Source organism: Miniopterus natalensis, chromosome 6, assembly GCF_054644295.1.
Source record: "Miniopterus natalensis isolate mMinNat1 chromosome 6, mMinNat1.hap1, whole genome shotgun sequence".
Lineage (NCBI taxonomy): Eukaryota > Metazoa > Chordata > Mammalia > Chiroptera > Miniopteridae > Miniopterus > Miniopterus natalensis.
The window spans coordinates 52,452,623-52,596,801 of NC_142086.1; the positions used below are offsets into that span (position 1 = coordinate 52,452,623).

Here is a 144,179-nt window from a genome sequence, read left to right on the forward strand (position 1 = left end):
TTGTGTCATGCTTCCTGAAGAAGATTCCTCTGATTGTCAATGTCCCCCAAAGTCTGGTCTCTAGATTCAAGAGCTGCCATCTTGATATTTTCTGAAGGATTCAAGAAGATCAGACCTTTGTATGATCCATCATTGACCTGAGGCCACATATCTTTCCTTGACCTTGTATTTTCCACTCTGCTTTTCAATTTATCTTTCAGTTTATTCTTTTATTAAGCTCATACACTCACTACATAGTCTTTCCTTCCCTAATGCTATTAAAATGTTTAGCACACAGGATATTTCCAATACAGAAAGCACACATAAATAAAGAAAATGGTAACACATTTGTATATAATATTTATTGAAACCCCCATTCTGCCTGGTGGCAAAAATTAATACTTAATTTTTGCAATTCTGAGTAACCTTGGTCACTTTTAATTTTAACTCTGCCAATTCACCATTTCTCTTGTCTTCTTTGCAAGAGTACATGTAAGCTCTGTGAAGGTTTATGCTACATCATGCAGAAAACATCAGGCTGAAGCTACATCATTGCAAGATGTTTGCATTTCTACCTACCAATATCAATGTCATGTGTTCCACTGCCTTCTCTCTTCACCAGCCCCTCCACTTGTACACTGTATCCTGCCTCCTCCTGAAAGTGAAAAGACATCTACCCTTAACCTATCCCAGATCAATTACTAATATCTAGAACCCCGAACCTTCTCTCTCAGCCTTCCTAAACTCAGGAAATGACAACTCTTTCCTTCTAGTTGCTCAGGACAAAAACCATAGACTTACCTTTGACTTTTCTCTTTTTTCTCATAGCTTACATTTATTCTATTATAAAATGCTGTGCTTCTATCTTCCTAAAACATCCAGAGCCCAACCACTTATAGTAATCTACACTTTTGCTCCCTGATTCAAGCCACCATCATATCTTGCCTGGATTATTGCAATAGTCTCCTTATTGCTGTCTCTGCTTCCCCCTGGGACCCTATGAGCTATTTTGCACAGAACAGCTAAAGTGATCCTGTTAAAAATTAAGTCAGACCATGTCACCCACCTGCACAAAATAGTGAAAGGTTGCCCATCTCACTGAAAGTAGGAGTCAAAGCGTACATCGAAAGGAAGGTCTCCGCATGACCTAGATGCATGTGGTCTGCCTGACTCTGACTTCCCCTACTCACTGCTAACTCACCACACTGCACGACACTGGCCTTTGGTTCCTCAAACATTTTAAACATACACCTGCCTCAAAGCCTTTGCACTGGGTGTTCCAGAGTACCCCCATTGTTCTCTTTCTCACCCTCTTAAGGTCTTTGCTAAATGAGACCTTGCCTGACTTCCATATTCAAACTGAATCACCTCCCTCTAGCATTCTCCACTCAATATTATTTTTTCCCGTGATGTTTTTCAACTTCCCAAGTATTTTTTAGTTTGTTTATTTTTCCTTCCTCTCCTTACCGTTTCCCATCAAAATGGTTCATGAAGGCTGGGATTTTTATCTTATTTTTTAATTATATTCCAAATTGCTGGAACTCTATCTGGCACACAGTCAGAACTCAATAAATATTCACTAATTGAAATTCCACAGGTCTCTTACCATATATTCCACATCCTGTTCTGCTCTGACATTGCCTTTTTCTGACTATGAGGCTTTTCCTGTCCAAAGAGATGCATGAGCAATTTCTGATACTGTTCATGCCACTCTGAGGCTGCAAACGCTTCTGAGGCATGTCTTTGGTCTTTCCTGCCCAGACATGGTGCAGTGCCTTTCTTTGTTCAGTGCTGCTCCCCTGTGCTGGACAAAGTATTCTAGAACTTCCCAGAATCTATTCTTTTGGTCATCGTAATCTCAGGTCGCTTCTTTTTAGGGAAGTATAAAACTTAGCCAGTCACCTTTCAACCCTTTCAAGCTAACCATTGAATGGGGTGAGTCACTTCCTCAGAACCTTCTTCAGCTTCTCAGTTTGTTTACCTCTCTTTTCCTTCTCCAGAGTTTAATCTTACCATGCTCAACATGAAAATTATTCTAAGCTTATTGCTTCTATGCCAATACCAATTCATGCCAGAACCTTCATTATTAATTTCTAAAAAACCCAGGCTCTTACAAGTCCCACGGCATTTTCTCTCAAGGTTTTTATCTATTCCATGAGCTTTGAAAACTTATTTTGGAAGCAAAAAGTTGAGCTTTCCCTCCATTCTGCAGTAATGATTCATCCTGAGGGTATCAGGCTAAAGAGATTAGCCCTGGAATCCAAAAAATGGGAAGGATGTACACACATCCATTAATATTTTTAAATCTTATTCAGCTTTTCATAAAATAAAATGGAATGAATTCCTTACCAGGAAGCAAGGGTTAAAAGCATTTATAATCCAGAATTCCTATATTTCCAACCTTTAAAACTTCCAAGTTCTTCTTCTGTAGGTTTCTAAGAGACATTCTCAGAAGACCCTGCAGGATACTTTATTCTTATTATTAATCTCCCATCCATGTGATTTATCTTCTGTCCAGGTAAGTTAAGATACTCATGTGCAAGGCAAAAGAACCCCTGAAATCTCAGGTAGTAGTTAGAGTGCCCTGTGCAGAATCATGCCATGATATGGACAACAGACCTTCCTAGAAATGCACACTCGGAAGAGATACTGGCCAGCCCAGGATGGTGAGGAAGGGGGCAGTTGGACCAGTGCAGAATGCATTCATCTGTCATTGTGTTTTGCTCACTTAGAGACTGTTGATGTTCTCCTGGGTGAAAAATGGGATGCTATGAAAAAAATACATACCAGAATAGAAGGCTATTCCATCTCTACTCATGTGTAAGCCAAGAAGATCACCATTGTAAAAGTGACTTAAGCCCGGCCGGGCGTGGCTCAGCGGTTGAGCATCGACCTAGGATCCAGGTGATCGGGGTTCGGTTCCCGGTCAGGGCACATGCCCGGGTTGCAGGCTCGATCGGTGACTCTCTCATCATTGATGTTTCTATCTCTCTCCCCCTCTCCTTTCCTCTCTCTGAAATCAATAAAGATATATTTAAAAAAATAAATAAGTAAAAAAATAAAAGTGACTTAAAAATTAAAATATTGAAATTGATACATAATAATTAATCATTTCCTTATGAATTAATAAACTATGAAAATTAAATAGTGTTTTAAGTCTTAGTTCAAAACCCAGGTGAGCAAGAGAGTATGTTGCCAATGGGAAATGCCAGGGAAATCCCAAGACTGAGGTCAGGCAAAGGGTGTGTGGTCAGAGTGGAAAACACAACATTATGGCTCTGATGTGAAGGTGTAATGGAAGAACCAGTGAAAAAGAAAAAAACTCAGTGACTGGGAGAGTTAAGAGACCTCAACGAGGAAGATTTAACCTGAGATGTTGCTTTTATTGCATGTCTAGCACATCTCTCCCCTGAATCCCAATTCTATCATAATCCACTGTGAGCCCAGGTAATGCAAACTCATTTTCATATCAGCAAAGGGGATTAGGAAGGTAAATCTTTAGAGGAAAAAAATATTCATGATGTATTTTAAAGCTGAATGCAGTATAAGTAATTTTTTTATCTACTCTTTTGTATTATTCATGTTTCAGCTCCCTGTCATGGCCATGAATAAATGAAATTTAACAAGTGTTGTGTGCTTCACAGTGGTCCAGAAATGTCCTAGAAACTGAACATTAGCCTCAACCCATTCCAAGTTCTCATAGAGTGTGAATGTGAAAGCTTCAGAGATCATCAAAATCAAAATCAAAACACTTCCTCAGTCTTTTCAAACTTCCTTTGATAAACAAAAAAATTACACACTTACATTTAATTGCATCTGAAATTCAAAATAAATTAAATGTTGTGGCAAAAAGGCAAATCAGATCAATGGAACAAGCGTGTTGCTGTGTATTTATGCCACACCCCTCAACTTTCATAGACTCTCCTTTGGGAGCTAAGGTGTGGGTCAGAAATAAGCAAAAGCCTTTGCGTGGCTTGTGAGCTAAGAATGATTCGTAATTCTTAAAAGGTTGAAAAAACTCAAAAGAAGAATAATACTTCATAATATATAAAAATGATATAAAACTCAAATTTTGGTGTCCTCAAATGAAGTTGCTTTAGATCCCAACATGCTCATCCATGTTGTCTGTGTCTTGCTATTACACTAAGCAGTGGAGTGTGTGCAACATAGATCAAATGGCCTACAAGGCCTGAAATATGTACTATTTGACCTTTTGTAAAAAATAAATTGTTTATCCCTGGTGTAAATCAATTCCTTCCTTTAAAGATGAGAAAATTAAAACCCAAGGAGAAGTAACGTCTCAATGCCACACAGCTGGTAAGTGGCACTGGCAACATAGAAACCCAGTTATCTCAACCCTACCTGGGATCTTTTCTCATTAAACTACATTGCCCAGGAGTGGCAGGGACTGTGGGGTACAAGCCAGCGAGTGAACAAGCCTTAGGAACCAGAGCTACTGATTGAGGGTCTCAGGAGCATAAACAAATAATGTTACCTAAGGAGAGAAGAAAAATCAAAACAAACATGGAAACTGATTATGAAGGCGTGTTTGGCAAATTCATTTTGTCCCAGCACCTGCCCAACTGAGTGAGATGGGGCCATATCACCCCCTGATCTGAACCGAATGCTGCCTGTTTTTGATCAGAGTACCCATAGGCTGCTTGTATTTATTCTTTTATTCCTGCTGCATTTTAAGAGCCCACAGAAACAAGGATGTGGAACATTTAATATGAGGGAGGGAATTGGGGGGGGGGGGAAGAATTTCAGAGTGGGGGAGTTGAGCTCAGTTTTCTGCTGGAGGCTACATTTTTATTTATTTTTTTTTTTCTGACTGGCACGTGTCTTCTTTGTTTTGAATAATGGAGATAATTATACATTCAAGGGATCACACTCTAAACCCTTTAAACGATTAAGAAATCTTATTGCAGGCAATCATGAGAAAATGTAAGGGAGGATTACTCAGAGAGACAATGGAAATCATACTTCTTCGAGTCCCTCGCTTAGCACGGAGAACTAATCACCATTCTCCTCTCTTTCCCATGGCCTAATTGTTGATATTCCAGGCCTCTCTCAAGGCAAAGCAATGTTCTCTCCTAAACCCTGCTCATGTGAAGTCAGAGATTTGGATGGGTCTCTCTTGGGAAACTGCTACCTCAGTGATTTTGATACTGACCTGTCAGCTCCCATTTACCAGCAACCAGGAGTAGAACAAAAGCTTTCATTATGTACAGGCTGCAAGATTCTTTGTGTACGGAGAAAGGAACCCTGTGTTGAGCACCAACCACATGGCAGACATTATTCTAGAAGGTGGTGATTAAACAGTGAAAAAACCCAAAGCATGTAGTCCCTGACCTTAAGGACCAATGTTAGTCAAGCCAGGTAGATAAACAAGAAAATAAAAAATTCAAATATGTGTCATAAGGGATGGGAAAAAAGTAAGTACAGGTTGTCTGGGGCTGCTTAGGTACTAAGCAATTTGAAGAAAAAAAAGTGGAATTAACCAGGAAAAGAGAACAGAGGAGGTATTTGTCAGGCTAAAGGGACAAGTATGTAGCTTGGGAGATCAGTGTTATGCAAAGTCAGCCCTGCAGAAGGCTTGTGGTCTCTCTTGGGGATAACTCTGAATCTCTCCTCCTCTCCCTCACCAACACAATCTCCTTTCCTGAGACCTGAGATGAAAATCCAGTGACAAAGTGATTTCCATAAACACATGTTGACTGTCAGTGGATCAGAAAATAGAGTATCACCAGAACTTCCCCCCTCCACCCATCACTGTCAACAGGTTTTGTCTTCTTTATGGTCCATTGACAGTGACAATAATCCAAGCTCTGTTTTCTCTCCATTACATTTTAAGCTGATCAAGGTGAGACTTTTCATTAAAGAAAAATCGACAGCCCTGAGAAGGCAGGTGTTAAAAGCTAACAAAAGGATTCAATGTTAAAAATGGCTAAATCGTATTCATTGGGTTTGGAGTGACCAACACATGCCTTTGAGTTTACAGCACCATCCATAATATAGAATGGGAGTCATGGCTGGCAAAAATCATCTAGAGAATGGTAGAGAACTGTCCCATTTTAGTGCCCTCAGGTTGCCAGGGGAGTACCGAAGTCCAGTTGGCTTTTGATAGTGGAAACATAACTCAGTGGTCTCAGCTTCAGAATTCTTAGACTTCCTGGAACCAAAAGTTTAGAGTCTTGGCAAGCTTGAGTCATGGCTTTAAGTCTCTGCCTCCTTAGAAAAAAAGTCTGAAGAGCAAATGATTTATGGTATGTTCTTCTTCTGGAAGTGCTCCCCAACCCTGGCCACTGAATGGACTTTGAAATATGCCCACGGGGTTCCTTTATCCAAGGACAATCTGAGTGCTTATTATTTACTTTACTAGTGTAGAAGCTCTTTAATCACTGTCTCTGCATTTGCTTTAATCTAGAAACTGTCAATTTATTAGCTCATAACATGCCTGAAGCTTCTCACCATCTTACGGGAGAGAGACGAGTATAAAATCAAAAGAGCATTCTAAAAAAGTCAGTTTGGTGTGAGATTAGGATGTGAAAGACAAAATAATATAACAACTACAGTACAGACTTAAAGTTTATTTCTGAAAAAAAAATTCCATATTTTGTTTTAAGTGGAGTAACACCATTTTTAACTCCAGTCAATAATAATTGATGAGTTGAGTAAAAGCATTATTTATGATAAACCTGAAGATATCCATTCCAAAGGATTTTCAACACCAAAGTTTTGGGAAGTTACTCAGGGTGCACATTTGAGAGATACTTCTGAAAACAAAGTGATTTAGAAATCAGACAAAGACCATCAGCTACAAAACAAACAAACAAATAAATAAAATGAAAAAATTCATGAAGAACAATCAGAGCATCAAGAGAAAATTAATGTTCAGGATAACAAGGATACAGGAACCCAGGACACCATGAGATCAAATCAATATTTAGGGCACATGCTAAAGAGAAGGTAGCATAAGAGTTCAGAGAGAAAGGACTAAAAGAATGACTCTATCTTAAAAAACAGCTGCAGTATCCCTGGCTTCCAGATGACCTAAAGACTGGCCACAGCTAGTCTGATCAATATAATCACTCTGAGATCTACCTATGACATTCTTGATCTCTTGCTATTTGTCTCTGGTCTTTCTCCCCAGAGTTGTTTTATTATCAAGTAAATATTAACTTTTTTTTTCTTTCTCAGAGAAGATATTTTAAAGATTACTTGGTCCAACGCATTCATATTACAACCGAAGAAATCAGGGCCCTGAGAAATTAAAGTAAATTGACCAAAGTCATCCAGGTAAAGAGTACCATAGGCAGGACTAAAATCCTGGATCTTCTAATTCCCAAATCATATTTCATTCTAAGACTTCCTTCTTCCTCTCAAATAATCATCAATTTCCTCTTAATCATGGTGGTAATTTCTACAAAGGTAGAGAAATGCTGGGGGTGATTCTCACATTAAATTTTAAAATTAGCTTCTGGAAACTACATATCTATAAAGAATTACTGGAAATTGGGAGGAAGATAATACAATCACATTTCTTTTCAAAAGGACCTCAATACAATTTTCCTGAATACTGGCTTAAAATAATAGGTTCTGTCTGCTCTGTCAATTAATGATCCTTTAATTATTTTATTACCAGAAGTAGAACTTAGGGATTCAAAGGATTTTAGAGATTATCTAAACCTACTTTCTTATCTTATAAATGAGAAAACTGAGGTTCAAAGAACATGTGTTACAAAAATCACAAAATATTAGAATTTGAAGGGACAACAGATATTTAGTCAACTTTATTTTTGATTTAGAGAAAAAAGAGATGTACAAAAAGTACTTAAGTACTATAACACCTGTGTTTCCCACCACCTATAACTGACAACTCTTCGTATTTTGTCATGTCTACTTCAAACATTTTTACGTAATAAAACCATACAAATTCAGGTGAAATAACTTTTCTCCCAACCCTCAATCTCACTTTCCTCCTTATAAACCCAGAGACAGCCAGTATTAGAAATTTGTTTATGAATCCTTGCAATGTACTCTGTATAATTTCATATATGCATACAGATATCAATGGATAATACATAACTTCTGTTAGTGCCAGGGGTTAAGGATCCTTCAATCAAAACTATTCTGATTTTATCTGATTGTATATTATTATTTCTAGAAATATTTAGTAAAAAATTACTGTAAGACAACAACATTGTAAACAATTGATCTAACACACCAATTTAATAGACAGGTCAGAGAGGTTAAGCAACTTGCCTCAGTGGGTATAGTGTCAACATTCAACAAACCCAGAATTCCTCTCTCCTACATCTATCTCCACACTGTCTTTTCACTAGATAATCCCATCTGATTGTCTTTCTTCTCCTATTTTAAATGCTGTGGATGTTTTTCTTTATCATATTTAGAAAGCCACATGTCTCCCCTACACTTCCATTCAGAAAAGAAACAATTCTGGGCTTGGGAAATCTCATACCAGAAACAATATACGCTTTAACTTCACACTTTGTTCTGAACAGCAGGGCAGCCAGGCAGACACCAGACTCACACACCATTATGAATCTGTCAGCAATTAGAATTCTAAACCCTAGTCGGTTTTTACTTGCTTCAATCAACTTGTCACTGCAGTGAGGATTATCTACTTTCTCAACATAAACATCAACAGAAGTGAGTGCAATGGCTTGCGTCCTTGGCGGAGGCACAGCCAGAGAGAATGTTAAATAGCACATTTTGCAGACAGGAGGGATCTGGGGCCTTAATGGGCCATAATTAGAGGGGGCAGAGCTACACTAGCCTTTGTGTGAGGCTTCACAATTCTGCTCCTTAGGATTGGGAGACGTTTTGGGAGATGCTAGAAGACTGCTGTCTGCTTCTCACCTCTCTGTTTCCTGAACTGGAGAAAAAGGAACAGGAAAGAAGAAACTGTGTCTGGCAGTATTTCCATTCAGACTGGAAGGACCTTGAGGATCATGCCATCCAAGCCCCTCATTTAAAGGATTAGGAAACTGAGATCCCAAGGGAAGGGAAGGAGGTAGCCAAGGTCAAACCTGTGACAGAGCCCAGTGTCCTGACTCCCAGCCCTGTGCTCTTCCCACCTGACCACACTGCCCCCTGCAGAGAAAGTGGAAAAGACCTGTGAAATAAGCCACATCCCTCACCCAAATTATCTTCTTAGTTTTCCATGGCACCCAGTGGTGCAAAAGACAAAGCCACACAGTGGAGTGCATGTGAAGACAAGACAAGCCCATGGTGCCAGGGATACCTAGCGAAGAGCTTCATTCCATATTAAATCCCTTCTCAAGATAGACTGTAAGTACACAAGTAGAAATTAATTTGATTCCTTTCAACAAGCTATTTTTAAATAATTGTCTGAGGAAGTTTGAGTTCGTTGGGAAAACACAAAGAAAGTTTGTTATCTTCTACTACTAATAACAGCTAACATTATATATTGACTTATTTAATCCTTATAACATCTTTATGAGGTTAGCATTATTATTTAGTCTTTATTTTACAGATGAGGAAACTGAAGCACAGTGTTGTGTAACTTGCTCAATGCTATGCACATGGTATGGTAAACTACGATTTGAACCTTAGATGTTTTGGACCTAGAACCTCACTCTTAACAAATAAGAGTGGGGGATCAACCATCTTGATTTGCCTGGGACTGTCCCAGTTTTAGCAATGAAAGCCTGGTGACCTGCGTAACCCCTTAGTCCTGGACAAACCAGGATAGTTGATCACCCTACACATTACTATACAGACTGTTTTGTTTGTCAACAATTAAACCCAAGCCTGAAGAGCTGATCCAGTCATTTGAATTTCCATACCTGTCTTTGTCCCCCTGGGAGGCTGAGGTCACATGAAGAACTTAAATATTAATATGTGTCAAGTACTATACTGAGTAATTACAAGGCTTTATGCCTTTTTAATTCACACAGGCACCCTGGCTGAGGTATATAGATAAGAAAACAGAGGCTCAGAGAGAACTGGGTCAGTTTCCTAATGTCTGAGTCAGAAAGTATAAAGTCAGAATTTGAAGCTAGGCAAGCTAAAAGACCTTAAGACTTCTTTGTAGGGAAACAGCTAAAATGACCAAGCCTCAAAATATGAAAATCCTACCTGTTTGGTGTTTTGTTTTGTTTTGTTTTGTTTCAGATATGGGAACTCACATCTAAAGAAACTTAAGTACAACTCTTTGAGAATTCCCTCTTTCAGAGTAGAGCTTTGAGATTCAGCCTCCTTCCCATGGGGTACAGTATAAGCTGGTCTCAAATTGGGGCCAACACCTCAGTGCTCTCCCTATCTCCATGCTATGTCCACACTGTTTCTTCCACTTAGATCAACGATTTTCAACTGGTATGCCACAAAAAGTTTTTCAACATGTAATACCTGACTACTTAAGGGCACTGACCTCTTTTCCCTTGGATTCTTAAATTAAGAAATGACAACAGCCAACACAATAGCCATCCAGTGTGAATGAATCAAACTTATACCTATTTTTTATCAGATTCACAAAAAGTGGATTTTTTTATGTGCAGCGTAATTTTAGTAATTAGTTTACTTGTGCCATGATATAAAAAAAGTTGAAAATTGCTGAATTGGTGTGCATATTAAATTCCTATTCATGCTTTAAGACCAGTTCAAGTATTACTTCCCTAAAAGCCTTCCATGGACATCCTAGTTTAACTTAATCACTCTTTCATCTTCTTTCCCTAAAAATAATTTATCTTTTTATTTTATTTTATTTATTTTTAAATTCTCACCTGAGGACATTTTTTTCCATTGCTTTTCAGAGAGAGTGGAAGGGGAAGAGAGAGAAAGAAGCATCGATGTAAGGGAGACACATTGACTAGTTGCCTCCCGCATGCGCCCCGACCAGCGCCTGGATCCAGCCTTCAAACGTGCAACAGAAGTAACCTGCCCTTGGCCGGAATCAAACCTGGGACCCTTCAGTCACAGGCTGACCCTCTAACCACTGAGAAAAACCATCCAGGGCAATAATTTACCCTTTTAAAATGCATCCCAGTCTTCCTCATTCTAGAGTCACAGGTACAGGAGTGGGAGGGTGGTCGTACCTGGATCTCTTGCTATGCTGTGATCCCAGCTAGACTTTATCTTATTTCCTCTCTTAGTACCCCATAGCACCAGAGGGGACACTGTGCACAGTCAGTAATTCAGGTGTCTTGTTGAATGAATATGTGCATGTATCAATGTATTTCATTATGAACTATGATCTTTGTACATGGAGATTTTGATGAAAACAAGTATCCACAAATATTTTTATATATGCCAAGAGATAATTTCTTTGGCACCTCTAGGCCTGGCTCTACTCTAAAACTAAAGCAAAAGATTAAGGCAATTGGCTAAGTGTTTGTTTTAGGTAGCTACTTTTTTAAAACTTATTTTTTAAGTACCTTTACAAAACTATTTGGTGTTAAGAATAATGATTTTAAAATGATTTAATAGAAATAAATACAGGGCAGGGAATCAGTTTCCACTTTCTTAGTTATAATCAAATTCACCTTGTGACCTTTGATCTTCGCTTTGCTCAAACTGTAGCATGACAGTGGTAGAATTACATGGTTTCTAGGACCTCCTCCAGGTCTATGGGCTTATAATCCAATGATTAGAGCAATTTTTTTTCTCCACAAGGACATTCTGTTCCCTACTATTATAGCCTTGGCATTCAGAAAATTTTGGATGAATAGTATTATTAATAACAAATTGGTAAAGGACCAGTTGAAGCCACCTGAGGAAGAAGAGGGTGTTATGTTGGAAGGAAGGAAGCCAGAGATTCTGGAGGGACATGATGTGTGAAATGAAGGCTGGGGGTTTAATGAGTTTGAGGCGTGAAAAATTCAAGCTTCAGGGCAGCATTCCCTGGCAGTGTGGAGCAGGCATGTTTCCATGCCCTCTGTGGCCCAGTGCTATTTTAGAATGTACTTGCTCCTGGATCCTCAACACAGCTGCGGCTGTCTGTTAACTTTGAGGCATGGCTCTCCATTCAAGCAAATGGCTCTTGGTCTTATATTGACAGACCTAGAGGAAAGGCAGCTAGAGGAGGACAGGCCTAGAAACTGTCAGAAAGTTGATTGGTGGCAAAAGATCTGGACTTCATTGATATTGAGATGTAGTGAACTTAGCCCAACAGACCAGGGAAAATAGAAGATTTCTCTATGAAGGTCAGAAGTAAATGGTATGGACAGTCTTACTGGACAGCCCCACCCAGCAAGAAATGTTTCTTTCAGCATTGGAGAGCCCCTCAAAACTACTTTGCCATTAACGTTCCTTTCTAGCTAGGACATAACCTCTTGAGACCTTAACCCATGGAAAAAATTAGAGTACAGATGAGTGGTTTCACCATGCTCCCACCCTTCTCCCTTCTGGAATCCCTTCCAGGGCCCAAAGTGCAGAGCTGTCAAGTCCTGCCCTGAATGCTTTGGTTAAGTGGATGCCCAGCCCAACTGAAGAAGCTGTGTCAGGGTCGGGTTAAGCTCTCCAGCTGCTGGGAAGGGCAGAAGTGGTCACCATAGAAACAAGCCCCTCATCAATCATGTAGTGACTCACAAGGAAATGACTGAGATGTAAAGGGGACTACACGGAAAGACTACAACTTTTTTTTCTTGAAAAAAGCTGACTGACTGCATTCTTGAAAAACAAGGCAACAACTTCCAAAACGGAGTGAAAATGGCAAGGGTGGCTCCTGTCTCTTGAATTTAGGCCTAGATACCTGTGAAAGCAAAAAGCCCCCCATCTGTGTAGATTTTGTTCTTGCAAACAGTTCTATTTAATACAAAGCAGTGTCAGAGGAGAAGACAATCTTGTAAATTGTCCAAGTTCCACATTGTGAATCAGAGAGAGAGCCAGGGCTAGAATCAAGGTCTCCCACTCCAAACTGTTACTCTGTCCACAATCTTGGGGTCAAGGCGGATTGTACAGTGAACTAATGAAGATTAAATTTTAGAATACCTCCTTTAATGGATCCCTTCAGAGGCTAGGAGAGGAGCCGTAGTAATGTATACCCATGGTTCTTTTTTTAATTTTCAAAAGAAAAATATTTTAACTACAATTTGTTAAGAATTCTGTTTCTTTCCATTCTGTTTCCCTCTCTGTCATTCTTTCCCTCAGGTTGGGAGTTAGAATGGCCTTGGGCATTTGTGAGATCTGGCTAAGGGGAAGTTGAGGTAAGTTAACTGTTAATTTAGTTGGGGTTTAGTAAGATATAATTATGTGGTTCCCAGTCACTCTCCAGAAGAGTTAAGTTATTGATTATCTTGATGTAGGACTGAGTTCCAAGAACACTTCTACAACCAACTGGCATCAAGATTCAAAGGAATGACGAAGTTTAAGTCCTGTGGAGAAACAAATGGGCCCTGAGGCATCTGGACAGGAAACATGAGGGTAGCAGAGAAGAACAAGGTTTAAAATATGCAGAGCTTGGTGGTAGTATGTAAAAATTCTTCCAAATCTCATAGCTCATGTGTGGCAGGAACTTGATAGACATTTTCCATTATCGATAATGAATTGCGAAGCTGATAAAACTTTTGTACACTATCAATAATAATTTTATCTTAAATATATTTCAAGCAACTAAAGAAAAATTGAATTATATATTCTTTTTACAAAATTAATTTTAAAAATATATTGCCATAGGCAGTGGTGATCAGCCAATATACAGTCAACAGTGGGTATAAATAAAGTATTATATAAGTGTGTTAATAAAGGTATTATATTTTTTTCTGGATTTTTAAAATTTTTGTGATACTTGTAATTTTTTTGGTAGTTGATGGAGATGTATTTTTTCATTTAAAATATTCATTTTTTTTGCCCTAGCCAGTTTGCTCAGTGGTTAGAGCATTGGCCTGAGGACCGGTTGGATTCCCGTCAAGGGCACATACTTCAGTTGCAGGATCCATCCCTGGCCTTGGTCAGGCATGAGTGGGAGACAACCAATCAATGTGTCTCTCTCACATCAGTGTTCCTCTTTCTCTCTCTCCCCCTTCCACTCTCTGAAAAAGCAATAGAAAAAAATGTCCTTGAGTAAGGATTAAAAAATATATATAAATATATATATATATGTGTGTGTGTGTGTATACATATATGTATATATATACAAACACATATATATTCTTTTTTTGTGTCTAATTTTGTTTTATTATATTCCTTTTCCTTAAAGAGACACCCCCCCCCCCGCCATGTCATATAAGCCACATAAAATTTGGATCTGTCCCCTGCCTGGAATACCTCTTTAATGAGTTTACATTAATCATATAATTAGCCATAAAGACAAGGTATGTTCTGGGTGCGTGCGTTCTGTGAACCAGGAATCCATCCTGATTATATAATCACTCCAGCACTATCTTTGTTGAAACTTATCAGTTTAGAAGAGTGTTCAAAGTCTTTTATGCACAGGAACAGTTCCTCAATGCCAATCCATTTGGATCATTTCCATCACTGGTAATAGGAGCAAAGCCTTATATAATATTTTGCTATTACTCATCAGTGTTATGTTTGTATACTGCTTATCCCCCAAGCAACAAACCATTTAATCTCATTTGATTTTTACCAAATTCAGGTTATCTTGCCAATATGCACATTTGTGAAATAGGTCTGGAGGACTGGTTATTCCAGCTCACTTACAGAAGGAGAGGACTCAGTCATATTGATGAATTATTACAATTTGAACCACTCAATTTCATCTCGAATACAGTCTCCACTTAGGGAATTGCTGTGAGGATTAAGTAAGATAACATATATGAAATATCCTAGCCTAGACACTAGCACATGAGTGTTTGGTAAATGTTAGTTTAATGTTAGATGATTTTTTACCCATAGGTAAACATTTGCCAACTTGGGTTCATGAAACACCAACATGCCTGGAGGCATTTCTACAGTTCCTTGAAAGAAATGTGGTCATAGTACAGGAGCTGCAAATTTCTCTGCTCCAACAAGAAATATGGATTGTAGACCTCAAGCAAGAAACCCAACTCATAACGTTTCTGCAAAGTGGAGTGTTTAGGACACCTTGTTGAGAATAGATTTATGAGGTGGTATGTTACCAGAAAGCCTGACTCTCAGCTTAACTACTTCTCAGTTACATGACCCTGGTCCAGTCATTCTATGTATTTCTATTTTAATTTCTTTATCTGCAAAACAAGAATATTAATAACGTGTGGACTTATGAGAAAATAAGGCTAATAAAATATATGATAAATTTGAAGATGTATAGACAATAAGTTATTATTTTGCACCAGAAAATGAAGATGGAGGCCTAAAGGAAACCAGCAGGTAATTTGTCTCACATTCCTTTTTCCACGAGCCCCATCACTTCTCTCCTCAAAATTACTCAGTGAAAACCACTTAGTACGTAAATATTTACAGTCTGGATAATGTAGAAGTAAACACATATTTGACAAAAGGCAAAAATAAGAGTTGCTGGAGGAAAGGGAGGGTTATATCACCGACATCTTTATTTTTGTGGAGTTGAGATGAGCTAAAAACCAAAGATGTTAAAAAAAAAAAAGAAGTGAAACATTATTTAAGAAACATATTCAATATTGCTGTTACTAAGGGCTTTATTTTTAGCCGTCTCTTTTTTTATTCTATACCTGTACTGTCTAGTAAGATAGCCACTAGACACATGTGGCTGTATGAAATTACTTTAATTAAAACAAAATTATATAAAAATTTCAGTTTCTAATCTCATCTACCATATTTCATGGTTAAGGGCTACTGCACTGGACAGCATAAGATTACGCAATTTTCCATTATTGCAGAAAGTTATTTACCCCCTAAGGTATCTGTACACAGTGGAGGTTTTACCTGTCACTCATTCTTGGGTGACTCCCTGACCATTATCTATGGCCAAACATCCTGTCTCCGGAGCAACAGGCCTTTACATGCAGCTGCTGATTCAACAAGTATATTTTCACTTAATGTCCCATAGCCCTTAATACTCAGCTTATCCAAATCTGAGCACATTGTATTTCCTGTGAAAGTTATTTTTACGTCCTATATTCCCTACCTCTACTGCTGAAACTATCATCTGAAAGGTCACTAGAATCAGAGGGCATCTCTCTGTTTGCAGCTCATTCCCCCTGAAGTTGACTGTAGTCTCAGCTCATTACATCTTCCTGACACACCTCTTCTGGCCAGAGTAGCTACCAGGTCATCCTTTTCTGATTATTTTAGGTGTGGGCTACGCTTCTGCTAACTGAACTCTGCTCTAAAACTGACAAGCTCCTGACTGATGCTCTGGGCATCACTCAACTAGTCTTTTTTATGATTTTCTTTAACCCCAGTAAAATGCCAACCCTCACTTTCTGTAACTATGATACATTCTGAGTGTTGCTATGTGTTTTGATGTAACCACAACAAAGTCTGGGGAATAAAAAGGCTTTTGGTAAAATCAAAATACTATTTCTTTCTAAAGTCATGGAGAAGGCTTAAGTTGGTCTGCCGCTTTGTAAAACTAGACCACAAAAAGGCAGTGGTTTCACAGAAGCTTAAACATCTGCTACTGAAATGGGTTGAAACCGAAATGACTATGGCATCAGGATCATAAAATATGTTACTGATCGATTGCCTAATATGTGTAAAAGTCTATGTTAGAGGAGAAATTGGGATACCTTCAAAAAGTTTATGGGAGATCAGGGGAGAAAATAGCTTAACATCTTTCATGTAAGTCAAGTTGTGGGTCCAGTAGAATGACCAGTTTAACATCTGTTCCCATCTTGTTCTAGTGGGTCTTTGGTACTGCAGAAATTAGAAAACTATTATAATTCTCAGATTTCTTTATAGCTAGAGTCTGGATGTGATTAAGTTCTAACTTAATCCATGTCTTCTACGTATGAGTGCACAATATTAGCCAAGTTTCTTACCCTTTTTGCACTTTGTTTTCCTTTGTTTTAATAGAGTTTGTGACATTAATGTATTCTTGAGAGGTACCTGAGGATTGATTCATTGATATAGTGAATGCAAACTGCCTGGTACCTATAAACATTCAAAAACTGTTTGCAGTTACTATTAAGAGGAAGAAATGGAATGCCTTTCCCATGCCCTGCTTCAGAATCAATAAGGGGGAAGTTGGCAGAATGTGGCACATTCATTTTGCTCTTGCAAACCTAGCAGGGGCAATGGTTCTGAAGCCAGTAGATCTAGTGGAAGCTCCTGGTCATTAGATTGTAGTTTAAGTGTGGTGCGATCCTGGTACCTGCTGTTGGCACGACAACTTCCTGATTGCCTAGCTTCTTGTGTGTGGCAGGGGCAACTAAACTTTTGGTGGGCCAATTTTGCAGTATTGTTCAGGGAATCACTTCTAGGGTAACAGCCTAAAGTTTGTGCCTCCAGCCTTTCTAACATTGCAAGTACTTAATTCTATATATTAGACACTTTGTGTTTAAAATAGTGAAATGGTTTATATTATGTGAAACTGAACCCAACCTGATAGAGACAGAATGGAAGAAGTGGCGTCATGTCTCTGTCACCAGCAAGCTGTGGTGGCTTTGTGAGGTATGTGTGATAGCAACTGGGTCATATCATTCCAGATATATTTTCCTATAAAATGAAAAGTAGACTTAAAGCAGGACATAGGAATCGCATTCCATCTATTCTGCCCACTAGGAAGAATATCCTTCACCACTGTCTTTCAACAACCATGGAGTAGGTGCCCCAGTTGTCCACCCTCAGGTGATGCAGTGTATCATACAGAACCATTTGAAAATCAAGTTCAAAATTGTTTCCTCAGTCCACTGAGTGCAGGGAACTTTCCATGAAACGACTAATATGGGCAGCTTAGGTGCATTGCTACCTGATGACCGATGGTCAAGTGCTCAGTCTCTACTAGGGCCTAGTAACAATCAAAAAGGGAAAAAAAGTTATCTAAGTGAATGGAATATCTTTGCTAAGGTCTATTCCATGATTCACCTATAGCAGCTAGCCAAAGTTGCCATGCAGGAACTCCAACTGCCACAACTACTTCAAGCACCATTGGATCTCCTGGGTTTATAGCCCAAGTGATAAAGCAGCTTGCAGAGTAGCCTGGGCTTGCTCCAGATCCTACTCCCGTTCTGTGCCTCACTCAAAATTAGTAACCTTTTGGATTACTTGGTCAAATAGCAGACCCAAGTGAGGAATAGCTTGCCTCCAAAATCTAAAGAACCTCATTAGGCATTGTAGCTCTTTCTTAGTAATAGGAGAGAATAAATTTTCTAACTGCCTTAGAATGTGTATCTTGACATGTCTCAGGCCACTGATACCTTAGAAAAGTCTCCAGTGTGACTTTTGGTGACCAAAGCACCAGAATTTGGGAAGGTATATTTCCATGCAGGCATCATACAATTGTTAGAACACTCTACTTCCTGTTCACCTGGTTAAATCAAAATGATATCATTAGTGAAATAGAACATTGGAACAGGGAGGTGATCCAGTGCCCTGTTGAGTAGAATAAGACATAGGTTTGGAAGGTTGATATAGCCACGAGTATGTTACTGGTCCCGACAGACAAAAGCAGTAGAATTAGCTGCTGTAGAAAGCTAGGGATTCTCTGTCCTTGGAATGTTTTTTGCAGAAGCTGAGTCTGCCTTGGCTGTGTGTGCTTTGGTGGAGCAGATTCCTGCAATAGGTAGGAGGCTACCTGGATGTCCTTTAAAGTCCCTTCCAATCTCAGTTTAAATGAATCCATAAGAGTGAGCAAAGAATGTGAAAGGAAGGAAAAGGAGTTTCTGAAATGCATGCAGTAGGCATTGTGGACAGGATATGAGTGAGAAGGTGGTGGTTTATAGAACTTGATCTTAATATATGCTCCATTCATAGTGTAGCATCAGGATCTCTCACATATATCAAAACACACCTATTACGTCCTCAACTAAAATTAACCCAGCAGCTCTAATACACTTATTCAGATGGCATGGCTTTTCCTGGGATTGGAGATATTTGGAAAAAGCAGCAGACTAGAAATAGGAAATTGGAGGTTTTAGACTCTAATCCCAGTTTTGCCAGGTATTCACCATCTGATTTCTGAGCAGTTTCTTGCAAATTCTAGTTGGCTTCACTAAAAAGGAGACTTGCAAGATGTTTACTAAGAATTTTTTATAATTGTGTATAAAATAGTTCATCAGGTACAAAATCTAGACTCAGAAGCAACCTCACGTCTTTGCCTCTCCTTGAATTTCACAATGGTTTCAGCCTTAAAATAAAATGTAGCTCACTTTTTTTTTGGGGGGGGGGTCCTTGGATTTTAAGGCTAAAGCAAGGGTTTAGCAGAGAATATCATAATTCCTTCCTCTTTGTGGCTACAGAATTGTTCTAAGGGGTTGTTGCTACAATCGAGTGGAATAAGATAAGTATTGATTGAGTCTCCAAACACTCCCAAGACAGTAAAGGGTGCTCTTCCTTAGCCTCTGAGGAGCTGATATCTCCAAGGAAATCAGGAGACCTGGCCCCCTAACTGCTTTTGGAGCACGTTGTAGGAGGTGCAGACCAAAGGTGAATTTACACATCAGTGACTAAAGTTTCCTGCCACTAAGCATACGAAGTCACTCAAGAGCAGCGTCCCTAAACCACAGCTACAGGATGTGGGCACAAGCCCTTGTATAATTGTTGGCCAAGAGCCAATAAGCATTCATCCCTGTGCAAATACTGGGCTTTTGTTGTTGTTGTTAACCTTTGAAAACCACAGGCATTAGCCTCTCTCTTTCTTCCCCTTGGCACGAGTCATCTTCTTTTCTCCAATTTGGTCTCTTGTGTGTAAAGAATTTCTGAGGAGCTTTTAAGCCTAAATTTAATACTTTTGCCCTCCCCTCTCCTGCCCCACAAAATACCAGGCAGAGGTAAAGCCTCCTTACAAAATATCTGCTGGCTGTGTTGGCTTCCGCAGCTTTGTTTGGGCTTTTTGATCAGAGAGGAAATCAGAGAGCTCTATGAGTGACCTTAGCCTTCAAGAAAATTCAGGCAATTTCTGGAAATTCCCTCTACATAACAGTGACCTTTTTTTTTTCTCACCTCAGGATTAACCCAGCCACTATGATATAATGATTTAGATGACATGCCTTTCTCTGGCAATGGGGATATATGGAGAGAGCAGTAGACCAGGAATAGGAAATTGGAAGCTTTACAATCTAATCCCAGTGTTGCCAAAAGTTCACCATCTGCTTTTTGAGCCATTTCTTTCCAGTTTCTAGGTGTCTGCTTTGTGAAATGAAAGCTTTGGATGAGATGGTTCCTATGCTCCTTTAGCCCCACAGTTCTGAACTAGATTCTTTAGTAACTCTTCAGCAAAGGGGCCATGAGAGTGGGCCTCAATGTAAAAGGTCCTAAACTCATAAATTATCCTTTTTTTTTCTGCTTTTGAGGGTCACCAAATATCAGGCCTCCAAAGAGGCCTTATTGCCCACTGGGAGGTCAGGCATGGGGATTCTTGAGAACCCACCTTGTTATAAATGGTAGAGAATCAATTAACCCTGACTCTACCTAAATGTCCTACATCCTGATGTGGAAACCCAAGCTGAGCCTACTCCAGCATAAGAATAATTTTAAATAAAAAAGATGGCAGATGGGCATTACAGAGTCTAAGTGAACAGAAGGGAGAACTTTATAACCATAAGAATTGACCAAGATGTATTGGAAGGCTGTGAGTGAGCTCTTAATAGAGATGTTCAAGCAGTTTCTGAAAGGAGATGTCCTGGGATTTTCTAGTGGGAATTCCTGAATGGGATAAAAATCAGATAAAGAAGACAGACAACTATGATGTTTTAATGATGATAGACTTCGTTCTAAATGCCTCTTGTATCTAATCCTATTCCCAATCAAACCTATGATGACCTTTTTGGAAATTTCACTGGTATATTTCAGATGAGAGTCTGAAGGAAAATCCAAGGTGTACATATAGGCTCTATGGTTTGTGGATGTTTGCTGAGCTTAAGGACAAGGAGCCCAAGTGTCAACATAAAGTGTCACCTGAGAAAATGATGGTCATTGGGTTCACAGTGACCAAGAAACCATTCCCAGGGAGAAATGAGTTTTGTTTTTTTGGATGTTGCCCCACTTCTTGCTGCAAAAGTCACACCACTCCACAAGCAGGTACTCAATGCTTTTTCTTTAATAAAATAATTTAACTTCATTTCATTAAGTCTTCACAAGACCTTTATGAAAAAAGCAGAAGAGGTATTATTGTCTCCATTTTGCAGATGAGAAAATTAAACCTTAGGGAAGTTAAAGTAATTTCCCAGGGTCTCACCTGACTGATTTAACTCTCCAAACAAAAAGTCTAGTTATCTAATCAATAGCAAAAGTTATTTGGAGAATCATACAAATCATAAGTTAAAGGATTATATCAATTATCTCTTCAGCAATCCCCTTGAACACATTAAGCGATTAAGGGGTTCACTATTTCAAGGAGCAACCCATTCTATTTTTGGACATTTTTAATTGTAATAAACTTATTCTTGTCTTAAATTACAATCCAAATTCTTGTACTCTCTCATCCTCTGATCATAATAATCCTGCTTTCTAGATCACATTTATCACCTTATGACATATCCCACAGGAGAGTCTTTGTGAAATGTGAAGACAGTTCTCATGTCATCTCTGAGTTCTCCAGACTGAACAGTTTCAGTGTGATTAAATGTCTAATTTTTACAGACTGGACCTCAAGGCTCAGAGACATCAACCTCCTCTAATTTTTTCTGATTTGATTCCATTGATGATGTTACAATGTATCCTTTAGGAGGTCATTTGGGAACAGTCCAGCGTAGGTTACAAAAAGGACAAGTGTGCAGAGAGAAGTCAATTGTCAAGTTGGCCCTTAAATGGTAACTGAAGAGAAAGGGCTGGACATTTCAGAGGCTTCTGCCAACAAATGCCACTATCTTGAGGCAAATGGGGATTTTCAGGCAACAGTGTTATAATAATTTGCCAGTTATGAGCACTTCAGAACCACTGCCAAAACAATCCAACGACTTTTCATTCCACTACTGTTGACAGGACAGCTAAGAATTTCAACATTTCCTTTTACAGTCTGAATAGAAGTTCCCTGCCTTGGGGATTGTAACAATATTTGCCATCATGGGGGGGAAAAGTGGATGCTGGGAAGGGGAAAGAAGGGGAGGGAAATACTAATGGAAGTAAACAAAGATAAAATGAAGTGAGGTTTGTTCAAGGCTTGGGTTTTGAATGCCTCCATCAAATTGATGTTTGTAAATGTATCAGAGGACAAATCTTAGGAAATGAGGAAGTAAGTTTTTGAAAGAGAAGATTTCAAAAATAGGCGCAACTTAAGCAAAAATATTACCTGAAAATTTTCATCTGAATACCTTACCAAGGTTTCTCAACTCTGATTCTTGGGACAGGCAAAAAGCTGATTATAATAATGCCTATGGTGTTCAACATTCAAAATTTCTCTTCAAAATAAATTAAAAATAAGATAAAATTTAAAAATACAAGAAACTCAAAAAGTTGAGAAAAGATAAGATAATCTCCTGAAGTTGTTCAAAATTAGACATCAGTCAAGGAGGGACAAAGAAGAAATAAAAGTAAAATGAGCAATGGAAACAGAGTGAGTTTGGATGTACTTTAGAACCCTGTGGGATCCATAAATATTCCACAGGGACCTGCTCTGAGACCCCAAAAGAAGGAGACCAGTGGCATTCCCACCTCTACGTCAATCATTGTGGGCCTGCTCCTATCTGTTTTACATACTGGACATCCTTTAGAACAAAAGGATCTGCTATTTAAAAAAAAAAAAAAGTTTGAATAAAAAACTGCAAACAGAAATGAGCCATCAAAAATTCTTGAGGAGGGAATGATATGATCAAATTGTGCTTTAGGAATCTGGCAGCCAAGAGCAGAATGGATCAGAAGACATTCAGCCTTGGGGTGAGAATCCCAATTAAAAGGCTATGAACTTTAAAAAAAAACAACACACACACACACACACACAAAAACAGGTTATGGCCATTCTCCAATTGAACAGAATTAAAAAGTTGACCTAACAAAACACCTGTGAGAATGGAAAGAAGTGGTGTATGAACAATTTTGAAAGAAGAATGAATGGTTTGGCATCTGGGCATTGGGGTATAATGCTAAGCCACATACAGATGTGGTACTTCTATGGTCTGAATGTTTGTGTCCCCCAGAATTTCATATGTTGAAATCCGAAAGCCTAGAGTGGGGCCAGTGGGCACTGATTAGTTCCTCAGGGCAGAGTCCTTGTGAATGAGATGGATGCCCTTATAAAAGAAGGTCAAGAGAACACCATGCTGGCACCTTGATCTTAGAATTCCAGCCTCCAGAAGTGTGAGAAATAAATTTCAGTTGTTTATAAGCTACCCAATTTGTGGCATTTTGTTATAGCAGCCCAAACAGACTAAGAGAGATACGACATGGAATGTATTTGGCAAGGAATTTAAAGAAATTAAAACTGATGAATTTCAAGATGATGCCTGGGTCTGTAAAAATGGACCACAGAGAAATCCAAGAATTTGAAGATGCTGAATGTGAGAGGCCATTGGAACACTGATATAGATGGTCAGCATACACAAATGTAAAGTTGAATCTTGAAGAAATATCAGGGATGCAAATGTGTATTTGGAAGTCAGTCTCTTAAGCAGAGTAGCTAAAATAATACAGACAGTGAGAACCCAATGAGAGAGAAGATCAGGATCAGAGGGCTGAAGGTCAAGACCTAAAAAATGCCTACATTTAGAGGACAGAAGAAAGAGAACCCAGAGAGCTTGTCTTGAGTTTATGATCAGATATTCACTTGATAACATTATTTAATGGGCATAGGAGAATTTATTTTCTGGTTTTAGTAAATTTGATTATCCGTACATAAGGTCTGAAAGGTACCTCTATCAGTCTAATCAAGCTTTTAGATTTCCTAAGATACTAAATATTCAAAATCATGTGACACTTTTTAAAAGTATTGTTTCAGTTCAAAAATATGGGGGGCTGAACAAGAATCTTCAATAATGATATATCTATGGATGTTGTACTCATATGTCACAAAGAGTCTCAAAAACCAATACTCCCACGGGCAAGGGAATAGCCAAGTTTGTTGCGGTTTCCAATGAATGACATCAGTCCCATGTAGGTCTCAATCAAAATGGGCTCAGTTAACAACATCAGTTCCTTTCCTCTTCCAGATCCAGTTGAACTCTTGAGGGCATTCTGGACAGCTGGAACAAGCTTAGATGTAAACCCAGACAACTGAAGAGGAAGAGAAGGCACAGAGTTAGTGAATGCAGATTAGGCCCCAGCCAGTTCTTACAAAAGTTGACCACTCTTGGGACCTACAGTTATTCTTACTTCTTAAACAAGAATCATTTCTCAGAATTGTTAACATTGTTTTTGCTAGTCTTTTAGTAAGTTAATCAGTTGATAAATTATGTACATAAAATCATCTGCCTTATCTTGTTTATTTTTATTATTCATAATTTGTGCAACATTAAAAAGTCAGTTTAACACATATTTGCTGATAGTCTGTTATGAATGAGACACCTGTTGGGTGCTACTGAAGAATTAAAGATGAAAAAGATGTAGCCTCTGCCCTGAGAAGTGATACTATAATAATCTGAGAAATAAACTTGTAATGATTATACAAAGTTCACAAAAATAAATAGCAAAAAAGAAGCACAAGATGCTAAAGGAACACAAAAGAGGGAGAAATCACACATACTCAGAGAATCAGGAATGACTGAAAAAGGTGACTCTAAAGACAATCTTTTATGGGTTAATAGGGTTTCAACTAGTGAAATAAGGTTAGGGAGGGCCTACTTGACAGCTGCTGTTTTTTCCAACCCAGTATCCTTTCCACCATTTAAGATTCTTCTTCTCATAGCAGCACAGTTTACAATAGCTAAGATCTGGAAACAGCCCAAGTGCCCATCAGTAGATGAGTGGATAAAAAAGCTGTGGGACATATACACACATGGAATACTACGCAGCTATAAAGAAGAAAAATCTCGTACCCTTTGGGACAGTATGGATGGACCTGGAGAAAATTATGCTAAGTGAAATAAGCCAGGCAGAGAAAGACAAACATCACATGATCTCGTTTATACATGGAATCTAAAGAACTTAATAAACTGATGAACAGAATAGATTCAATGACATGGAAGCATGGATCAGACTGACGAATGTCAGAGGGATGGAGGAGGGTGGGTGGATGGAGGGGGAGAGAGTAACCAAAGAATTTATGTGCATATATGCACAACCTAAGGACACGGACAATGGTGGAGAGAGGTACTGAAGAGGGGGATGGGACGGGGTGGAATGAGTCATTGGGGAGAAAAAGGGACATCTATAATGTTTTAAACAAAAATAAATTTAAAAATTAAAAAAAAAAAGATTCTTCTTCTAAAAAGAGTATCTCAATTTTCCTTTGGAGGACCACTCTCTTCCATTTAGTCCAAATAGTTTAAGTGGAGCTGATTTTTAGCACATGACTCAGGCTTAATTACTCAGGAATCCATTCCTCTGGTTACAGAGACTGGTTCAGTTATGGCCACATGACCAATGTGATTGAGAAATTGATAGAAACCAATTCTCATATAGGAAAATGACTTACCCAAAGTCATCCTACTTCCTGTATCATAGTTTTTAAAAAAAATCTTTGGAATAGGGTCTACTCACATTGAGACCTGAATCTGTTTCCTAGGCAACTGGATCATGAATCTAAATTAAAATTCTTAGAGTATATTCCAATATCAATTCAAATTATTGAGCATACTATATAAATTATTCTTCCCATTTCTCCATCAGGAGGCCAATCTTTGCTTTAAAGAACTACGACAAGGGTGATGATTCAATAAAGGAGAAGCCTGTAGTCTTTTACCACAATTTAAGTTTCTATATAGGTTTTATCCTAGATTCTTAATATTATATGAAGTTGCTCTTGGGAAAACCATTTCTCCATATTAGGCTTAGTTACCTTATTAGAAAAAAAACACAAAAACCCTAAAATTTAGAACTTATCTATTATTACTAGTTGTCCTCACACCTGAGAAAAAAATAAGAAAAAAAAAGCCATGCAAATTAATCTTGTAATTTGCTATCCATGTGACATTGTCATTTTATTTCCCTTTAAGAGCCTCCATTTACTCTTTTGAAAACAGCATTAAATTCTGTTTCTAAGATAATATCAGGAAAAAAATGTTAGTCACTGGCGATAAGACAGCATAGAGTTTGCTAGCATACCTTAATATATATGGGTTTTTAAGACTAAACCCAGACCATTGAATGAATTAATTGAATAATTTTCCATACAAATCAGTGAAACCATTTTTTTTCCATTTTAATTTGTATTTTTCCTCTAAAACCTTCCTCTGAATGTATTATTTTCTTTGCATCTTTTACAACAAAAATTTTATTTTTGTCCATTTCAAATTTAGCCGTTATACATTTTCTTCTGATATTATGTGTAATATTGTTTTCTGAGTTTGATTTTAGCTAACCTAATTTTGTGTTTAACTCTATTAAGATTAACTTTCCTCAGGCAAAACTTTGCTTCTGAATGTCAAAAATAATACGTAATTTTTCAGTTTACTTATCAGCTATATAAGTTTATCCGGGGCCATTTTATTTCACCTGCTTTAATTTTGTGTTCACATGAATTATTTCTATCAGTGCTGCAAACTAACTCTGTCACTCCCAGATGAAAGTGTATCTAAAATCATTTAAGAAATAGTGACGAAGCACCTACACTATATTCCAGGCATGTTCTCTTTGCTGCGAGTAGGAGCTGCTCTCATGGAGCTTATAGTCTTGTGGTATGAGACAAAAAGTAAAAGTATATACCAGCAATTTTATAAATTTTAAGAAGAAAATAAAATGTGGTAAAGGGATAGACCACATAATGTGTTCAGGGTGAGTCTTTTTGAGGAAACAAAACTTGAACTGAAGTCTAAATGATGAAAAAGTAGCAATTATTCAAAGAAGGTATTCTGGGAAGAAAATAATAGCACTGCAAAGGCTGTGAGGTAGGGATGGGGTTAGTCCACTTAAGGAACACAGAAAAAGCCTGTAAGACTAGCTTATAGTAACCAAAAGAAAGAGGTAGGAACACTAGGCATGAAGAATTTTGGGGGGCATATTAAGAGCTTTGGATTGAAGTGATATTAAGGGCATTTTTGGTGGTAGTGTGTGTTTTTTTAAAATAATTCTGGCTGCTGTTTGGAGAAGTCGCTGTTAGGGTCAAGAATGGAAGCAAGAAGATAAGTTTGGAGATCACTTCAGTAATTCAGGGAAGAGGTGATGGTGGCTTGGACCAGATAGCAGCTGAGAACATGAGAACTGATTGAATTGGGGATATTCTTCAAGGTAGAGCCACAGTACTTGCTGATATGATTGAATATAGGAGGTGAAGAGAACAGAGGAACCAAAGATGACATCTAGAATTTTGGTCTGAGCAATAGGGTAGGTAGTGATATCATTACTGAGTTGGGAAAGCCTGTGGGAGTCGCGATTGGAGGTGGTGAGGCGCCATGATCAAGAATTCTATTTTAGATGTATTTTTCAAGTGCCTAACCAGTAAGCCTCTTAGAGATTTACAGTAGCCAGCCGGATACTTGAGCCTGGACCATAAAGAAACATACAGATAAAAAATTCATGTCTAGAGTTAAAAACTCCATAATAATAATTATAGATCCAGAAGTCAAGAACAATATTCATAAGTGAAGTTAATAGCCTAAACAAGACAGGATACAGGGTAGGGGTTAGAAATCAACAAATTCAATAAACTTTTGTTGGAAAATGTGCTCAGCACTGGAGGCAAGACAGAGGAGATCTAATAGGTAAACTGAGGGCCCAAGAGCTAGGAAGCAGATGAGCAAGGCCTTGGACTTAGGTTGCTTAACAAGCCCTAAAGTCCTCTCTCCTATAAAATACTGTTGTCATTATTAGCAATAAAATTCTAATATTTAGGCAAGGACATGTGTTCCTTTTTTTCTAAAGATAGTGAGAAAAAATCAGACAGAGTAATTTTCAAACCACATTCCTTAGATTACTGGATTCCCTCATAGAGTGGGTGACAATATAATTTATCATCAAACCAGGATACTTTTGAAAAGAAAGGGAGTGCTCTTATTAATAATGTTGGGATAGCAGATTCCTGAGTGTTTGAGGAGAGGGTGTGGAAAAAAAGAAGCCAAGCAGGTAACCTGCTTCAATTCCTGCAGTCAAATCAATTAGACCTGCTCTGTTTTTATTAGTTTTATATATTTGGAGACAGAATAAGAATTTATTTTAAAAGGGCTTCTGTCTTTTAAGAAAATCTAGTACTAAGTTTACCTAGGAATCTCTAGCTCTGACTGTTCAGTCCACAAGATCTATAGTACCCACATTTCTAGTCACCATAAAAAAAAAAGCTTAAATCCTATCTCGCCCAAAATGCCTTCTCACACAGTTAAGGCAAAAGTTATTTTTTATTCTATTATGCTCCACTTATACCTCTACTCAAATAATTCATCCAATTTTCAAAGAACTAGAATAACAACTGTGGTTGTCTGTCTACACAACTAAACCAACTACCTTGGGACCATTGTTATTTGGGGCCAGATAACTCTTTGCTGAAGAAGAGGACATTCTCTTCATTTTCAGAAGTTAAGAAGCATTCTTAGCCTCCACCCACAAGATACCAATAGCATGCCACCCCAGGTCTGTCAAACAAAATTGTCTCCACACATTTTTCAATGTCTCCTGGGCGCAAAATCATCCCCTGTTGAGAACCATTGAACTAAAGAAAATATAGCAGGAAGCAACATGAGTATTGAAATAAAGATCTGGTCTTAAATTGCAAATATGACAATCACTAGCTGTGTTAATTTTATAGTTCCTCTCTGACTTTTATAGTATCTTTTCTATAAAATAAGGCTACTAATAGGAGCCAACTCATAATTTGTAGGGATTAAACTAACTTAAATAAAGGGTTTGTATATAAGCTCTATGTGTGTGTATAGACACATATGCATGTATTTCAGGAAGGGTTGGGGAAGTAAAGAGCCATAAAGAAAGCCTGTTGTTGATAATCAGCAAACATTGTCAATAAATCATTGACATCATCTTCATAATCTTTATCAAACTATGATTTCCTAAATACCAAAGTACAATTCACCTCAACATTTCCATCGCCAGCATCCTCTGGATAGTCAAGATGCCTTTTCATACATTAATAAGTGTTTGTCAAATGAGATTACTAAGTGCCTCCCCAGTCCTCATCATAAGCTTTATTGCATGAGAGTCCTTTGTGGCCTCACAATCTAAGTGCTGGAAAGAAAAAGATGACACTATTTCATACTCAATGAACTTGACATTTCATTAGAGTCAGATGCACTTTATTTGTAGTCATTTCCGTGAACCCTTCAAAAAGAGGAGGGACCAGGAAGACAGAACAAGCAGTACACTGAAGGAGAGGCAGACAAAAGGCCAAGTCCCCAAGCTGGCTCTTGAGCATTTCAAGCACCTGAATTCAATCTGTGTGACAAGAACGCGGTGTCATCTGATATGAATACCACCAGCCACATATTTTTCTCTAAAAGCTTTTATACACCCACCCCTGGCTCCTTCTTTTATTCCAGTCTCAAAAACATGGGGTCACATTTTAGCAACTCCGATTACATAGAGACGGTATATTGGTTAGGATAAGGTGTAGCAGTGTGTGTGTGTGCATGTGTGCTTGTGTTGGGGAGGTGGGGAGTGTTGAATGTTTTTGACTTTACAACAATTATTTACCAGCTGAGTGACTGGGCACCTGGCTTGCTTCAGGTGCTGTCTGCCAGCAGCTCACTGCCCAGAGTCTCAGTTTTCCTTATTACAACCATCGCTTGCTTCCTGTTTACACTGGGTAAAGAGATTGGTTTCATGCCTGCACCCCCACATTCCTCAGCTGAGCAGCTTTCCAAGCCTTCAGGCTACACGTTTTAGTCTTCCTTGTAGAAAGCGAAGCATGCTGGGATACAGAGCAAGCCCATCCACTACCCAACGCTGGAAACCACTTCGGGAGTTACGCAGCTGAACAAAACATCTGTAGCACCCTTGCACATTTTACTCGGAGTTGCCTTTATGGAGACGCTGTGGCCACGGGCATGTCCATGTATGTAGAAAGAAAAAGGAGGGTGAGGCAGAAGCTTCTTTCCTACAAAAGAAGGATTTCTACACGTCCTGATTTGGGTCTTCATCCTGTTCCCTTCCTTCAACCTTCCCATCAACACACACACACACTCTAAAATCATTCTGAAATGAACTGCTCTTTGTCCAAGAACATTTCAAACGCCTTTTCTAATTTGCATCTTCTAACTATGTTTCTTTTACTTAAAATGTCTTTCTCCACCTTCTTTGATGCTTAAATCACTCTCATCTGGAGATTCATATCCAATGTAATTTCACCTGTTAACTTTTGGATTTACCTGTCCCCTCATCCTGGGCTTCCATAAAACCTTGTGGATCCCTCTACCAACAGCCTTAACACATTAAATTATAATTTGTTAATTGCCTCTCTTTAACCTTCTCTCTTTCTTCTTAAAGTATCGAGAGGGCAACATCTGCCTGTCCTTATTGTTATCCCAGGTGACTAACAAATTGCTCAGCATGCAGTGCTCAATGCCAGATAGAAACTCAAGGAATACTGGTGAAGAAAACCCAAGGGGCTAAGCACATAACGTTACATTTCATTGCTAAACTAGTGATTCACTTTCAGAGTTTCCTTGAAGAGAAAGGTAAAGATGCGGGAAAAGATTAAAGAGGGTTGGGATGCAGACCCCTTTGATTTGGCTGGATAGCTCCTGTGATCCATTCTCTGTTATTCACCAGCTCTGGGCTCTCGCCGGTCACTCAGAGCAAGACTCTCCACACACCCCAAGCACCCAACAAAGCAAGAGTGAACAGAGGGGAGATGATGCTACAAGTTGCAAATGTTAAGTTAATGAAACAATAGAGGGTAGTTTAGCCTGGTCATAATGTATAATACAGTCTATCCTATCACATCAATGAACATGAATACACATACAGAGTTCCTTCAAATTTAAACACATTCCTCTGTGTATTAGCAAATTGTTTTGGTGCAGAAATAGAGCTACTTTACTGTAATACCTTAGTCAGCTCAATCACTCTATGTACCCTCGTTTTAAAATAGAGATTGCTATCCTGACTGCATTGCGTTTTTGTGAGGGAATTACATGAAAACATGCAAACTGTATGTTTAATTATAAACCTAAAGTATATAATTACATGATGTTACATGAGATCATGTTTATGTCTTGTAAAAATATAATCAATGCCAAAAACTATTATTTTCTATTTTCACAACTGTTTTATATGAATAATGCAAAGTAAGTACCTTCACAGATTGGAAAATGTTGGTGAGGCTCAGAGATAAGCAAGAATATCTGGAAAGAGACCATTTGACCATATTTGCCACATGTAGAAGTGCTATAATGAATGACATGGATTTAAAAAGATGTATTTTGACATAGTATTGCATAAATTTGATTGTGATTTTTAGATCAGTGAGACTAAGAGATACTATAAATTAGAATTTGAATGCCATTATGGCCATTAATGTTCTTTGCTAGGGTAACTTCCTAACTAATCAACACCAAGACTCAGTTCTGGCTCAATGTCATATAATCTAAAACCTCTGTCACCAGCTTAACCTTTTCTCCTGAGCTTCAGACCCAATTTCTAACTGCCTGACAGCCAACTCTACCTCATGTTTCATGGACATTTCAAATTCATGTCCTAAACTGAACCTCCAAACCTACTCTTCATTTTCCCCATTTAAATTAATGTAATCTACACAGCCAGAAACTGTGCCATCTTCAAAACAGCCTCTTCTTCACCTACTGTATCCTGTCAGTTATTTTCCATTGATTTTATATTCTGAGTATCTCCAAATGTCTTCACATTCTCTCCATTCCTATTGCTCCTTAGCTTAAGCCCACATACCTACAGGGCAGGGCGGAGTACATTTACAGTTGTGAAGACATGAAACACAGAGTTTATTTTTGAATTAGTACTTATTATTGTATTATTTTCCATAAGAACAATGTAAACCTACTTTTGCCCCACCCTATATTTTTTGAATTATTAAAATTATGGCAGAAAATATGTAAGTTAAACTCCAGCTGAACTGAATTACTCTGCGCCTAAGAGCATTCCTTGCACTTTCATGTGCCTTCACTCCCCTTCATTTGACCTAGACTTCTGTTTAAGTTGATCAGTACTCATTTAAAAACCTTTGCATTTTTATCTGCCTCCTCTGTTAAGCAATGCATTCCACAAAAGGAAGAATCTTATTTCACTGATTTTTGTGTCCTTAACAATAGTCATAATACCTGTGCTTTGTAGGTGTTAGAAAATATTTGTTGAATAAAAGAGATTCCGGGAGCTGTAGAGGAAATGGTTCTTAGTAAAAATAAACTCGGATTTTTTTTTTAAATAATAAGTTGTAAATAATTTGAAATTTTTGACTGAATGTAACTCAGTTCTACATGATTGATTCCCTTTCATGTGTCATAGTAGTTTTGTTAAATTGCTTCAGGTATTTGATTTAGTTATACACTTTCCCCCATATTCTTCTACTTTGTATTGTTTCATTCATAAGAGAAATGGAAAAACTAGTTTATATTACCCTTTTAACATCTTTTGTTATGCCAAAATATTCACATAAAAGGTATTGCATATCCCCAGAATTATCTTCTTTCTTCTTATTTATTCTTTTACATTAATATAACTGGGTCTCAATCAAAGCCAATCTTGGAAAATATCCTAAACATAAATAATATTGTGACATAAAAACCAACAACAAAAGAAAAACTAAGACTCTAAGAACTGGATCAGAATATTCATCATCGCACATCCCAGATGGAGATTGCTTGTTTTCCTAGAGAGCTGGGACTTGGGGTGGTCTTTAATTAAGAAATGGCTTGGCAAAAGAGAGAGGCAGACTGTTGCCAGAAAGGAAAAAAAAGATTTTGGAAGAATAACCAAGAAAAGCCTTAAAAGCAACACACCTAACAGGTCCACAAAGTAGTCTGATTGACTGAAAATCAACCAACCACATCCAGTGGACCACTCATTATGTTCAAGTCCACAGATGCGGGGATGCACATGCACATACACACACACACACATACACACACACCCCACCTTACTGTTCTTACCTCTATCCAATAAGAGCTATTTGGGAAATAATTATTCCAGCCCCCTTTCAATATTTTAGTTTTCATTTTCCTTCTTAAATTATTGATTGTATTTATATGTAAGAGAAAAAACCAAAGCACTAAAGGTATTAGAGTAACACAGTGCCATTTTTCTGCAGTTAACAGAACTTGTTATTTAATTCTTCACCCTAAATTTCTTCTAGCAAAGGACATTCAAGGAATAAGTACTTAATGTACCAGGTATGAGGAATAAGAGAAGAGATGGCCTGGGAAGTGATGGATGTAGTCACAAATGTTATTGTTGGTATCTCTTTATTAATTTGGTATTTATTTTGACTTACAGTAAAATATAATTACTATTAATTCAAAAATATATATTATTTTAGTGGTTAGAACTAGATTCCCTTTAAAGGTGGGGAATGGCTTTGGAAAGTTACATTATTAAGGTCTTGAGTTGGAATAGCAGGTGTTAAAAAAGAAACAGATAAATTACTCTGTGCTGTTAATAAGAAAAAATAAAACAAGATTTTGGGGTGTGGCAAGAGCAAGATAGAAGAGAAAAGAGGATTATGGAGCAATGCATTAGAGTATTATTATTAATAAGGTCTTGTAAGAACATGGAGATCTGATATTCCATTTGAAGTTTGGAGCATTATTATGATGTAAACTCCCACTCTCCCTCCCTGAAGCCCTCAGTGAGCCTGCTTTCACATAAATGCCTTTGTATAAGTGTTACCTTGTTCTTATTGGTTTTCATTTTGTTTTGTTTTGTTGACTTTGGGTGGTAAAGAGTCAGGCTAGGGGCTGATGTTGTTGCTTGGGTTGAGGTATTGTGAAATAGGATTATAGCAGGAAGAGTAGGAACAGTATCCATACAATGAACTAATTTAGTGCCTGCAATAGCTTGGAGCCAGAGGTAAGCTTGAGACCATAAATCCTTGAGGATGATTGCATAAATCTGGAGAGGACCATTGACTTTTCCTGAGAGCAGAATGGGATTTGAGCCAACTTCATCTATATATAAAGGAGGCTGAAGAGCCCATTCAGCCTCTAATCACATATATTTTGTCTCACATTCTTTTCAGAATAGAGGGCATCAATATCAAATATTTGTTTATGCATATACATATGCACTTGTATGAATAAGTGTGTTTAAAATAATGCAAGAAATGTAATGTATGCCATCCAACCACAGAAGACTTTAGATGCAGGTTATCATGTTCTGGATTTATATCAAATGAAGAGTTGTGATATTTTGAAGTGAATGCCAACACATAAAGGCAAACATAGAAAGGACAGAGAAGGCAATAATTTCTAAGCCTATAAGTATACTTGTACGTCTCTCTGGTTTTGTTGAAAAATGTAACGTTTGATCTTTCACTGCATGTATGGCTCCAATTGTTTTATTTAGACTACTTAGACTATTCTAGCACTACTTAAGTTTCCCTGGGGAAGGAGAAAGAATAGTAAAAGGGGCTCTCCCTGCCACCAATAAATTTAAAATCTGCTGGGGGAGATGACATTTAAAGACATAAAAATACTACTAATTACAGTTTATAGAACATTTTTATACACATTATCTCATTTAACCTTACAATATCCCAATGATTTTGAGAGGAAGGTCAATGTTCATTATTTCCATTTAGAGATAAGACTACCAAGGCCCAGAAAGAAAACTGACTTAAATATGACCACAGGGGCATATTTCATACTTCACACTATCCATACTCCTCTTAATAAAATCATTAGAATTTAATTATATATAAAAAAATTATATGCCCCCACTGGGTAATAAACACAAACACATGTATTACAATTTTTAAACAATGTTACACTATAATTTCTTGCTAAGAAATTAGAAAGAAGGAAACAGCATGGTATGATTAATACAAATATTATATATACTTTTATATATAAAACAGCAAACCATTGTTTAGTAAACCATTGTTTACTGAAAAAAAAGTCTTATATAAACCTATTCAAGTTTTTACCTATATAAACCCTAGGATGTATCTTATCATTTCTTTTTAACTATACAGTTTTAGAAGCACAAAACTTTAGTAACAAAGTTAATCCAAGAGTGAATTCCACACGCTTCCTACCTTGCAAATTTCAAGGAACTTCTCACTGGTGTGTCTCACAGGGTGCTCAGCGAAGGTAGCGTAAGGCACCTCAGTGGACCATGGGTTCCAACGAGACAAGAGGGACTGCTGCTCCGGGCTCCCCCAGTAGACCCTAAGGCCTTCTCCTTCTCTCCTACAAGAAAGGGGTTTTTCTTCAGATTAGCCATTTCCATTAGAAAAAAACAAAAAGGAGAGGGTGGAAAAAAGATGTAATATCTCGGTCAACTTTTGTATGGTTGCTGTGATAACCAGCTTAACTATCAACTAGTTAAATTGTTCCAAAAATATAGGAGACGAAAAGGAAGACTTTGCTTTCAAACATGATGAGCTCAAAGTGTGGCTGAGAATTCCATGTGGAAACACCTAGTTGGAAATGTGATTCCGGGGTTCAGGGCGGACTCCAAGGCTGGACATTTGAACACGGACCTCACGACAGCATTTTAATGGTAAGAGTTAAAAGAGAAAGAAAGAAGAATCAAGGTGGTGGGATAGGAACAGAAACAGTCACGGTGGGAGACGATTTCAAAGAAACAGGGGGATGACCGCAATTTTCAGAGCTGTAACTACAAGCAAGAACTAAGAAAAAACTTGGGATTTCCCAAATAGGGAGATATATATGATCTTTAAGAAGGACAATGACTAATTCAAAATGTTCTATAACCTCAACTTTTATATCACACGATTCTCTATTCTCCTCATGCATTCCATCTGAAAAAATTTAAGCAACAAACATGTCCAAGCTCCTAGGGACACTGTCCCTGCCCTTTTCTACTAAAGTCGCAGTCCTGAACCACAGTATGTGGCAGGCAGCCACTCTCTAGGATAGCCCAGGCTTGGTCAAATCATCTGGTAAACCTAAGTGCAGAGCAAGAGAAAGTCATCTTGGGAGTGGCGGGAAGAAAGCTGTGGCAGGGGAGTATGGCCACACTGATTAACAAAATTGTAATTTCTGTGGTCTCTACTTTTGCGTATGCACATCAGAATTTATGGTTTGTGGTTTTAGGCATCTCTGATTGCAAAGAGATCCCTAGAGGTAAAGCCAAGCTCAGAAGATTTGCATACAACACGCTTTCAAACTAAGTTACCTGTAATTCTAAATAGCCCCGTGAAACATTGCAGAGGTCCTGTTTCTTCTAGATATTAAATCCTGGGATCTAGAGTGAAAAACTGGAGCTTAATTGTGGTCCCTTCACAAAGCTGTGACTTCCTGTTTTAAGGATAGATTCCTCGGGGAATGCTATTGTGGTTTCTGAATGTTTATCCATGTAGAGATGTGTGTAAACACCACCCCACACACAACGCTCCTCTTTCAATTGGCTGGTCCCTCAGCTGCTTCTTACAAAAGGAAAGTTAGAAAAGATCCTGGCACATTCTGCTGCGTAGTTTTCACATTTTTGATGATTTGAAAGCTAACACCAACTTTTTTTGGTACTTAATCCTTTGCCCAGAAAGAAAAGCAATGAAAAAATAAGAAGAAGAGAAAGAAAGAAAAACAGTGTACATACTTCTAAAGTTCCCTTTCTAACCCCTCACCCTCTCAGGTGCTTTACTGACATTTATCATTGCCCCTATACTTCCCTTTATTTTTTTCCCAAAGCTCGGTGAGTATTCTATATATGCTGGTTAATGGAGCATTCTGGCTTGAGTCCATTAAAACATCTTGCATAATGGAATTATTTACTGCTTTGTATGTCAATTTATGTACTGGGTGCAATTTTGCTTTTATCCAAAGGGGATGAAAATCTGCCAAGATAGCTTATCTAATAAGTACATTTTATACTCCTTCACCTTAGGGAAACCCCAAATGAAATTTAAGCATGAAATTCAAGAGGGACCTTATTTCTAAATAGAAAATCAATTTGAGTATGCCCATGACTTTCCTCAGAGATGTAGTATACTTATAAATATACAAGTTCAGCCAACCTTCCCGCCTGAGCTTCAGAGGTGATAGATGCAAAGATAAATCTAGAACTAAATAGTCTCTCCAAAGGTAAAACTAAGGTGGTGCATCTCAGAAAAGCTTTTAGAATCAGAGTACTATGAAAATCTATCATCTTCTCTTATGTCAAATGTCACTAAGGCCATTGTGGAGAATATGGACACCTTTACGACCAAGAATCTTTTATTAACAGTTACTTATGCTTACTATGAGAGAAATCATGTAAGGTAGAGTAAAAAAATACAGTGAACAGGATATCAGGTAGTCCAGTCTCATGCTTTGGTCTTGACACTTAATGCTGTGTGACCATGGGAGAGTTTATCTTTTCCTGAATGTGCCCCCATATGTTCTTTAGAGTATCTCCAGATGGTGACATTCCATGGCCTCACTCACTCTATGTGAATGGTGTAGACAGCTATGGTCATGACACTACTAGCATTCACCCAGTCAAGGATATAGGATCCATAAGAACCCTCTGAGCTATGGCTTCTTTAATTTAGAGGCATCAAATTAGCTCCCCCATTCTCAGCAGAACACATCCTTAGCTACAGAGGCTCCGCCAAGTATTGTCCCATGACTTCTAGGGAACTTTAGCACCTACCACATTATTTCACTAACATGTAAAAGCACCAATCAGCGAGTATGAAGGAATAGTAGTTTAAGGCCCGAAAACTATAGAATGTCAGAGCTAGAAAGGCTCTTGGAAGCTATAACACACTGGTTTTTTTTCCTAGAGATGGGAAAACTGAGACTCAGAAAGGACCAGGATTTTCCCAAAGTGTCACTGTACACAGGGCAGAGCTGGTAAGAGCCATAGTTTCCTAAGACTTCGTTTAGGGGTTTTTTCACCATTCTTTGCTATTGTTACAAAATACATTCCAAGTTAAGGTCCTGCCATTACACAACACAGACTTGTTTCCAATTAGACACAGAGTTAAAAGAATTGCCCTAAGGAGCCTGCCATCTTTTGTGGGCAAAAAGCCTGCTCAGGAATTCTAGCTAAAAGTCAGAAAGAAAATTTATGTCTCAAATGGAACTGTAGATTTTCATATATAATCACTATTGGTAATTTTGAAATTGTAGAAAAATAAGGTATTACTGGAAATAAGGGGAGAATTACAAAAAAAGTTATGTTGTCAGGGTAAGAAGACTGCTTCTTTCTCACTGACCTGCTATGATCAAATTTTCAAGGTAGGGGTACAATCCCAGGTACAGAATGATGTCAAATTTTTAAGCAAGGAAAGATTTGGTAGCTTTCTTTCCAAAATCATACTCTAAGTGTAAACCATGCCTTGCACTAGCTCTTTGTCTTTAAGCATTTTGCGCCAGCTTTCTAATCTTTAGGTAGCAATAATTTCATAAGAAACAAGAGGATAATTAATGATAATTGTTTTGTATTCTATAAGGCACTGTCCAACTAGCAAATATTGAGTGGTGGCATGTACTATAAAGCTTATTGAGTACTGTAAGAGACTTCAAATTTTTTTATTCTATTTAACCATCATAGCAATTTTTTATTTTTATTTATTTATTTTAAATATATCTTTATTGATTTCAGAGAGAGGAAAGGAGAGGGAGAGAGAGAGATAGAAACATCAATGATGAGAGTCACTGATTAGCTGCCTCTTGCACGCCCCCTACGAGGGATCAAGCCCACAACCTGGGCATCTACCCTGACCGGGAATCGAACCTCAATCGCCTGGATCCTAGGTTGACGCTCAACCACTGAGCCATGCCCGGCCGGGCAATAGCAATTTTTTAAAACTTCTTTGGTAAAAATAGAGATAAAGAATTTGAACAGGCTTCATTAGATCACCAAGTCAAGAACTACCAGTAGAACAGAATAAAAAAGGGAAAGAGAAACAGCATTGTCCCTGTGTTACTGGTCCAAAGTCCATGTGCCCTATGCTTCAAAAGGCTAAAATTCAAAACATCAGAGTTTAGAGTAAGAAAAGATTTATTGATCAAGAAGGTACCAACCAAGAAGATGGGAGACTTAGTGGTGCCTCAAATCCATCTTAAGAAAATACAGAGTTCAGGCTTCTTCTCTTTAAAACACACACACACACACACACACACACACACACACACACACACACACACACACCTTTATTGATTTCAGAGAGAGGAAGGGAGAGGGAGAGAGAGAGATAGAAACATCAGTGACGACAGAGCCATTGATCGGCTGCCTCCTGTACACCCCCTACTGGGGATTGAGCCCCCAGCCCAGGCATGCGCCCTGACCAGGAATCAAACCTTGATCTCCTGGATCCTAGATCAATGCTCAGCTGCTGAGCCATGCTTGGCTGGGCTAGGCTTCTTTTATGTCAAAAGAATGGCAAATGGAAGGGGCAAGAGGTGATTGATGATCACAGATATTTGAGCACCAGCAGGTGTTCAAGAAAGATTGTACTTAGTATGTTGATCCTAGTTGATGTGAGTCTGGTCAGGAGATGCCTGCAAATCTTTGATAAACAATACATACTTCATTTACCTCCCTGGGAGAAGCGTTTTCTGGCGAGGGGTTATTTTGGTAAAACTTAAGCTGCAAGCACAATTCCTCCAATGATTAGCATGTCTATGTACAAGAAGTTATTTACTTGAGGGCCCATGGGAAAAAGCAGGTTTGAACAACATGGAATCAGAGACATTTACTCTGTTACAATTATAAGTTATTTTGTTTTGACTTTCTATCCTCGAGGAAACCAGCTGTATTGGCCTCCATTCCCACTTCTTACTCTTCAATGTTAGTAAATATCAAAATCTCACAGAATGGTGTAGAAGTAGAGGAAGGGGACTATAAGGACAAATAAGAACCTGATGGAAGAAGGGGGTTTATAATAGTAAAATGTTTTGAGGATCCTAGACTGTCTGAGTTGGAAGGCCCCTTAGAGGTATGTTTCCAATTCTTTCATTTTATAGATATATAAACTGAAGACCAGAATTTTCACACATCAGAGTTCTTCTATTAGTCGTGTTAATTACATGTTCTATCCAGTGACTCAGACTCAGAATTCTACTCAAATACAATTGTTGGCAGGATGGAAAGACTAAGCAGTTACTACTTTAAACCATCATAATATCCCAAAAGATGATTTGGCTTCTACACCAAGTAAAGGGAAAGCATGTTGAAGACATGAGGTTGATGCAGAAAAAAACTATCATAGAAATGTTGAAGGACCAATCATGAAAAAAAAAATAAGGTTTACCAACACAGAAAGGAGCTCTAAGTTGAACAGAGGTGAGACTTTCTTCAATAACAAGTTTTGTAAGACAAGGAATTATTTCTATCAGGAAAGACTTCCCTCCTTGAAGTCCTTTTTAGCTGAACTAGAAAAATATGCCATCCAGTCAACAGTCTGGGTTAATTTGCTCATTCCACACATTCTTCTTTCTTTGGAGAGAAGCCACACATCTTTTTCTGTAGCACAATATAGCCAACTTCCTTTCCTCTGACTTTCCACTCTCTGTCCATCTTGGCCTTCGCAGATGCGGGGCCGAAGCATTAAACTACCTGTTAGAAGAACCGAATGAAGACGCCAGGCTCCCCGCAAGGAGAAATGGCAGCTTCCATTATGACCTCCGTCAGCTGTCCCCTTTTTTCTACACATGTCCAATTTCAAAGTTCCACCACAGAATTAAAATCATAGCTCAAGGCACCGAAGCAAGATTTATGAGGAAGCACAGACATTAACTCTTGCTCTAAAGCAGGGCGTGTGCTTGTAAGTATGGGTGAGCAAACAGAGGGAGGCGGGGCGGGAGGAGGGCGGGCAGGGAAGGGAGACAGCAGTTCAGAACAGCACAATATATTTTCTTAATGTCTCCTTTCAGCTTGTGCTGTTGAAAGGCGGGTCTTCTAGGCCCATGAAATGTTAGTCCCCTGCTTATTTAATCTGCACAAAAGGGGGCACAGAGTTGGCACCCTGGAGGGTATTCAATGCTCCTTTGCTCATTGAATGACCTCAGACGAAATATTTTCCATGACAAGAACCCAAAAGATGCTGGCACAGAGTCAGACAATAAGATTTGCAGAATGTGTTTACATTCTCTCCATGTCCCCAGGCTGTTCCAAACCCATCGGCAGGTGCTGCCTTTATCTGCTCTCTTTGCTCACCTGGCTCCCTCCCAGAAGTTTCCAGGGCCTTGGGCTCAGTGAGATTAACTGTTTACTGACATGGGAAACCAAGAAATTCTACGGGTTATATTACTTGAAGGAGAGGTAAGTGATCAAGTAAAACTAGATCAGCAGTGTTCATAAAGACAGAGAGAATCCAGGGGCTGCCAGTGCCATGGTAAGAATCCTGAGTAACAGATAGGAGGCCCAAGTTCAAAGACTAGATCTGCCACTAACTTGATGGATAACTTGAACCATTTTCTTCTCTCTGGGCCCCTGGGGTCCAGTAGTAAAACCAGGTGGTTGAACTAGATCACCTCTGAGGTCCTTTTCTGTCCCAATAAGTTAATATCTGTCCTAATAAGTTAATATCTGTGCTAACAAAATACTTTTTATTACACTGGTTATACCTAAAGCCTTAAGATAACAATGAATATGAGAAATTCTCAGAGGGCTGTTGACCTGACCATTTTTCCCCTAGAAGAAGAAACAATTTTAAACCACAGAATAAAAGACCTATGGGTAAGCCAAAAGCAGAATACAGAGAAAATAAGGGTGAACAATTATAAAAACGGTTGCAAAAAAGGGTATAGAATCACCCATTCTAAAACAGATGTTTATCTGCTTGGGGGACTTCAGATGTGCTTCACCTAGAAGGAAGTGGTCAGATTTAGGGCTGAGGTGAAGATTAAGACCCAAGCCAAAGGTACAACCTAAGATTTTGTGGTTCACAGTGTTGGTATGTGTGTGTGTGCGTGTGTGTGTGTGTACACACACATGCATCAAATGTTTAGGCTAAAACATGGCTATCCTGCTAGGTACATAGTAACCCCTTAATGAATCCTTGTTTAATGACAATGAATGAATGAAGGAATGAAGGAATGAATTCGCAGAATAAGTTAAAATGCCTGCGAGATTGGATGCCACATCATTTCACGCTTAGAATGTTACATTTTATAGTAGTAAGGTTTCAGAACTGGAAGTTCAAAAATAAAACTTGGATCTAATCCTAGCACTGATACTAACTTTCTGTGTGGGTTCCTACAGTCCATACATTTGTGTAACTCCAAAGTTTACACATTTATTGAAATTTTAATGCTCAAGGTGATGTAATTAGGAAGTGAAGCTTTGGGGATTTGACTAGGCAATGAGGGCAGAGTCCTTATAATGAAATTAGTGCATTTATAAAATACATTCTAGAGACCATCACCCCTTTCACTATGTGAGGGCACAGCAAGAAGGTGTCATTTGTGACCCAGAAATCAAGTCCTCACTGGACACCAAATCTGTGAGCACCTTCATCTTGGACTTTGCAGAGCCTCCAGAACTGTGAGAAATAAATTTCTGTTGCTTATAAGCTACTTGGTCTCTGGTATTTTGTTATAGCAGCCCAAATGGATAGGACACTCTTTTTATAAAATAACAGAGGCATTGGATTCTCTAGAGGACACTCTGATTAGGCACAAATCTAACACTATGACTCATCAGAGCCAAGGAATATTTACCTTTGGGTTTTACATAAATAACATACAGAAATATTTTATTTTCCAGAACTGGTATCAATGATTTGAATGGAAGTCATTCTAAAATTTATGTACTTATTTCTTAAACAGGTCATATTATAAAATAAGTAATTCTATTATTGCTTAATTAAAATCACCACAAACTCCAGATTTTAAGACCTGGAAGGGATTTATTGTTAATCATTTACATCCTATGTCCTGGACTCCTTAATGTTACTGATACAGAGACTGAAGTCTAGAAAGTTACTTAGATTAATACTCAGAGTCCCCATGACACTGCCCTATACTCCAGCACTTTCCTTTACGAACGCCAACTATTGTATGTGAAGAATACGGCTATTTCCCAAGCTCTGAAGGATTCGTGACTGCTAAATTCATTAGTTCTTAAATCAGCTGTCTCTTCCCTAACTATTACCCTGCCATTTCTTGCTGCTATCATCATTCCATTACAACACTCCAGTAGCTCTTCTTCTTCTCAGTTGTTTTTTCTGAATTTTTATTGACAGGGAGACAAGGAATGCATTACTCCTGGAGTCATGGAAAATAATTAAACAACAGCAACAACAACAACCTCTCTTTCTCATGCTCTTTCCTATAAGGGGAATGTAACCATTTTATAGAAAAAGCTTTGGTTTCACAGATGCCATTTAAGTGAAGAGCTAATCCAGTGAGGTTGATAGTAAACAACTTTAAATTTAAAAAAATGAAGAAATTATACGGTTCTTTTAGTTTGGGGCATTAAATGCTCAGATTTTAGAAGATTCATTTGGAGCTACCCCTGTTTAAATGAAACAAACATGATTCCAGGAATAAAAATAATAACCTTCTTTCCAGTTATGGGGATGACAAATTGATGTCATCCTTAGAGTCATACTCTCATAGACTGGCATTGTCAAATTCCGTACAAGCAGCCTCATGTTCTCATCCCCCTTCCAACCTTTGGGCCTGTAACTCCCACAATATGTAACAATTTCTCTGAGTAGTAACAGTATCACAAATCCTCCTTAGCATTCCTTCATGAAGCCCAAAGGAATTTCTCTGGATAAAATCGTAATGAGGATTCATAGGCAGGAAAAATCCCTTCCAACTGAAGGCATCAAAGAGGGCTTCATTCATTCAATACGTGTTTCCTGATCAACCAAGTACCTTGCACTGAAGACAGAGGAAATCATGAGAACAAAGACCCAGTTAAGGATGGGAGAAGGGGGCAGAGAAAAATACATTGTATCTGCCATAATTTATAGTTTTATGATGATCTTATTTATTTTCAGTTGGGCTACATGTGAGTTGGCAGGGTGGAGGGAGAGAAGTCTGAAGAAAGCTACAGTACTTTGTGGGGGTTCGGATTGGTTACATAGGACAGTAAAAGGTCTAGAACAGGGTACGACTAACATGAAAGGTAGTGAGAAGCCACTGGGACATCGGTGGAGAGCAGTTTAACTAGCTAAGGGAATTTGTTTCTGAGTGCTCTACTCAAAACTACAAAAAAGGGGAAACTGTGTGTAGAGGTAAGTGGGTCATATGGCTAAGGCAGAGGCCCCCCTTGGTCTCCAGGCCATAAATGGGGCTGGATCTTGACCATGTGTGGGCTTCCTACTGGGTATCGTTAAGAAGCCTAGAGGCAAACAGAAAAGAGGTCACATCAAAAGCTGGGTGGCAGTGATGATGATAGCAGGAGAAGAAAGGGGAGGAAAAACTTTATTTATGTATGTATGTATTTATTTATTTATTTTAAATATGTTTTTATTGATTTCAGAGAGAGGAAGGGAGAGAGAGAGACAGAGAGAGAGAGAAACACCACTGATGAGAGAGTTATTGATCGGCTGCCTCCTGCACGCCTTTGACTGGAGATCAAGCCCGCAGCCCGGGCATGAGCCCTGAACTGGAATCGAACCTTGATCTCCTGGTTCATAGGTCGATGCTCAACCTCTGAGCCACGCCAGCAGGACGAAGGAAAAACTTTAAATGGAATGTAAACTTTACATTCAACATATTCAAATTGTAGCTGCTATTTAACTGAGTTATCAGGCTTCCTTTTCCTACAGCACCTCAATTTTATCTTCTGTTAAGTAAAACTAGTGAGTGCCTTAAAAAGGTACCATTACAGGTTAAGCAAAATTAAAAATGTGAAGTCTCTAACAGTGTCTGATAAACAGCAGGCACTCTGTATTTGCTAGTTGGGCAGCGCTTACAGCACACAAAACAATTTCCCGTCATTATCCCATGGGTTCTCATGAAATTGTTGTTCCTGTGAAAACTAGAAAGGTGGTGTGAAATGCTCAGAGACACAGAGCTAGTGAAAGCCAGGGTTTATACTCAGATATTTCTGATCCAGAGGTATGTCTCTGACCTTGGTCTCCTATTCCAAAATCCAGGGCTCTATTCAAAAGATATGAATGTTGAGGAGACCTGAAGGTTGGTTAACAAGGGGGCATGAAGTGGCACTGCTGGCAGAGGTCTATACCTAGTGGTGCTCGGAGTAGAGGTCTGGAGCAGGTCTGTGTCTGCAGTGATGGAAGAGAAAGGAGAGATCAAGAGCCTATCTAGTCTAGCTCCGATCCTTCCCCTTACAAATATCAAAGAAAATCTGGCAACAGGGAAAAGTAGTCCCAAGAAAAACAACAGTAAGCCTGCTGCTCCCTTTCCAGTTCATTTACACTCACACCAGCACTAAACCTGTATGGAAATCATGTAAAAGGATTGAAAGAAATACGCTAGGATATTAGCATTATTGATACAGTAGGGTTCTTTTTCTTGTTTTAAAAATTCTTACTTTCTGTAATAAGCATGTACTATTTTTTCATGGAAATGATAAACAGCATATTTATGATATTATTATCCATCATAATCAGAGCAAGGGCTAATTTGTACTAGGCAGGATGCTAAGACCTCTATATTTGTTATCTCCTGTCCTTACCATAAACTCACAAGGTAGATTTATAATCTTTATTCTACAGATGAGGAAACCGAGGTCCAAAGCCATGAAGTAGAAAGTGGTGGAGTTGAGATTCGGGTTTAGGTCTCTCCGGTACCACAGCCCCCTCTTAATTCCATGACACCCTTTGGATGAACAGGACAAGGGAGAAAAGAAACACAGATACCAACCAGGTGTTTGTTTCCCGGTGAGCCTGTACAGAGACAATAATTCTAGAGCTCACATTTGTATTTGTAGTCTCTCTTCACCTGAACTAATCTACCCTCTGCCCTTCTCCATAGTGCTGATCGAACGAGCTCAGAAACCTACAGGGGCTTCCAGTTGCTTGTAAAATCCAGAAACTTTCCCAGCCTGACATTTCAGGCCTCTCAAGCACAGCTCTAGCATTCATTTCCAATCCTCAAAACCATGACTCCTCAGGGTTCCAAACAAACAATTCAACTGGCTGAGCCTGTCTGACAGCATCTGTGATAATTTCACCAACATGAAATTATTCTGGATACTTGTCTTATATCATCAAATGAACTGTGAGTTGTTCAAGAAAAGGGTTCATGTCTAAATCATATTCGTTGCCCCCACAATATGTACCTTGTAGTATGTAGTCAAACATTTTTCCCAGGGTCTTTACTATAAAAAAAAATAAAGTCAAACAAAACAAAAATACTCAGACCAGATTGATCTGGCTGCTGTTTTGGTTTTTCATTAGTCTAAATTTCTGAATTGCATCGTTTAAAACTGAGCTCTTAAAATGTTTGTTCAAGGGCGATGAAGAATCCTTAATGAATTTTGAGGTGTACATAAGATGAGATTTTTAGAAAAACACCCAGGACAGTGGGCTGTACCTTTGCCTGCTGGATGTCTGTAACTCTGCTCTGTAAGCATTGTGCTGAAGGTGCTGGCCTGATAGGTTTGCATGGGGCCCTTCAGTGCCAAGAGGCTGCTATGTGTTGAGAGGAGAGGACAACTCTTGCAAAGCTACCAGGGAAAATGCCACACTATAAAGGAAACAGTTTTGAGGCAACTCCCTCTATTATCAATTAGGAGATTTGGCAAGTCATATTGGCCTCGAATTTGTGTAAGTTTTCATCTCCTCTCTTAAAAGGAAGTTACTTTTAAACATTCCAAATAACCAAGTTTCAACAGGCACAGAGTAGCTTTTAAAAAAGCCTCTGAGAACAACATTTTTCTGAATCTCATCTCTTTCCATTTCTTCCTAAGGGAGACTGAGAGTAGAAGGTCTGGAATACATACATGAGCAATTAGAGAGACCACTTACCACAAAGTTTTGGCCCACCTCTCTATGGGCCATTGGTAGATAGCCTGAGCTGTCCAGGAAGCTGAAGGACACAGGGGGCTCTCTGACAGAGCAAGAACCCAGCTATGTTCTCCTAATACTTCCCCTTGGATCATGCTCCTAAGGCTGTGAGCATTTATTTTGTTTTCTCTACTTTGGAAAATTTTGAAATGAGAAAAATTTCAAAAGGTTAAATGTAATACACATTTATTTTTTCCTTTGTGTTTTATGAAAGCATTTCCTGAGGAAATTTATTTATGGTATTTCATGCAATACATTACGTGAACAAAGCAAAAATGCCCATCTAACTTCCATACGCAGACGCAGTCTACAATTAACATAATTTTCCCTCTTGGCCATGGTCAACATGAGCCATTCAAACTGTTCAGCAATATTTCCTGTTCAGTGGTCCCTTCCATCTCTGCCCAAAGTGCTTATATTCTACCTATCACGGGTAAAATTCGGACAACAAAAACCCATGTTATTTTTCAGGTACTCGTATATAGTGAAAGAAGAGAGAGAGTTTAGAAGATGCAGACTTAGGTTCAAATTTCAGTGCCTTGCCCGGCTGAGCCACTCAGCGGTTGAGCGTCGACCTAGGATCCAGGCGATCGGGGTTCGATTCCCGGTCAGGGCACATGCCCGGGTTGCAGACTAGGCAACCGATCAATGACTCTCTCATCATTGATGTTTCTCTCTCTTTCTCCCTCTCTTTTCTTCTCTATGAAATCAATAAAGATATATTTAAAAATAAATAAAAATAAAGAAATCTCAGTGCCTTTATTTACCAAGTGATCTTGGGGAAAGCACTTTAACCCTCATAGCCTGTTTCCTCATTTGCAAAATGGAGACAAGGGTGCCTACTTAACAGAACTATTATAAAGCTGTATGTAGAGTGCCTGGTACCTCTCATCAGAAGTTTAAAACACCCCTTTAGCAGGTTTCTAAAAAGTAAACAGGAAAGGAGAAATTTCTCAATTCTCTTGCATTCCTGCTAGTTTCTTTTGCATCCACTGCCAAATCATAAATTTGGTGGAGGGGTGGGAGGTAGAGGGCACAAAGAAAGAAGATGATGTGAAATGCTAAACTACATACAAAGTTAAGAAATTCCAAACATTTCCTGAAATACAACTGATTTACCTACATTCCACAGTATATATTTACTTTAAGGCAAGTAAGCTAGAGTTCTACTTGGGGATATTTTGATTTATCTCTGTGTTGCAAGAGTATTGTTTTGCATACATATGAGCTTGAGGTTTTATGGTTATGTTTTTACTACCACAGAGCTTTAGATTTCCACCTAGGTCCAGAGCAACAGTACCGATACAGATCTGGGATCCTCCCTTATTTTTCAGCCCTGGTGCTCAGTCCCTTAGTGTGACAGCTTTGTATACATAAGTGAGAACAAGCAGCTCACATCTTCAAGTTTCATCCACAGGCCCGCTCTCCAAATGGTAACCTCTTGGTTACCTCTCAGTTCTAAGTACATGTCCATTGGCAGCATAGCATGCTCTGGGAAGGACAGGTCCTGGAAGTAGAAGCAGAGCCATTTGGTCAGAGAATTCTAGGGTATTGGGAACCTAGAGAGTGGGTTAGAATAGTGCTTGACAAACTTTGTGTGTATTTGAATTACCTGGCGATCTTGTTAAAAACCAGATTCTGATTCAATTAGTAGAGTGGGTCCTGAGGATCTGGACTCTGTACTTCTAACAAGCTTTCAGGTGATTCTGCCATGGTTCTATTAACAAATAGCCTGGGAAGGAGCATTGGTCATGAGTGGGCATATCCCTTGGCCCTGAGGGCTCCTCACCCTGTGGGATGGACACAGGGAGGTAAGAATCAAAGGAGCACTGTCTACAGTGTAGGCCTAGGACAGGAGTCTTGGTTGCCCAGTGGAAGGCCCAATGGTTTGTAGCTGCTGCAAGGAAAGGAAAAGAGGGTTCTATCAGGATGCTTGAAGGAAAAATCTGAAGGATTCAATTCAGTTTTCTTTTTATATAGTCGAATTATCAAACAGCAGCTCCAGAAATTTTAATTTTTATTAAGAAAATAGACAGTTAGGTTTGCTTAAAAATTATTCAAATGTTTACAGTGATAATTATTTTGTCATAGAATCTGTCTCTCAATCTCTCTTTATTTTACAAAACAACAGACACCTAGTTCCTTCAACCACTCCTCATTGGACTAGGTTAAAATTCCCCGAGAAGCCAGGTTATTCTCTTCTGAATATGTTCCAGGTTTCCAATGTCCTTATTAAAGTAAGTGGCCAGGAAAAGAAAACAGCACTCCAGCAGTAATCAAATCACTGTGGAATATGCTGTGAGAACACCCTCCTTCTTTCTAGAGGCTGCATATCTGCTAATTTACTCTAAAATACTAGTTGTTTGGATGACTTACCACACTGCTGACTTACCTGGAGTTTACCAGCATATACAGTTTCTAATTTCTAAGTCTTTTTCACACCTGCTGCTGCTTGATTGAATACATTGTGAGGAGCTGATTTTTCAAATTGACTTTTGGAGAAAGTATATATGGAAAATATAGCTCAGAGTTAAATTCCACCTTTGGCACCTGATCTTTCATAAAGAAGCGTTTGATCAAAAACTGTAAGGCAGGAAAAAAACAAACCCTCCTGATGAAGGCTAAATGCTCAAGGCAAAAGCAAAAGGAATTAACTGCATTATATCCTAGGAAGACAGGCATTGAATTAACAGCTCATCACGAAATGTACCTCCATTTTAAGAATAGTTCCTAAATCAAGAGAGGTAGAACCCAAGCATATAATAAATAAATGAACAGATAAGTAGGTAGATAGAGAATAAATAGGCAGATAGATATCCTATCTTGGCCAAAGCTTAAGGAATTGCTTAAGTATTAAAAAAAAAAAAAAAAAAAGATATCATCCAAAAATGAAACCAAATAAACCATCTTTCCACAACATAATTAAGAGGTGGCAGAACATTTCTGTGTCTGACAAAATTAATTCTATTTGCATTATAAGATTATCCAACTGGCTGTAAGAGCCACAGAGATTGAGCATGGTCTTTAATTAATCCTGAACCACACTTAGTACAGCAGTGTGCACCCTTGGGAACTTTTGATCACTAAAATTATAATTTGCATGTATATACAATCCCCTGAAGATGCTTCGGGTACGACTTCAGCCTTCTTCTAACATATCACCATACATTTCTACAGAGAGAGAGAAGAAATGACTTTCAGAATATTAAAGTAGCTTCTTCATAATTATTTAAAGGTCAATGAGATCAAGGACTTTTTTGCAATCTGACTGAGCCTAGTAGAGTTTATGTTAACTAAGCACTGATACTCAACAAAATGAATGATCACTTAAAGCCGCAGAGACGATGTAGTTTTAAAGATGTAAAGTATTGAACTCTATCTTAGGAACACTATTATTCGTTTAATAAATGTATGCTCAGTGGACCTATGCTCAAAACACTGCCTTAGGCAACATTCATCAAGCTAAGAAAATTCCTCTGTATTTCACATTCTACCAGGAAAGAATAAGTGTTCTAAGAAAGCAGTAGGGGAAAACCATGAAGAGAGAAGCTATAATTACAGAGAGGGAGACTCCATCACTGACTCGAGGATCAGTGAATCCGGAAAGAAGAGGCAGTTGGAACATAAAAGTATAATGAGAAATGTGCATTCAAAGATAATAAAAAACGTTATTCCAAATACAAGGGCATAATACAAAAGCATGAATCATAAGAGTGGGAAAGTATTGGAGTTTCTCTGCCTTTCACCGTAAGTGTGGTAGATACTGAGTATTTTCCTTGAGCTTAAAGTCCTTAACTAGTTCCTTTCTGCTCTAGAATGAGGAAGAAATTCTCTCCCCCTCACAGCCCCCTTTGTATGTGTGTGTGTTTTGAGCAACTGGAGGTGGCCTAGAAAAGGGAGCATTCATTTCTGCATGGAAACATGCGCATAGCTTGCATATAGCAAACTCTCTCTGATAATTCATGGCCTGGTATGATAAGAAATGTAGCTTCTATTTATTAATAGATACTCTGCACAGAACCACCTGGTGGGGAGGGTAAATTGATCAAGAGATGTGTGTTAGATACTCAGCTACCTCTTACTCTTAAAACTGCATATGGTTTTCCCATAAGAAAGTGTAAAGTATTACACAGAAACTGTTGAATGTTTTTGTGTGACCTAAACCTACTACACAATGGGAGAAGTCAGCCAAGAGTTTGGACGAATAGATTGGGGTCAAGTGATAGAAGATACTGAAAACCAAGCTAAAGAGTTTAACCTTAACCTATAAGACATTATCCCCTAAACAACTGGGGGCTGGGGAAACCTTTCAATAAGAGGAGAGATATAAATTTGACTACAGCTTTGATTTAAGATGCTTAAGTAGTAAGAACTTGAGTGGCAGGATGGATTTTGGGGGAGTGTCAAGTAAGAAAGACCAGCTAAGAGCCTCTATGTGGAGAACTCATGAGACCTGGATCAGGGCAGGAGGAGTTAAAAAGGGAGAGCGAGGTAGCCTTCAGAGTCAAAGAAAATAGGATCCTGACCTCAAGTTGCAAACATCCTTGAAAAATTGTTTAGTAATCCCTTCTCGCAACTATTCTATGGTCCTGAAGTTCGTATCCTCAGCGAGTGAGAAGGTAGTTCCCTTAACCCAGGCAGTCGATTCAGGTCAGAGAGGGAAATGAGTTTATTCCTGGGCTTGCTGAGTTTGAGGGGCCTGTGGCGTAGCAAACCCATCCTGGACATTTCTTTGCTCCCCTTTCTGCCACATCTTTGCTCCCTTCCCCTCTAGCAAACCCTCTCCAGGAGTGAACAAACTCTTTAATAATCCACACCCCAGAGCAGGAGGTTCTCAGTTTTAAGAGCAGAAGGAAAGAAGAAAGTGGCTGGCTCCCACAGGCTCACTGCCACCAGTGCCCTTCCCAGTGTGTGAAGGTGGAGGGAGGGCAGAGCCTCCTATTCAAACAGACCAGGCCTCCAATTCTGTAGAGACTGAGAGCCAAGCTGAGGACACTGCCAGAGGAGGCTCACGTCACCTCATTTACAATCTGGGGAACAACAAAACAGATATGGGTGGTATGGAATCTCTCCTCACAACCTGGCTTCAAGTCTCCCACTTTAAAGAAAAGAAATTCTTAATGAATGACCTAAACCAATTAGAGAGCTGCAGAAACTGAGCCCAAGCTCTAAAACAGAGGTTGCAGGTTCCTATTAGGTGGAATGATCTGAACAAGGGCCAAAATCAGCAGACATAGTACCTGAGGATGCCTCAATCCTGGCCTGTCCCAGAAGGCAGCCGATCCTCCACACTGCAGAGGCCCTCTCATCCATCTCCTCACATCCAAGGATGTCTTTGCGAACAGTGCTACCCAGCTTTCCTTCTCTGATGATTTGGCCAGGCTTCCCTATTGCTATGTAGCATTTAATTATCTTGTAAGAACCTCTCACCAAAGTACATATGGGGAAGAATTGAGATTTGGAATAACTTGTCACCTTAAAGCTTTTGCTTACTTGTTTTTGCAATGTGTATGTTTAATTCCATATAGAATTTAGAGTTATGACAAATATTTTTTTCTAGCCCTGAAACCATTGCAATTTTGAAGGATAGGAAAGAAATAAGAGTTGAGGCAGACATAGAGTAATCAATCAACTAATGTATGCCAAGATATTTATATTATGTAATTTCTTTTAATCCCTCTACAACCCTATGAGTTGTATGTTATTATTATCATCATCATCATTATTATTATCCCTATTTCATTGAGATTCAGGGAGGTGAAGGAAGTTTTCAAGTAGCAAATGGAAGAGACATAAATCAGCTCCAAAATGTGGCACTGTTATCAACCTAATATAATCACTATTTTTACATGAAATTTAATGGAAGGAAAACTGGTGGCAAGTATAGAGAAGCAAAAGAAGCCAAAAATAAGGAAAATTACATCTAATCCCACCACCCAGAGATAATCAGCCTTAATATTCTGTTGTAAATCCTGCAATTACAGAACTTTAACTCCCTTTTTGGAGCTCCCACTGATGCTACAGAAAGCTTTTGAACAAATTACATCTTCTTGTTATATTCAGAATCACGAAGAAAAAACAGAAAATATATTTTCACATTTTTTTTAAAAAGTAAATTTGAGAAGTAGTCATCAAGTCCTACTACACGCTTCAACACTGCTTGGTGTCTGGGAAATTAGAAGGCATCTGTGTTCTTTCAATACCTGTACCCCAGAAGCTCACCTGAAAGGGCAGCCATGGATTAGTAGAAGCACAGCCAGAGGTCTGGGAGGTCTCAATAGGTTCTGCGACTTTAAGTGAGACAAAGTATAAGGAACCCAACTTTACCATAGGCTAATTGACATAAACAAGAGCTAAGTTCCTATGGCATCTCATCAACTTTATAAAGAAATGACACTGAACAAAATGACATTATTTGAGGACCTGCTGTACAGACTATCATCTTCATTTTACAGATGAAAAAAAACAAAGGAAAGGGAATATAAGAGATATTCCAAAGACTGTACAGTCAGGAAGGGGCTGAACCTGAACTGAAACACAGAAGGTCTGGATAGTCCGGGCTCTTAACCACTACATTGAAGCAAAGTCAGGAAACCACCGTAATCACTGAAGTAAGTAAGAGGCAATGAAAACCCAAAGTAAGATCACAACAGTAGAAATGGCAAGGGTTAGGTGTAAGAAATGTGGCAAAAATAGACTTGACAGAATTTGACAACCTGATTAGATTAGTGGGAAATAAGGAGCCAAAGATGATAGAGTTTTCAAGCCTGAATAATAAAAAGGCCATCCTCATAAATAAAGGCCTGCAGAGGAGCAGCAGGTTTGTTGGGGAAGCATGAGATAGGAGGAAGATGACAGGTTGAGTCTGAGATGCCTGTGGGGCACACAGGTGGAGACAGCCAAAGGGAAGAAACGCAGGTGTGGAGTGTTTCTCGTCATTGAGCCCCCAGACTTGCTCCAGGTCCAATCAGCTATTTTCAGCCTAGGTTTTCAGTCTTAGACTTACCCTGCACATTGGTGAGTGACACAGGATAGAATTTTCCATAAATGCTTGGATTTGGGGGGGGGGGGGATCTCACCCACAGGCCCAAGCAATCATAAACTCAGCCGCCTCTTAACAAGCTGGATTCTTGTGCAAAACCGTCGTAAGCAGCTTATTTTCCCAACTTAAGGTATTAGGCACACAAATCAGTGGCCAGAGGATAGACGCAGTAACAGCTGAGTAATTCTTTCCTCTCCACAGCAAGCTGCCCTTGTGAAGGTGAATTTGCTTGTGCATGATAATGAAGTCTACTCAGGACTTTTGAAAGTGAAGGTTGGCTCAGAATGTGTTTCTCTGCCCAGGTTAGGCCTAAGAGGGTCCTCAACCTGGCTGAGGTGGGAAGAGAAAAGACAGACAGAAGGGGACAATGAACCAAAGTTCAAGGTTGGTGGAGGAGCCCTAGCTTCCTTTACACAGCTGAGGCTGTGTCTTAGTAACTTGGGATTTATGATCATGGCATTGAGTGGGTTTGCCCCTTCTAAAAAATAAGCAAATCACCCCAAAATGATATGGTGAGTAGTATATAGCTTTCGTATCAGTACTGTATGGTATAGTAGACATTGTTTTTCTCCTGCAATACATGTCAACCTATGGAGTTTTGCTCTGACTTCCTACTGCAGATTCCAGAAAGAGTTAACCAGAATATATAGGCTTCGCTATCTCAGTTTATCACAAATAGCAGGGTCTGCTCCTTACATACAATATAAAGCTCATTTAAAAAAAAAAAAAAAAAAATGAAGCAGCTCCATTATTGGCCCAAATCTAAAAACCTTGAAAATTAATTTTATTTAGCTGAACTTTCAGTGAGTACACACATATGCACATGCACCCAGAGAGATCTCTGTGTCTGTCTCTGTTTCTGTCTCTCTCCCCTCCCACCCCTCTGCTGCTGTTTCTTATATAAACTTTCTGTTAAAAATCAAAATGCTAATTTACATAATCCTAAAGTTGAGTGATAAAAGTCATATATCATCGTTGCTGACTCCAGTTCTTTAAATCTTCTCCCACACTCCCACCTGAAATATATTTTTCTTTAAAAATCCTACCTTAAAGAAGTATAAGGTATGATTGGGGGGGCGGGGCGACTATCGAAGATAAACACGTTTGATTTACGCTTATGCTTCAAGGGTTGACTCCTCATTGAAAATGCTGATATTTTAAACGGTCATTACGAAAGCCCAATGATTTCTCTGGGCACATCAACTGAGCATCTTCCATCAAAATAACATTTGTACTGACAGATATTGTGATGCCCAGAGCACTGAAAACAGTCAAGCGATACCAGCAGCAACTCTGAATACTTCCTCTCTGAAATCATCAGCGCCCAGAGCAAAGTGCTAAGATACTGGAAACCCTTTCCTGGAAAAATCATTGCCCTTTCAACTGGTAGGGACTCTAGGTATTTCTTGTTTCTTTTCTCACCCCGTGGACTGGCTCCCACTTCCCCTCTCATTCCTGCTCATATCAGTCTATTATCACAACAACATTTGCAGATTACTACTAAAATAAGAATTTTAATAACTTTCAGCACAGTATTGTCTTGTTCTTTTTAGAAAATCTTAAGCAGTTGGTGATGTTTATAGGGAAACAATACACATTATTTTTATTTGAATTCTGGGGAGATACGCAAACAAACTGAATTTTACCAGCAGCTGGTAAAGCCAGTCCTCTGACACAGGGAGTTCTGAGATCTGGTGTCCAATGACATGTCTATTCACTTGTAGACTCATTGCACCCTGTGAAGATAGCCTTGTGTTAGGCATGTAACCAGCAAAGTGCTTATAATGGTGTTAAGACGTAACGTTAGACAAAGAGTGCTGTTGGAATCAGAGAAGATGGCAGTTAATAATGAGTTAGAGCTGAGTTTTCTTTGCTAAGAAATAAGATTCTCAGACCAAATTAAAATCCATAATCACATTTGCACACGCATTCTGTAATCAAGAACTTTGGGAAACACTTCTTTTTTTGTTTAGATGTTCTCAATGCACATTAGTCTAAAGCACTCTGGAAGTGCGTGGGTAAGAAACCTATTTGATTGTATGCAGTCAGATATTTCTTCATTTACTCAGAGCACTGGAACCCCTTTCTGATGTGTGCAATTCCATGGAACACGTCGGGCCTGATGTTTTCAAAGGAGCCTTCCCTCTCTGACAGAGAGGCTTCCGTGCCGTGCTATCACTAAGTGGAGACCTGCAGCACCTGGGGCCCACCTTTCATAGGTCTGGCAGGTCTTGAAAAGAAAAATCCATTAGACAAAGTCCACAGACACTTTCCAAACTGCTTGCAACACCTGTCTTCTCCCAACAATGTGGCAACCAGTACTGTAGAAAAATAACCAAGATCATCTTAAGAAAAAGTGAAGAATTTAAAAGGGAAAGAAAAGATGGGGTGGGGGAAACAGGCAGGAAACATTGATCAAGAGTTAGGGAACATGCCTGGCCAGTATGGCTCAGTGGATTGAGTGTCATCCCATGCACCGAGAGATCACTGGTTGCAGGCTTGATCTCCAGTAGGGGTGTGCAGGAGGCAGCTGATTGATGTCTCACATCAATATTTCTATCTCCCTCTCCCTGTCCCTATACCTCCCTCTCTCTCTAAAAATCAATAAAAACATATTTTAAAAAAGAGGTAGGGAACATGAGTGCAACCATGTCAATGACTGCCCTTATAATATCCATGCATCCACTTTCTGTTAAATATCATTGATCCGCCCTTGCTCTAAATACAATTCTGATTATAGAAGAAGGAAAGTGTCCAGTCTTCTCTGTTGCAAAACACAAAAATAGCAAAGTACATTTAAAGTGTAAATTCCTCTATCCAGATCTTTGATTTATTTAACTCAAGATTTAGGTTTAGATCTTGGCTCTGTAACTTTACTAAGTCTGTGATCTGGACAAATAACTTCACATCCCCATGCCTTACTTTTTGTATCTTTAAAAGGAAAAAATAACTTTTACCTCCCAGGATTCTCATGAGGATTAAATGAAACAATGTGTGTGAAGTTCCCTGCCTCGCTCAGTTTTAATAAAAGTTTGTGGAACAAGTGATTGACTGGTTGCTGCTGACCATTCCCCATCACAAAAACACCTTCTCTCTTGGTTTCCATGACTCTATCCAATATTATTTTTAAGGAAATTGTTGAAAATATCAATTTCATAGTCGGTAAACTCTAACTGCATTGTTATTCTATTAAAACACATTCTTTAAAAATTAAAGCACTCTCATTTCATAGCATCAAAATTTCCAACAAATCATATTGTAAGAAAATCTTATTTTGTTTATTTATGTCTATTATTGCTATAAAGTAAGTGACTAGCTGTCTTTTTTTGCAGGAAAAGAAAAGAATAAAACCATGAAGTCACCTTGGAGACATCCCCAGTCCTAAACTCTGAAGGAAACCAAACACCTATTTAATGGATCTGAAAAATTATTACCAGTCCATTCGATCTAAGTTGTCCCATTACATTAAAAGATAGGCACCAACATGAGGCACAAATAATTGAGGTTTGATATAAAAATGAAAACGAAACATCCAGGAACTCCAAAGCCTTTCATAATTAATACATTAACCTTCTGTTAGTTTAAATGATGGGCGAGGTAACTCAGACCCAATACATTAATTCACCCTGAGAGTGGGTTGAGTTAAAGTTTCCTTTTTAGATATGCATGGTTTGCTCAGTAATAATAAAAAAAGAGAACCACAGAATTCCACATACACAGCATCACTCCCTCTGAACCAGCCCCGGCATGCCAGGTTGCAGGGCACCTAAACCCACACACCAAGACTTTAACTTGAGCTTGGCTGGGGAACTTGGACGAGACTTTCACTATTCAGAGACAGAAAATATTAATTATCATCAGATCTGTCATTATCTTCCCATCCCCCCCACATCCTCCTCATCCTTTCTCCCTCCAGCCAGCAAAATGGAAAGCAGTGATTTGCCGAGTAGATTGTGGTTTTACTCAAAAAAATAAAAAGGGAGGGGGGGGTTGGCTGTGTATGCCTACTCAAAGTAATCAAAACAAGGAGATGGGAGAGGTAGTCTTTGAAGGACCCTGGGGCAATTTTGTAGAAAATCCAGAAAATATGATTTCATTAAAGCACCTACAAAAGAAAGGCAAAGAGAAAGAGGAGGGAGGGAGAGAAGAAGACAGGGACTGAGACAGACAGACAGACAGAGGGGATGGATGAGAAAGAGAGGAGAGAACTAATGAGAGAGAAGAGAGAGATAGAAGAAGTAAGACATAAACAAAACAAGGCAAAACCCCACGTGTGTAATGCCCTCTCCCCCGCTCTCTGCCTTTTGAACTGCGTGTCCAGGCAGATAAAGGTGTTAGGAGAGTGTGTAGAAGCAGCGAGCAGAGTTGGCCTGGCATATTGAAAAAACAGACAAACGCCTTCAAGATATGATTTCAGGAGTGCCTGGATCACCCAGTGCCCAAAATAACACCGCTTCACCCACTGGCTGATGCTGAAAATTCCACTGTTTGTGTTTCATTTGTTTTGGAAAGGGCTATGATGCCTACTGACATTGCCTTGGGTTAGGGAACTCTTTCAGTCTCTTTGCAACCATTTATAATCTTTTGTGTGTGACTTTCAAGGTCCCTCCTGGGTGCTGGTTTGTACCCAGGGTAAGAGGAAAAGATATAGAAATAGTAGGTTCCTGAGCAGAAACAAGAGTCAAACCAGAAAGCTAAAGTCATTGAGAACAAAATTTACCTATTCAACTAGCCCTCAGTCCATGGCTTACAATGAACATTTAGTTTGTATTAGAAATTAAGGAAGATGAAAAAAATATCAATTACATTTTGATTTTATATCTATAAAATTAGATGTATCACATAATGCTGAATAATTGAGATAATTATGCAGTACCCCAATAACACATACACACACAAGCATACACACACAAATCCACAATAATACAACTCCAGGGCTATTTGGCTCAGGAGCTAAGTGTCATTTTAAAAAACCAAGTTCTTTCCAGAAAGCTGCTTAGCTGTCCTCCGTATTTCACCTTAGTTCCTCTCATGGTGGCCAGGTGGCTAAAGCTGTACCAGGTTTCACATGCAGACCCAACAACGTAGAGCTCTTTGTACCCATTTTTTAAAAAAAATCAATAAAGAAAAATTTCCCCTGAAATCACTTAGTGGTTAGGAGCGCAGACTTTGGGGCCAGACTCCTAGGTTTGAATTCAGCTCTATCACATATTAGCTGTGTTTCCTTGGAAAGTTACTTAAAGTCTCTATTTATCAGTTTCCTTTTAGTATTTACTCTATCCCATGGGCTATGATAAACTTTTTCTTAGCTAATCTATTATTTCAGATATGACACTCACACTTTTAAAAACCTTTTTCTCCTATACTTTGCTAGGTTAGAGGGTCTCAAAACTAAGTAAGACCCAGTTCATCATATGAAATATCTTCTCCTAGTCTAGCATGGACATTGTCCTGTACACAGCTGGTGCTGATGGGAGTTTACAATAACAACAAAAATCCCTAAGTAGCAAAAAACAAGGTGTAACTCCATCCCTTTCTCTGCAATAGAAATCCCACCCAACCATAGAGCTAAGAGGAAGTGGCTACAAATCTAGCTCAGAGACCTTCTGGATAAAGACCTGTGGTCTATGGGATTATTCTTACTCTTGTTTGAGGCTCTTCCTCTAATTCATCCGCATATCTGAAGGTCTGGATTCAGTTTATTCTTTCATTCAACATCCCCCTCTGTAACTTTCCATAAATATCTCATTAGAGAGGGAATCGCCTCTCTGCACTGTTGCATTCAAAGTCACAACCTACAAGTTGATACCGAGTCTCTAGACACAACCTGCAACAGGTGTCAGGGGAGTCAGCCTCTGCGCGATGAACCAGCTTGCCCTGTCTCCCCCAAATCAGGTGACTTCCTTTGTTTTCTGTTCCTGATTCAGTGAGGTTTTCTTTTTATATATATATATATTTTTAAATTGCCTTTATTATAAGGACAATACACAGTAAAACAAAGCTAGGAGATGGTAGGGTGGAAGTTAAGGAAAAACTTAATCACCAACCAAGCTGCCCAAACATGGCCTCCTACTGCAGAGGAGGGCGATTTGTCCCTTACCTCACCTGCCAGTCCTTATTCCGAGAAGGGTGCTCCTAGCAGGGCTGGGCCCATGGAGCCCCATTTTCCAATCTGTTCTCCTTCTGGGTGTTTAGGAACCGTTGTATAGTGCTCAGGCTTTCAAGATATAGAAGAGAGTATGGAGAAAGGAAAGATGTTACAGCCTTTTGTTCCAATGTCATCCCCAGGGCTATCCCTCAGTATTTATTGATGCCACAGAGATGAACCCCATGGAATTGGGGCGATTTAGGCAGCAGTACACTGAGCAATGAGGCTGTGTTGATGAGGAAGCGAACAGCACCGTACTTGGTGCAGAAGCTGGCTAGGAGGCAGAGCATACAATAGGAGAGATGCCGAGGGATTTGCAGGAAGACGTAAATCGGAGCCCGTAGACCACCTGTTCCTAGCGTGTCAGTAGCTGAGCCTTTCCTTGGTCAAGGGTCTCAAAGGGTGTAGCTTTCACCATACGTAGCAAGACATTCATAGCCAAGGTATGGATGACGTTGGTCAGGGCCCACACAACAGGAATGCTGATGAAGAGGATGATGAATAGAAGCGCATGCAGCAGTCCCAGGAAGATGAAATAGCCAGCCAGATGCCCTGGCTATGCATCCCTTGAGGGTAGGGGTTTACTTGACCGTGTGCCACTCCCACACTCATCCTGTAAGCTCAAGAAGCTGGCTGGTTAGAGGTGCAGTGCTCCAGTGAGGTTTTTCATACTGCCTTTCATTGAAAGCTTATTGTGTGTCAGATATTGTATTTAATACTTTATATATATACCATATAATTTAATCCTTGCAACAACGCTTGAGACAAGTAAAATTGTGCCCATTTTACAGGTGACAAATATAAAACTTAGAGAGGCTGAAAAACTTACACAAGTTAGGAAGAGTTCCCCAAAGTAGAAAGTGGCAAAGCTACAATTTCAAGGTAGGTTCATCTAACTCCGAAGGCAGTGCTCTTAGCCACTAGGTTATAGTTGTCTCTTTCTGCAACATAATCACGTTGCAAAATATATTACAGAACACTGATTTCCTGAAACCTGCAGATTTACTATGTGTGTCCTCTGCCATCAATTGAATCATACATAGGAATGTTGAACAGGTCAGAACAGGACTCATTGTGGGTTGCCAGGGACTATTCTCCACTATGATAACTGTCCACCTTCTGGGCAATGATTGGCAAACTAGGGCCTGTGGCCAAATCTGGCCCACTGCCTGTTGTTTTTTAAAAAGCTGTATTGTAACACAGCCCCATCCATTCATTTATTGTCAATTGTTGCTTTCACTCTATAACAGCCCAGTTGAGTAGCTGTGATACTGTATGGTCCCTAGAGTTTAATGTTTACTATATCTCTTTAGAGAAAACGTTTGCTGACTTCAGCCTAAAATATAACTGACTTCAAATACATTTTGAAAGGTTTGACTCATGAAGTTTTATTATTTTATACTCTGAACATACTTCCTAAGAATATGGAGCATAGGTGCTTGGCACTTGTCTCTTTCCATGATACCACATCCAGCCTTATTTAATGAGCACATGGACTGTAACAAATTGGATAGAAAAAGGCATTGTTCATAGCATCATTTACCACATTACTAAAGTGGGACATTATGGATCTGAATGAGTAATCTGCTTTTCAGCAGCAGCTTCCACACCTCATGCTGGGCTGGAAGACCCAGGGCTACAACATTGCAGACTCCTCCTGACCTCTGGACCCCTGAGGCTTTCTCTCAACCCAAAGGAGTAGCAACTACCACCCAAATGTTCATCTTGGGAGCACTAGATCTAAAGATCTAGGCAGTAGATTATCCAGGTCCCTGCTTCACTGCTCCTGAGCCTTGGAGTCACAGCACTATTTCAACCCCACAAAGACAGTGTCAAGAAAAGAAGAGGCACTGATTCTAAATCAAGCAACCAAGGGTAAGAGAAAGGGCATGGTGATAGAGATCTTTGATATACGTGACTGTCCTCTGCGAAGCCGGTCAGTCAGCCTGGAGACACACATCTAAGAAAGCACATGATTTAAAGTTCATAAATCTGAAGCATATTTATGGATATGAGGACTTAAGCTTATTTGTGGCTACCCTGAGTTCCCCACTTCTGAGCATGTTGAGGCAGACACCAGTGACCCAGTTGCCAGCTAATATAATAGAGATTCCAAAATAAAATATGGAATTGAACTAAAAAGCTGTAAAGTGCATTCAAGTTCATGGATCCATGCTACCCATGCTCCTCAATGTTGGTATTTTTTTGTTTCGTTTTTTTTAAGTCTTTATTGATTTCAGAAAGAGGAAGGGAGAGGAAGAGAGAAATGAAACATCAATGATAAAAGTCATTGATCAGCTGCCTCCTGCACACCCCCTGCTGGGGATGGAGCCTGCAACCCTGGCATGTGCTCTGACCTGGAATCGAATCTCAGTCTCCTGAATAATAAGTCCATGTTGAACCGCTGAGCCACGCCGGCCAAGCTCAATGTTGTCTTTTTAGCTTGCTTATACATCAATTGTTTACCAACAATTGATCTCCCTAATTAATTGGCTTTTAGCACTTCAAACCTATAGACTTTCATTTATTTAGTCTTCTATATTCTGTACACTGGTCAAACGTGCACCTACTGAATAAAACAATTTGATTTTCAGAGGCTTGAGTCGCAAATAAGAAGACTTTTTTTTAAAAAAAGCACTTGTTCCTAATAGAATTGAGGTATGTTGTTTTCCCATTCTTACCTTTACACTACTATCTGCATTTCTTTCTCCATCAAACCATCAGACCACCCAAATCAATTCCTCTCCTTCCTTTGAATTTACTGTTTTCTGAAACATGTGTGTGGTTTAAAAATTCCCCTGAAATCTTAGGGTATGAGGTGTGTGCAAATGTGTGTGTTTAAAGCTCTGCCTCATATCCAGATAATTACGTTTGGGACAAATACATCATGTAGACTTACCTCTGCCTCGCACCCAATGCCTTGAAAGCCCTAGGAGGCTGGAAACTGGAGGGGAAGCTGCCTTGGTTGGGCAGAGAGCCACATGGCTACATGTTTCACACAAACCTCCTGTTCCATGCTATTTCCTCCCTTCCCTTCTGCTGCCAAACCACCACAGTTCAGCTAATTCCTCCCTGAGCAGCGTCTCACCCAGTGCTGCAATTATAGTGGAGACAGAAATGGAGTTGGAAATGAAGTAATGAGGAAACACAGAGAGGAGGCCACCATGATTCATCCCTAAAGCATGTGGGGTCATTAAATCTATACATGTGGTCCACTAGTCACTAATTTTACCCACAAACTGAAGAAAAAAAGGAAGAAATGAAAATTAGGTGTTTTGAGAAAACCCTGTCTCTGTTGGTCCCTTTCCGAGAAAGCAGCTTGCTGAAAAGTACCAACCTGTCATCATAAATAATCCCAAGGTACTATTTAGAGCATCCATAAGCCAAGACAAGGAAGTGTACAGACAGTCCCCAGCTCAGAATGGTTCAGCTTTACAATGGTGCAAAAGCAATACACAGTCAGAAGAAAACCATGCTTCAGATTTTGAATTTTGACGTTTTCCTGGGCTAGTGACCTGCGGTGCAACAGCTACAGTAAACCACAGCCCCCGGCCAGCCATGCAATCATGAGGATAAACAACCGTACTCTACAGTGTACTGTGTTGCTAAAGTTTTTGGATATTGTTTGCTTTTGCATCCCATCTTGTCTACAAAATGCCCATCTGAGTGTATCTCCAGCCCCTGGTGAGAAGAGGAAGGTGTTTACTCTCTTGAGATGAAACTCAAGATACTTGCCCAACTATCGTATGTATTCTGAGCACATTTAAGGTCAGCTAAGCTAAGCTCTGAGGCCCAGTAGATTAGGTGTATTAAATGTATCTTCGACTGATGATACTTTCAACTTGAGATGGTTTTATCCGGACAAAATCCACTATAAGTTCAGGAGCATCTATAAAGGAATTGTTAACAGAGTATGGTTTCTGCAGTTTGTCGTTGATACAACTGGTCTTTTGCCTTAGATACCAATAGTTTAACATGTGCTTGAGGCGATATTTCAGTACTTGTCCTATGGCCTGAAATTTTCCGAGAGATAAAAGGAAGAAATTACTACATCAATAGCCCAAGAAATTTTCCTCCTGGCCTGGTTTTATGGAAATTTGCTTATTCTGCTTTCTAGTAGTGACCCAGCACTGAATTCCACACATTTCTCCTGAAACTATTCTCTCCTGATTGCTGCATTCCTCCTAACAGCAGCACCATTCTCCTTGCCTCCCAGATGTCCAATCATAGATATTTTTAGCTCCTTTTCTTCTGTTCTTCCCCCTCTGCAATTCCCACCCCAGCCCCCACTTCAGCATCAGGTCAACATCTGCTGCTGCTGCCTCTTATGTAGCAGTGACTTCTCTTCATCCTATGGCCGCCTCAATAGTTCAGATACTGTTCCACTGCAGCAGCCTCCTAACTGGTCTCACTTCCTCCGCCATCGCCCTGCTCCCACCCTTCCACAGGAATCTCTCCTCCCAGTGTTCCTTGTATTAGCAATCACATAAACTGTTCCAAGGGTCTTATTGGAGCAGCGTTTCTTATTTCCTCCACCTAGAAAGCCCTTATTCAATTCTTAAGGCTCATTTGCTTTAAAGAACTTTCCATGATCCCCTAGCTTTCTGAACAAGATGCCCCACTCTGTACTCATAACTATATTAAAATAATTATATTTCACTCTTTGTCCCACAGAAGACTTTGAGGCATGAGGTTGTCTATTTTTCCACTGAATGCTCAAAGAAAAATTCTCATAGTACCTGATCTATGGAAGGCATGTCAAAAAAATATGCATCTGCTAAATGGATGCACTTCCTCATTTAAAATTCAACTAAAGCTTCCATGCTACCAAGAATGTACAAATATTTCACACTAACATTTAAAGTTTCCGTCCTTCATCTGGCCCCATTTCTAGCCTTATCAGCCAGCCACTATGCATTCATTACACTCAAGCAAAGCTGCACCCACTCACTGTTCTCTGCATTTCCCTGCTATTTCTTGACCATGTGCTCTGTTCTTGCTATACTTTGTACCTAGACCAGGATTTTCCCCTAACCCTCTCTTTACATCCCAACTCCCCACCAATAACCTGGTATCCCTTCTTTAAAGGTCATGTCATACACCGCTTCCTTTATATCCTCCAGATGTAGCCATGGTTGTATGAATTCCCTTTGGTGTCAACTCCTCTGCAGTGACATAAGCTCACTGTACCTTAAAGCATAGCTGTCCAAGTACTTGACTTATTTCTGCTAATGGAATATGCACTATTATAGCACAGACTGTGTTGTTTAGTTCTACATCACAACACCTAATGTAGTGATGTGCACATATTCACACCCAGTGCGTGCTTATTCTATCTGAACAGATTGTTTGAGCCTGGCTTGAAATGTTACTCTTATTCTTCCTGCTTGGTGTCTGAGCCAAGTTAAGCAGAAGCTTGATTTGGAGGGGTTCAGTCAAAAAGGAAAAGGCCTTGACCTCTCAAGAGGTGATACATCTTTTTATTCTTTTCTTCCTAGAGCAATCAAAAAGCATAAATACATGCATTACCTTAACCACAGCAGATATTTGATAAGAGGATTTGTGGATTATAATTAGTACAGTCAGTAATAAACTTTATTTTTATACATATATCAAAATTCACTGAACTCCCAAGATATGCTCTTTGGAAAACATAGTGGTTCTTATTTGTTTTAGAAAAGGCATAGATCAAGATTAAATTTTAGGTGAAAATTGATAACTATTTGTGTGCTTTCAACTATAGTAAAAATCTGTCAACTCTAAAAGTTTTTAAACTGATGAGAAATATCCATTGCCAAACTGAAGGAAAAACTTCATTCCCTTTAGTCTAGAAAACAAAAAACAAAGCAAACAAAAACAGGAGATGGTAAATCCTGGGAATTATTTTGCAAAAAAATTAAATCATTGCTTAAAGTTTACTGAAATTGCATTTACATTAGGAAATCTATACTGTGATATGGTATCAGAAAATTCTCAGTGTTATCCCTGGGCCTCAAGCCTCAATTACCACTCTCCTCATCACACATGTAAGAGTCATTTATAATCTAAAAATCAGTGAGTTTACTGTTCCTTTGAGTCCATGTTCTGAATACTTCCAAGAAAGATTGGCATTGACCTTGAAATTTATCTAGATAGGCTGGACAAATGGCAATTAGATATTTTTCCTATTCCAGAAAAAATATTTTATGTACTGGGACTTAGAAAGTGGATTTCATATCCCAGCATTAGGGATTTCCCTCCAGTGACTATGAGATGGCCCATATTTTTATTTCACTTTAGCTGGAAGAAAAAAAAAATATCAGTGTGACTGAAGCCGGTGGGAGTAATGCCTATCTCAGTTCTAACAGACCCTCAGACCCCTGAGTCTGGCTCACTCACCCTTTCTCCGAAAATCCCTCCAAGGATCAGTGAAAAATATTGGGCTACAAGAATTTAAAAAAGAAAGGGCTTGAAGTATCAAGGCATTTGGGGTACAAAATAGCCTGTCATAAGGCCATTTTTTCAACATACATTTTTTGACTGGCTTGCAGACAAACACAACACTATTTCCACACAGGAGTGGGCAGACACTTGCCTTAGTCATCTTTTTTGTGCTGGTCAATGGAAAGATCCCAGGGGCAACTTTCAATGTGCCTGGGCATGCTCAAAATTTCTGTGTGTTTTCTCTAAGTGTACTTTTAATTCAATGATTGCTGAGAACATTTCAGGCAAAAGCTAAAGGTCACCACAATGCAGGCCCATAGTATGGAAGGGGCTCAGTGGGGCTTACCAAGGCTCGGGTGTAGGGAGAATTAAATACCGATTTTCTATTCTAGGGGGATCAGTGTAGAGCAGAGGTAAAGAGGAGAGAGCTATTGGGCCAGGTTCATCAGATGAGTATGTTGATATTTATTTTAAAATGTGAAGGCCTAATAACACAAAAGGATGCTACCTGTGGCTTCTGCTATGGGAAATGGATTGAATTGTTCATTATTTCATTAGGGACAATTGCAGCAAAATGGGGATTAGAGATCAAGTCTCCCGAGTTTTGCTGTGACTTCCAGAATTACAGACGAAGGAGGACACGAATACTTGGATTTTCAAACTCTGTAGGGTATCCTTCTTGCCTCCTCCCCACCAGAACACCCCATGTCTACAAGCAGCAGAACTGGCCCCACATCCTACTACAACTGACAATTTACTTTTCTGTGTCTCCAACTACACTGTAAACCCTTAGAGAGAAAGGTGTTATATGTCATCTCCCTGGAGCTCAGCACAGTATTTGACATATAATAGGAACTAAGTTGTTGAATGAATGAACAGACTTTTGATTCTGTGTAGCAATGGAGTTTTAAATACTAGGACCAAGAGGTGACAACTTCAAAAGGAGCTTATTTTAACTCAATACAGGAAAGACCATTCTCACCAGAAACTCCTGGAGTGAGACAGGCAAGGCAAGAAGTAGTGAATTCTCTTTCTACCAGAAGCCTTTAAGCAAAGGCTGGGTAATCACCTGTCAGGGTTACTGGAGAGAAGATGCCTGCTTGGTGGTCTCCAATTTAAAAATCTTTGACTATTCCATTCCAGACCCCAGGCCTCATTTATCTGAGAGAAGAGTCTCTAGTGCCACCTTCCTGTAACCTGGGGTACTTTATAAAGGCCTATCATTGCCAGAGCTGACTAATAAACTTGCCGATCCTGTTCAGTATTGAGAGCCCTCACAGTGAAAAACAAAAAACAGAAAGCACCCAATTTAGCAGGAGAGATCTATGGTTAGGAATTCAGTTAAGTCTTCCACTATTGAATTGATTTGACTTAGAAGAATAACAGTTTACCTACCCCACTAGAACAATTATACAGACATAATAAACTGGTGTTTCAATATATACTAGTAGAAGAAAATAACAAAAAATAAATAAAAAAAAATCAAACTTAAAACTGATCAGGACTTATAGGAACTAAAATGCTCATATTTAGGCCTCAGAAGGAGGCATCTATAATCACACAGCTGGTGCCTGGAAGAGTTGGCACAAAATTCCCCTGATTACAAGGCCAGAATTCTTTTCATTACCCAATGCTGTGAAGCCCACTATAATATAACACTTAATTATACAGGTTCAGGAATACAAGTCAAAGCAGATCCCAAATGTAATAATAGATGCTAAAACTACATATGGCAAAAGCTTGCTATAACATGGTTAACTTATGACGTGAATAAATTATAAAGGGATTGATTGCACAGTACTTTTCCCATTGAGGGCTGGGTTGTATTTCTGTATCATGTGGGTTATCTGGGCTGTAAACTCTGTAACACATGATCTCATTAGTATCCAAACCCAAATGAGAGACACTGGGGCATCAGGGTGTAGAGGAAAGGCAGAGTATGCTCGTACTACATTAGGCTTTCTAATATTCCAGCTCTCTTAGGCTGACCCATTGCCCCTGCAAAATAGGTCCTATTATGTCTATCTTAAAGATGAGACTAAGGATCAGAGGCGTCAAGTGGTTAAGCTGCCGTCATACTACTAGTAAATGACAGCGAGGATTCAAATCCACATATGCTTGGTTCCCAAGCCCAAGCTTCTTCCTGAGGGATCAGAACATCCAGTCCTCCATGCCTCTGTAAATAAGCTTGACCTTACATAAGTAACTCTCTTTCTTCGGGTCTTAGATCATCTTGAGGGTCCATTCTAATTCCAGAAGTTCTCTGACACAACCTCAGATATTCAAGATTTGAAAAGAATTTCTTATCTATATTCCATCCAAAATTAAATAATGTAAAACATAAGCATGCACAATATCCAAGATGTCTAGATTACTTTCTTTCCTATTTTCTGCTAGGGATCATTTAACAAGATTTGTCTGAACACTGGCACCAACCAAGGGCCTTTAGTGAAGAAGCAGCAGATTCATGGTTTCATTATGTGCTTGATGGGCCAGCTTAGGGAGGTATCTCCCGTGTGCAGGACGCTATAAACAGCTGCAGCTTAAGCGGGCATTATCCTAAGTGTAGGCAGGAATTAGCCAGTGCTGAAAGATGAGGGCCATCAAGTCGATGAGGACTGTCTCAACTCTGTGCACTAAGGCCTAAGACTGTCCCTCTACCTTAGGGACTGCCAATGTAGAGAAAACAACCCATTTCTTTAAGGCTGCATGATGTAGTGAGAATGTCTTAGCCTGGGGAAACAGGAGACCCATTTTTGCACTATTTACCAAAAACTTTGTTAAGATGACTTCACCTTCAAATGAGCCTCAATTTCTTCATTTGTAAAATTCAAAATTAATCACCCTCCTGCATTTACTAGGGGATTGTGTGTGTGTGTGTGTGTGTCTGTGTGTGTGTCTGTGTGTGTGTATCCAATCCAATAAAGAGTGTACAAGGGCTTTGCAGATTCCAGGACACTAAGAATGAGGAGCTGACATCACTATACTCTCTCTAGCCTGAATGTGCCTGACACTTTCACTCCCATCGATTCACTCACCTCAAAAACAGACAAAATTTTTGTCATTGGCTTCATCTTTACTTATTTAGCAGTCCCGTGGTAGTAAAAGAATGGGTGTTGGTGTCATAAGGATCTATGTTTCATCTCAAGGAAAACACTGGCTGGCTTTGTGACCTTGGCTCTGTCTGTTGACCTTTCTTTTCATCAGTTTCCTCATCTGTGAAATGCGGATAATAACGTCTCACTAGTGGGGATATTTGAATTCACAATTACATAGCTAAAGAGTCTAATACAGTATCTGATCTACAGTGGCTGTTTAATAAATTGTAGTGGCTACTGTAATTATTTACCATCCTTTTCAAATGACCAGTGACAAATAATGGGAAAAGAAAGATTCCCCTTCTACCTGCCAATCTAAACCCAATCCCAGCTGTGTCACTTGTGGGGACTGGGACACACATTCAGCACCAATTGAACATGAATATGGCCCCTTTGCCATTCTGCTTGGTCCATGAGCCACCACTTTAGCACTTCTCCTGCCACCCAGCAACTGCCCAGTGGAAATGCATGGATTTCAGACAAGTAGAGTTTTTAAGGGATAGCTGTTTAAAAATTCTAAGAAGCAATGAGGGAAACTTTTTTGAATGACTCTTCCCCAGCAATAACAATATACAAAGGTATGAAGGGTTAAATGTTGAGATTGGGTCAAATTCAAAACTCCTGACACTGATATCCAGGCATGTCTTCTACCACATGGTATAATTTCTGTAAAACTGCTTACACTTTTTTTTCCCTCCCCAATACATCATCTATTCTTATTTTTAAGAGTACCAGATAGCCTGGCCAGGCGTCGCTCAGCGGTTGAGCTGCGGGGTTCGATTCCTGGTCAGGGCACATGCCTGGGTTGTGGGCTCGATCCTCAGTCAGGGGCGTGCAGGAGGCAGCCGATCAATGATTCTCTCATCATTGATGTTTCTATCTCTCTATCCCTCTCTTTTCCTCTCTCTGAAATCAATAATGATATTAAAAACCAAAAAAAAGAGTACCAGATAAAAATTCAAATTATTGAATTTTGATCCAAAGGACACCAGAAGATCTTAAACTGTGCTCTCATTACTCTACAGATTTTTTTTTTAAGTCCAGAGAAGAGAGAAGACAGTCCATAGCCAAGGTCAAGGAGCTCATTTATGGAAAGTCAAAAGTTTAATTCCACATCTGCTCCATTCCCTAGATGCTTCTCAAGAACAGATTCCTTGTTCTCTGATGACATAAGGAGAAGAAAACCTAAACATGTTAGAACTTAAACATTTAGGTCAATGAACAACCTCCTTAGTTGTTTATGCATCTTTAAGTTCTACTCTCAGCTTTGTCATTGGATGTCTTGACCACAGTCCCCCAAGACCATAGTTTATATCTGCAAAATGAGGGAGATTGAACCAGACACTAAAATCCTTTCCAGCTTCTGTTTCTTCTCATGACTCTCATTTGTTAAAGTATAATAATAGCACCTTGGAAGAATTTAAACACATCATAACTAAGAGTTTTTTTCTGCAATAAATTAGCAGAAACAAAGCCTGAACTTTGACTCTCTGCATGTGTCCCCAGGTCCCCATGTCATTCCTGCAGATGGCTTCTCACTGAAACATGCCCTACACAACCCCAGGGCTCAACTCAATCTGTTGAACAAGGCTCTTAGGACTTGAATGTGCTGCTGCATATGGGTAAGGTGTACCTCTTTTGAGGCAATCTATGCCAGTGGATATTAGTACAACCCCCAAGGAAAAGGGGTCCAAAGAGTTAAAAACAAATCCAAAATAATGTAGAGAAGATTCAGAAAATCATAGGCATAGTCACAGCATGTGACTTCAATGCCTCATGTTGTTATGGAAAATCATTAGAATGGATCTTGACAGAAGGATCAGGAACAATGAACTTTGACCCAGAAACTAGGTTAACAGGTTTTTTACTTGCGTTTTTGCCTATGCCCCGTTTTGTCTTTGTTTTTTTGCTGTGTGTTTCTGTGTTTTGTTCCATATTCTTTAATTAAAAACAACAACAAAAACCGAGGATGTTGGGCTATTTCTAAAGACAGATGATCCAAAAAAAAAACAATTATAAGATTTAGTTGCTGAATCCCAATTATCTCATTCAGTGAAAATAGAAGGAAAATACATAAGAGGATTCTCCCCATAGAGAGAACAAAAAGCTAAACTGATGGGGCCTGAAAGCCAACATTTAAAAATTAATTACAAGTAGCAAGGGCAAAGTTAAGATGCCCTATGTCTAAAATATCCAAATTCCCTAGCTTCCCAGACTCTGTGCTTTAGATGCCAGAAAGGATTAAGGCCTTTTACAGAGAACCCGTCTCTCTCTTTAAAGCCAAATCCCTGACTTGGATTCCATTTGTGCTTTAGAATCCTACAGTAACAACACTAAAGACCAGTAGTGCTTCTGTAAAGAAACCAGGTATGTCTAACACTTATGGTTTTCTTCTTATTCAGAGCAACAGGTTTTTGCAGAACCTTAAACTGAATGCCCTCACGGCAAGTACATAGTGAGTACAATGTAAGTTTTGGGGTGGTTCTCAAGCATTTCCCCGCTGGGATGGGACCCTGCCCTCTGCAGGAATTCTTAAGCAACAACTTCCTAAGGAGGTATTTCTCATTTAAATATAACCTCCTGGCAACCAAATATTTATCTAGAAGAAATTGGGAGTGGCCCTGTCCAATCAGGCACCTGGGTTTAGTCCATTACTCAAAAATAACAGGATTGAGGCATTTGGGGAACGCCTCCTCCCAGAGATTTGCCAAGAAATAGCTCAGCAATCCCCTGCCATCCACCCATCCTTGTCAACACGCCTCCCTGGGCATTATGAGTGAGTGGACAGCACCACACCCAAGATCAAATCCAGGGCATTCTTGGCACAGATCCCCAAAGGCAAAGTCAAGAGCATGCATGACAAAGTCCTTGCCTGCTGCCCAGTTCATCAGAGTATGTGATGTAACTTGATCCTTGCTGAGGACGCTAGGTCCATAAACCCCAAGGCTGTTGTTTTCAGACTTTACCTCCATCCAAGCAAAACTCAAGTGACTTTGCACTACTGGAGTTTGGGGCATTAGTCATTGTTGCACACAAGAGGATGATACTTCAGAATATCATATATGATCTTTCCTTTCCACACTCAGGTCAAGCATCCAATACCTCTCACCAACACTGACTCAAAGGTCTGATCAAACTATTCTGTGCTCCAATCCGTCTACATAACACTACCAGTTTTAATAATTTACTCACCATTTATTGAGTACAAAGTAGTGTGCCTGCCACATACTAGTGTTGCGCTATTGGCTGTAGGGACACAAAGATGCATAAAGCCTCTCTGCTCTCAAACCTTTATGACGCTCATTAGCCAATGACAATATATAAAATGTCCATATCCTGCCATTTAACAATACCTGTGAACAGGTTGCCTTTCCTCTCTCTTCTTTCCCTATACTCCAGTCAATCATGACGCTCATCATGGTTTCTGACACAACTTTTCATACTTTTGTATTATCCCATCTTTTGATAATACTCTTCCCCAAGCCTATGAGGCATCTTACATTTTCTACCAAAATTTATCAGCCTATTGTCTCTTTAGCAACAATTCCCACCCTTAAAAAATAATTGGCTCATCTGTGCTCCCATAATATGTTGTTTCTATCTTTCCTTTAAGGTTTGCCATGTTATGTGCTATATGAAAATATATTTTCTATATATTTACTTTCCCTGTTTCCCATTAAATTTCAGGCTATTTGAGGGCAAGAGCAATATATAATTCATCTCTCCTTCCCTGCAGAGACTATGAGGCATTGTTCTTCATCTGTTGAATTACCTCATTAACACTATTTCAACTAAATCTTGTTTACAGAATCTGGGTGCAACAATATCAAATTTACGATGAAGGTGAAAATACACAAAGAAAACACATAATGACCGTAACTACATAAAATAGCTAAAACAACTTTTTAATTTAAAAAGGTCAGTAAATATTAATTACCTCATGTTCTTAATTATAAGTTAGCTTTTGCATTAGAACTAGCTTCCTCTGCCTGCTGGCCCATCATCAAAAAGTACAAAATATAACCCTAGATGCTTTAAGTGGCCATGTATTGGGTTTAAGGTCAAGTCTCTATGCATACCTGTTGAGTCATCCCTTTGGACTCTACATGCATCCTGCTTGGTCAGAATTGTTGGATACCATCTTGTTCTAGAAGTATTTTAACACGTGTTGTATTCTCTGTTCACAGAAACAGATCCCCTATCTCCAATTAATTAGGGCTTAGGCTCTCACAAACCAATTCATCAAACTTCTATTCCCATCAGAAAACAGGCTCCAGCTCTCCGTTAGTTTGTCTCCGAGTAACAGGTTTTGAGGTAAGTGAATGATTAACACTCCTTTCCAGGTAGACTGACATTACAGACCTGTAGTCCTAATTGCCCCACTCAGTGACTCAGTAGCTTCTCAAGGAGTACCTATTAGCATTTTGTAATACAGTAAAGAATATCTGTTGAGTGCCATCTTCCTTATAAAGGCAGAGAAAATGAGGTGGAGGGGGTAGGAAGCTAATATGTTTGGAGCACCTACAACAGTCACCAGCTTGGCACTTCTCATGTATCTTCATTTAATCCCCACAACTCCATTGGGTGGACATTATTAACCCCAACTTTCAGATAAGAACATAAACCTCAAAAAAGTGATGCAGTTCCAGGCTGGCATGGCTCAGCGGTTGAGAGTCGATCTGTGATCCAGGGGATCGCAGTTCGATTCCCAGTCTGGGAACATGCCCTGGTTGTGGGCTTGGTCTCCAGTGACTCTCTCATCATTGATGTTTCTGTCTCTCTCTCTCCCTCTCCCTTCCTGTCTCTGAAATCAATAGAGACATATTTTGGAAAAAGAAGAAAAAAAAAGAAATAAAAAAGCGATGCAGCAAAGCCAATAAATGACAGATCTGAGATCGGAACCATAGTCTGTAGAATCCTAAACCATATGAACATTCTATCACACAAAAATTCCACCCCACCATCCTTAACCCTAACCCAAGGGGTTGACAGAATCCCTTCTTCTTTTCTAGGCTCTACTAGTTAGAATGAAGTTTGGCTGCATATAACAAAAAAATCCCAATTAGAATGAACCACACATTCTCTCTTGGTAGAGAAGATCCAAGGTGAGCCATGCAGAAGTGGAAGCCAGGCTCCTTCCAGCTTCCTCCTCTACCACCCCCAGGTTTGCTCATTGGATCCACGGATGGCAGCCAGGGCATTCCATCCCCATTACAGGTAGAAGGAGGGAGAAGTAGGAGGACACAGAGAAGAGGGCTTCCTTGCCTTTGGAGAAGTCTTCCTAAAAGACCCTCCCATCTTTTCCACTTTCATTTCATTGACCAGAACTTAGCCAAATGGAGACACTTAGCTTCAAGAGACCCTAAAAAGGCAGTGCTCGAGTTAGGTAAATGACCACCTCTGATAACTGAGGTATCCTGTTATATGGAAAAATAAGAGAATGTTGCTTCATGCCATGTGCATTTAATAGATATTTCTTCTACTCTGAAGACTTATTTTAATTTAAAAGACAGTATTTTCAAGAATCTAATGGAGATGAGAAAAGTTAGGGAAAGAAAATCGAGTCCCTTTTATTCACACCTGAAGATGCTCTACAGAGAAGGTAAAAGTTGTTGCTTTTGCCTAAGTGGAAGGAGAAGGTGAGACAATCATGTCACAACTCCTTAGCTTGATGCCACTCTTCCAAAGACAGGACTTGCTTTACTACCAGTTGTACTACTCATGCCCATTGACAGCCATACTAAGACTTTGTAAAGAGTGTTGCCTTCTCTACTCATGTACAAGTCAAAATACCAACAATACTAAATCAAAAAGCAGAATTTTTTTATGAATCCTAACATTAAAATAGTTTAAGATTTATAGATTTAAAATTTTGAATAAGTGCATTAAGATCGAACTTCTGCCATTGTTTGGTGGATGTACTTTGCTGTCTTCATAGGCCTGTGCTTGTCTGCCTGTTGGATAATCCAGTGTGGTCAATAACCTTTCTTGACCTTCAGTTGTTCTCAGGATTTCTTATTCTGAGTCTTCTGGAATGCAGTAAGGTTTAATTTGGGGGGAAAGTCCTGTACCATATCACTTTATTTTCTGAGAGAGTATTTGAGGAAGGGGAGAAGCTAGGAAGTTACTCCTCAGGAAAGACAACACACTGGACTCTTAACCTCTCACTTCACTCCCAACTAGTAAAAATGTTTTGCTTGTATGTTTAAAACTATACCTTCTTTGGTGAGGTAAATACCCTGTTGGATGGATAATCTATCAGTCTGACACACCTAAATGAAGAATAATTTAACCTACTTCATTATTGACTGAATGTTTTTAATAGAGAAATGAGGAATGATATGGCATAAAAATATGAAATATATAGTTAAGTTCAGAGAGTTTGGAAAAAGAGAAGAGAGGGGGAGGGGAGGGAGTAGAAAAATATGTCAATAAAAGTTGGAAAAAAGTGAATCAAACACTAAGTGGCCTATTTTCTCTTTTCCAGGTCTGTCTTTCCTTGAGTCTGCAAAATAAATGCACAAAAGTTTCAAGTTCTGTTGCCAATGTTAAACATTCCCCAAACAAAACCTGTCATTGGTTATAGTGGCCCTTGACTGCTGACAAGGAGTTCTATGGTTTTTATTTCATGGGAGCAAAACTGAAAAGAATATTATAAAATTTTGGTTAATCATTGGCCCATGAGATAGAAAAGAACTTAAGGATCACCTATTTTAACCCCTTCATGTTACATGGGGGTCAACTGAGGCTCTGAGAGGGGAAACAACTTTCTTTCAAGGATGCACAGAAAAACTGAAGCCATAATGAAGACTAGAATTCAGATTTTCTTATTCCCAGCCCAGAAGTAGAGTTTCCATATTGCATTTTAAAGAGTCATATTCACTTAACTATGATTGACAAGGGTGAGTGCTCCTCTTTATTGGAGTGAATGAACTAAAAAGAGAGTTCCCCAGTGCCCACCCTGCCTCTCCGCGCGCATACCCATTCCAGTCACCTCCGAGCACCCTGCTGCCTCTAGTTCTTAACCTAAAGCATTTCTCAAGAACTCTGGTGAACTTAGAGGGTCTCTTAGTTTGGAGTAAAATGCCATAGCGTCAAGACGCACATCTGATTTTAATCCCCTAGAGCTGTTTCTATCATCACTGATAAGCCTTGTGTTTATATAATACCTTTTCCCAATAAGCCCAGGGTGATTTATGAACATTATCTCATTACACAATAAGTCATTATCCTAAGAGATAAGTGGGCAATTTTATTTGTTTTATACACTGAATCAGACCCATTTCCCAGCAGTTCCAGAGATAGCCCCACAGTTTAAAGTAAAGGCTTTAAAACTAATTTTAACTGTGAAGCCCTTCATTCTCTAATGAATGCCAGTGTAGTGACAGGTAAAAACAGAATTACTCTAACTCCTCCAAAATGCCATAGCTCATCGACATCTAAATACAGAATTCATCTCCACGTCAGTGGCTAAGGCCCTTCAGATTTAGCAGGCCATATTAGCTTGTTTACAGATCCTCGGAAGTACCAGTCCCTCTCCCTCCTTTGTGCATACGCCTCCTCTTCCCAAAACATTCTCTCTATAACCCCCTTCACTTTGTCAACCCTTACTCATCCATCCAAACCCAGCTCCAGAATACCTTAGAGAAAACTTCCGTGATCTTCACCCTCCAGTTTGGGTCTAAATCCTGTAATAAATGTTCTGATAACCTTCATGTGGTGGGATACTACTTAGATGACCTCCAATAGTGTCTACTTCCTAATATTCATGCCCTTGTGTAAATGCTTCCCCTTAGTGTAAGCTGTCTCTAGTGATCAGAGTGTGGCAGAGGTGATGAGCTGTCACTTCCAAGATTGGGTTACCTGAAGGCTGTGGCTTCTACCTTGTTCAACCTCTCTTCCTCTCTTTCAATCTCACCCTTGCTCTTTCTAAGAGAAGCCAGTAGCCATGCTGCCAGTAGCCTTAGAGAAAGGCTCACATGGTGGGAACAGATATCTCTGGCCAAACTCCATTGAGGTCTGAGCCTGCCCACAACTACATGATTGAGTTTAAAAGTGATCTTCCCTTGGTTCAACTTGGAGATGCCAAAGCCCCAGTGACACCTTCACTGAAGTTTTGGAGAGAGACTGAACCAGTGGACGCAGTTAAGTCATGCCCATATTCCTGACTCAGAAACAGAAATAATAAGTGTTATTTTACAGTACTAAGTTTTGAGGTAACTTGTTACATGGCAATAGATAATTCACACACTTCACATATCACTCCTCCAAAGCACCATTATTGTTGTAATTTTATACTTATCAGTATGATTACTTGATTACTGTCTGGTTGCTTCCCTGACTGTGAGCTTCATGAGGGAAAAAACTCTACTCAGCACAATGGTATCACAATACTCAACACAGCAACTGGTAATGCAAATGCTGAATAAATGTCAGTTGTATGAATAGTTTCTCCCAACCATCATCTTTTCCCATAGCCTATCAGGCACCCCACACAATAAACATGAAGTTCATCTTCCATTTGGAGGCTCCCTGTCCATCCCTTCCCCTCCCTCTCCCACACCAGGGTAATTCAATCCAGTCATCACTTGCTGAAGATTCTTCTGTAGCCAAATCTTCTCACACCCATGCCCTCCTTTTCTCACTCACTGGCCCAGTTCAGGTCCTTATGCTTTCCTAACTCTATTATTAAAGAATCATCCCTTCCTACAGTTTCTGTTTTCTCCAAACCATATCTTATGGTGTTGCTACCCTTATTTTCCTGAAGCAAAATGCCAATTGTTTTAAGCTCTTTCCCCCAAACTTTCAGCATCTCACATCCTAGAATAACTAAAACCCAACCTCCTCATATTATTATTGTTCAAAATCATTCAGAAACTTCCAACATACTTTCTCAGCAACTTGAACCCAGCCACCCTGGGAAATCTGGCATGATCACACCAGTTGAGCATTTATCTACTTATGTCTGGACTGCACTGTTCCTCCCCATCTCTTTGCCCAAATTCTGCTCATCCTACGAAGACCTTCTCAGATCACACCTCCTCCATAAGACCTTCCAATACCTCCCAGTATAAATTCTTTCTCCCTTTCCTGTGCCCATGACACTGTAGAGTTTCCACTGGAGCACTAGCCAGAGCCTGGTTAAAGCATAAATGTGTGTGTGTGTGTGTGTGTGTGTGTGCGCGCGCGCGTGTGTGAGATCCTGCGAGTCTGTGGACATCTGTGGGACAGAGTTCACATCTCCTGCACAAGGCCTGCTACCTGGCCAGGCTCAGAAAAGATTCTCTGAATTAATCAGGTTACTACTTTAAAGAACATACCTTTAGGGAGCCACTTTTATTTTCAGAATGGTGCTGGGAGGGCAGATTATTAAATCAGTGGCTTTTCTTTTTTAAGCAAAGACCACAAACCACCTTTGAAGCCAAAAAAAAGATGTGATTGAAGGGAAATAAATCAGTACCTTTAATCCTCCACTGAGTTTGGGGGGAAAAAACAAAATGCCAGCTTCCACCAAATCATTTCTTTTTAATTAAAAGTTAGCTGAATTCTTTGAGAGGACTCAGTTTTCTGGTCAAGTCAACAAAAAGGAACCGATGCCATCCACCCCACTCCCCTGTTCTCCTACCCCCACTCCTGGGGTTAGGCAACCCTTGGGGGCGGCATACGCTTCAGCTGTTTGCTCTGTGCTCATAATTAGGTTGTCTAGACAGGAGATGTTGCTGGAGCAATAGAAAATATTTTACAAGGTGTTCCGCAGAACCACACTTATAACAGTGATTAGAACACACTGACAGACGCGAAGCCAGCAGAATTGGCCTGGGCCATGAGCCGATTTCACCCAGAGCAAAGCAGAGGCCCTTTGAAGCTCTTGTCTGAGGAATAGAGGCCAAATTAGAACTCTGGGGGCACAGAGCAGCTCCCTGGCCTTTGGACCAGAGGGAGCAAGGCTGAGGTGATGGAGTAATGTCTGGAATGCCCTCCTTCTGCCCTCCAGGTGTCCACAGGGGGCAGCTCCTAGCTGCTGTTTTCACCAGCATCTCTACAGAGAGGCTGGTGGTAACCATCGCAAGCAGTTCCCTGAGCCTCACTTCTGCAGTATGGCTTATCCCTTATATTTTGCAGATTGCAAACTTTAAACAGCAAATTTTAAAATGGAAAGATAAGTAGGTGAGGTCTGCTCTTGTAGGAAGACATTTCTCAGCCTGACCTTTCTGCTCAGCTTTTGTTGGCAAATCAATGTGACAACAGCAATATTTTCTAGCAGAAAACCTCTTTGGGGACATTTATTCAAAGGAGTAATTGATTAGGTAAAATTATTTAGCCCTCTAAGATGACTGACTTTTGGAAAATTGCTACACCAGTAGAGTACCACAAAAGCACAGGGTTTCAAGACCCAAAAAAAAAAAAAATCTTCTATGTTTTAAAAATGAGCAAACTGAGACATTCAGCAAGGAGAGGAGAATCATATCAAGAAAGTGGATGAGGGCCTAGGTCCCTGACTCGTACACCAGGGAGTCTTTCTACCAAACCTATTCTAAAACCTTGCATTTTCTGAATACTCACTACGTATCAGGCGTTTTTCTAAGCACTTTATAAGTATCATCTCCTTTAATCCTCAACACAGACTAATGAGATAGATACCATTACCCTCTCCACTTAACAGAGGAGACTGAGGCCAGGACTATTGTGTCACTGCTCTAGGTGACTCAGAAGCAGATCCAGGACTGTCTCCCAGGCCTGACTTCAGACCTGCTCTCTAAGCACGAGACTATCTATGCTCTACCTCATCACAAAGTTCAGATGGGAACAGGGACTAAGAGATGGGGCCCATTTACCCTGAAAAACTACAATGCATTTGAGGACTGATAAGAATTAGTTGCATTATAAAGGGAGGATTTGAAATCAGAGGACCTCATGTTTCAGACTCCACCACCATCCATTTATATGATTACTTACAAATCACCTGACCACTCAGGGTCACAGTTTTCTCATCATTATCTAGTGTTGGCATATTAAAAAATAGGGGGGAGATTTGACAAATAAATATGAATTTTTAGAACTCTTTGAGAACTTAACTTTATTTTTGCACTTTGCAATTTACAAAACACTTTCACATCCATCATTTAAATCTATGATGAACTGTGAGTTCGGCCTAATAAGGATGTTATTATCAACATTTTATAGATTGGATATTGAAAGCTCAAGTAAAGTGACTTGTCCAAATTTAAACAGCAAGAAATTTGTGTGGTTACAATTAGACATAGCTTTAACCTTATGCTTAATTCTCATAGAAGCCTAATTTTCTTCTCCCTCTCCTACTTTTTGGGGAGGTTATAGACACAATGGGATTATAAAATTGATTTTTAATTAAAATCTGGGAATGATTTAATTATAATAGAAATAAGATTTAGGGTTTACATCTCAGAAAAGGAAGGATAACAAAAGATAAGTACCAGCAACTAGTTATGCTGGTGGATAAACCAGGCCTTTTACCACTTCCTGGTTTTGTCTCTAGGGAACACTCTAATCCTAAGAGAATCTGCCTCCATCGCACAAATAAATGATCCACAGCCTTTAAGTTTTCTCTCACCATTGCCCTCTCCATTCATGCTGAGCCAAAGGCAAACTGTGAATGAAACAAGACAACTCTGTTTTGTAAGCACCAGTACATGGGATACACTGGCACATGTTCTGCTAAGTTCCAACAGTTCTCTTCATGGCTTCTTAAGAGAAGCAGAAGCTACATTAACAGAAGTTACCTTCACCCAGAGAGATAGAGGAGAGAGGATGACAAAACAGGCAGGATCATACAGCAAAAGAGGGAAGGGGAAGGAAGAGAAGAAAGGAAGGGGAAAGACAGAGACAGGAGGAAATGAAATATTATTTATCCAAAGGAAAGAATACTGAACAGGGAATTGGAAGAATTGATTTTTAAACCCAGCTCCAATACTAACTAGCTCATGGTTCTTGAATCCCTGAACCCCTTTTGGCCTCACTTGTCTCATCTCTAACATGTCGTCAGTCAGCTCTAGTCATTCTTGTGTGTTGAAGATCGTTGGCACAGGGGAGGTAGAAAGCTCCCGGTAAACACGGCCAGTATCCCCACCTACAGCTAGCGGTGGTTAATGTTAAATCATTGCATTTTCCCAGAACAAGGGGATTTGCTCAGACTCCTTCCGGGCTTTCCTCTGAAGTCAGCTCATGATTATTTAGCAGCTGATTTCTCCTTGCCTCTTCCTCCTTTTTCTGACCTCTGACCTTATAATAGTGACTTCATACCCAACCGAGAAGGGCCAACTGACGTCGAAATCAAGATAACAATCAATCAATCTACTTAGTTCCATGTTAACAAAATCTTTTATCTGGGAGAAAATCAGAACTTGTTAACACCTGATATCTTTGAGGCATATTACAAAGTGCTCTCAAGCTATCTCATTAGGGCCTGACAATAAGACTGTTATTGAAGCAGAAGACAACTAATAGGAACGAACCTTTGATAGGGGAGGAAGCAAAGTTAACAGTTGTAAAATTGTGACTCTACTCCTAGTCCAAAAGTCTACTATGAAAGTTTGCTAGAAAACTGAGCAGAGCATAAAAACCACCCTTTCACCACACTCCGTTCCTACCTCCAGGGGCTCAGAGACAGCCTTTCACATTTAAGAGCATGCCAGCTGCTGGCACAGGCTGTCTCATTCTAACCCCAGAATGCAGTCTGGATAAAGCCGCACAAGTTAATTAGGATGGCTGGAATTACATCAACTCACTGTGGTAATAATTGGGTGCCTCATGGGAAATAAAATAAAATGTACCATAAAAAATGAAATTTGTCTGGCAAAACTAATGAAGAAAGGGTAGTGAAGGGTTCGAGAATGTGGGAATAGTGCAAATAGGCAGATTTCTTACTTTTTAGAGTGGAGGCTTAATATACAGTATTTAAGAAGGCACATCAATGGAAGCATATTACTTAAATAAGTAACCATTGAAGAAACTAATAACGATAATTATAAATATAAAAAATCAATGACGGAGAAGTTTTTATCTTTTCAAGAAGATGAAAGAAGTGAGTTGTCAATGTAATTGGGTTTATAGTATGGAGTCAATAGATAATATTCAAAAAAGATAGGAATAAGATAGGTAAATGCAGTACTCCCGTCCTCCCATAACCATATCAAAATTACAACTAACCTTCAGAATCATTCAGAACCACCTGAAATCTGGCTGAATGGAAGTCCTACAACTAGGGAATTAAAGAAGAAACCACATGGAGACTTGTAGGAGGGGCAGAGGCAGGAACAGGCTGGTCCCACGCCCACGTGCGGTGGATAAAAATTAGGAGGGATGTCTCTGGCTGCAGAGGTTCCCCATGAAGAGCAAAGGGTCCCAGCCCCATACCAAGCCCCAAGTCCAGGGTTTCAGTGCTGGGAAGAGAAGTTTCCATCACTTCTGAAGGCTGCTAGATTCCCAGGCAGTTCCTTCTGAAGGGCCCACACACAGATTGACTCACTCTTTCTGAGCTCCAGCACTGGGATAGCAGCTCGAAAGGCACTAGGGACATACAGGAGGAACTGAATTGTCTGGCATCAGGACAAGAGCTGGGGGGTGGGGGGACAGCTTTCTCCCAGACAAAGTTGCTGACAGAGTCCATTGTTCCTTTGATGAGTCCCACTGAGCCTGTAGGCGGGTGATATATCTGAATCTTCATCAACCTAGTTATGACTCTTTGCCCTGCCCTAGTGACTCCCTGAGATCCCACCTCACCAAACTTTTGGGCCCACCCAAACTGTTTCCAGTGCCTTTTCCATAAGTGGCCTATCTTGGCTCATGCTTCAGACTTTCCTAAAATCTCTCAAACAAGCAGCATCTGCCCTCAGCATGCCCTGTACCTCTCGCTAAGTGGCCCCAGGCCCAGCGCTAGTAGCAGCCTGCCGTGGTTTGCAGGTTGGCCTCTCCTGAGAACCTCCAAGCCCAGCATGAGTAGTAGCAAGCTGCAGATCACTTTGTAGCTCAAGCTGGGTGGCCCTGGCCAGAATACAGGTGGCAACTGACCTTGACCTGTACTTCTGGGGAAGTCCCAGAGCCAGCACACCCGGTGGACATGTTCAGATCACAACAAAACACCATCAACAACCTCCACTGTGACACACTCAAAGGGTGGACTCAGCAGGCACCAGAGCCCATTTAAGTAAGCCTGCTCTGAGGGATGGGCCCCTGCAGAGCTGATCCTCCACAGTGGTTGGTAGTCAGCCGTCCTTGCAGCTGATCGGCCTGGAAGGAAATCCCTCCCATTGACATACCAACAGCAATCAAGGCTCAACTACAACAGGAGGGGTACACAGCCCACAGGGGGTAGGGGGCAGCACAACTAGAGTGCCCAGCTTGGGTGATAGGGGAGGCTATGCCACTGGATCTTACAGGACACCTACTACAGTAGGCCACTCTACCAAGTCCCCTAGATGTAGCAGCTCTAACAAACACAGGAAGGCTGCCAAAATGAGGAACAAACAAACAAACAAACAAAAAGTGTTCCAAATGAAAGAAAAGAGCAAAACTCCAGAAAAAAGAACTTAACAAAATGGAGACAAGCAATCTACTAGATGCAGAATTCAAAACACTTTATAAGAATGCTCAATGAACTTAGGGGAGGTGTAGTTGAATTTAGAGAGAACATCAACAGCATAAAAAAGGGACATTGAAACTGTGGTAGGCAGCTTAGACACACACGAGCAGAGCAAGTACGATGGGCCAGGTACAGAAAATAACCAGGGTATGTCAAACCCAATACCATCTTCTTGGGGGGAGGGGGGGAATTCCTGCCTTCAAAGTCAAGGAGCCCACAATTTAATAGGAAGAGCTCTCATTCAGAGTTCATAGGAAGACTGATTCTTGACTTAAAATATTAGATCTAAATATGTCTTTCTGAGACCATATCAAGAACTTACTCAGTTCAGCAATCCTCCCCTGTAGACCTCACCAGGTCTCTTGGTAACTGTCAACATCTCTGAGACAGTTGATGTTTCCTCCACTGAGCTTCCAGGGAAGATCTAAAGAGACTTATTTTAAGAAGGACTATTGGCCATCATGAATTCTGTCTATTGAGCTTTACAGAATAATTGTAATTCTCAAAGGCATTATAATTTTTTCCACCTCCATTCCACTGGCTGTGCTATCCCTTCTACTTGGCATGTTCTTGAACCTTTGTCGCTCTTTGGCTAACTCCTACCCAACGTCAAATATTGGCTCAGGTGCTTTTCCAGGAAAGCTTTGCTGATTCTCCACCAAACAAATTGGTTAGGAACCTTTCCTACCATTCTCTCACAGCTCTTTCCACCTTACATTTAACCATTTACTTATCAGGTTTTCATAATAAAGTAAAAATTTACCCAAAATTTTATCCCTATCTGACATAGAGTAGGAACTCAATGATTGTTTTATAATTCAATTATAGAGCTTCACTGTTCTCCCCTGGGTTCTCCCAGCTTACCAAACTAAACTGAATTTTGTAATTGTTTTCCCTAAATGTCCCACCCCCACTGCACCACTTTCCCAAGGCTAAGACATCATACTCACTTGTCCAGGGACATCCCAGGGAAGGTAAATTTGCCCAGACAGATGCGATAGACAGCACTCAGGGGAATTTGTTGCAACTGCACACAGCTGAGCATGATGAAGTCATATTTGCAGATGAAGAGAGTCTTGTCTGTGACCAGCAATATCCTCTCCTTCTCATTGTTCCAGTGATCTATCCTGTAAGAATCATCATAGAAAAGTAGAGTTGATGGCATAATTTTTCCAAGTTAAAGAAAATGGCATTCGCTGAAACATCTCTAGGAAAACAGAAGATGGTAAAGTTTGGTAATACAGTTTAAAGAGGGGTTGAGGAATACCATTTCCTCTCTCTCTCAGCTTGGCTCCATGACCAAGGTAGAAGGAAGGCTGAAGATCACAGGGAAAGTTTTATGGACACAGAGCTCAGAGATGATTACCAATAAAAGATCCATTAGGGGAATAGCAAGTTTGTATCACATTGGCAGTCAACTGATTCATGCTCCTCCATATCTCCTCAATTCTCTAGAAAAACTTCATGAAGCACATCTTCCTTCATGCACACCATGAACATCTCTTTGTTGTAATGCAATCTGCACCACAAATTTTATTCACTAGGCACTAGTTTATGCTAATCTCCAAAGATCGTATTGCTGACTGGAGATAAAATGGGGATTTGAACATAGGTCCACTGATCCCCAAGCCATCACTATTTTAAGCTCATCCATCCTATCATATCGTTGTGAAACAAGTGAAGTAGGATCCTTCTGAGCTAAGAACAAACTAGAGGCTAGATAAGTATTTATTGAATTGATTTGCTTCAGACTTGAGGGCCTTTCAGGGCATGCAAGGAAAATTGGGTGTTAAAAATCTCTCTAGCAGAGAGAACAAGAAAGAATCAAAGCATCAATTCTGGTTAAAAAAAAGTGAACACGGTCTAAAACTCCTCTTACCCATAGCACTTCTGCTGCCTGTTTACTACAGCCTTTAGTATATAACACTTCACGACTTTTAGTAGAATTGCCTTAGTACATGCTTTGTGTTCCCTAAGAGACTAACAAGGGTGATTTGTGATTGATTTATATCTAAATCCCCACTACATAGAATCAATCTAATGTAAAGATAGTGTGGGTACCCCACTCCCATCCATGCACAGTAACCACAGTGCTACTCTTAAAATACAAGAGGAACAATATCACTCCCTGTTCACCTTATTAAATAGCTTCTTTTCTATCTTAGGATCAAATTCAAATTACCTAACCAGGCTGTGGGTTCTTGAATGGTCTGGCCTCTGCCCAGCATCATCTCACAGCAGAATGAGAAAACTCATTGTCTAAGTCATGGTTCATGTGCCTCATCCAAAGATGATTTCATAAACTCCAGTATAAATCTGGTCCTCTAATGCACTCTCTCAAAGCATCCTGGTCTTTTTGCCTTTATGGTACTTATCACCATTTGTAAGAAGGAATTCTATGTAAAAGTTTTAGTTAACAGGTACCACATGGACACTGATGATCAGAATGTACACCATAGGACAGAGGGCAGAGCAATGGCAGTGAGAAGGGATGAAGGAGTACCATCCATGTGTGTGTGCATATGTGTGTGTGCGTGTGTGTGCTTTCCATGAAGGCAAATGGCGACAAGACTAGTATTCATCTCATTAATTTGGGGAGAGAATTAAGGGACCTGAGTCACTAAATAATTTTGAGTAACCCTCATACATGTCATTCCACAGCATAATCTAAAGAAAGGGGAGCAGGACAAGGTGAGAAGTTAAGTCAATGGGAGGAGGAATGGGGGGAGATGTAAAGGAGAGAAAGGGGGAGAAGGAAAGTGGAAAGGAAGAAGCAGAAGGAAGACAAGAGGATGACATCACTGATGGAGGTCTTGTTGTAAGCCGGCTGTTCCGTACATGCTTCTTAACGCTACATCTCCCTGCAACCCTTTGAAGAAGGCATATCTAAGGTCGCTTAGCTAGAACACTCTAGGAGATTCAGTGGTGCAGAGTCCGAGAGATCTGGTTGAAATATTGGTTCAAAGGTTTTCGTCTACTCCTACAACACTGCAATACTACACTCCTACTTCACTAAGTGAAGTAGAGAATTCTGTTTAGCACTCTCAGTCTTAGTCAGAAAGAGAAGAGGACTCTGAAATGTCTTACCAGATATCTACATAAATTTCTCTAAATAGATTGCATCTATTTAGCAGCAAGTTATAAGCTGCTGCTTAATAAGCCAGACTTGTTTTTAGTCTAAAAAAAACCGCAGCTTTTGGTTGAATGGTTTTATTGAAAATGTCAGCACTCCATAATGAGATTTATTTTAAAAGGTAAAAGATTTGGGGGAAAAAAGAGAATTCTTTTTAGGAACACAGAGTGTTCTGCTTTGACACAGACTCTGCATAATTTACATGTCGGGAAAGTCTGAATTCAAGTAAACATGCAGGCTTATAAATAGTTCAGGGCCACCATCTCTAGCTCCTAGGTGGTGTACTTATTTATTTAGACTTCAATCACACCATTTTCCCCCAGAGAACTCATGAAGAAAACATTGAATTTCATATTCTTAATGTTAATATAATTGATGTTTGGTTGGTGATAATATCCAGAACAAATATAGTAGAAATAACAATAATATATTGTGTTGGTATAGCTAATGAGGGTTTACAAAGTCTTTGAATAGCAATGCTCTCATTTCATTTTCACAACAACCCTTTGGAGTAGATGTTATTACTCTCGTTTTAAAGATGGCAAAAGTAAGGCCCAGAGACCCTTAAAGTGACTTGCCCAATATTTAATATTCAGCAAGCAGTAGTGCAGGTACCTTAAATGGGTACTGAGATACCAAATTTAGCCATAGTATTTGTCTCCCCAGTATCATCCACCTCCAAATAGAGGACCCTTCAATATGATGTAAAAATGTGAGAAAATCCATCTCTGGAAGAAGCTAGTGTGATGATAGGTATCACTCCTAGAATTATTCTCTCTGGATAAGCTCTCCCCAGGACAATGCTTATGACTATCCTTCCCAAACCTTGTCCTCATTCAATGTTTCCTGTCTTGGGGAAGAATTTTTCTTCTATTCAGTTCTGCAAGCTAGAGATGTAGGTGTCACTCTGGACCAATCCCATTTTCTCATCTCACATGCTTTGTAGTAAACATTTTTCTCCCAAAATCTCTCAAAACCACACACTTCTCTCCTCTGCCTTCACCATCCTGATCCAGTCTTCCCTCATCTCCTGCCTGGACTATTGCAATCGCCCTCTCTCTAGGCTTAGATGACCAGACTCCAAGGCCTGGTATACCTACATCTGCTCTTGTTCCCTTCCAACCTTTCCACCATACTGCAGTGAGGTGGACCTTTTGAAAAACCAAATCTGGTCCTTAGCTCCCCACTCTGGCTTCAACACTTCAACAGCTATACAAACACATTTCAACTGTTCCAGACATTCTTATAAAAAAATGACAAAAAACTTTCCCCTGGACTAAGAGGCTCTGCAGGGTCAGGCCCTACCTACTTCTACAACCTCATTACAGGCCAAGTCACTCCATTCTCCTTGATTTTCTTTTAGTGTCTTGTATTCCACATGCCTACTCTTACTAAAGGGCCTGTGAACATGCTGTCCCTTCTGCTAGCAATGTTTTTCTTCATCTTCTTTACTTAGCTAACTCCAATAGTGGTGAGCTCAGTTATAACTCACTCAGGCAAGTGTTCCCAATCTTCTGTGACTAATTCTCTTCTTTCTAGTATACACTTTCATGGTCCCTCACATTTCTCCTTCATAGTACTTATCCCAGATGCAATTTTACAGTTACTTCTATGATTGTCTAAGTAACATCTGTCTCCTCTCCTACACTGTAAACTCCACAAAGATAGAAACAGTTCTTAGCATTGTGTCTCCAAGGTAGTAGGTGTCCAAAAAATAATTCTGAAAGCAGTTAATAAAGAATGAACAATCCTTGTGCTGTGCAACCTAAAAGCCTTGGCTCATAGGGAAATCCTATCCTCAGGTTTACACACTAAAATACTCCCCCATAAAATAGCATATTTTCAAAAAATAATCACATTAGGGAAAAGTTCATTCCATAATTGTGAAAAAGAGCACAATACAAAATGTTACCTTCAGTATAATTTCAGTTTTGTAACAACCACAAAATACATAGATCAAAATGTTTGTGTGGTGAGAGTTCAAGTGACTTATTTCTTTTCATGCTTTTTATAAACCAATCTAATTTTTTTACAATGAACATATTCTACTTTTATGATAAAATATATATTTTAAAATAATAAATTTTTCCTGCTCTTCAAGTCTTCAGCTTAAATGCTTGCTGTTTCATGGAGCTTCACTATCACATCTCCCCTGCAAAGTGGATGTCATGTTTCTTTTTCTTCAAATACACACCAGCCTTTGTCAGTGCCTCAGTTGTGACTCTAGTCACAATCTTGTCTATATGATTGTGATTTCTGTTCTTGTCCTATCATTTTCCCCACATTTGATGTAGAGATGGTGCCTTAGTTTTATCTGGGTCCCCTCACTGTGCTCAGTACAGAACCAAAGAGAGAGCAGGATCTTAGTAAGTGAGCAGGGCATGGAATAAAAAACTAAAATGGTAAGATTACTGCCTCTGTTGTGAGAGCCAGTCTCTCCTGGCATCTGCCACATCCCCTCTCCCCACCAGTGTTCTTCAGCACTTGTGTCATTTCTCTGCTTGACAAGGAAGGACCCCTATTTCCCCAATATATGAGGAACCTAGGAGCTCTGAGAAATTTGCAGTTTCCTGAGATGACAACAGTTTCGCCAGCAGAGGGCAAGAGCGAACTAACAATGACAGGAAGGACCTGTCTGAGTTTCCAGAACCTCCATCCAGTTACTCAAACCATACCAGATGCCTTCCCAGAGGTCCCAGCCCTATGCCTAACAATACTTTCAGTTGCTCTTTTAAGGCTGTGTCAAATCAATTTGTGGTTTAGAAATTATTTTCTTCCAAAAAATTGTTTTTTCTAATATTATTACCCCACACACATTCATACACGAGTACACACAAACACACACACACACCATTCAGTAGAGACATCTTCCCTGATACTGAACAGAGTAACTATCTGATTGACAAATCAACCTTCCTTTGTGTGTCCCTCTGGCCTCTCAGTATAGCCCAGCCCTTGAAAGAGGAAGACAGTATCTTGGCTAAGGAGGAATCAGCAACCCAGGAGAAGAACACTGAATCATTCATTCCAGCATATTCCCTGACTACCCACTGGGTTCCAGGCCCTGAAGAGAATCCAATTTGGGTTTGCTCTTCAAACACTAACAGATGAAAAATGCATGGCATTGAAGCAAAGCAATTTCCCTCCCTCTGAGTTAAGTGAAGACTTATAAAACCTTCAGTTAAATAATCCACATGCAGTTCTTTCAGTCAGTTGGTTTCTCTTTTCCTAGGCCTCTCTGATTTGTTTAAAATAGAGGACCAACCAAAAAAACAGTATACTAATAAAAATCCAAAGTCTATAAACTTTCCCTATTCCCAGGTCCCCTGATTTGACTTCCTGTGGTTCATTTTTCCTCTCTACTCCCCCAAACAGCAAGTCATGTGCCAGATTCTGTGCTAGCTACTGGGGATACAGAGAAGAGCATTCTACTCTTAAAGGATACAGAGTTATCCTGAAACCACATAGGGAAGAGTTAATTTGGCACCCAAAGTTGAGATGAGACTTGATAATGGTAACACAAGACCACAAACTCAGGACTCCAGGTTTCTAGTCCATTGCCCACAGGGCTGAGGGAAAGGAATCCCAGGCACTTAACTGATGCCTTTAAAGAAGGTGCTCATCAACACTTCATTTCCTACCACTTGATGAACATGTCAGTGTTGGAAAAGCACAAGTTACAAAGTACAAATGATTCTTTGGAATGTACACCAAAAATAAGTCTGAGGATTATTTATTCATTTCTTCAACACTTCTTTAATGTGTACCTCTATAAGACAAACAGAATGTTCCCATAAAACAGATAGGATGAACCTGGAAACATCCAGTTATATATCCACAGAGACTATTTTTTTTCCTGAGTAAAAGAAGTCCTATCATGGAATGCCATAGTTCCAGTTAATTGCAGATAAAAAATGGTCATTTTTCCCCTCAGAAAACAAAAGGGTTTATGAGTTTAAATATATATATATTTATATATGTATATACAATATACATACATATGTATGTGTATGTGTGTCAGGTCTAAAACCTTTGTGATCTGCATGGACATATAAATAATTCTGCCATGAATTTTTTAAAAATTATAATAAGAGAAGCCTCCATTTATTGGACTTCTCTGGATTAGGTACTATGGCAAATACAACAAATACAATGTACATGTTACCTCTTTTAATACCCACCAAACAATCCTGATGAAGACAGATGAGGAAACTGAGGCTCAGGGAGGCATTATAGACTGACCGTCGCCTCCACTCATTCATATGTTAAAGCCCTAGTCTCCAATGTGATGGTACTAAGAGGTGGGGCCTTTGGGAGATTACTCCCAGAATGGAATTAGTACCCTTATAAGAAGAAAAAGAGACACCAGAGCTCCCTCTCTTCAGGATGTGAGTACACAATAAGAAGGCCCAATCTGTAGGCATCTGGATCTTGGACTTCCCTGCCTCCAGAACTGAGGAATAAATGTCTGCTGTTTAAGACAACAAGTCTATGGTATTTTGTTATAGCAGCACCAGCTGACTGATACAGGACGTTAAATTGTTCTAAGTAACTTAGTCAGAATTCATCCAAAGTAAATTTCACTTTAAACCTTTGAACTTTGTACTTTATCAAACTGTCATCCATTAGGAAGGTAATGAAATCTCTCCAGTTTATCAATAAACATTGTTGAGTGTCTATTAAAGATATTACATAGGTTCTCAGACTATAAAGTTATCTACAATTGTCCCTGTCATTAAGAAATGTATAATCTACTATGGGAGAAGACTGGTAAATTAAATATTATAGTACAGAGTGATAAACAATAGGGTGGAAATTAGTACTCAATGCTATGGAAGTCACGATTAATGGCTAACATTTAATGCTTACTTTGTGTGAGTTTTGCTCTAAGTGCTTCATAAGGATTACTTCATTTATGCTCACAGCAACCCTGTGAGGAAGACAGGGTCATTATCCCCACTTTACAGATAAGAAGTGAAGGCATTAAAAGGTTAAGTAACTTGCCCAAAGTCATACAGCCAAGTTCTGAAACTGGAATTCAAACTGAGGGAGTCTGCCCCCAGAGCCCAGCTTTTAATTAAACACTTTGCTCTACCGAAAGGCATCTTAAACCACCTAGGAAGTCAAGCAAGCCTCTAGGTAAAATGTGCTGTAGGTTTTGAAGGATGAGCAGAAGATCACATGATGCAGAAGACAGGGTGATTAATTTTAGACAGAGGAAGCACCCTATGCAAACGTACAGGGATGTATATGTGCAAACGTGTAGCAACATGTACAGAATGACTTGTTAAATGAGGAGTGTTTGTAAATTAAATAGTATGTAAATCAAAATCATGAAAATAAAAAATTACTCTTAAAGACGAGGGTAGCACCCATGAATATTCTGATTCAGGATTGCTGAGATGGGATTCCAGGCACCTATAGCCTCTTAAAAGATATCCAGGTGCATACCAAGGTATGAAAGACCAGGCCATTTTCAGGAGCTGATCTAGGAATTTGAGCCATACCTAGGAGCTTTCAGCCAACGAAGTGAGACCTCTGTGAGTTTAGACCCAAATAATTTTTATGTGGCCCTGGAAGATTCATGGTTTACCCAACATTTTACAATAGAATGCCTCAGAATATGTCCCATCCAGATAATTAGTCCTGACCACCTTCACTTTATCAAAAGTTCCTTAAACTCCAGGAATGAACCTCTTCTGCTCCTAGTCTCCCACCCAGGATAACCAACACCAGAGAGCATCACTATATCATGTAATAGCCCTAGCCTGGCCTGGTATAGAGTAACTGCTTTGTGAACACTAATTTCTTTTCTTATGTCCCTTCCTTGAAAACAAACTGAAGTTGACCAGCAGTTTTGTCAAGACTCCTTGAGCTGAAGGCTCATTTTAACCATATATGTCTTTATTTTATCTAACATATCAAGTGCTGGCTTCCTTAGCAGTGGTGGGCTTCCTATCACACAGGCCCAGGGCTAGAGATGCAACTCTGCCTCTTATAAGCTGTAAGATCTTGCAGAAGTTACTTATCCTTTCTAGAGTTTATTTTTCACATCTTCAAAATGGAGATAATAATAGTACATACCTCATAGGATTGTTGTGACTTTAAGAAATAGAGCATATAGAGCACTTAGTAAAATAGAAGGCATATAAAATACTCAATTATTCCTAACTACTAATATGATGATGATGGTGATGATGATGATAACAATGAACTCCTCTAAATCCCCTTTAAACAATTTGGCACCATTTATTGAATTAACAAATAAATTAATGAATAGCTGATTAAAGTAAATCACTTAATGAGACTTCTTCTAACTTATTAGTTTTCAGATATACAAAATATTTCTATTTCATTGTCCAAAAACGGAAAGAGTAGTCATTAATGCCACATACATAAGACATATGACTGTTTATTTGTCGCCCACAGCTGGGCATATTTTTATGATGTTGGAAGTTATGTTCAAGTTACTCTGTCTTAAAATCCAGACCATAATATTACATAATGATCTGTGAAGTTCCCTTTATAGATGGCTGCTGTGGAAGACCAAAAGGATTTGAAACAAAAACCCAGTAGGAAACTCACAAGAGTGTCACCTGCAGGCATCATGTCACACTCAGATACCCTGGCAGAGAAGCCAACAGTGGATTAAAATATGACCCCAAGTCAGAAGTCACAAGGGAAGCAGCTAAGAACAATTGCTCAAAATAAAGTCATTGATTTTCAATTGAATTTTGTCTCTCTCTGTGGCAATAGGAAGGCTTTTCTTAGAAAAGCAATACCAGGTAACTAGTCCAGAAATAATCCCCTTTAGCCATCCAACAAATATTTATCGAGCAACTATTACACTCCAGGCTCTAGTGAGATAGTGGTGAGCCAAACAGGCCCCTGTTCCTCTTGTACTTACATTCCAGGAGGGGATATAAACCAAAGGAAATAGACACATGAATATCGAGACCTGGACAAAAGGGAGACAGGAAAAAATCTGTGGGAATGGTATTGCGATCAGATCCATCATGTGCACAAAACAGCAAGGCAGTCAGTGTGACCGAAGCAAAAGGAGCTAGGAGGAAAGCGGAGGGAGATTTAAAGCAGAAGCCAGATTACATGCTGGAAACACCACAGTTTCTCTGCAGTTTATGAATGTTTTTCACATTAAATGGTTACTATTCCCTGCTTTACAGATGGAGGAACCAAGCTTCAGTAAAGAGATATGCATCTAGTGCTGAGTGACAGAGCCACAGCCAGAATCCATCTCTCTGACCCCCTGCCCAGGCCGTGTGCATTCCACCCAGCTGCTTCTCCCACTTATTTTTCCTACGCAGCCAGGCTACTTTGCTCTCCCTACCACAGTACCATCAGTAAGAGGGTAGATTAAAAGCTACACAAAAGAAAAGACTCTGGGCACACCTCACCCTCTTTCTTTCCTGCAAAGCTTCCGAATAGCTGCTGAATAACTCCAGTCCTCCGCAGCACACCAGGAGCTAACTAGAGTCCCACCCCTGATCGATTCTCTCCTCCTCTGACTTCATTTTAGGGGATTCAGTTGCTCAGAAGCCAAGGAAGCTGGCAGGAGAATAAGGTCTAATTTTGAAGAGGTGGCAGAAAGGGGAGGAATGAGGAACAAGATAAACAAACGCTCACGCCATGCCACCTCCATTGTTTTAATTTTTTTTTTTTAATTGGAGAGATATCTGCTTATTGTACTATGTTAATTATAGCTCTGTGGGTTCAGGAGACACAGTCCAAATGAGGCAAGCCCAAGAAGGGGAGATGTGTTATAAAATACTCTAAGGAATTCCACAGAAATCTAAGAACGGGATTTATGATTGGGCTTTCTGAAACCTGGAAAACCACAAGGAATGAAACTACGTCTCAGGGGCTCTCTCAGGATTCCTGAGTGTCTCTCTACACATCTCATCTGTTTCCTCTTGACCGGTGTGCTCTTTCTACTTACTGACAATGTTTGTTCCTCTTTAATTCCACCTTGCCTGTGACCTATAATTGTTTCCTTTATCTTGACTATACATGAGTATTCAGAACAGCTCTCATAGCTAACTGGCCTCTGTAGCTCTGTAGCTCCAAGTTCAAATTCTCAAGATAGGGAGTTCTTTTAGTCCAAGTCATTCTTTAGAGGTAGCTTTTTTGAGGTCACAGTCCAGCGAATGGGTTAATCCCTCTTTGTTTCATCAGCCATGGCCAGGGCTGAACTTACACAGTAGAACATAGGAATTGGCAGTGAAATGCACTTCATTTTCTTTGAGAATTGCTTTCACTATTCTAATTCTTTGTCTCTCAATAAAAGTTTTAGAATAATATTGTCTATACCTACAAAAATATCTTGCTGGGAATTTGAAAGCAATTATGTTGAACCTGGATGTCAAATGTATGGAGTATTGACATCTTTACTATACTGAGTCTTCCAATCTATTAACACGGTATGTCTCACCATTTATTAGATCTTTCATTTCTTTCAGGATCATTTTGTAGCTTTCAGCATGGAAGTCCTATACATATTTTATTTGATTTATGCCTAAATACTCCTTGTTTCTTTGAGTAATTACAAATGTTATTGTATTTTTAATTTGTATTCACTTTTTTAATGGCACTATATAAAGAAATACAACTGATTTTTGTGTGTTGATCTTGTACCCTGAAACCTTGCTAAACTAACTTATTAGTTCTGGGAATTGATTTGTAAATTCCTTAAATTTTTTCTACAAAGACTAGTATGCTATCTACAGTTGGGAACTGTTTCTATTTCTTCCTTTCTGAGCTGTATGTTGCCAATCTTAGAGGGAAAACATTAATCTTTTCCTAATAGCATATGTTAACTATAGGTTTTATGTAGATGTTCCTCATCAAATTGAAAAAGTTATCTTCTATTATTTTTCTGAGAGCTTTTATCATGAATGGGTATGTTGAATTTTGGCAAATGCTTTCTTTATATGGATTGACTTAATCATGTGATTTCTCTTTTTTAGCCTGCTAATATGGTGGACTACACTGATTAATTCCCCAATACCGAAGCAGCCTTTCATCCCTGGAATAAACCCCAGTTGGTCACGGCATATAATTTTTTTATATATGCTGAATTCTATCTGTTAACATTTTGTTAAGAATTTTTACATTTTTATTCATTAGGGATACTTATTTATAGTTTTATGTTTGTTCTGTCTTTGTTTAGATTTAGTATCAGGTCAAAACTAGCTTCATAGAATGAGCTGGGAAATGTTCCCTCCTCTTCTATTTTCTGGAAAAGATTATGTAAATTGGTGTTCATTTTTTTTCTACAGAATTCTCCAGTGAAACTGTCTAGGCCTGGATAATTCTTTTTGGGGCGATTTTAAGTGAAAACTCAATTTCCTAATCATTATAGGGTCTATTCAAATATCTGCTTCATATTGGGAAGCTTGTGGTAGTTTTTGTGTTTTGAGAAATTGGTCCATTACATCTAAGTTGTCAAGTTTATGTACGTAGAGTTGTTAGCTATAATCACTTATTGTCTCTTTGTCGTTTGCAGTCTGTAGTGATACCCGTTTCATTCCTAATATTGGCAGTTTGTATCTTCTCTCCTCTTTTTTAGGAAACTTGCTAAAAGCTTGTCAATTTTGTTAAACTTTTAGAGAACCAGCTTTTGCTTCATTAATTTTTCTATATTGTTTTTGTTTTTTTCTCATTGATTTCTACTCCTCTTTTTCTTATTTCCTTTCTTCTTCTCATTTTGGGTTTGACTGGTCTTCTTTGTCTGGTTTTTTGTAGCAAGATCTTAGATTGTTGTTTGAAGACTTTTCCTCACTATAAATGTGTCACTCAAGACTGCTTTGACAGTACCCACACATTGCAATATTTTGTATTTTCGTTTGATTTTGCTTCAATGTACTTTTTTTTCTTTTAATATGTCTTTATTGATTTCAGAGAGAGGAAGGGAGAGGGAGAGGGATAGAAACATCAGTGATGAGAGAGTCATTGATTGGCTGCCTCCTGCATGCCTCCCACAGGGGATTGAGACCGAAACCCTGGCATGTACCCTGACCGAGGATCGAACAGCGATCTCCTGGATCACAGGTCCATGCTCAACGCCCGGCCAGGCAGTTCAATATACTTTTTATTTCCTTAAAACTCCTTCTTCGATGCCTGGGTTATTTAGAAGTATGCTGCTTTGTTTCTAAGCGTTTGGAGATTTGCCCTTTATCTTTCTGTTACTAATTTCTCGTTTGCTTCCTGTATAGTCAGAGGACATACTCTGTGATTTCAGTTCTTTTTCATTTGGTGAGATTTATTTTGTGGCTCAGAATATGTTAGATCTTGGTTTACGTTCTGTGGGTGCTTGAAAAGTACATGTATTCTGCTGTTACAGGGTGAAGTGGCCTGTAAATGTTAATTTGGTCCTGCTGGGTTCTTCTAAATCCTTCCTGAATTTCTGCCTATTTGTCATATTAATTATTGACAGAATGGTGCTGAAGTCTCCAACTACAATTATGAATTTGTCTATTTCTCTGTTCAGTTCTATCAGTCTTTATTTTACAATCTTGCAGCTCTGTTGTTTGGTGCATACACTTTTAGAATTGCTCTGTCTTTATGGTGGGTTGATCCTTTATTATTATATAATACCTTCTCTTAGCCTGGTAATTTTCTTTGCTCAGAAGTCTGCATTTTGGTTAATTCACATAGCACAGCATTTTAGAAGCCACAGCAATTCCTAAACTTTGTAGTTGTTTTTATTAAACAGACCATTGAAAACAGAGGCTCCCTCCCGTTCAAATCGATTAGTCCTCCTAGACCCCCCTACCTTCCCTATAACAGGGCACTTTGGGACAACCTAGGGACCCCATAGAGTGGAAACAACTTACTGTTTGTGAATCAGGCCTCATGTTTATTCATAAGAGTCTATAATAGTTGTTTGTATAACAGCTGTAGTGGCTTAAATGTGTTGATAACAATATTAAGATTGAGGTCTTATTTGTTTTCTTTAATAAAACATGCATTGGCAGCCCCCTAAGTAATCAAGATTAAGTTTAAATTATTGAAAATTATTTCCAGAACCTACTGCTTTTCCAAAAATGTCAATATTCTATTTGATACCTTTCAGTAACTCAAGAAAAAAATGCCTACGGTGGTCATGAAGAAAACATAAGACAGTGGTGTGCTGTAAATGGTAAACACATTCTAAAATAATAATGATGATGACGATGCCCTATTTCATTTCCTTGGCGTATATCTACTTACCATGACTGAATTCAATATACAAATGTGAGGTCATACGGGACATGTGGTTGGAAGAGATGCACACAGTTGGCTCTCACATGTAGGCGAGCTCACCATATAGCACTGCATAATGGGAATGAAGATGGGCCCATACAAGGCAAGATATTGGCAAAATGGTAAGACATACCTTATCTAAAAACATTCAAATGGCCTATGGATCTCCAATTTGTGACTCCAGAAAAATATACGATCTAAATTTTTTAGTCTGAAATTCAAAATTCTTGTCTTTCTGGCTCCTCTGTAGCTTTCTAACTGTTTCTAGGTCTTTCACTCTTGATCACTATAGTCCAGCCACCACTTGTGGTTCCCTGCATGGAATGCTCTTTCTCATTTTTGGAAATTTATCTTCCTCCTTTAAGTCTGTCTACACCTTTTGTCTAACTCAACAATACAGACACAGTGAGCTCTGTGTTCCCATAGAATCATCTACAGGATCGTTGATCAGCATGTATCATATTCTGTTGTGAGTTCATTTACATGCTTCCTTTCCCACAAGACTGAGAGCTCCTTGAAGACAGAAAGTTTGTCTTATTTGCCTCTGTATTTTCATCAGGGTGGAATCTGGCTTATGAAAGGAGCTTGGTAAATACTTAAATGAATGTATGAATGAATGTGAATAAATAATAACAAAAGCCAATTCTTAGGTGGTACATACAATGTAGCAAAAATTCTTTTAAGTATTTTACATATATAGGTAATTTAATTCTTAAATTAATAACCCTCTTTACAGTCTCATTTTATAAATGACAAAACTGAGGCCCAGAGAATATCAGATATTTACATAACCAAGGTCACATAGCTAGTAAATGATGGCACTGGGCATTTAGCTGCATCAGACTTTTTTCACCTCTTGGATCTTTCTAACTCCCTCCCTAATTGGTAGAAGTCTTGAGAAAACAAACACTTCCAAGTACATCTGTGCCTGCAGTAACTAAATGCCCTCACTGTCCTATAATTCAGGTCACTCAGGGACCATTAGCTATCTGGATGAAACTGCTGCCACGGGGAATTTATAGAGAAAAGCAATGTGTTTAATTAAGTGGTTGTCGAAAACACCCACCCAGTATAAATGGATTCTGGCAACGAAGGTGCTTTCCTTGCTGCCAGAGTCCTGCCACAGGTCATTAACATCTTGATAGATTGGAGGCACTTTTCAGCCTGAGTGCTTTCACCCAAGGACGGAGGAAGTCTCTTTGGGCTTTGAGCTGCTTGGAGGGCCAGGGAAATAGAGGCAGCTTGGAGGGCCAGGAACTCGATGGATGGATCCTGCTCATGTCAGTGAAGGGCTTCAAACAGTAGATGACTCTATTAGAATTAAATTCAAGTCAAGTCTATGATAGGTTCTGAGACCTACCATGTGCCAGACATTGTACTAAGCACTCGGAGGTGGACACAGATGGGCCTGAACAAAGCTAAATCAGAATCAGGCCCTGTCTCAAGAAATGCTTTCCTCACAATGTGCACATGAACTATCCTATGAAGTACAACGTAAGTGCAAAGAAGGAAGAGAAAATTATTTCGGTTGAATTATCATTTATGGACATAACATTCCTGAAGGACAGAGATCTAGATGAACAGAAAGCAGGAAAAGGCTTATAAAATAGAGCAAACTGGGTGAGCGCAATGATAAGGTCAAGAAATTATGTCAGAAAATTTTGGGGAACAGCAGGCAATTTGATTGTCAGTCCATGACATGCAGGGTCTTGAGGATGAAGCAAAAGAGTATGCAGGCAATGAGAGCCCACTGAAGTCCTCAGAACATAGCATGAGAGTGATCTGGGTGAGTGCTCGTGTCAGTCAAGAGTTTCAAACAGTAGATGCCTCAACTGGGGATTCTGTGAGAATGCAGCTTCAGGCTCAGTCTGTCTGGGTGGGTCCTGAGGGTCAGCATTTTAGCAAGTTCCTAGGTGCTGCTAGTGTTGCTAATCCCAAGTCCACACTTTGAATCACAAGTATCTACAATATGTAAATAAAAGTACACAGAAGCCATGGAATTGGGTAGGAGAAACAGTTTAGAATGTTAACTTAATTTTCATAGTATGTTTATTAGTCATGTTTAAAAGGATGATAAATCCCTGATTTCCAGGGTTTTTTTATTTTTTAATTATAAGTAGCCATATTTTTCATCACAAAAATAGTTCAGCTTTCCTTATGGCAAAATTAGACTGTGACAAGATAAAATGTGATTGACCTTACCCATTAGTGACACCCACCATCCCCTACAACTATCTGACTTTTTAGTTAATTCTAGAAAAAGACTGAAGAATGTCAAATAAACAGCAAAAGGCAGAGCATGAACTGGAAAGGAAAAGTGTCTGAATCTGTTCTATGAATCTCTGACCCTTCTCCTTGAAAACAATAGACAATCAACAAAGATACCAGACACAGGCACTAAGATCATTTAACCAATTCAAACTGCAGTGATCATTCTGTTGAGGGATGAAACAATCACAAAAGGCAGCAAGAACAGTGCTATGAGAAGACAACGAGGCTGGGTGGGGGGTAACAGAAGTCAAGCCCTCCTATGACCCTTAATAAGTGGTTGCCCTTAGACAGGTCATTTCATTTCTGAGTTTCTTCATCCATAAAATGAAGCCAATAGTTCCTGCTTGCCTTTTCCTGTGGGTCTGTCTGAGAACCACGTGTGAGAGGAGGTATAAAAGCAATCACATGCAGTGCTGCTTTGGGGATCAGTGTACTCCAAAGAGGCACCTGGTACCTGAAACACAGTTCCCAGCCACCTGTTCTGCAATGTCCCAGTATGCCTTTCTTTTTATTTAAACATCTAGGAGGGAGATTTCTTCTGGGGAATCTTCCTAAATTAAGCAGAGGTGCTCTGAATACTGCCTCTTACCCCACCGAAGCCAAGAAGCAGAATTCTGAGTTTATACAACATGCTTCTGTCAGAGGAACCACAAGCTACAATTTAATATGAGGCACATGTAGAACTGTGCACAATCACTAAAGGACTATTTTAGCAAAAGTCAGGCCAGCATAATGCGTTGGACCCACCTTTGTTACTTAGGAGCTGTGTTAATCTGAGCCTTGATTTCTTCATGTGTAACTGTAGGTAATGTTTCCTACCTCAGATGATTGCTGTGAAGATGGACTTAAATGAACACTTTTTAAACCATAAAGTACAATAGAAATATGACTTCTTTTTTTTCAAAAAATAAATGGGGAATGCCTTGTATTTTTATTTCTCTTTCTAATCATGCAGTTTTACTCTACCCCCTTATAAAGGTCCCTTACTTTGTGCTTCAAGTTTATTTGTTTTTAATATATCTTTATGATTTCAGAGAGGGGAAAGGAGAGGGGGAGAGAGATAGAAACATTGATGGTAAGAGAGTCATTGATTGGCTGCCTCCTGCACACCCCCAACTGGGAATTGAGCCCACAACTCGGGCATGTGCCCTGACTGGGAATCGAACCTGGGTCTCCTGGATCATAGGTCAATGCTCAACCATTGAGCCATGCCAGCCAGGCATGTGCTTTAAGTTTAAAAGAATATTATAAACCCTTAAATGTGAGTAGCCATTAGCAATTAGGAAAGTAATTGTCCAATAATAGGTGAATGATTGAGTCACTTCACAAAAACTACATGATAACCAGGAACAATGCGAGGAAAAACCTGAAAGAGGTGGCATTAAGAGATCATCACAATTATATGTATTATACTAATATAATGGCAAATGCATGGAAAGCACTTATCACAATAGTTGGTACAATTTAAGTGCTCAATAAATGTTATCTATTATGCTATAACAATCTTTGGCAAAAATGCATAAAGAAAATCTGCAATAATACATGTCAAAAATTGGATGTGCTTCTTTCAAGATCAGTGAATTTCTAGTGAACTAAAGAACACATTTTAACAAATTCACTAATAAAAAATAGACAAAACCCACTCAAATTCACCCAGCTGCACTGCTAGTAAGTAGCAGAGTGAGGTTTCAAATTCACATCTCCTGATTCCAAATTCAAGATTCTTTCTCTGACACCAGGCTGCCTCATTGACTTCACTTTTATTTTACTGTTTATATGTTTGATACAGATAGTTGATTGAATTTCATGTATTTATTATGCCAAAGTCCTTGGATGGAAACCTAGATGGGATAGCAGAAAGTAGACAATGAAACATGTTGTAGGTATTTTCTTTTCTTTTTTAAAAAAACAAATATTTTTATTGATTTCGGAGAGAGGAAGGGAGAGAGAGAGAGAGATAAAAACATTAATGATGAGACAGTCATTGATCTGCTGCCCCTTTAACACACCCTGCTGGGGATCCAGCCCGCAACCCGAGCAAGTGCCCTGACCGGGAATCGAACCGCTATCTCCTGAATCATAGGTCGATGCTCAACCGCTGAGCCATACTGGCTGGACTGTTGTATTTTCCACAAAAATGAAGAGCTAGAGTTACATGATCCCAGACACTAGAGACAAGTTTTGCCTATGAATAAGAGGAATAAGCACAACTACCCCCATCACCACTTCACATTAACATTTATGGAAGGAAGATCCTATCTCCCCAACCCATCAGTTCCCCAGGACAAAGGCCAAGAGTTACCCTGGACTCCTTCCTCCTAGATGATTAAACACAAAGCTCCGCCAGGGCCAGCTATGTCAGTTCTCAGCTCACTGCCACTCAGTTCTAAATGTACCCTTTAGTATATGCTCTGTGATAAACAACAGAATTCTTCTAAGGATGTCTCCTTTAAGGTGTGCACCGTTTTATGCTTTTGCAGCAGTGCATTAGATAGGTGGAGCAGCAAGAAGAGGCTTTTGTCATTTTCAGCTTGGGCTGAGGGTCAGCGATGTAGGTGTGAAAACAGTCGATGGCTTCTGCCCCAGCCAAGGGCCTAGACTGTAGCCCCTCTATAACCTCGCTGCCTCTGCCTGGCTTTACCTCTCCTCAGCCACTTGCCCAATCTTCATCCATTCATCAGTGAAAAAGCTGATGTATTTTTGCTGAATTGGATAAGTTTTTGAGTGCTGGAGGAATATTTCCTCAATATTTTGTGCTATTATAATGTTACAGCCACAGACACGACACACTTGTAAGTTTAACCTGCATTGTTAACATATTCTCCCTTACTCTCTTAAGTTTAGACAATCAAAACAATAAATCAAGCTCTGATCTCTGGTATTTGCTGATTGCCTTTGTGTAATTGCTGCCCCAGGGTTAATGCCAAGCTGCCAACGTCACATCACTGAATTTGCAGTTGGGAAGAGATGTGCAGTAGCCCACCACCACATAGTATTCCCACCACACAAATGCTATAGGCATAAATAACCCCAGGAGCGTACGTAACAGCAAAATGAGGTAAAATAATCAGAAAGTGAGGAGTTTTGAGTATATTACCTTTGTTTTAAATTTAATTTATTTTGGTAGAAACTTTATATGATTTAAATTTAATAACTAACAACTGAGCCTCAAAATTCCTGAAATTGTACCATTCACCTCTTTCTAAAGATATTTTTTTTATTAATTTTTTTTTTTTTTAGACAGAGGGAAAAGGAGAAGGAGAGAGAGAAACATTGATGTGAGAGGGTCATTGATCAGCTGCCTCCTGCACGCCCCTACTGGGGATCGAGTCTGCAACCCAGGTATGTGCCCTGACTGGGAAGAAAACTGGCAACCTTTCAGTGCATGGGATGGCACCCAACCAACTGATCCACACCAACCAGGGCCCATTCACTTCTTATGAGCCCATGTGAACCAGCTTCGGCATGCCACTGGATCAGACTCTCTTCACTCAAGGTACAGGAATTACTGAGCTGTTCTGCTGAACCTCTGGTGACCTTGTTACCAAGTCAGAAAACTCACTGAGGCGATTAAGCATCTGACATGGAATTCTGACTTCATTCCCTGTTTAATGTTATGGATTCGGTAGCAGAAAAGAGGTGCCTCTTTCATTTCCTTTATGAATATTTTACATATATTGTAAAGACGATGGTATTCCTCATATTTTCATAGTGGGTGAAGAAAAGGTCACTCAGAGTTTCAGAGCAGGACAGAGAGGTAGCCACATTCATGGTCTCACTCACAATGAAAGCTCGTATAGATAATATAAGATTTTGGAGCAAATGGAACAGTTATTAAAGTGATAGGGACTTAGGTTTTAACCTTGTTTTTTTATCCTAATTGCATGATTTTCCTTGTTTTGTTGCTCACAGTACTGTACTCAAGATACAATTCAAACTGTATATGTTGACCTCATTCATCCTCTTGTTAATCTTCCTTCCCATTCATCCCAGGGCGGGATGGTTAGTAGCCTCATGTGGTTGAAGTGAGAGTGCTTGTAAGAGCCAGAAACGGACCAGAGAGTTCAGATAGGAGGCTAATGCATTAGTCCTTGAGGTCAATGACTAGCGCCTGATCTAAGGTAGTCATAGTGATGGTTGAGTGAAGTGACTAGCCTGGGAAGCAGCCATTGGAGTCAAACCTGGTCATACCATCATCCATGGGGTGCTATGAAACTTTATTTTCTAACCGGATGTGTCAATTTTTTACACGATGACTAGAGGAAATTCTTCCACAGGTCAGTTCCTATTCTGCTATAGCAGAGTCCAGGAAAAGGCTCGATTTCCACTTCCCCTCCCTGAACCATAACTACTCACTCTGTTAAGAGCCAGAAGCCTTGGATTTTCTCTCCAGAAGTCTTGTCTATTTGACTTTTCAAGTCTTCCATGGCGGTCTCAATGGCCCCCGGCTGAGTGAGAAAAAGAAAATACCTAGTTTAGAGAAGACTGAGTCCTCTTTGTGCTTGTGATTAGTATTATATTTCTACAGCTTCTCCAAAAAGCTGAGCAGGAAAGATAGTCCTCACATTTGCCTATTTGTTCTAGGCACTAACTGCTGGAGAGCCTGGCCTTGAACTCTGGTATTTACCACACTGCCCTCCTTGGGTGGGACAACATGATTCAATTCCTGTCTTTCATAATCTTACTCATATTCTCAAAAAAATGAAGACAGATTTTCAGAGGACCAGTTTTTCTGAACGAACATGTTTATCAGGAAGTTCAAAGCATTTAGTAATCAATATATTTTTAAAATCAAACCTTTCTCTCTTCAAAGAGCCCATGGCAAAAAAAAAAAAACAAAACAAAAAAACAACACAAAAGAGAAAACTTCTTCCAAAATTCTGACCATAATTTTAGCTGTCTCTAGGAAATAAGCTTTTTTTGTCTCCTTACCTCACTTCCTTCACCCTCTCCAAGCAGGTGCCCCTACTTATGGGCCAACCTCAAGCTTGGAAATTGATTAATCCTTGTGCCAATCAGGAATTTGCAGACCTTCCAGCTCAGTGATTTTTTTTTAAATTAAATATATTTATTGATTTCAGAGAGAGGAAGTGAGAGGGAGAGAGAGATAGAAACATCAATGATGAGAGTCATTGATTGGCTGCCTCCTGCATGCCCCCCACTGGGGATTGAGCCCACAACCTGGACATGTGCCCTGACTGGGAATCATAGGTGCTGGATCATAGGTCGATGTTCAACAGCTGAGCCACGCCAGCCGGGCTCAGTGATACTTTTAAACTGCAATGCACATCAGAATTACGTGAAGTTGTGTTTTAAAACACAGATGCTTGGCCACTGTCCCTAGAGCTTCTAATTCAGTAGGTCTGAAGAGGGTTTGAGAACTGGCATTTCTGTCAAGTTCCCAGATGATACTGTTGGTGTGGGATTCTACTATGAGAGCCATTGATCTCTAGACAGTTATTGTCAACCTTGTCTGCACATCAGAAAAAACAGGAAAGCTTTTCAAAAATCCTAATGCACCTGCTGTTCAGCAGGCCACCAATTATGTCAGACACTCAGTGGATGGGACTCACATATCAGTACATCAGTATTTTTTAAAGCATCTCAAATGACTCCCAAGTATAGCCAAGGTTGAGCACAACCACATCCTAGGGCTTATTTAGTCTAAGCCATTTCATTTTATAGGAGTAGAAAAAGGGACAAGTGCAGGGAAGTAACTTGTCAAGTTCACTCAGCTAGGAAATTGCAGATACAAGAAACCCAGGCCTTCCATTTCTGGGCCTACAATGCAGTGCTGGCCTCATTCCCAAGTCTGGGCTACTGACAAGCAGCTTGCAAATTTTCATATATTCTCTATATAATAGGGCTTTAATACTAACCACCTTATTTTCTCTATATATTAACATTCCTAATACTCCCAGTCTGAGACCCTTTTCTCACAAAAGAAAACAGGAACACTGGCCTGGTTAGGACCCATTCAAATACTTTTTTCTCTAGAGGTGGGGTGGTGGGAGGATTTTGGTTTGCTTGTCTTCTCAGTCTATGATAAAAGGTTTTCAAACATTTTGACCACAGAGTCCACTGATGAAGAAAAAAAATTATATAAGATTTCATACATGAAAAACAGGAACAGAATGGAGCTGCTTCAAACAAGTGGGGGTAAAGGTATAGAGCTTTATGTACTTGGCTCTCCCCTTCCTCCAATTTACTGCACACAGCTCAAGTTAGCGGGGAAAGGGGCAGGTCAACTCCTAAACAGAGTAGAGTGACCTGGCTTCGTATTCCAGATCTGTCATAAATAAATTCAGTGACTTAGAGACAAGTATCTGACTTTCCTTGGCCTCTGTTTCCTCATCTAAGTAGTAGACCAAACAAAGCTTCCTGAGCCAACGTGATGATCAAAACCTCCTTGTTATCTTTAAGAATATATGATCACAGCCCCAAATCTCTCAGAATCAGAGAGATTCTGATTCTGTCACTTTAAGAAGTTTCCTGTTGAATTGGACGGTCAGGCAGTAAATTGAATGATTTCTGACTCTTTCGCCATTCCCTGCCGCTAGTTAAAGCATAGTCAGGAAGCTGATCTGGCACCCCGTGCCTACTGTAACCTGTGCGTCACGAAATCAGTTAAGTTCTGGGACAGTAATCAAATATTCTTTGAGCTCCCACTGACAGAGGAGGTTGTGCCAACATCACTGGTTCCCAGTGACCCTACTGGAAAGACTGGAACACCATGGAGGGAAATTTCCTATGATCTCATGAAAATTTTCCCGTCACACAACCTCAGCTCCCTGTGATGCACCCTGACTCTAGCAGGCCCACTGCTCAAACGCTCTAAAGCACAATACTTTCTATGATGACTCGTCATGGCTATTTTTCCTGTCTCCCTATATTCACACAATTTCTACTGCAGCTAATATAATTTGGTGGTGTAACTAATATTTTTTAGGAGAAAAACACACAAGTGGAATTAGAGAATGAAATAACCCTAAAATAAGTATTTTGTTGAATGCTTTTATGCCAGGCACTTTGCCAAAAATATTTGAAAATGAATAGAATAATGTGAAATTTTTCAAAACCTTAACTTGTCTTCTTATGGAAAGCAACTGGCAAAATCTATCAAAATAATTTATTCTCTGATTTACACATTCCACCTCTGTGAAGTTATACTATAGATAGCCTTGCATATATGAAAAATGACATGTATAAAGTGTTCTTTGCTGTCTTGTTTGTGGGTAACAAAAATTTGGAAGCAACACAAATATCTATCAATAAGAGACTAGTTACACATATCATGGGACAAATCTACGCAATGAAATATGTTGAATACATTTAAAAATGAGGAAACTTGTATTAACATGGAAAGATTTCAAAATATATTATTAAGTGAGAGAAAAACATGTTCAGAAGAGAGGGTAAATATGCTACCTTTCATGTAAAAAGAAGAAGGCATATAAGAATAAATATTTATGGTTGCTTGTATATGCCTAAAGTAACTCTCAAAGGATATATGGAAATGTTAGCAGTGGTTCCCTAAGGATGGGGAAGGAACCGATGGGTGGGGGCAGTGGGTAGAGGTTATGACTCAGTGTACACTTTTTCAAAAGTTAAACTGTAAAAATAAAGCATGTTCGTTACCAAGCGGTGTGGAAGTCGCTGGGGTCCTGTCAGTGTCCCCCCTGCCTGTGCTGTTCCTCCGTCAGTAGAAACACTGGCCATGCCCTTGTGGAGCAGTTATACACTTACTCCAATAAAGTGTTTTACTCTCCTCCATTTGTTATTATTGTACTATAATAAATTAACTTCAGCCACTTAGTGTTGGAAATGAAATAGAAATGTATGAACGCTGACTCGTGAGGAGCACAAGGTATAAATCTCAGGCTTTCTGTTTGCTGGGAGACCAGTGTTGAGTCATTTTTTTCATTCTATAGATCGATTTATTCATTTGTTAGGTGGACAATATTAGTTATAACAGAGCTGTTGGGAGATGCCAAAAACATATGGTAATTTGGTAACACTGAATAAAAGACTTTATTATAATTCTTATTGATAATATAAATAGAAGGCAAACAGTTATGTCAGGATTTGCCGGTCAAGTGATTACTGCAATGGAAACAACTAGCTCTGAGGCTCCTTATAACTTAACAGAAAATAATGACAAAATAATTATGCACTCATCATCTGATGAAAGAAAACTTATCAAGGCAATACACATACAGTTCTAATTCTAAATTTTAAGAAACAAGTCATTGGAAGGTGGCCTTATCTTTAAGTGACTCTACAGCATTATGGACAGTATCCTCTCTTATAGTCTAGCACTGAATATCTTCAGTCAAAGCAAAGCTCCTGAGAGAATTTCAAAAACATACATCTTTGCTTCCTTGCTTTTCTTTGAATGAGACTAGCCCGGGGCCAGTTGTCACACAAACGACACTCATGTCTGCTGCTAATTTTCCCCATGTACTGGACTCCTCGGCTAGATAGTGAGGGAAGGGAGCAGAAAGGAATGCTCCTAGGGACTGATACAAGATCTGTCCTGTGGCTGTCTTCATGTCATCGTGCCCAGATAGGACAGCTATGTGGTAAACACATAAAGTAAATTGTATATGATTTGTAAAGTCAAAGAAAATGTGTCTTTCCCTGAAAATGAAGGAAATGCATCTTAATTTATTATTGTGAAGTGTCTGCCCTTAGAAAGAATCATCATCTTTATTATAATCTTCAAGGGATTTTAGTGTAAGGAGGGGAGTCGAGAAACCTTTTGCCCAGTGAGATATATAATTTCTAGACCAGAAAGAAGCTCACACAGAAAATAACAATATAACTAATATATTTAGCTGCTCCCAATGAAAAAGCAAGACACAGGGAACCCTACAGTAAGAGGAGAAGGAAAGGGAAAGAGTATGAAAGCCAAATTAGTGTCATGAAAGCAACGGCATCTTGCTACACAACGGGAAGTCCCAAACCTGCTTATTAAAGTCTCGTTGCTCACAATAGAACACAGGCTATAAAAAGGCCATGGGGAACCATTAATTAAATATTAAAAGATCAAATAGTTTTAGTCCCAGTAGTTTTATATGTAATTTACATTCTCAAGTATAAATTTAGAGATAATTCCCCATCTCTAATCGCTTTCAACTTTCTGATAAGGTATCTGCAAATACAGAGTCCTACAGGGAGTTTAAAAATATCTTTCCCCATGTGGATCAAGTATTGTTTCTTTCATAAGAAGTTGCCTTTGAACACATCACCACAATCAAGTGATTATCATAATATACTTCGAGTTATTAGCCTTGAGGGGTACTTTTGTTCAGAGAAAGCACGAGGCCTTTTTTAGATATGCCTAAGCAATAATAACAGATGAACTATAATAAGGGGAATAGGTTATCGAAGCTGATGAGAGGCCCCATGCACACATTAAAAATGAGATGGTCTCTTTTGTCACAGTGCACAGTCTCTAATTTTGATCCCAGCTGTTGTAGCCTATGAGCTAACAAGAATGTTGACAGATTGGAAAAGAAGATCTCTAAGTAGAAAGGAGGGTTCCAGATAGAGGTAGGTACTAGAAACCAACAAAATTGTCTCTACTAATTCAAATGCTGTAAGTTCAAACTCTCATTTTTTTTCCATCCAGATATACAAACCCCATCCTTGTAGCCCATACATCCATTTACTTTCCCAGCTCCAATGCATAGGAAAGAGAGCTCAGCTCCAGCCTGCAGCTACAGGTTTGAGATGTAAAAGTTCCTGCTCCCACACTGTAATGCCAGCATCCCCATGTAGACCCTTGAGGTTCATCACGTTCTCAGCAAGCCTTTCCAGTTCACCACCCATGTTTACAACACATAACAAATATCCACTTTGGGCTCACAGCTTTATCTTCTAGCTGCTCTGGTTCTCTCTCTATAGGACATTAATTCACTGAGGTCAGGTTTAACATAAACACAGAACTGAGGAGGCAAAGACCCCTGGAGACTGGAGGATCTGCGTCTCTTCAGTCCTATCTGGTGATCAAAAATACACTTTCTTCATTTCTCTGAAATTCAGATCCTTCACTTGTAAAATGGGGATAAAGATACCTCCTTCTCAGTTATTGGGACTACTACAAGAGGTAACAGATGAGAAAACACTTGGTAAAATATGTGGTATACAGAAAGACATTAGGATTTTTTAAGTCTATGTAGCACTTAAGAGCACCAATGATATTACCCGTGTAACGAAGTACTTCCGTGAGACATAGGTCTCGTGATAAGGATTGGGGTAGAGTGTTGATTTGGTTACACTTGGCTGCCTTGAAATCCGTCTTGGTGCTGGGTCCTTGCCTGGGTCTCCCTCTTCCATGGACAGTCGATCATTCTCTGAGGGTTGGTCATCGCCCTCTTGCTTCAGAGACACGGGCTGGAATCCTTCGAAACTCCCGATCGTTGACATTTCTTTAGCTTAAAACAAAGGAAGAAACAATCTTCTCAATAAAAAAACAAGTTACCTGGCTCCTGCAAAACAGGTACATGAGCATATGATGTTCCTAAAACTGATAAAACCCCCACACATTAAGTAAACAGAGGCATTGATGGATACAGTTCAATAACTCAGACTCCACAACCCTGGAGGGCTATTCTCTGGACAGAGAAAAGGAGGCTGCAAGTACTTTAGTTTTTCATCTTTAATCCCCCGGTACAGAAAGTAGAATAAGGGAAGAGCTGTGTGCAATAATTATCAGACAATTTTGTTCAAGATTTTTTAGCATTTTTGCCTAAAAACCCACCAGCCTGCAAGGTTATTTAAGAGTTAAAAGCAAGGATAATGCACCTTCTTTTGTGCTTCTTGGGTAGAAATAGGACATAAAAACACTTAAAACTGAGCATGCTTTTTAGCTAAAATATTGCAATTCTAAAAATGTATCCTAAGGACATAATTTAGACAAATACTCAAAGACATAAATATAGACTGTTGTTCATCACAATATCTATCGTGTCTAATAGCAGAAAAATAGACAACTTTAGGTAAAATAGCAAAACATTGTATATAATAGCAACATTATATACTCACACAACATTGAATCTCATACCAAAAAGAAAAAAAAATATAGTGTAGCTAAGTACTTACTATCAGTTGGGAATTGGCTAAATAAGGTATGTTTTACCATGCAGGGAAATACAATGTAGTCATTGAAAATGTGTGTATTTTTATCGTGGAAAGATGTCCAAAGTATATTGTTAATGAGAAAAGTAAATTAAAAAATATTATGAATAATGTTATTCAAAGTGGTAAAATAATTCAGAAAACAAGAGAGAGAGAGAGAGAGAGAGAGAGAGAGAGAGAGAGAGAGAGAGAGAGAGAGAGAAAGAAAGAGAGAAAGAGAGAAAGAGAGAAAGAGAGAAAGAGAGAAAGGAAGGAAGGAAGGAAGGAAGGAAGGAAGGAAGGAAGGAAGGAAGGAAGGAAGGAAGGAAGGAAGGAAGGAAGGAGGGGAGGGAAGGGAGGGAGGGAGGGAGGGAGGGAGGGAGGGAGGGAGGGAGGGAGGGAGGGAGGGAGGGAGGGAGGGAGGGAGGGGGGAGGGAGGAAGGAAGGAAGGAAGGGAGGGAGGAAACAAGGGAAGGAAGGAAAATAATAAAGACAGAATACTTGGGCTTATGTATATACATGTATGGTATGAGAGAGACTAGAAAACATCTAAAAAGATGTAAAATAAAACAGTATTTCTGAAAAAAAAAAAAAAAGCAATGATTATCTCTGGGTGACAGGATTTCAAGTCATTTTTACTTTCTGTTCTGATAAGTCTCTAGATGCTTAAAATGATTATACAGGAATGGGCAAAAGTAGGCTTATAGTTGTTCATATGGAAAAAGACAAGTAACATAAATAAATAATACAATAATTAATAAATAATAATACAAGAATAAACTGTAAACCTACTTTTGCCCAACCCTGTATATGACATAAAATAAATAAAAACACAGTAAGTTTATTTTTATTTTGTAAATAAAAAAAAAAACAAACAAAACCAAAGGCACATGCCAACCTAGAAAAAAGCACCTCTAAATCAGGAGTCCATTTTCCATCTAAGGCCACTAAGTCACCCCTATGATAAGCACACTACCATTGCTACGTGGAAGGAGGGGCTCCCACCCAGCTTCATTGTATGTCTAGGAGTGTCATCCGATTCTCAGGGCTGCCTCAGGGTTCTTAATCGGACAAACTCAATTTCCTCAGTCCTTATGAAATACCAGAAAGTGAAAGACATCCCCTATTCCCAGCAAGTTTACATTCTTGAAATTGGGATTAATTAGAGTATTCAAAAAAAGGTAAAAATAGTATGAACATATAATTTGTTGCCTAAACCTGGACACATAATTGCTATTAACAGTTATGCAGGGATGATGGGAATAAACTGGGATTGTTTCAGGCAAATGTGGGCATAGAGTCACCCTGAGGGGTTTGAATGTAGGAGGAAACAACAGTTGGTTAGAACTCCTGAATGGAAAGCCCCCTGCAGGTCACATTACAGGGTATCTCATCCGATCCACCCAGCAAGAACTGGAGGAGAATTTCATCTCCCTTTCTCTGGGGAGCACAGAGTTGGATAACTTGAGAAACACTTGTATAATTACGGCAGCACTTTGCACTCCTACCCAGGACTCCCAAACATGCTTTGATTCCAGCATGCCCCCCACGATACACACTGGTTTACATCAGGAGGGGATTTGCTGGATTTTCAGGAATTTTTATTTTTTTAAGTTAGGTGTACAAAAGGGAGAGATTGGCATTTGGAAAATACAAAGCACACAGGAAGAAGCAGAAAAACTTTGTGTGTGTGTGTGTGTGTGTGTGTGTGTGTGTATGAAAGACAGAGAGAGATAGAGGAGAGAGGAAATGAGAGAGAAAATGAGAGAGAGGTATCAGCGAGACTGGCCTCCTCGGCAGTCACACGCTGTTTATGCAGGGCTGCCCTGGCACTTCTGCAACAGTGGGTATTGGAAGGAAGTGCATTTCTAGGGTTCCCTGTAACCTGTGAAGGAAGGTTTGTGCCTGTGGGGAAGGAAAGCCTGCTTCTGTACTTGCTGCACTCTGTGAACAAGCGCTTAACAACAGACATCTGCGAGAGACTCCTGTGCCTGGAAAACACAGAGGATTTAATTAGCACCACTTCCTCTCCCTCAGGCTGTCTTCTCTGGAAACACTTGAAGAGGAGCAGAGCGCTTTTGAGACTGAGTTGTCTGAGATCCAGGAAAGAAGGAAACTGAGCTCCCGTTAAATTCTAACAGCCATGACTAGTGGGAAAGTTGAACCCAACCACCTCAATCCAAAATGATTCCAGCTCTGTTCCAGTCATGGGGACATCTTTTCAAGGACACGTAACTTCTTCAACAGCCTCCCCAATAGCAGAGGAGCAACATGCCTCTAAGCAGCCCACTCCATTCCTCATCGCCACCTGCCCAGACGATGTTTATACCCAATTCAATAAAATGTGCCCTTCCTTCTATCGCTGCATAAATAGATGATATACATTCAAACACTAAAAGCATATTAATACTGGTAACAAATCCAACCAAATCCAAATGTTTCTGTTACTTCACATGAATAAATTATTCTTTGCAACAGACCCATCCAGAACCATTTACAATTGAAAATTATTGTTCCCTAAGCTTGCCCAGCAAGTTTACCTTAGCAAGTAGTGGGAAAGAGAGTACAATTTCTAATAGAAGCAAAGGGTCAGGGCTTAGAAAGAAAATTATGTTCATACTTTTTCACCTTATTTTCTCATTCCAGGTAAGTCATGTAATTAAAATTATCCCCAAAAAGGAAAAGACTACAATATTATTTATTGTGTGTGATGATGAAAAATTGGAAACCAGCTATGCACCTAATGGTCATTCCCTCCCTTTCCCATGAACCTCACTGGCACTGCCTCCTCATAGGAGATCAAATAGATCAACCTTCCAGGCTTCCCAGCAGACTCACTCTCTAGGCTCTGGAGGCACCACCAGCCTGGCTCCTAGTAGCTCCACCTTGCTGAGGTTTGGGCAAAATCCAGGACAGCCTGAGTGCTGTAGTTCTGGGGTAGGGACCACCACTCCCCTTCCCTGAATCCTGACCTCCCCATCATAGTACAGCCACTCACTTGCCCTTATTTGGTGTACACCTACCTCATACAACTCCAGTACCACTAGAGGCTCTTTCAGTGACTGAGCTTAACAGGCAGTTGGCAGATGGAGGCAGGTGGAAGTGGATCTTGGGTGTTCTGGGATTTTTTCTGACCTGCCCGTGGTCTTAATACTGGTAAAAGCAGGCCTTGGTGCAAGGCTTGGTACTTCTATTGCACACCCAGGCCCAGCAGAGGCAGCCACAAACTGTGGATTGCTTATAGCACCAAACAAGTTGCCCAAGATGAGTCACAGGCAGTGTCTGACATTGGCCCGCACCAGAGTTCCTCCCAAGAGACCCAGAGCCAACACACCCAGTGGCGAACTTCAGACCACATCAGAGCAGAATCCAATAAGCTTCACATGCAAGCATATCTAAAGGGAGATCTCAGAAGGTATCAAACTCTAATGAAGTGAATACTTCTTTATGTGGGCAACACCTGCATAGCTCACAAGCCATGGTTGGGGTTGAGCCTCATAGTGAGTCAGCCTGAGGGTTGATCCCAGGGACCAATGGGCCAATAGAAATCAAGACTCAAATACAACAGGAGGGCCCACACAAGGGACGTTCCTGGAGCACCCAGGTCAGGTGATCAAGGAGACAGCACTAATGGACCCCAAAGGCCACCTACTACATAAGGCCACCCCACAAAGCCTGGGAGTCATAGCATATCTATCTAATATAGAGAAACAAGTACAAAGAGGTAGCCAAAATGGGGAGACAAAGAAACAGACCCCAAATGAAAAAACAGAAAAAATCTCCAGGGAAAGAGATGAATGAAATGGAGACAAGCAATTTATCAGGTATAGAGTTCAAAGTAATAGCTATAAGAATGCTCAACAGCATGAAGAAAAAAAAAATAGAAACCATAAAAATGGACAAGTCAGACATGAAGGCATGAAGAATACAATATCTGAAATGAAGAATACACCAGAAGGAATAAATACTAGATTGGATGAAGCAGAGGATCAATTCAGTGATTTGGAAACCAAGGTAGAAAAGAACACCTAACTAGAAAAGCAAAACAAAAAAAGAATTTTAAAAAATGAGGATAGTTTAAGGGACCTTTGGGACAACATGAAGCATAACAACATTTGCATCGGAGGGGTACCAGAAAGAGAAGAGGGAGAGCAAGGGATTGAGAACCTACATGAAGAAATAATGACCAAAAACATCCCTACCTTGGTGAAGGAAAAAGACACACAAATCAGGAAGCACAGAGAGCCTCAAACAAGATGAACCTAAAGAGGCCCACACCAGGACACATCATAATTAAAATGGCAAAAGTTAAAGACAAAGAGAATTTTTAAAGGTGCAAGGGAAAGGCTATTAGCTACCAGGGAGCTCCATTGAGACTGTCAGCTGATTTCTCAACAGAAGTTTTGCAGGCCAGAATGCAAAATTAATATTCAAAAATTGGTGTCATTGTTCTACACCAATAATGAACTATCAGTAGGGAAACTAAGAAAACCCCATTCACAATTGCTTCAGCAATAATAAAATACCTAGGAATAAATTTATCCAAGAATGTAAAAGACCTGTACTCAGAAAATTATAAGACAGGGAAGAAATTGAAGAAGACAAATGTAAGTGGAAGCATATACCATGTTCACAGATAGGAAGAGTTAACATCATTAAAATGCCCGCACTACCCAAAGCAATATATAGATTCAACACAATTCCTGTCAAGATACCAATGCCGTATTTCACAGAACTAGAACAAATAGTCCACAATTTATATGGAACCACAAAAGACCCTGAATAGCCACAGCTGTGCAATCTTAAGATAATGATTTTTGCTTTCTTAAAAATCAAAGAGAGATTCAGCACAATTGACCCCTAATAAATATTTGTCCCCCAGGGAAGTGGATAAACAACTACCCTGAGATCCTCTAATCAGCTTGACAGGAGTAGCTGGCCTCACTAAGTGGCCACAATTCCAGCCAGAGGCAAAGAAAGGAGGAGATAGGGAATGTTTTTATTTTTCTCACAGGAGTTTTTAATAATGAACAGTTTGGACATAACAAAAAGTATCATAGTTTTGACCAAGAAAACAGGATTGACATTAAACAGAACTACTGGTGAAACTCAGGGCTGTTTCATGATGAACCTCTTCTCAAGGGCCGGGCTATTCTTCATTTCTTCAGCACTACTTTCCCCCTTTTCTGTCTAGTTATAAGAAGTCCTTCTTTGATTCTTGCTCTTTCTGTCTCCCTGGCAACCTTGCACAACCAGGCTCTCCTTTGCTTTCTCCCGATGTCTTTGTAAGTCTCCATGGAATTGGTTTTAACCCCCTGCAGTCTAGTTGTAGGTATCTGTAAGTTCCACAAAGCTTTCAGAATATTAACTACTTCAGGGTCCTCTTTACTACCTATCTGGCCCCTTGGGAAGACAGAATTTCTAGTTAGAAAGCACTCATATGTTCTAACCTCCACATTTTGTAAATGAGGAAACTGAGGCTCAGATGGGCTATGTGTCTCCCTTGAACTCTCAGTTTAGCCACTTAAAATTTAGTTAAAAACAATAAAGAATGAACTTATAGCCACCACAAGATTCAAAGTATTGTCTCCAGAGAAATACTTGTAGGCAGGGCAGGAGTTTAGGCAAGTCTATGGTTTGTTAATAAGATTGGCTACCCTCTTGCAAGTGGGGTAGTGCTGGGCAGGGGAGGGAGTGTGGGAGTTAGTTCCTGTGGCTTGTGTTGTATTCAAAGATGTCAACTGTGTTTTCCTGATGATGACATCTCTATCCACCTGAAGGGGTTAACCTTCTCCAGGCATAACCCCAAAATAAAAATCCACTTTTAATTTTGACATTTTGTAAAGGTAATTTATGTGAATTTATGTGTGCAGCCTTTCCCGAGTCTCTGTGTGAACAGTTACTGGAGGTGCAGTGGAAAAACAACAACACTCTAACCCTCAAAACTCTCCAACAAGCCCCCCTCTGTGCCAGCTCAGATAAGGAAACTGGCAAACAATTCATCACTATTTCACATTTTGTACATTAGTGATAACAAGCCAGCAGGGCTGCTCTGTGTCCAGGGGAAAGTGGAATTGATGGAAGGTCTCTTCAGTCCTGACTTCTCCCTCGCCAGGCAGGGCCCTCTGCTTTTGCTATTAGTGCTTTCACTCAGCAGAGGGTGGGGTGAGAAAACAGGGCCAGGATAAATAAATATGTGTCCCCACTCCCTCACTCACTCACTGGGTCGCCCTGAGCAAGTGGCTTCCCCTCTCTGCACCACAGGTTTCTCATCTACAAAATGAGGAGCCAGACTTTATCGTTTGCAAATTATACTCCTGGAAATGACTAACCCATTTTAATCATTAAAGATCCATTTATCTGTTTCTGGACATCTTCTGAAGCTTTCATGGGGGTGAAACATATTGAAGTTTGAAAGCTGTTGGACTAAATTTTTCCTAAGTTTCCTTCTAACTCAATCACTCCATAAGATTTAAAAAATAATAATTTTATTAATTTTTAGAGCGAGGGGAAGGGAGATGGAGAAAGAGAAACATCATCAATGTGAGAGCACATTGATTGGCTGCCTCCTGCATGCCCCCTACCCGGGATGGAAACTGCAATGTGGGCATGTGCCCTGATCGGGAATCAAACCAGCAACCTTTTAGTGCACAGAACTACGTCCAACCAACTGAGCCAAACTGGCCACCCAGGGCATTTATAAGGTTTGATTATTTTTCTTCAGTGCCAGAATATTCTAGATCTAAGCCTATAGATGTAGCTCATATATGGTTTCCCTCATCTTACCTTCATTATGGGACTCTAACGGACACAATAGTTCCCTTGTCATTCAAATGCTGTGGGTTCAGAGACAGAGGATTATGATGGTAGTCACAAATTTGGGAACTATTGTTAAGATTCTGGGGTGTTTGGCTTCTGACTTTTTCTTAAATATGTTTTTATTAATTTCAGAGAGAGGAAGGGAAAGGGAGAGAGAGAGAAACATCAATGACGAGAGAGAGTCATTGATCGGCTGCCTCCTGCACACCCCCTGCTGGGGATCGAGCCAGCAACTTGGGCATGTGCCCTGAGCGGGAATCGAATCTCTATCTCCTGGCTCATAGGTCAATGCTCAACCACTGACCCATGCTGGCTGGGCTGGCATCTGATTTTTTGCTAACATAAATGGATATCCATCTTGATGAAAGCTGCTAGGGACATCAATATCAGAGCGCTGAGCACCTCACCCAGGTGAGGCCAGGACCAGAGACATGCTAGAGCCTCAATAAATATTCTTGCATTGAAGAAGGGAAAAATTTAGAGGCTATCTGAGTACCTCACACAAGATAGTATTTTTTATAGTAGTTTCATCAAAAATATATATGAAAAAATTAATAAAGATAAGAATATTGACTAGAGAGCCTTGTGAGACTACAGATCCCTTGTGACTCCTTGAGATTAATTTTCTTGCACATTTCCATGAACACTTCCACTTCTCACCCTGTAGGGGTTGTGATAGCCGTTGAGTCCATGACTCTTGTAGCTTTGTCAAGCTGTTCTGTAATCAGCATTTACTTTCCTGTCTTTGCTCCTAGGCGATGAGCAACCCGAGAGCAAAAACTGTGCTGCATTCGTCTTTATAGCCAGCATTTGGCACGGTATGGTGCAGAGTAGGCACTCAGTACAAGTTCTCGAACAGATGAATAAATATCCTGCTTGACTCTAGGCTGAGTCTGAGATCTGAAAGGCAAGGCTTATGTCTGATCCATTGTTGTTTACATATTACCTCATGCCTCAGACATGAGTGCTTAGTAAATGTTTGTGGACTGAGTAATGAAGCTCTGTGTGAGGCGTGAATGGAAACATCTTCTGCACACACACACACTTACACTCACAGAGACACACACAGAAATACATACCAGTCTTTCATCTATCGAAGTGCAAAGTCTAGTGGAGGTGATGGAAAAATGAGCAGATAATTGCGGGCTTATGTGACAGAGACATAACAGGAGAATGTGCACAAAACACAGTGGACACAGAAGGTGGGAGTAACAGGGTGGAGAGTGTGGGGAGTTAGAGGTGTGGAGAAAGCTGTCTCAGATCTGACTGCATATTAGAGGATGGGTGAGGCCATTCCAGGCAAAGTTGTGAGATGTGAAGAGGAGGGTGTGTTCAAAAGATGGCAGGTAATATGATGTGTGTAACTGAGATGTCCCCTGCCCACCTTCAGCCCCATTCCTGGAAGACCTACTAATCTTTGCTCAAAACTATGGCTCTCTATCAGGGTGAAAAGTCTGAAATCCTCCTCACACCTCCTCTGTATTCCTCTGTCTTCTGTCACACCTCCCTGCATGCTCGGACAGTTCCCTTACAGTGCACCCAGATGCAGAGTCTGGCTCGCACTGTAAGGACTCCATGTGCTTCAAGAGTGTCATGAGATTAATAACTTCATCAAAGATTTAGATGCATCACAGAGAGGTGAGTCACACTGTGCCTAGTCCAGCTTAGCACCATCCATCTACCTCCTTCTTCTCTCTTTCCAGGGTAGCAATTTCTTTTTTGTTTGTGTCTTTGTTTATTATTTGAAATAATGCCTATTTTATCCAAACATCCAGGTCTCTCAGGTTCTCTCCTTCAACCTCCCAAATAAATGGAATCCTACCAGCAAAGATCAGTCCTGGAGGTAGCTATTAACGTAAACATGTACCAGGATGTGTGAGTCAGGGGAGAGCTGGCTGGAGCTGTATCTGAAAAGTAGAAGAAAGTAGCAAAAGTACCCTACTTTGCAATTGGCAGGGAGGAAACAGTAAAGCGGTGGCATTAGGGGAGGAAAATAATTGAGGTTAAATCACCAGCCTCCCCACTACCTTCCAAAAAAGGAGGGGGAGGAGGGAGAGAGGGAGGGAGGGAGGGAGGGAGGGAGGGAGGGAGGGAGGGAGGGAGGGAGGGAGGGAGGGAGGGGGGGAGGGAGGGAGGAAGAAAGGAAGGAAGGAAGGAAGGAAGGAAGGAAGGAAGGAAGGAAGGAAGGAAGGAAGGAAGGAAGGAAGGAAGGAAGGAAGGAAGGAAGGAAGGAGATACAAGGGACTGTGAACTGTACAGGATAAAGATGTTAGTCATGATGAAGTACTTTGGGGTGGGGGAGCCTATGAGCACTCAAATATTTTCTCCATGAACAAGTGAAAAAGGAAGGAGCAGATAAATCAAAGAATCAACCCAGGCCAACAATGCTGACTGCAGCTGTCACCTTTCTTCTCTCTCCAAGCTAAATGTATCCCTGAGTTTGAATCTGTTGAAACTAGATGGTGACAATGCTGAGACATTAAACAAGACTTTTTCCCAGGTATTAGGACAGCCCAGGGGAGTATGTGGATTCTGTCCAACAGGGATTACTGCCTACCGACGGAGCATCAGTCCTGGTGCCAGGCAGGAGCACCAGTGCACACTCACAACCAGAAGTTCCTGCTGGGAGCTTTGTTTAAGGAAGTCACACCAGAGCCTGGGTTTCCTGCTGGACCAACTGTGACTCTCACGTATAGATTTCATGAAATTCAGAAAAAGACTTTCATCCAAATGCTGACAATAGCATCCCTCCTCCCCCCAAAATATAAAAACTACAGCCTTTATTATTTTAATGATATTTTTATTATAAACATTTTTTATTGAAGTATGACATGCATTCAAAAAATTATAAATGCAAGCCAATGAAGTACCATAAAATAAGCACACTCATCTAACCACCACATAGGTCCAGAAATACCATGTTACTAGCACCCTAACAGGATTATTTTTCTCAAAGTGGATATTCAGTTGGTTTCACATGATAGGACCTGAGACTGCTGCCAGGCATTCTGGATATCATCTAACTCAACACCCTCGCTTTACAAATAAGAAACCAGATGTTCAAATGGGAGCAGGGAAATGACTTACTTTGGGTCACAGAGCAAGTCAGAGGAAGTGCCAGAGTTTTCAGCTTCTCTTTCCTGTTCTTGTTGCCTCAAATTCCTAGGAAAGCTTAGCTATGGAGCAAGAGAAACCAGCTCTTCACGAGGACTTCCTTCCCTGTGAGTCTGAGGTTGGCTCTCTCCTGTCTCCATAAAGCCAGGCTCTGAGGAGCTATTTGTGTGTAAAGCCCACACAATCACTTTCCCCCTGGGTTATGGTATCAACAGATGCAAATTCCCCCCTCTTCCATTTCCATTATCTGACTGGTCATTTTGACTTAGTGCCTGTAAGATGACCTCTCTCTTTTCTAAAAATGTGATCCCTTGGATGGTGGGTGACTGCTGACTGTGTCACATGAGGAAGAGTGGAGAAAACTGGAGAAATTCCATTGGGGAGAGAGAAGATGTGGAGGACACTGATCACTCTTTTCAGGTATTTAAAGTTTCCAGAGGAAAAGAGCACATTTATTCCACTTGGTTTTAGAAAGCACAACAGGATGATTAGATCTCTTGTTTTCCATGACCAAGCTTCTCAAAAAATGGTCCACCCTTGCTGTCTTGACTTAATTTTATCTCATCCACAGAAATCTTATTTTTAGTGCCAGCATATCTTTGAAATTTTCTCAGCAAAGCTTTTGTAACCAAACCCAATGGATGTCTCCCACTCTTCATCTTGATCTCTTCGGCAATGTGGACTGCTGAAGTTATGCTTCTTGAAACTCCCTTTTCCTTGTTTTCCTTGGAATTGCAGATTTCCAATTTTCTACTTTCGTGTTCATGGCTTATAGTTTCCTTCATGGAGACTCTCGATTTCTCATAGGCTGATGTTTACCAGAGCACTCTGGATGCTTTCATTAAGCAACCTCTTTTATTTTCATTGTTAAGCAATAATCTACAGATCTGTGACTCCCATGTGGTATCCCCAGCCAGATCCCTCTCCCAAACCACAAACTCACCTACACAACTGTCTGCTAGACTTGTCACCTTGGTTTAACCACATTTACTTCTAGCTCATCATATCTAAAGATGAACTTACCATTTTCTTACCTCCCCCGTATGCATAAACTTGCTCCTCTTGTTTATTCCAATCTCAGTGAATGTAATCACAGCTATTTAGCTCCCAGGCCAGCGACGTGCCTGATTCCTTCTTCTTGCCCAATACTAACAAATCAGGTACCTAGTCCTCTAGCTTTTAAGTCCTTAAATTCTACTTGAGTCTCTACTTTGCTTCACTCACTGCCACAGCCTTTGTTCATCTCTTGAAGGTTATTTTAAAGACCTTTGAACTGGTCTCTCTCCAATATCCCTCTCTCAAACTTATGCAACACACAGCAGAAACACTAGTTTCCTAAAATACAAATTGGATTGTGTCACTGATCGCTTCAATAAATCCCCATTGCACTCTAACTAAAATATGAACTACTGAGCCTGGTAGGCAAGACCTTCATGATGTGAACTCCTGCTCACCTATAAAGGTCCATGTCTTGACTTCTCTTTCCTCCCTTTTCGTCTCCCCATCTATGCTTCAGCAATACTACTCTACCTTTAGTCCCCAAAATTCACCAAGCTTTTTCTCATTTCCTGTACCTGGTAACTCCCACTGTCTTCCTCTAAGGTTAGAAAGCATCTAGAGGCTTCCCTGGCCAACCTCATCTCATGAGTTACATGGCTCCCACTCTTTCTCCTTGTAGACTGTGCTTATCCTCATGACAATACTTATTGTACTATATTGTAGCTACCTATTAGCTTCCCTTAACTTACACATTTTCCCCACTAGTACATAAGCCCTGGTGATAGGGACAGAGTTTTATTTACTGTGGTATCCTTGGCACCAAGTATAGCACATAGAAAGCATTCATTATATAGGGTGTCCCCCCAAAATGTATACACATGCTTTGAATAATTATAAAGGCAATGTTTATTAAAATACATTTCATTTTCAAAAATGAGCTATCAGCTGTTAAAGTATGTATACATTTTGGGGGGCTGCTCTGTACATATTAGCTGGACAAATGGATTGGTAATAAATATCTTCACTCCATGGAGTACTCATGACCAAAAAAATGCAAAGGAAATACAGCTGAGAGAATCTCTCTCTTCAGATGTGATGGAACCAGACCTGACAAGACAAGATTTGGAACCCTTTCTTCTAAATCAGGCTCCATACTCACCAGTTTTCACAAGCTTAACTCACAAGTTTCCACAAGCTTAATATGAAGGGCAATTTAGAAATACAATTTTTCTATGTTCTCAAGACACCATGATCCTTATTCAACCAGTTCATTTATCATTTCCTATGATTGGTCTCCATGAGTAGATTGTGAGCTCTGCGAAGGAAGGAACCATGCCCTCATCTGTCCTCTCAGATGCCTATAGAATATTTAACCCTTTGTGTAGCAGTGAGCTCAGTCACAGTGGATGCCACAAAAGGTGTCTGCACCACTGGAGACACTCCAAACAAGGGAAAAGTCATTTCCACCTGACACTACCCTGAGGAGTAAGTAACAAATCTGAGAGCCTTTCCCGAGAGCAGGTCTAATGATCAAGGGAAGAGAGGCTTATCCCGAAACCAAAGGGTAAGATTCAGTAGCAGGCACTTGAAAGGTGTGAAACAACACCAGAAAGGGGAGCCAAAAACCTTAAAAACAGATACTGCTAACTTCTCATCTTGTTGGTCATCATAAGTAAAGGGCAATTTGTGTTTTAATAATGAAATATACATTGAGCTCCTAAAATGAATGCTAAGCAAGACACCAAATTAGACAAAATAATTAAATATGAGAAAGTGTTGGAATAAATCATTCTAAGGCAACTTTGACCCATTTTTACTCCATGTAAGTGAGAATGATAACACCTGGAATTCAGCCTGTTCTACAAGATAGTAAAAGGATTTAAATAGGCCCAGAGAGCTCCACCCAGAGGGGAAGAAAAGGCAAGACAGCTAGAGCAAAGGGATGTGTCTCATGAAAATAATGGAGACCAGAGTATAAGTATGGAAATAAAAGCAGTTCTGTTTTAACAATGATTTTCAGATTCACCTGAGATGATTTAAGAAAAGTGGGGAGTTCGGATTGACTAAGAATGAAAACTTTAAAAAAAAGTTGATATTAGCTTGCAAAGGCTATTGGATAAGGGACACAGATAAGAAACAATAACATCTATAACAGACGGCCTTTTCTTTTTCTGTATTTGAGTAAGAAGACAAAACAAAAAATATAACTATCTAAGAAAATATAATTATATATGCACATAAGTACACAAATCAGTCCAGAATATTAAAGTAAGGATAAATGTATATGTATTTATGTGTGACTCACTACAACTACTGTTAAAGCAATGAGCAACATTAACCAGAATAGATAGCAAATATACTGAGAAAATAAAAATGTTACCTATGATATTCACATTTTCTTGTTCTGTGAATGTGTATCTTAAGGCTGGCTTTCTGGGAGAGGAAGAATGTTTGGTTTTGGTGAGAAAATGTACAGCTTCACTCATAAAGCAATCAAGAGGGGAGTAGGAATATGGACCGGAGAAAAACCAATCAAAATAGTCATCATTAAGTGTGGTCAGTGATGCCATCGTCATAATTAAGTGTACATACATATGTTGCAATAAGACCTCTCAACTTCTTTATCTGTGAAAATGTGCATGTTGACGCCTGCCTTGCTTACTCTATGAGATATTTTGTGCAGAGCAAATGAAAAGTTGTGAAAGTACTTGTAAATGATGGAGTGCCTTGATCTTGCATCTTTTGAAAAGCCTTTAGTATATTATCATAGAGGAAGGAGTAGGCAATAAAATAATATTGGAGCAGAGGCTCTTAGCCGTCCCTGAAAGATGCCAAAGAGAAAGTGCCACGGCCCAAAGCTTTTAGGAAAGCTGACTCCTGTTTCGATGAAGTCAAACTACTGAGAAGATATGGGGGTGATAGTAAGGAGAGGCAGTGTGTCTACACCAAGAATGTGCCAACCGTTTCTGAGAGGTAATTGTTCAACATTAGCCCAGGGGCCCAGAGAGAGAACTAAAGCCCACTGGGCCAGAATTTGATTCTGCCCAGGTCACCTGTACACACACTTCCTGTGTCATTTCCTGCCTCTAGAGTATCTTTTCAGAATATAAAAGCAGTGAAAGAACATCTGTGGCTTAGATAATGTGTCCTATTTGTGAATGGAGAAATTCAAGTGAATGGGTAAATCTGACCACTCCTTAGAGCTTCTCTTTTGAGATAAGTGTCACCAAAAGTAGGTTAGCCCACAGAGTTACTGTTTGGCAGTATCTCTGCATCTAAGAACTTCAAGCGTGACATGCCACGGCATTTAAAGAGATCACTGAAATGTTTGATATGTCCCCAAAATATGTTCCCTGCTAACTATCTTTCCTTCTTAATGTGCTGGCACCAATATATACTACCCAATACTGTTCCTAGTTAATATTATCCCACCTAAATAGGCAATGTCAGGCTCCAAGTGCCATTGGTGTTTGACTATGGAGTATCTGTAATTCTCTCACCAAAGCCCAATCAGTGGATAAACTTTTTAGAAAATGCTACAGGGAGTTGCTGAAACCAGCTCTGCTGTTGGGAGTGACTCAATATAGAACCTCTAATTTAGAAGGGACCTTACTTATGTTAGTTCAACATCATATCCAGTATAGGCATCTCTAAGACTGTTACTTTGGTTGACTAGTAATGTTACCTATCTACAGACTTAGTTCTCATGATAAAGAAAGTGGAATTAACCAGTACATCATTAGAAGCTGTGTTGGTCTATTTTAATATATGAAATAAAGAGATTGTTTAAAATAAGTGCTATCGCTAGCTATCTTTTTAACTTATCATCTTCTAGTGGCAAATTCAATTGCATCCCTTATGCCAATGCTCTTTTAAAAATAACAGTGCTACTTCTTTTTTTTTAAAATATATCTTTACTGATTTTCAGAGAGAGGAAGGGAGAGGGAGAGGTAGAGAGATAGAAACATCAATGATGAGAGAGTCATTGATCAGCTGCCTCCTGCATGCCCCTGACTGGGGATCAAGCCCACAACCTGGGCATGTGCCCTGACTGGGAATCAAACCATAATCTCCTGAATCCTAGGTCAATGCTCCACCGCTGAACCACGCCCGGCCGAGCAACAGTGCTACTTAAAAAAAATATATTTATAATAGCTAAACTACCTAAGTGTAGTTTAGATAGAATATTATGTAGTCATTACAATTAACATTGTACAAATATAATAAAGACATGCATAGTGTGTGTGTGTGTGTGTATTTATAAAATAAGACATAGCATGATCTTACTTTTTCTAAAAATAAAATAGAGATATGTATACAAGAAAGTTTACAAGGCTAGTCACCAAAATGTTAGTACTGCTTTTTGTTTGGGGGGGCAGGTTGGTGGGGCAGAAAATGGGATTATAGTGGTTTTTGCCTAATCATGTTTTCTAATTTTCTACAATAAAAACATATAAAGATGATAAAATGAGGAAATAAAATATAAGTTATATTCAAACCACTTGAAATCCTACAGGTTATTTTTTAGCACTCACATTTTCATCATTCCCCAGCACCCATCATCATGGGAAAAAAATAGATTCTGTTTCATACAAAAAATATACCAAAATTTGGCCTTCAGAAATTCTCCAAGAATTAGAGTCAGAAAAAAACTAAAATGTATACCCCAGTGGAGATTATTTCCTGTACATGGATAGTTGGGTTATTGGGCAATGACTTTGATCTGCCCACTGATGTGCAAAGGCTGCATTCAGGAAACAAAATCAAAAGGAGCTTTGAGAGATGGAGAAAGATTGTATCTCTTGAGCAAGTTTTATCACAAGAAGTTATGAAACTGCTATGTAGGCCAAGAAGTTACAAACTTGTTATGTAAATTACATAAGGAAAAAGGTGGAGGAAATACTTATCTGAGAGAGGTAAGTCCAATGCACTTCCAATAAATAGATCCTCTGAGAACAAAGCCCTTAGTTACAGAAGGACTGGCCAGAGTAATTTGACACAAGCTCTAGTGTTCCCCACAAAAGTGCATAGCAAGTGATGTGAAGCTGGAGAAGAAAGAAGTGGTAATGAGCCTCTTTTAAAGGGGGAAGGGTAATGAGGGGGACTGTCAAGAGGAACCACTTCATACCAATTGATTTTGACATCGGTCAGATTAAAAAACATTGGTTTGATGAACTAGAGTAAAATACTTTCCTTCTTTCCTCCTGTATTATGCCAAAAAAGTCAGAAGTCATAATATAGTCCACCTCTTTTTGAGAAGTCAAGAGAAAATGCCTGGCCAAGCAAATCCATATTCCAAAACATGGCCCTAAATGTCCATCATGCCCACAAACTTCAATAACTCTTCTGGCCTCAGTGCTTCACCCTGAAATGCATCCTCTCTCTTAGAAAAAAGTACTTTATTTATATGTTATTGAAGAAGGTTTTCTTCTCTTTTCATCTTTTTTCCTCCAACTTTTGCAAAACTTTAATTCTTGTTTGTTTTCAGTTGTTCAACTTCAGTCCTGCTTGGGACCTCAGCCAGTAAGTAAGAGTGGCTAAGCCATGCAATTTAGCTTCTTCCATTGAAGCCTGAAAGACATCCTTACTTTTTATTTAAACAAAACTTTCTGGGTGATGTATCAAGATCACCCACCTATAACTCAAAAGCACAAATGTTTGGAGAATTAAACCAAGCCTTCCACAAGATAATGGACCAGGAAGAGTAAAGACATAAAATTATTCATTTCATGTCGTCAATTCCTGTATCAGGAATTAGGCTGACACAGGAGAGAAACATTTAGAGTCAGAGAGACCTGGGCTTTGATCCAGACTCCACAAGTTACCAGCTACCTGAGGTTGGGTAGCAATTTAAAACTCCTTAGCCTCAGTTTTCCCAAATGTGCAGTGGAGCCAATGTTTACATTGCAGGACAGTATAAGAATTAGAGGAGCTAATGAGGCTAAAGGCTTGGCAAGCTACCTAAAATATAGTAGAATTTCAAAACATTGTTTTAAAGGTTGGAGGGAAAGAAAGCCTAAAGGAGTCTAATAATCCACTGAATCTTTTTTAGAGGAACTTGCATAATTAGGACTAGAGTATAGGATAACTAGTGATGGTGGAGGAAGCCTTAAAGTTGTAGGAGTCAAGAAATTTGTTCAGATGTAAGTCATTTCTTCTCTTTGGGCATTTTTTTATGCGGTTTAGGAAGGTATTGAACCACTTGGTCCCCAAATTTCCTTCCAGCTCTACTAGTCTAGGACTCCACATGGGCCTGGTGTGGGGCTCCCATTCTACATCAAGGTGGAGAGCTAAGAGATCATTTACAAAGTAGGTCAAATACCAAAAACAATAAGACTGGAATATATTTATTTTTATCACCTTTATCCCAACATAAATAAAAACTTTCTACTCCTTGGTTATATGTATATAAAAAATTACATCTTGCAATGGCCGGGTGGCTCAGTTGGTTGAGTGTTGTCCCACCCACCAAGAGGTCCTGGTTCAACTCTGGATCAGGGCACATGCCCGGGTTGCAGGCTCAATCCCAATAAGGGGTGTGCAGGAGGCAGCCAGTCGATTTTTGTCTCTCTTCCTCTCTCTCTAAAATCAATTTAAAAAAACATATTTTTTTAAAAGATTGTGTGTTCAATTCCTCATCAAGGCACATACTTAGCTTTTGGGTTCTGCCCCCAGTTGAGGCATGTATGGAAGAAGGCAACTAATAGATGTTTCTCTCTGACATCCATGTTTCTCTCTCTCTAATATCGATAAAAACATAATAAAAAATTGCATCTTTAAGAGCAACAGAGATAAGAAATCAATAAGAACAAGTTATTAGCTTGTTTTTGTTTTTTAACTCAACAAGCAAGAAAAAACTGAATGGTAGGAACTTTTTGTCTGTTTATTAGCTGTTCCCACCAACCAATGAGAGCGGCACTTAGAGAGGACTGACCTACCCAGCTTGAGGTTTCATCCAGCTAGACCTGGTCTATGGGAAGTGAAATTCTCCTTCGCACCCAAACCAACCATAACATTGTGGATCAAGGCTTCATCCCCAGCCTCTAAAATGACCCAACCATAGCTTCCCAGATTCCTTCACTAGTGAAAGCTACCACTTAGAGCTCATCTCATTTAGAATGAATGATTTTGTCTTTGTTAATTGACTATGCAACTACAATTCAAAGATGCATCAAAAATAGGTCTTCTTGCATGGAGTTCAGAGCCTAGTAAAGGGGATAATAATTTTAGCAGCAATCCTAAATTAGAGATATTTAAACTTAAAGGTACTTATTGTGTCTATACACCCATGGTGGAATATAACGCAACCTTTAAAGTCATCTTTTGGAAGACAATTAAATGACAGGTAATGCTAAGTGAAAAAGCAGGGTTTGAAGTGACACATACCCAATGGTCTTATTTTCAACTTAAAGTATATATATAAATAAGCAAATAAAAATACTAGAAATTAACATGCTAATAGGTAAAAGAACTTTATCTCTGAGAGAGAGAAGTTGTAAAAGATGTCAGAGAATAATCTTGTAGACAAATATTAATTGACATTAAAAGGTATGTTATTATGAAGCAGAATGACTATAAAATATTATATTAAAAAACACCCATACATATCAGTGGAGGCACATACACCAAGCCCTTACAATGATCTCTGAATGCCTGACTTATGGATGATTTTTACTTTTTTAAATTTTCCCTTTTTTTTTTTTGTATTGAACATACGTTATATTTATGATTGAGGAAAAAATAGTTAAGATAATGTTTCAAGGGAGTGTACCAAGTTAACATAAGTCATAGTCCTAGGGCTATGGGCACAAGAGGAATTGATTGAAATATAAGAATAAAAGTCTAAGACCCTAGAAAGGAGTGGGTAAAGAGACAATCACAGAAGAAACTTCATCAAAGGTAATGGTGACACAAGGATTTTGGAAAGGCTCCATCCTCGTCAGAGATCACTATTCCTGTGGGCCATGGAAATACACTTGATTTTCAAGTCCACTTAATAGCTCATTCTTCCCTCCTTAAGGAAGCTCTCTTAGCCACCAAGATTCAGTTGAGATAAGACCTCCTCAACAAGATGAAGCACTGAATGCACCATGGGTAGGAGCCCTTTCCCTCCAGGGGTACTATGAGCAACCCCAGGTTAGAAACCATCTTTTGTGCTGCTTTGCATCTCACTCCCACTGCCAACACTGGGTACTGTGAGCAGAACAGATGCTTAATAAATGTTTATGGTGTATACCGCACATGCTGTGACAGAAGGACAAGGGAAGGGATCCTGGAGGTAAGCAGCCTAGGACTGCCATCCACTGGATATATAGCAAGATCTTCGTGACTCGACAATGAGAAAAACAGTGATAACAGGCAGAGAACTACTGTATTGACAGATGCTCATTTATAGAGATTGATGTTAATGATTGTTTGAATACATTTAACTTCTCTAACTATGTTGTAGGCCATACATAAAAAGCAAAAGAAGGAAAAGAAATATCTTAAATCTACCGTGCAGAGAAAATGAAAGTAAATAATTTTGATGTATATCCTTTCAGACTTCTACATTTATCTGTAGATAATATCACTTTTCTATTTCAAAAATGAAGTTATGATGTAAGTATTATTTCAAAAACTTCTTTTTACACTTGACATATTGAGTAGGATACTGAGACTGACAATAGTGGCCAACACATGTTAAGAATTTACTGTACCCCAAACACTTGGCTTTAACTGCATTGGCTGATTTCAAACTTGCCACAGGCCTACGGTCCAAGTGTTGTAATTCACCACATTTTACAGATTAGGACACTAAAGCTTAAGAAGGTTGGGAAATTTGCTCAAGGTCATATAGTAAGTGATGAGAGCTCTACATTGATCACAGTTCTTTCGGACCTCAAGCCTGTTTCCACTGCTGTGCTACACTGAACAATAAATAAATAATTTCCTACAACAGCATATTAGTGGTGTATAGGGTTCCATTACACAATCAGTCATCTTTATTTAACTCATCCCCTATTGTTAGTTATTCATGTTGCTTCCTTTTTACTTTGCTTTTATATTGACTATGCACTGAAGATCCTTGTAGAGAAATTTTTTTCATAATCCTTATTTTTTTCCTCAGTATAAATTCCTAGAAATGAAAATGCTGGGTCAAAGAGTTTATAAATTTAAGGTTGTTGGTACATATGGTCAAATTGGTACATATGATCCGTCCAGAAATGTTGTAGCAGTTTAAGTCTCAGTAAAATATGAAGACCATTTATATGTGAAATCTAAAACAAAAAAACAAACTCATAGATACAGAAAACAGATTGGTGGTTGCCAGAGACAGGGGATTAGGGGTGAGAAAATGGTTGAAGCGAGTCAAAAGGTACAAACTTCCAGTTATAAAATAAGTAAGTCATGGAATGGAACGTACAGCATAATGGTCATAGTCAATAATACTGTATTGCATAGTTGAAAGTTGCTAAGAGAGTAGATCTTAAAAATTCTCATCACACACAGAAATAAAATGTTGTAACTTTGGTAATGATGGGTGTCAACTAGACTTATTGTGCTGTATTACGATGAAAATTTTGCAATATACACAAATATCAAATCATTACATCATACACCCCCAAAAAAGATGTGTATGGTTTTACTTTCTGCAGTTTTAGTTACCACAATCAACTACAATCCAAAAATGTTAAATGGAAAACTCCAGAAATAAAGAATTTATAAATTTTAAACTGTGTGCTATTCTAAGTAGTGTGATGAAATATAGTGCTTTCCTGCTCTCTCCTGCCCAGGACGTGAAACGTAAATCATCTCTTTGTTCAGGGATTACTTAATAATAGCCCCAAAGTCATTCACATAACTCTTATTACAGTATATTGCTATAATTGTTTTATTTTATTATTAGTTATTATTGTTAATATTATCCTTAATCTCTTATTGTGTCTAATTTATAAATGAAACTTTATAGGTATGTATGTTTCAGAAAAAATATAGTGTGTATATATATTGTGTGTATATATATAAACATAGTGTGTATATAGTTATATATATATGGTTCAGTACTATCTGTGATTTCAGACATCCATTGGAGGTCTGAGATTCTTAGAACATATTCCCCCTGGATAAGGGGGGAATACTATATGACAATTATACTTGAATAAAAAAATAAAAATATATGTAGGGTGTCCCAAAAAGTTATACACAATTTGAGTAATTATAAAGGCAGTGTTTAATAAAATACATTTCATTTTCAAAATATAATAGAATCTACAGACATGGTGTGTATACATTTTTTTGGGACACCTGGTATAAAGCTCATTTTCCTTCAGGTCAGAAGAAGATTTTATAATTAAAAACAATTAGAGTTAATGGGTTTAAATGAGTCCAATATGTGTTTTAATGTGTAGTATTTTTTAGCTGTAAGATTGAAAGGTTGGGGTGTGCATATATGTTTGGACACTGTTATTAGTTTTATCTTCTTTGTCTTACTGATTCACAAGAGTTCATTTATTAAAATATCAACAATTAAGCCAATGTTTATGATATCAATAGCTGTTAACAATTATACTGACACTGCTGAGGATTATAGGCATGAGCAACGATGGTGCAAAATTTTTTAAATGGACACATCCATTACACAGACTTATGTGCCTCTGACTATAGAGCAAAGTGAACCCCACCAGTGGCTTCTAAGGTTGTAAATTTGATTTGCCTAATTCATTAATTCTGCATCTAAGAACATCTTGAACTTGGGTACTGCACTATTGTTCTTGTGACAGATTAACTCTACATGGTATAAAATGCTCATTTAATTTATTAATTCAAATATATTTGGGGGGAACCTTCTCTCTGTCAAACACTGAGCTGGGGAAAAGAGAGAAGTGGAGCATGGAAAACCAGCAAGTACAATTTCTGCCCTTAAGAAGTACATTGTCTGTGAAAGAATCAGTTCTGCAAATAATTACAAGAAGGCTGGATAAAGCCCTAGATAGGAATCTACAAAGTGAAATAGGAGCATTATAGGGGCACCATAGGGTCACACTGAGCTGTCTGGATACATATGGATCTAAGAGCTTTTGCACAAAACCAAACACTAAACAGTCACAGTATGACCCGCTAATGAAAGACAGTGGCTATATTTCACTCCAAGAGTTGCCTTTTGATGATGACAATGATGGGAGAGAACAGCTGCCACAGGGGGTGGGGAGGTGGGTGACAAATGGTGTGCAAAGCTTCTTATTATGGACATACTGTCTAGGGCTGGATTAAATAATATGTATTTCAATGTCTCCCTACTTAAAATGTAGCAATGTCCCAACCGAGAACAAGGTAGGGTTGAAGACCCAGAAATGTAGGTTTGGAGCTCCATGTAAACAGAAAGAACTTGAACAGAAAGCAGCAGCCAGCATTAAGGATGTAGCATATCTGTAACAGACATAAATTCACCACTAGAGAAAGAGATTAATATGAAAAGCAGTCAGAGGTTATAAGCATAAGAAATTGCATTCCCATTCTCCAGCATGCAGAGGTTCAACCTGGAGGCCTGTGTTGACCATACTTGGAAGACACATTCCAAATATTGCAAGTTTCCATTGATGCAGATGCTGAGTTCTAGTTTCCTCCCAGGACCCCAAACATTCTTCATCTGGTATAATAGCACTTGCTTCAGTAGACAAAAGTGAAAGTTTTAGAAAGCTTTACAGAGAGTCCTGAAGCTGTAAGTGATCTCCAAAATTATGTGTCTAGTATAAAGCAGTGGCAGTGAAGAGAAAATGAACTTGACTTTAAGAACTAAGGTTTGAGTCTCATCTATTATTAATATGTTGTGTGATTTGGGGCAGAGAACTTCAACCTTTTGAGCCTTATTTTCCTTCCTTGAAAAAATATAAGACCATAACCCTTACCAGGAAAACTACAGAGGGGTAGAAAAGCTAAATAAAATATCTATGTGTATCAGTCAAGTTACAATTTCTACAAAAGTTTATTTCTATCATCTTTCTCCTATCTAAGGAGGGGAAAAAAGGCCCCTTAATTTTCCTTCCAGCTTGCACCCATTTCTCTAGGTCCCTTTACAAATAAGCTCATTAAAAGGAACATGGACAGCCACCAGCTCCAATTCCTTCTCTCTCATCCTCTCTTGAACCCTCATGGGCCTTGCTGCATTCAGAGCTCTGACATCTCATTCCACCTCCCAGTGCATCTGTGCTGCCTGACCACTCTCTCCTCCTGGGAAGATTTCTTCACTTGGGTATCAGAGCACAGCCCGCTCACCTGGAGTTCACCTACCACTCCGGCTGTTCCTCTTCCATCTCCTTTTGTGGTTCCTGGGCAACCAGGAAGAAACAAGGGGCAGTGGGAGTAGTAGGCATGGCCTGTTCCCGTGTGCAGATAGTGACAAAGGGTGCATTGTTTATAGAAAATGTAAATGAAAAATGCTTTTCATTATACCACATGCTGGGGATTCTAAACAATTTCAGTGATAAAATCCTCCTCTCTGCTGGCATGGGGCCATCCCCGTTATGCCCCTTGCCCTTTGCACACTATTAGCTAGATTCTCCTCTCCCCCCTAACTCAAAGCCTTACAGCATCTCAAGTCTGTCCTTACCTCTTATCTTTTCTGCCTACAATAAGTTCTTTGATGATCTAATTTAATTTCATTGCTGTAAATATCATGTATAATGATGACTCCCACTGTTTATCTTCAGCTCAGGGAGCCTCAATGAATCCCAGATTCATATATTAGCTCACTGCCTGACACCTCCAAGTTAACCCATCCAGAAGTAAGCTCCTACTGTTCCTACAAAAGCTGTTTCTCTCATAGTCTTCTCCATCTCAGATAAATGCCACTCTTTTCTACCAGTTGCTCAGCAAAAATCTTACAGTTTTCCTTGGCTGCTTCCTATCTTCCCCATTCAGTTAATCAACCACAAGATCCAGTCCTTTGTCATCACCTCCACCACTACCTGCTTGTCCAAGCTTCCACATCACTCATCTGGTCTATAGAAATAAATCCCTAATGAATCTCCTTGCTTCTACCTGCTTTCTCCCCACCCCACCCTCATCTATTCTCAACACACAGAGGGGTCCCTTTGAAATGTAAGTCAGACCAAGTCATTTTTAAATGGTTCCCTTTTTTCTTGGAATGAAAGTCGAAGTTCTTACTGTGTCTTTCAGGGTCCTTCATTATTGCTGCTCCCGCCTCCCTCCACCATCATTTTTCTAACTTAATGTCAAAAGATTTTCCCATTCAATTCAATGTATGCCTTATTCTTTAAAGGTGCCAAGAAGTCCTGCTCCTAGCCTCAAGACCTTTGCACTAGCTGTTGCAACTTCCTGGAATGCAGTTTCTCCAGTTATTTACATGGCTCACTCCCTTTTATCATTTACTCAAATAATAACTTATTCCTCTCTAAGCACCCTCTCTAAAATCTCAACTCTCCAAGACTTCCTATCTCCTTTCCTGTTTTATTTTTTTCTATATCTCATATATTATATACTTTGCTGGTTGGTTTTGTTTATTTTCCATCTGTTTCATTAAAAATGTAAACTGCTTGAGGGCAGAGATTATTTCTTTTTGTTCACTGATGTTGTTTTTCCAAACCTTAGAACACATATTTAATAAATAGTTTTGAATGAATAAAACTTGAGAAGATGTTTGTATTGAATAGATGTAAAATAGTTTTAAATGAATGTATCTTGTTCATATGCCTCATTTTACTCTGTGGCACATCACCTACCTATTTTCTTTGAAGCATAGACCTTTTAGATATAGTACAATTCTGAAACAATCTTACACACAATCATGTGCATGCAAATGAGAAAAGTTTGGTTAATAGCACACATACCTTGGGGTATGTGTGTAAATATTTTTTTGTGACTGGTATAGCCCTTCACAAGACCAGAACCTTTCCTTCAACCATGAGGAAAGGCCACAGTGGAGCATTCACATACTGGTGGAAATCTCCAGCTGTGTTTACTATGGAAGAGTTGAGGGCCAGGGCATTCAAGGACCTTCTATACCTATTTCATAAGGGGTGACTGCTTCCCTAACCAAAGGACAAAGCTTATCAACTAAACATAACCCTCTACATCCCACAAGTTAGAATTTATACATCACTTTTCTAACCAAAAGGAATATACTTTGTCTTAAAAAATAAGTCTTAAACGTACTTTTATCCAAAATATTTCTTATATTTGCTCAATGTATTTAAAAAATATTTTCATCCATCTTTCTAATTCCATTGTATATTACCACCTTATCTCCCTCACTAAGCGTCTGATATTGTCCACTGTGTTTAGAAGTGCTCAATTTTGTTTTCTTCCCTTTTTTTTATTTGTATTTTCTTTTTAATCCTCACCGAAGATATTTTTTCCATTGATTTTTAGATATAGTGTGGGAAGGGAGAGAGACAGAGTGAGACAGAGAAACATCAATGAGATAGACACATCAATTGTTTGCCTCCCACATGCTCCCCAATAGAACCTGCAACCCAGCTACGTGCCCTTGACCAGGAATTGAACCCTCTATCCTTAGATGCAAGGACCAGTGATCTAAACACTGAACCACACCAGCCAGGGCTGTTTCCTTCCCTCTTAATTCTTCTGAAAAACTTAAAGCAGAAGTAAGTGGTATCTACACAGACTTTCTGTCACTACCAAATTATGGACTCAGATAGTCATGAGCTTAGCTGAAATGTTTGGTCAATAGTTGTAATACTCCTTAAGTTCACAGTGCTGTGCTTGATCAGAAGCTCTTAGCCTGTCATTCAACACCCAGGATCTGCTGCAGACCTGAAATGCCAGCCTCTTTCCCCCTTCAGTCCCACTGGCCCCATAAAGAGCCAGAGAATTCTTTCTGTCCCTCATGTACACTTCAGACAGTACTGACTTATGAGTTTGCTTAAAATCTTCTTCTACTGGAAACTCATCTCACCTTTATCTCCTCAAAGCCCAGGTAAAATGCCATTTCCTCCTTACAACCATCCTTGATGGCAACCTACCTAGTGGCCATGAATATATCCTTGCTCAGTAAAACCAACATTTGTGGGGGTTTTTTCTTCTTGCAGTATGTATCTTTTTTTTTTTTCCTGTGTTGTAGTTATTTGTGTACACATTTTTCAATACCAGTAAGCCCCTTTGGAGAAAGGCCATTGCTTTTCATCCCTAAATCCCCAAGGTTAGGGTGGTATACACCATAAGTGATCAAGATGTGATCATTTTATTAGTGAATGGATTATAGAAAACACAGTACTGGGCTAGTTTCCAGGATTTGAGCAATTTGTTCTGAATTCAAGTCATTGTGATGCTATCCATGTGTTATCATACCTCATAACTTCTTTTCTTACTTTTATGTCATTGATCTCTTTAATAAAAAGTGTTACCTTGCCCAGCTGGGTGTGGCTCAGCGGTTGAGCATTGGCCTAGGATCTAGGAAACCGAGGTTCAATTCCCGGTCAGGGCATGTGCCCTGGTTGCGGGCTCAATCCCCAGTCGGGGGGCGTGCAGGAAGCAGCCAACCAGTGGTGACTCTCTCATCATTGATGTTTCAACTCCCTCTCTCCCTCTCTCTTCCTCTCTCTGAAATCAATAAAGATATATTGAGAAGAAAAAAAAAAAGGTCTTACCCTGTATTTGTCAATTTTCTTTTCTTTTTTCTTGGTAGGCACCTGGAGATTATGCTGGAGCTGTGTCAGCTGGCTTAATACTTTAGCTTTCAAGTCACTGAGACTTGGTTCCTGGCTTAATATCCTGAATAGGTATCAACTCCTATGGCATATTCTGCTGAAGTAATCATTTCCCCTCCTACCTCTTAAATAATGAGAGGTTAAGGCCAAAGAATTAATTTCATCTCCTCCCTAGTGCCATTGATCTGTGGCCTGCCATAGCATTATATAGACCTAGGTTTCCCTGGAAAGAGAATGGTTTCAACACATATGAGATTTGAAGAGATCAGTATTGACAAACTCAAATACCTAGTAGTCTAAATCAGGTCCCACAAGAATTGTGAAAAATTGGGGAATATGTGCTCCATCTACAGGGAGCATATGTTGCCCATGTGTGCTAGTCAATGTGTTTTCCATGTGGGAATGTAGATCTGCTATTACCAGAAATTCTCATTTTCCTGAAAATGGGATAACTGATTTTTAGAAGAAATTTCCTGGATGTTATATATTTGCAACCAGCTCAATTTTGTTTACCACTGTAGCATACACAAAACACATCTGCACGCTGGACTCACTTGTGGCTGCTGGTCTGCAGCCCCTAGATTAAAGGAACTTGCAAGGTCAACCATGCCATTGGACTCTACAACTCTGAATAAAGGACCAACTGGCATTCCAAGTTCTGAAATGAGTGAAACCTCTTTAGAAGGATCCTAGGAGATACAAGGAAAGATCTAGGTTAGTTAAATAAAATGAAGATGTCGCTACTCTTTGCTCATCTCCCAATACTGTATCCAAGAAGAAATTCCAACATTTTACTGAAATAAATATTCCACAAGAGCCAAGTTATTAAGGGAAGATTTTTTTATGGATATCTCCCCTACTCTACAGGGTATGATATTTCCACTAGATGCTAAGAGAAGGTAAAAATGCCCTAAAACTTTTAATCGTACCAAATATCTTAAAGGATATTTGGTACAATTCTTAAAATGACACAGCTAATGTTTCTGTTTAAGGATGTCTGCCCCAGTTACTCCATGCCATGGGCAGTAAAGGAATCAGAGGCCTGCATTTGACTTACAGCTCTAATGATCACTGGCTGGCAGCCTTATTCATATTATGTCATCATTCTGACATTCAGTTTTTCTATTTTGAATAAGGTAATTGAGTATGTAATACCTTCAAGATCATTACAGCTAGACAAACACTGAAAATATACAGAAGTCTGCCAAAGACTGTGTAGCATTTCAACCCATGGGATGAATATTAGCACTGTCATAACAAACCCAAACACACACACACATACACACACACACACAAAGTATTTCCTTTTACAACTAAGAATGATACAACCAAGAATGATACAACCTTTTGAGAATGCAGGAAAAAATGATTACTAAAATTAGCATCTTAAAAAGTAAACTACATAATCACTGAAGATGAGATTTTCTTAAAACTGCAGAACAATAAGATATAATGATAGCTGTCATAAGAGAGGAAATTGCTGGAGTCAATTTGATGAGATTTAGGGGGTGTTTTTCTCTCCTGTTGAGATTTGCTTTTCCACATATCACAGTAACACTGAAAAGCTAAATATTTCCTCAGGGCCTTTGTGATCTGTGCCTCATAATGCTACTGCTGACATTAGGAGCATGTCGTTCAGCCCAAATAAAAGCCTTTTTACACGGAGAGTCAGAACACATTTCAGACTCCAGGGAGTCATCGTCTTGCATTTGCATATCCCTTCTCAGTTTACAAGGCCCCTTTATGTACATATTCTCATTTGTTCTCTAAAAATAGCCCCATTTGATGGAACTTATATGTCATTATAAAATCTCCTTCAGATGAATTAAAAAATATCCCTCCCAACTTGCCTGCAAGGAAATAATACCTTTTGTTGGTTATTTGACAGTTCAGGAAGCCCTTTCACTTCTTTTGGCTTTTTGAGATAAGCTATGACCTGCTGAGTAGCATAGTAGAGGGAGAGAGAAGGAGGAATCAGATCTAATCTTGGCCTTAGCCTGCTGATCAAACTTGAACAAATCACTTCAATTCACCAAGCCTCAGTTCACTAAGCCACTGAATAGAGAAAATTATACCTACCCTACTGCTTTTAAGATCAAAATCAATTTATAGGTAAGTATGTCAAGTGATTGAATAGGCTGAGAAATGCTGGTCTACAATCTCATCAACCCTGGGTAGTGAGGAAGAGGGGATGGTCATATGGTCATGGAAAACTATGAGTTTAGGTGGAACTGCAAGGCAGTGGTAGAGGAGACAAGAAATGTAGGGTAAGGGGCAGGAGCAATCAGCTCACAGAGAGAAACCTGATCTCTTTGCAGAATGGTGACAAGCCACCTGGCCTTACCTGACTAGGCTGTGGCCGGTCCTCAAGTCTCTTCTTTCTCTTGGATAAAAGGGCTCAGACAGCAGGCAGTGGCTGGTAGAGGTGTGGTTGGCACAGATGAAGCCAAACAGGAGGGTGCCCTGGTGCTGTGGCCCACTTGGAGTGAATCTCAGCTCACAGAGTGGACTGAGAGTGAAGTGCTCAATCACAAAGGGTCAGTGAAAGGACTGAAGATGTGTAGAGGGTGGAACACAACCTGCCAGAGACAGGGAACTGGGTTTGTGGGTGGGGCCTCTCTCGATCCACAGTGACACACCTTTCTCACCTGACCTCTCCTTCAAGAAGTCCTGGATTTTTCTGCCAGCTTCCTCTTTCATTGAAATCTTTTGATGTGATGAGCTGGAGCAGCCTTCTGTCCATTCCTCCATGGCACCTGTGTTCCCCCAGTTAGCTATAAGAAAGCTTAAGCCTGAATCCTACACTCTTATTATTAAAATTATTTGATGATGACTTGATATTTGTGATTTTGAGCATCATCACCACTTTTGTATAAAAAGTATAGAAGACATGCAGAGCAGTGCACTCTATGAGAACAAACAGAAAACACTGCATATACACTTGTAGTCTCTGGGCAGTAATCCTATAGAGTATTTGTCACATGACACTGTTTTCCATTTAATGTATGTCTCTCTGACTAGACTGTCAGCCCCTTGAAGGTAATGATTACACTGTATTTTCCCATATAGTCCCCATGAAGATTAACATGTAGTAAGTACTAAATAAATACATATTGAATTAATGATGATCATTTAATATCTATTTAATGAGTCACGATCTGCCATTTAATGGCTTTGTACCCTATGACATGGCATGTTCTTACCATTCTGAGCTGATATTTTTGGTCATCTATAAACTGGGATTATCATCACTCTTTCAGAGATGTTGAATTTGAAAGGAAGCATATGATGATGACCCTAGAACAGCACTTGACATAGCAACAATTGTTAGAAAATGTAATTGAATCTTAATGAATTGATTTCAAAACCCAAATAAGAGTTTTCTGTATAAAAAGCCAGTGTAAAGCATAAACTGTGAAAGACATCATGCGTCCACTTGTCTCTTGCATATCTCCACAGTGTCTAAGACATACTCTGCTGATGCTTTCATTCAGTGGGTAGTTAACTTAGCAACTATCTTAGCCATTCTCAGTTTTTAAAATAGACAAAGATAAAAAAATGAATGAGACATAGTCTCTAGCATAAGACAGATTTTTGGAAGAAAGAAGAGAACAGAAAACAAAGTGCTGCATATGTATGATTGAATTTTTTAAACGTCCCATCCTAAATTCTCTGTTCCACTCAGCAGACTCTGGCCGAGTCAGACTGTTATTTATTTGATGACTGAAGAAACTGGGGTGTACTAGGGAACTGCTCTGGTTGGGTTCCATGTCATCATCTTCCTCTTTTAGAAGGAAACCTAAATAACCCTCACCCCTCAAAAAAATGTTGTCACAGTTCCGGACACTCATATGAGGTCATGAAGAGATTCCACAGGAAATTAGGTTCAAGCTGTCAACTCACCTCAGGCCACCTAGGAGAGGTCCCAGTGAGTAAACAGCTTATTTAAATGTCTCCACAGCATTTAGGATGTACTCAGTTTATGTTTTCATTCAACAAGTACTTAACTGAGCAACTACCTTGGCTATTCTCAGTTTTGAGGGTAGACAAGAAGAGAAAAGTGAATTAGACACCATCTCTGACATGAGGAGATCAGGAAGATGAAATATGTAGAAAATGAAGAGCACCAAAGATAGGATCAGACCAAGCGCTGTGGGAATCCAGAGGAGGGAGCAATCCAGAGAGGCTTCACAGAGGAAGAGGCAGCCTTAGATAGGGCCTGTTAAGAAGACCTGGCAATCTGACAAGTGAAGATGTGGATTTACTATAAATGTTAACTGGGAGATGCACTGAACCACTGTTCCCTGATCTAACTGATATACCTCCTCCTTAATACAGACCCGAGGATGAAAAGGGAGTTTCACATAACTGGTATCTAGGTCACTCCACTTATACACCACAAAACTACAGTGCAATTAGACATAATTGCGAGACAAATACTGTTCCCACTCAGCTCCAAGTGTCTTTATGATGGCTCAGGATGGGGGCAAAAAGGTTGGGGGAGAGCTGAGAGATGCTGGATCCCAGCCTGGTCTCTTAAGAGTGGGACCAACCGATGCACTGCTGTTTGAAGTGTGTTATTTTAAAGGGCAAGAGACTCTGTGAAAAGACATCATATGTCCATGTGGCAGCTGTCTCATTATTGCTACATCTCCGGTGGCCTCTGAATGCTTCTCCCCATGCATGCTGTGCTCCTGTCACACTGTACCAAGTGATAACTGGAGCAAGGAACAATGCATCCAGGAGAGGCACCAATGTAGGATGAACATCACACAGAAAACCTGGGCTCTGGTCCCTTGTCTGCTGCTCACTGGGATCAGCAGCTAGTATCTTAGACTCTTCCAAGCCTCCGTTGCTTCTACTGTGCAATGGGAATTATAATACAGACCCCACCCACCTCCTTGGGCTGTTAAGGGAGCAAACGAGATATTGGAGGTGATATGGGCTTTGTAAATGCTAAGTATTGGCATGAATGTGCAATGCTATACTGATGGAACAAGGCATGACATATGGGATTCACCTCATGTCTACTGTTTCTAGTCATATCATAGACTATGTATAGATCTCCTGGTGAATGACATGCTCAACAGCTAAGGAACAGAGAATCACAGAAAAATTTTATTACATAGGTACTTCAAAATCTCTTCTCTTGGTGTCTTGTCCCTTCTCTCTCTTCTGTGACAGACTTTGCGATGTATTTCACTTCCTCTTCCATGTCAACCCTGCTGTCACTAAGAGAGAACATAGGTGTTACCTATTTGGGTTAGAAAACAATGGTTTATGAGGCTTCCTCCTCTCTTGACATTTTTCAGATGAACACTGAGTGACACCCCAGTGATCATACAGCTGGCCCTCTCCCTGGCCCTAGAGGGGCTGTT

At 39.5% G+C, this 144,179-nt stretch overlaps 1 protein-coding gene and 1 pseudogene across 1 annotated transcript; both read right to left on the reverse strand.

Annotated features, from left to right (window-relative positions):
- Positions 1–23,994: 23,994 nt before the first annotated feature.
- TPRG1 (tumor protein p63 regulated 1) lies at positions 23,995–111,511 on the reverse strand. The gene is made up of 5 exons (XM_016200177.2): positions 111,290–111,511; positions 105,437–105,528; positions 85,365–85,541; positions 35,240–35,393; positions 23,995–24,189 (listed from the first exon to the last, which is right to left on the reverse strand). The coding sequence occupies exons 1-5, from the start codon at positions 111,509–111,511 to the stop codon at positions 23,995–23,997; spliced, it is 840 nt and encodes a 279-aa protein (XP_016055663.2).
- On the reverse strand, positions 60,426–60,888 carry LOC107527420 (ORM1-like protein 2 pseudogene; annotated as a pseudogene).
- Positions 111,512–144,179: the final 32,668 nt, after the last annotated feature.

Excerpts from the sequence above, each read along its gene's own strand:
- TPRG1 (XM_016200177.2), bottom strand. The coding sequence starts at position 111,511 with ATGTCAACGATCGGGAGTTTCGAAGGATTCCAGCCCGTGTCTCTGAAG. Across the intron at positions 105,529-111,289 it reads GGAAGTACTTCGTTACACGG|CCGGGGGCCATTGAGACCGC; the intron begins GTAATATCATTG and ends TTTCTCACTCAG. Across the intron at positions 35,394-85,364 it reads CCTGGGATGTCCCTGGACAA|GAGAGAAGGAGAAGGCCTTA; the intron begins GTGAGTATGATG and ends CCTTTCTTGTAG.